This window comes from Equus caballus, chromosome 11 (genome assembly GCF_041296265.1).
Source record: "Equus caballus isolate H_3958 breed thoroughbred chromosome 11, TB-T2T, whole genome shotgun sequence".
Classification (NCBI taxonomy): Eukaryota; Metazoa; Chordata; class Mammalia; order Perissodactyla; family Equidae; genus Equus; species Equus caballus.
The window spans coordinates 48,449,193-48,588,005 of NC_091694.1; the positions used below are offsets into that span (position 1 = coordinate 48,449,193).

The following is a 138,813-nucleotide window of genomic DNA, read 5'->3' on the forward strand; positions in this document are numbered from 1 at the left end:
GCCCCTGATTGGCCCAACCTGGGTACCAAGCCAGCCCGACCTATTCGCTGTGCTCTCGTGGGTCAGATCAGAGTCACATGCCCACCCCTGGAAAAGGGATTTGCAGCATCTCAACCGCATGGACTGAACGTGGATAGGGGGCGGCTTCCCAGAGGAGAACGGAGGCCCTGTTACCTGAAGCAGAGGGAAAGGATGCCCGGCAGGCAAAACCTGCAGGCGCGCTCCACAAATGAGAGCATGTCTTCCTGAGACTAGGGAATGAGACAGATTTCAATTGGCGTTGGCATTCATTTAATGTTCACTCCATGCTACCGAAATGCAGAGATAGTTAAGGCACAGATCCTCGCAAGGCAGAATGAAGGGTAAGGTGAAATAGGAAATGAGCGGTTGTACCTGGAATGACTCATTTTTACTGAGTGAGGGTTGCAATTTTGGCGGTCTTCATGGAGGAGGTGGCATTTGAATTGGACCTGAGTGCGTTTGAGGCCTTGAAGAGTGGCCTCGGCTGCTCATGACTCCTCCCAACAAAGAATTTTTGTCCGGCTTCAAGAAGATGCCCTTGAACGGGAATAAGCAGTTCCCTCAGCACGTCCTCCCTCCCGTCCCTTGAAAGCGTGATTTGCCCCAGATTGCTCTTGCTCAAGCTTCCTAATCTTTATTCTGTTTCTAAATGGGGTAGTCTACTGGGAGCCCCAGACCCCTGCCAAGCGTTCCATCTGTATTTAATCAATCCCTTCTCTGAAATCCAATCTGTCATAAATTCCGGCCTCACGATAAATGCGCCCTGAGGTCTGCAGGGAGGGGCGTTCATAGTGAATGAGAACCAGAATCGCTGCCCAAACTGTTGAATTGAGCACAGTGGGAATCGGGGGGAGGCACCTGCAAGAGGGGCGGACAGCGGAGCCAAGGCAGCCGCTGTGCGGGGGGCGGCGGGGCCCCACACGCCCTGGGCCTGAGCCTGCACCCTCGGGGCAAGCCAGGCATTGTCCTCGGCCTGGCTTCCTCGCCTTCATTAGCTCTTGGTAATGGATTTTATATCTGCTCAGTGTGACGGAGGAGTCTTGGCAATCCTGGAAGACCTGCAGGATCTCCTCCCAGCCCTCCAGTGTGAAGCCAGCAGCTTGGTCAGCCACGTAGGTGGCTCTCCAGCCAACGTTTACTTTAGTGTCAAAAAGAAATCCCAGGCATGTCTGAAACAGATGTGGGCCCACTGTGCACTGGGGGTCTTCCCAGGGACAGCCTAGGCCGGCCTGGGGGTGTGGGCCTTTCTGTTGGGGTTGGTCCTGTCCTTGCCTCTGGAGGGAAGCCAGCCTGGCAGGCCTGCCCCTCGTTCCGTGCTGGGGCCTGAGACCCGCATGTAGAGCCTGCGCAGCCCTGTGACCTGGGGCGTGTGTGACAGAAGGCCGCATGGCTGTGGGAGGGGACAGGGATGCTGGCTTGGCTCTGCCAAAGCTTTTAATTAACTCAGATAATTGTTCACAGCTTTAGACGTGAACAAGCCCCAGATTCCCCACACTGACGTCGGGGCCTGCTTCCCGTCTGCACAGAGGGATGGACTGAAATAGGAGTTCCTGCTATTTTAAAGGGTCAAGATCCCTTTAAAAATCTGGAAAAAGCTGTGGACTCTTTCCCCAGAAAACACACACACACGTACACACATATATACACACATGTATACCCGTACACACGTACACATGTACACTTGCTGTTTCACGTCCAGTTTCAGGGGCTCACAACCCCTAGTTCCAGGGGGTCCTGGACGCCAAAATAAGGCACTCTGCCCTGAGTGACCCTGGGCCGGCCCCTCCCCTGCAGCACCCCTGAGGTTGTCTATGGACAGAGCAGTGTCCCCACCACCTGGCATTTCCAGTCTCTTACTCCAAGGTGGACAAAGGAGGAGTTCTCACCCTTTTCTGCAGATGAGAACCGAAGCCCAGGGCAGGGCCGATCTCACAGGAAGTCCGGAGTGAGTCTGGCTCTGGACCCAGGCTCTTCTCCTCCCCAGCCTGGAGCCCGTTCCCTCCATCCCTGCTTCCTCCTAGCTTTTTAGGTCATGCTCCCTTTTGACAAGTGAAAAAACCTCATTTCCCCCACCTCCGAAATATCGAATAACACACTGTGGGGAGGGGAGCGGGAGTCTGTCTCCCCACTTGGGGTCACTGTATCATAGGCCGACAAGGCTTTTGTTAAGTTTTACTTTCTCTGGCTTGAAATATAATTTGAACTCTGAAAATCATAGTTGTTCTTATGTCCCAAATATGAAATATCATAATGTTGAAACGTTTGAAACCATACAGCCTGCAGCAGCCCCACCTAAAAAGCACTGTGGGAGGGCTGACAGCCTCTTCATATATTGGCGTGGTCCACCTAGCCCCTTCCGGAAGTTTCCTGCAGAGGATGCACAAGGACCCTCAGGCACGGAGTGCCAAGCACAGATGACTCTAGGGAGTGCCTCGCTCACACACCCCTAAACAGCAGACTTTCCTGGAGGTTTCTGGAAACTTTACCTTTGGCAAGGCTTCAGGAGTGAGCCTGGGGGGTTCTGGGACGCGTGAGATGACACAGCCCGCAATGTCTAAGTAATTTGGAATTCACGATGCAGGCCTCCTGGCGATCCTCCAGCCCTCAGAAGTACAGGACACTCCCAGTGCCGTTGGAAGACAGTCGTGTGGATGCAGGAGCCCACCTCCTGCGGTACGATTCTCAGAGGCCCTTGCCCACCCCTGGGAGCCTGGGCGTGTCACATGTTCCATGCTTGGCCAGACAGGCCTGGCTTGAATGGATGGTGCGAAGATAAGCTTCCTTTAGAGCCCATTCCCGTGGTGGAGAGAGTGGCCATCAGGCCAGAGTCGTTCCGGGACAAGCTGGCGTCCGTGCTTTATGGTTCTTGGCCTTCTCGAGCTGCCTCAGTGCCTGTCTGCTCTCCAATCCTGTCCTTGCAGCCTCCTTTGAATCTCTGGGGTCCTGGTAGCCTGCCAATAAATTCCCTTTGTGTTTAAGACAACCCGAGTCTGTGCCGGTGACAGTAGTAAGCGTCTGTGTTGCATGCATGCTGTCCAGACCTGGTATGACTTCTGCCTGTGCGCCAACAACATTTTGCTGCTTCTCCTGGCAGCGAGGGAGGGCTAGGGGTCAAGGAGAGAGTAGAAGGGACTCCTTGCCACAAGCCAGTGACCATTGCTCCCGTCACCTCCAGGAAGGGTGTGAGGAGAGAGCCCTGGACTGGGAGCCTGGAGATCGTCTGCCCCCAGTGCCCTGTTTTTGACTCCGCAGCACCTGGGGCCCAGCTTCCCCATCTATACGGTGAGGTGTTGGATCTGCTGAGCTGTGGTTGGATCTGGTGAGTGGGGTCTGGACAGCCACTGAATTCAAGATCCCCTTCTAACTGTTAGACTTCCTCCCGGGCATAGAGGAAGCCCCCTGCCCTCGCCCACTAAGGCTTCACTCCCCAGGCACTCTGAACCTCAAAGCAAAGAGCAGTGTCTTGCCCCCTGCCCAGTGGGTCCCAGTCCATCACATTCTCTAGCGCTAAACGCCCCTCCCACCTCTCCCTCCCTCCCACATTTCACACCTGAAAGTCAAGGCTTCCCCTGAATACAGCACTTCCCTTTTACTCCTTGCCTTCCTGCCTTCAGAAACGGATTTACATAAAATGACCAGAGGGGATTTCTAGAACTGCCTCTTTATTCACTCCAGCCCTTCTGCGCGGGGATGTTTCCTTGATGGACTGCAATCCTTCAGCCAGTAATTTAATTGGCACCTGCCCGGTGAAACGTCTCCCACTGCGGTTCCCGGAGCTGCTAGGAAGGGGATGTTTCTGTCTTCATGAAAGACGGCGCCGCCTGGAGTCCCCAGAGTGTCCTTTCGCTCCGCGAGTAATCTAGTATATCTTTAATAAGTGGAGTCAATTCACTTTCAAAACCCTTGTAAAACTCAGCCTTTTAGTCATTCTGACCAGAAGCATTCAAATTCCAATATGAGTAGATAGCCTGAGCAGGAGATCTGCCCAGGGACGTGGGGTTGACAGCCTGGGAGGAGGGAGGGAGGCACTGAGCCCGGGAGGCCTCTGCCAGACTCTGCTGACTCAGCTCCTCCGCCTGCTGTGAGCGGAGCAGCACCTGCATGGGGGGCTTCGGGAAGCAGACCTGCAAAGGCTCCGGGAGACTCGCGTGTCTGGTGTAGACGAGGAAGCTGGAGACAGGGTGGGGCAGTGAACTGTTCAAGGCTGTGCCCGGAGTGGGTGGCAGAGCCTCAGCTGCTTGCTGTCCCATGTCTTGTTTTTGTCTATTTGTTTTTTTGTCTTCTTCCCTCTACTGGTTAAGGTGGGATCGTGGACATCAGAGGGCTTGAGTTGGAATACTTGCTCCACCACTTATTAGCTGTGTGAGCTAAAGAAAGCTGACCTCTCTGAGTCTCAGTTTCCTTATCTGTAAAACGGGACTAGTCATAATAACGCCTCCCTCTTTATGTTGCTATAAGACTTAAGGAGGTAACACAGGAAAAGCACTTCAAACACTCCCGGGCACCTAGTCATCACTCAGCAAATATTTATTCGTGTCATCGTCATTGTGGTGGTGGTTCTCACTATTGCACTGTTGTCACAGTAGGAGGGAACAGAGCAGACAGGACAAAGGGCTTCCTTCCCAGCTGGCCTAACAGGGCTGAAGGTTTCAGCCAATTCTGGAGGCGGGACTGTGGACAGAATGACGCTTTCTTAGGGGTTCCCTCCTCCCAGTGACTCTGGTTTGGCATTTATTCAGCAGCTGCGGGGCCCTGAGCAGTGTGGGGTCCTCTCTGCGACATCAGGAGTAATTCACCCTGAGATCTGTATCAACAAGTGCGGATTCTGTCTCCACAGCGTGGAGCAGTGGGGGCGGGCCTGTAGCCGGAGCTGTCGGCACTCACGGGCGACCAGGCTGCCAAGGTTTACTTCTGGTACAGGAGCCAGACCGACACCTCCTTGCCCATCACCTCCTGGGGAGGTGTGTGGTGGGCAACCCCATGCTCAGATGTGGAGGAAAGAGATGACCTTTGTATCACAGACCGAGGTTCTGGCTCAGCAAGGCTGCAGCGGCCCCGCTGGCTCCTGGGAAGACTGCTAGAGCCCCAGGAGGGGCGGCAGAGTGTTCGGAGCCTGCAGAGCCCCAGGCTGGACGCCACAACACTCGGGTTCTAAATCAGGGCAAGTCACTTCGCTGCTCTGGGCCTGGGTCTCACCCTCTCTGAAACGCAGGCATTGGCAGAACACCCTTCTCGAGAGCACCTTGGTGATGTGGTCTTCAGGAAAATGTGCATTCTCCCTGCGGCCCCACGATCCCAATGCTGGGTGTCCCAGAGAGTCTCTCAGGGGACGTCTGCCGCAGCATTTGTAGCAGTGACGAGCTACGAAGCCTAAGTGACCATTAAGAGGGGATTAAGGAAAAAAAGGTAAGGTGTTTTCACACTATAAAGTATTATGCAGCAGTCAAAAGGAACGAGCCACATCACAGATGTCAATGTGGATAGATCTCAAAAACAATATTAAGTGGAAAAATAAGAAGCAGAACATGCTAGCCACAAAATGCCATTACGTAATGTTTTAAATGCATCCATGTAGGTATGTCATGTCCGTGCATACATATAGAGGAGAAATCTTTTGACGGTAGATTGGAAAAACACACATTTGGAGGAGAGGAATGGAATGGGGGATGAGGACAGAGGAGACCAAAAACAAAGACTGTGCCAGGACTGATGGAAGACACCCAGAGCTGGGGGGTAGGATGGGAACACCGACCCTATTATATACTATTGTGTGCATCTCAGGTTAAACGAAATAAACAAAGATGCTTTGGGTCTGGATGGTTCCCTCAGGACCTTCCAACACTGCCATCCAGTGTTTCCGTGGTGCTTGGCCAGCATGGCCAGAGCTGGACACTCACTGGGGTCCGGAGCAAGGACCGTGCAGAGCCGGGGAGCCTCAGAGGAACGCGGTACCTGAGGCAAGCTGTACCAGAGCCCCAGCAGGTGTGGATGGCCTACGAGGTGCGATCAAGTCGCCATCTATCACATAATCTATTTGCATAATCTGACTGTCATTTCCTGCCCTTGCCGATACTGTCGCATGAGTCAAGAGGAACCACAGGTGATTTTTTTCCCCATTGATCCATGGCTTCTTTACCATCTTATCAGCTACAACTGTGTTTGGTTTATTGAGTTCTGGAATCTGTCATAAATAAATAAATAAACATTGTGTCCGGGGCCAGGATGGGGGCGCAAGTGGCCGAGGTCAGAGCATCTGCATTTGCTTGTTCCGGCTCCCGGTGCCCAAGGGTGTTGGCAGGAGTGCAGTCGCGAAGGGCCGTTCCTGTAGCCGTTTTCTAGATTTTCACCCAGTTCCTAATTTGTGTTGGGTCTAAGTATAACTTGAAGACTGGGCTTGCTTGGGGCCAATCTCAACAGTCCTGACCTCAAACAAACACAGCACACAGCTCCATCTGCAAAAGCTGAAGGAGGGAGTGAATCGTTGTGACATTTCCATGGGCAGTGGAGGGGGGGCCACTAGCGATTACCCAGCAGAGCTTACTGGGCAGCCTCTTAAACAGCTTGTTCCCCATGGTTCCCCTCCTTAGAGCAGCTGCTACTTCTCTCTTGTCTCCATCCAACCACTCCTCTTCTTGAAAAACCTACCCCTCAGCCTCTCCAGACCGTTTCTCCAAAATCCCATCTACCCGCACGCCCTACTCAGGGGGACAGAGTGAGCTACACAGCGATCGATGGAATGAAATCCAGACTGGAGCCTCAGTCTGTCTCAGCACTCAAGTAAAAGTCTGACCAGGTCCCGTCCAACAGGGTCTGCAAGATGTCCCCAAACATCTTTTGAAAATGCTGCGGACACACACTTGTGAACTTGTCTAGGTTTTGCAGCCCATCCTTGTGAGCAGAGAGTAGGAATACATTCTCAGTGGAGGGAGAACACTCGACTTGGTCTACTGGGTGGGTGTCTGTCCCGGCTGGGGGTCCTTACACTCATGGGGCTCACCTAAGGGTCATTTGCTGATCGTAAGGGAATCTTCCTGCCTCCGCAGGAGACCACAAATGAGACCCTTGGCGAGCCAGTGCCTCCTATATTTACAGCATTTGCTGTGAGGGTGAGGCTGTGGTTGTCAGCGCAACCGCTGAGAGTGGGCCCTCGCCAGAGGGCAGGGGGACAGGCAGCGCCCTCCCCTTCTTGGGGTCGAAGGTAGAAGCACAGACTAGCTAAGCCACAGCTGCCAGTAAGGAGAAGAGCAAGCAGTGCTGAATGGTGGGCAGAACTGGGGGCAGCCGGGGGCAGGAAGGCGATGGCGAGAACAAACCAGCCACTCTCAGAGCTATTCTGGAAGGCTCCAAAGGACAGCATCTGTTTCTGGGGCTGCTTTGTGATTGGAGGCGGTCCCCGTGGCAGTGGACAACAACCAAGGGATTTTAAGTGTGGGAATCAGTGAGGAGGGCGCCAAGAAGGGTGTAGAGCCAGGCCAGGAGACACTGTAGGGAGAGAAGGTGTTTCCAAGGGTTCTGGTGAGAGACAGCAGTGTGACACTGGGCACAATGGGCAGTTGGACTTCTCTGTCGTGGGCGCCTTTGCTGAAGGGCTTGAGCTGGCCCACGTCCTGCCCAGGCCTCCTTCCACTGGTGTCCATCAGCAGTGGACAGGGGTAAGTCGCTTGACCAGCTCGTTGTCCTGATCCTGACTCCCATGCTGTTCACAAAGCCGCCATCAGAGCTGGGCAGCAGCCATGCCAGGCCCAGCGGGCACAGCAATACAGAACTCCAGCAGTCGCAGCCTTGTCCAAAAAGGAAATGAGAGTAGCCTGGCATGATTGCCTTTGCATGGGGCCATGTTGGCTCCTAGTACTGTCACTTACCTTTCCAAGTGCTTGGACACCACCTGTCCAGGATCAATAGCAGGCCTCGGGTCCCTGGTGGTGAGGAGTCGTCCCAGCCAGCTCCCTCTGCCTCCCTGCCTGGAGCCCTCCCATCTGACCACATCTGTGCACACACCCTCCCGGGAACATGCAGCACTGGCCTCTGCACGTTTTTTCCAGTTCTCTGGGCTGTAGTCCTTGGCTGGGCTGGGAGCAGCTGGCCGCTCTGGAGGCAGAAGCAGAACAGACTGTGGTCAGAGAAAAGGGCCTGGGCAGCTGGGCCCAGAGGAAGGGTTTGGTCTGGAACCCTGACACCATTACTGTCGTCACGTAGCTGGGAGGCCGGCTCCTGCTCCTCTCTCCCGCAGGCAGCGAGGTCAGCGTCTCTAAATTACTAGTTATTCCTTTCTTCAATTAAGGACGGTTCTTCTGACGCAGGAAGTTAACTCCCACCAGTTAATCTAATGGCCTTGAGTCCTGATGTGTTTGCTCTTTCTGAAGGCAGGGCCGGAACTTCCTTGGCGGCTGGCAACAGCCAGCGCATTCAGGAGCTGCCCCCCGGGGGGCCCGGGCCCCACACCGGCTGTGGGACTCCAGAGCCACGCTCCAGGGCTGGACTTCAGATGGGGGCTGGGGCCGCGGGGAAGGCGGAAAGGGGGAAGCCATGCTCGAGCCCGGTGTCGGTTCTCCTGTGGCAGGTCCCGCCAACTCTGACCCATTGTCTTCCCGTCTGAGAAATGGGGGCAGGGCCGGTGCGGGGGGAGGGAGGTCTGTAGATGATTTCTGCAGCTCCCATCAACTCGGCACCTCCCTTAACTGCCCCCCCACCCCCTCCCAAGTGTTTGTGGTGACTGGACTGCGTGATGCGGAGGGGTCTCAGCGCCCACCTCAGGGAGCATCTCCCCTGAGCAGGATGTGTTTATCTGTGTGTGTATGTGAACGCACGTGGACACACACACACATATGCGTGTGTGCGTGGTGGTGCCAGGAAATAGCAGGGCCCGTGCTAGACTGTTGCCACTGTGAGCCAAGGGCCCGGGATGGTGCTCAGGCCCAGGTGTGTCCCCTCTGAGGCGGGTTTATTGCTCCTTTGTGGCCACGCACACCCACAGACCAGGTGGCCAAACCTGGACACTATCCAGGCGGTCAGGCCTCTGTGCCCCACCTGCAGGGCAGGGTGAGGACCGTCAGGCACGACCCCAGAGCACAGGCCTGAACTCTAATCCTGCGTGGTCACGAGCACGGAACTGTCTCAGCCGCTGTTCCCTCATGTGTAGACTGGGGATAACACAATCCACTTCTGAGGGTCCTTGAGGGTTAAATGACATGGTTTCTGTCCCATAACTAGTCATTGCTGTTCCTTCCCCAGCACCCCCTGGTAGTGGGCAAGGGCTGCAGGGGTCCTCATGGTCTCTCAGCTGGTGACACATGGGGAACAGTGTCGGCCTCACCACCTCCGAGCTTCTGAGATTCTGTCTTCTGGAGTCAGTGCTGCCATCTGGTTCCAAGATCCAGAGCTCTTATGACTGAGGCGTTCCCTGGGGTGCAGACTTTCAGTGCTAAAACCAGGACAGTCTCTGGCAAACTAGGATGGTTGTTCCCCCTAGGTGAAGCTACACGAGGGAATCTGGACAAAGGGCCCTGGGAAGCCTTGGTTTTGTTGGGTGAGGCATCAGAAGGACCCATAGGTGGGTCCTACGAGATGCAGATTTCAGTTCAAATGAGGGAAAACATTCTCATGGACAGCACCATCCAAAGATGGAAGAACTCATGCTTGAGGTAGTGAGCTCCCTGTCCTTGGGTGTAATCAACTGGGAGCTAAAGGGTCCCTTGGTGGAGATCCTGTGGATGGAGTCAAAGCCCCAGAGCCGGTGCTGGACTAAATGCCCCTGAGGCCCTTGTGTGCCCAGTTTTCATAGAGGGGCTAATGGGACCTGGAGTCAGGACCATGGCTAGTCCAAGGGTGGACCTTTTCCCTGGAAGGTGGGGGTGGCACAGGGTGGGTGGGGCCTGGCTGCAGACTGTAACTGTCTTTAGCCCTTACCAATCCTCAGAGGAGGCAGAGGGCATCTTCTCAGGGGAGGGCTTGGTGGGAGCTGAAAAGTCATCTGAGGAGCAGCGACCCCTCCCGCTTCCAGCAGCAGGGCTTCAGGCAGCTGGCCTTGGGGTGTTGGGGGCTGCCCAAGGCTGGTCGGACATCTGTTGGGCCCGCAGACCTGGCCCAGCCCTGAACTATGGAGGGGACGGCTCTCCCCTGGGGCCGCCTCCCACCTGGGCACCATCCAAACAACTGGCCAGCTCCCACCCTCTGTTGGGGCTGGACTGTGGGGATCCCTGGCTGCCACCAGGCAGAAGCCACAACCCAAATCTCCTGGCCTTCCCCAGGCCTGTGCACCAGAATGTCTCCCTCCCAGGTGTGGGCAGTGGAGGGGGTTACTGCTCACACCTGGGCTGCTGGCCTCCCCAAACTCTGCTCTGGTCTGGACTCTCCGGTGGGATTTGCATGTGTTTTACATTGTTCCTTTAGAGTTAAAGGCACAGAAACCCCTTCCCCTCTGAGGCTAGGGCAGACCCTAGAAATGATCCAGAACTCTTGGCGTGGGGGCTGATGGAGGGGTCTGCTCTTGTCTCTGATCCCTGGAGCCACCTCCCTCGTGGCTTCGTGGGAGCCTCCCCGATCCCTCCTTCCTTCCTCTCTCCTCGTCCCTGCTGGCTCCGTCACTCTGCCGGTGCCAGGCTCGGGGTCTCCAGTCCCCTCGGAATTTCTATCCCCAAATTTCTCTCTCTCCCCGTGGGCGTTTCGGCCCCAGGGGCGTCTCTCTCTAGCGCGGTGTCGCCGTGTCTCTGCGCCCCTGACTCCAGTCCGCGTGCCCATCTCCGTCTGGACCGCAGCGTCTCCGCGTCTCTCGCGCGCTCTCTGCTCCGCGCCCGTCCGGCTCTCGGTCGCCGTGGCCCCTCGGCCGCCGCCCCCCGCGCGCTGCGGTGGCCGCGCGGGCCGGAGCGGAGCGGGCTGGAGCGCGGCGGCCGCGGGCCGGCGGGGGCGGCGTCGGGCGCCTTCCTCCGCCAGGCCCTCCCCGGCGGCGCGGGGGGCGGCGCGGCCGCAGCTCGGCGCCTTTAAGGCAGCGGGAGGGAGCGGCGAGGCGCGGCGGCTGCGGTGGCGGCGGCCGAGGCGAGCGGGGCGGGGGCGCGGCGCGGCGCTCGGTGAGTCCGCTCGGGCCGGAGGCGGCGCGGCGGCCGCGGCCGGGCCGGGAGCCGCGAGGAGCGGGCAGCGCAGCCGAGCCCGCCGCCCGGGACATGGCCCAGGCGGGCCGTGCAGGTGAGGGCGGGCGCCGCGGGGCAGGGCCGCTGGTCGGGAGCGGGGACCGCGCGGCCCGGGGAGGGGCGGCCGGCCCAGGTGCGCCCCTCGCGCAGGTGGGCGGAGGTCCGGGAGGGCGGGAGCGCGCGGCGGCGAGGCCCGAGCCCCGCGCGGGGAGAGGGGGCTCCGCGCGCCCCGCGTCCTTCGTGCGCCCCCGGTCACCTCGTGGCACACCGCGTCCCCCTCGCCACGGCCCCGCCGGGAAGGGCCAGGTCTGCGGCGCCCCCGTCCAGTCCGGCTGCGGGAGCTATGAGCACCCTCCGGAGGCCCCAGGCACACCCGGGCACGGGGACCGAAGGGGCTGTCCCGCGGCCGCCGCTCCATCCCACGCCCCCCAACGCAAACCAGGACGCGCCCCCTTGTCCTGCCGCTCGCTCTATCCAGGACGCGACAATCCCCCGCCCCTAGCTCCGTCAGGAGACCCAGATTTCTTCTCGGGAAGGAGGGGCGCCCCGCGCCGCGCCCGCTAGCGAGCCGTCCCGCCCCCTCCCCCCACCCCCGACCCTGGGAGGCAGAGCCTCGGTGCAGAGGTCTGAAGGTGGGGCCTCTTCTGGGGTCCTGGGGGCTCTGCCCTCCCGCGATCAGGCAGTGTAGCCCGTGGTGTGAGGGAGTGGGCGTCAGTCGTTCGTTCATTCATTCAGCCAGACGTTCATTCACCAGCCTCTGCTCTGGGCCAGGCCCTGGGCTGGGACTGGGGATCCGGAGAGGGCCAGACTCTGCCCCTGATTGCACCCTCTGGGCCCGATAGTGCCTGGGGAGGCCCCGGTTGAGGAAAGCCCACAGGGCCGGCCATGCGGTGGTGGCAGCAAGCCTGGTCTCAGCAGGGCTGGCTTTGTGAGGCTGGCGGGTGTAAATCGACCACAAACTCACACCCAGCCTGTGACGTTGGCAGGTGCTATGCCATCCCCTGGGACTCGGCATTGGCCTGGCGTGAACCCTATGCCTCCACCTAGAAGTGATGACGGTGATGGAATGAGTGTGAATTCACCCATACACACACTTGGTGTGATTACCATTGGGCTGTGTGTAAACCCACTGTGACCCACAAAGGCTGCCCCGGATCCTGGGCTGGGTCCCAACCCCCTGTGTGTGCTCTGGGCGTAGGATTTGGGTACCCGAGAATGTACTCCCATTCTGTCCCAGAGGAGGAGTCCTGTTGGGGTGGGGCTGGTTGTGTGTGAGACACAGCGAGTGTGGAACATTCCTAAACACCCCCTTTCTCACCTCCCTCCCTCTTCGCCTCTGGAGAGGGCACCGGGAGAGAGATGACACCAGTGAGGCTGGGAAAGGCTGCCTTGTCCTCCCTGCCCCGGGCCTTACCCACCCCCACTCCTCCCAAAGGGCACATGGCAGGGTGTGTGTCCCGCCTACCGCCCAGCTCTGTGTGTGCATGTGTGTGCGTGTGCGGGCACACCCCGTGCTGGATCACCTGCCAGGGCACTGTCATCCTAATAGCAGCAAACAGTTGCGGCTTGTTCTGTGTACCAGGCAACATGCTAAGCACTTGACTGCACAGTGCTCCTGGGAGGGAGGAAGGTTACTCTCCCCGCTTTGAAAGCTCTGAAAACAGGCACTGGGAGACACAGCTCCCTCCAGGCAGCTCACAGGGTCTGGGCAGAGCCTGGACGCAGGGCTGGCTCTGTTGGACTCCAAGAACTCTAAGTGATGGATTTTCTCCCTCGCTACCCGGATAGGTCACCCCCCTCCCGAATGGGGGTGCGGTCCCAGCGCCTCTGCCTTGGCCTGTGGGTCCTTTGGTCCCTGGGCCAGTTATCCATGGGAATTTACTCCACCAGTGGAAAAACTGCCCTGCTCTGAGCACCAGTGCCTCGCGCTGGTCCAGCATTTTGTCTTTCCTGCTGTGACTTCCTGCTCAGCCCGGTCCCTCAGGGCAGCGCAGACTCCCCTCCTCTGAGGATCGAACAGTCCAACTCCCCTCTCCCGTACTCAGCTGCCACCCCGCAGAGCCTTTTGGGACTGACCAGCAAGATGGGGTTCCTTGTCCTTTCTCAGCTCTTCCAGGCTCCTTGGCATCTTGTAAGTGTCCCTTCTCTTCTTTCGGCTCCTGAGCCTGCTGAACTGAAAACAGCATGCAGTTATGTGGGCCTGGGGGTCACATCCCCCCATGGGCAAAGCCTGTGGAGAATAGATTGGGGGACTTTAGGACAGAGGGCGTCCTTCGAGATCAGGAGCCCAAGTCCCTCTCTTTACAGCTGGAGAAACTGAGGCCCAAGGAGGGGCTGTGACACAGAGAGGGGTGGCTATTCAGGATGGACTACCTCGGATGGGCAGACTGATGGTCAGAAGTGACCAGATCTTCACTCTGGGAACTGACCCTAGAACCAAGGGGGGCTGAAGGCTAGGGGTGGGGGCTGTGGGATCCTGGCCTGTGAGTGAGGGGTCTGCTCTGTGACCAGAGAGGTGTTCCCTCTAAAAACCGGCCAAGAGACCACCTACTGAAGGAAGAGATAGGGGTTTGGGCCCCAGGGCCACCATGGTGCATGACTCCAGGGTCATCACACTGTGGTCTTGTAAATGGCTTCCCTGGACTTGTGCAGTGCACAGCCTGAGCAGCCAGCCATGGCTGTGTCAACCGTGTCAGACAGGAGCTGAAGGGAGACAGTGAAAGGAATTTCACATTGCCAGGTACAGAAGTAAATGTGATCAGGTCCCAGAAAGGATTGGATAAATCGCAGAGGGTGGATCCCAAATGGGTTACTCCCAGTTCCCAATCTCTGGGGAGAGTTCAGTCACATAGACCAGGATCATTAGGGTGCCCCACATCCAGTCTTGAGAGGAAAGGCAGGGAAGGAAAGCCCTTGGTCTTGCCCTGAGGGAGCTCTTCGTCTGGTGGGCAGCGGAGGAGGGAGACGTACCTGTGGATGAACGCCAGCTGGGGGGGGCAGGGGGGGGGGCGGCTGGGTGGGACAGCATCCACAAGCTCCATTGAGGAAACGATAATTTACAATAGAGAGCTCCGGTGGGCCGGCCCCCAGTGCAGTACAGACAGAGAAGAGGCCAGTGGTGGCTTGAAATAGTGAAGGCTGGATTTCTCTGGGAGACGGGCCTTAAAGGCTAGCAGAATGTGGAAAGGAGGGTGGCAGGGGGCAGCCTTCCAGGTGAGGGTCACAGCTTGAACAGAGGCAGAGGTTGGAATGGGAGAGACGTAAGTGTGGAGGGACCGCAGTAGGGTGGGGCTAGGGCACGTGGGCAGGAGGTGCCCAAGGGTGGAGGAATCCACCTGGCTGGGGTGGAGGGTTCCTGGAGGAGCGGAAAGCTGAAAGGGAGTCTGGAGAGATGGAAGACAGAGCAACACTGCACGATCGATGGGGGTGTTTCGACAGGTCCCTCTGGCTGCTCCGGGAGGGCTCCTGGGAGGGTGGAGGGGGCCCGCCTGGCAGAGCTGTCTGTGTTGGGAGGGGTTTGTTCTGGCTCATGCCAGGGCACCGCCCCTCCTATTCTCCCTCGTAGCCCTCCCTCTGTACCCCAGAGGTGTCTGCAGCCTGGGGCCGAGCGAGTGGGAGGCCCCCGGCGGGGCAGGAACACTGGGAGCAGTCAAGAGTGTCTTGAGACCTCTCAGGCTGGGGCAGGACCATCTGGAGAGGCCGGGCTGGGGCCCCAGGGCTGGGCCTTCCAGGCTGGAGGAACCAGTTTATTTGCTTCCAGGTGTAGTCTCTGCTCTGAGGGGAGGAGCCGTGGGGCTGGTGTGGCTCAAATCCAGTGATTTGAGTCAGTAAAATACAGATCCACTCCACATACTCACGTTCAAAGCCCTGGTCCACAAGAGGATACTGAGGCCTGGGGAGGAACAGCTCTTTGCCCAAGGCCGCAGAGCAAGGTGGTGGCAGAGGTGGGCCTAGAACCTGCATTTCCTGAGTCTCAGTTCAGACCTTGCTCTGCTGAGTCAGCTGCCCTGTCACCATCCCAAAACCAGACCTTTGCCTGGGCCCCCTGCTCCCCGGCTCCCAGGGTCAGGGGGCAGTGGCTGGATCTCCCAGAGGAGGGGCTGTTGGGAGGTTGGGACGGGGACCAGTGCTGGGACCCTCAGGACTTTGGGGAGGCACCGGAGGATTCGAGGCACGACTCTGAGAAACTCCCAGGCCTAGGGTCCCTGTATTGCTTTGCTGTGTATCTTGGGAAGGGTGTCGTGTTCTGCAAGGAGACTGCAAATTCACCCTCTCGGGTCCCCACGTGGAAGGCTGGGGCCAAATCAGACGCCAGTGTCCTGACTCAAGGCCTTCCCAAAACTCTGCCTCCAGGAAGTCTTTGTGGACTTCCCTGCTGTCGGGGAAGTGCCTGAACTTGGGCAGGTCTCTTGTTCCTCTGCCGAGTTATCTGTCACAGCAGCAGACCCAGCAGGCCCCAGCTTGCGATCTTTGCTGCCTCTTAGCCCTGGCTGCCATGTGGTTGCATGAGTCAAAGACAGTGCAGCTCAAACAGAAGTCCCACATCAAGCATCTGACCCTGGGCCTGTAGCCCCTGTCCCAGCTGGAGGCCCCGTGACCTGGCTGGTGTTTGAGAGTCCAGTGTGGGACACAGAGGGTAGGACATGGCTAGATTCCCCCTGCTGGGGCCGTATCTGTGTCGGATTGGCCAGAAGTGCGATGTTTTCTCGTGTACATCTCAGAGTATTGTGATAGCTCATGGCTAGAAGAGGCTTGGCGATCTTCCATCCTACCTGTTAATTATGCAGGGTGGAGACTGAGGCTGCATAGGCAAGGAGCTCTTCTCTGACGTCTGGTGTCTTCAAGGACAGAGGCATGAACTCCCAGAGGCCAGTGAGGCTTTGAGGACTGGGGACGACCCGGCTGCCTCCTGGGAATTCTCCAGGATCCCAGGCTTGGGTGAGGGAGGCAGAGTCCGGGATGAGCATCTTGGGGACAATCTGGCCCATTTGTTTGTAGTGGTCTTCAACCTGCCTTCCTACCCAGTGGATCCACAGCATCCCTTTGGGGTAGGCCCAGTGGGATTCTTGTTTTAAGGATGAGAAAACCGAGGCCCAGAAAGGTTAAGTGTCTGGTTCGAGAATCACACGTGAAGTCAGAGGCAGTGCTGGAATCAGAAGCTCGGTCTCTTCTGCTCTTGGATTCAGCACTCCTAGGGGTTCAATTGTGCGACAAAGAAGAGACCTGGCTCACCTCCTGACCTTGAACTGTCCCTCTGGGGCTCAGTTTCGTCGTCTGTAAAAGGGGCAGGGGGAGGGAAGAGGTGAGAGTCAGGATGAGCTTTAAGTTGGTCCAGCTCTGACACTGCTCCTTCTTCTTTCCTGGCCTCCCTCCCTGCTGGCCTTGCCACATCTTGAGGGGCCTCACCTCTTCTCTTCTCCTACCCCACCAGGACCCTCCCAGAGGGGTGGCGGGGATGGGGGAACAAACGGGGAGCTGAGGACTGGGGATCCCGGGCCCCCACCCCATTCCCACATCTGCAGCCAAGAGTCATGTGGAAGGGGCTGCCAGAGCCCCCAGGGGAAGGGCTGGGGGTGGGAGGGGGAGGAGAGAATGCATAACAAATGAGTTTGGAAATCAAATGAGATCTGAGCTCCCCACCCACTCCCTTAAATCTCTCTACGCACTCTGTCTCTTTGAACATTCTTGTTTTCTAAAGAGAAAGAAAATGCTAAGTTGCACCCCCTTTCACAAAGGAATGGGTGCCTTAGTGAGTCAGGCCGGAGGTAAATGCCACCTCCAGGGCCCCACGTCTGCCTGCGGAGGCCTGCACAGCTGTGTGGCCATCAGCCCCCACAGGAGTCCGTGCGTGCGTGGGGAGGGTGGACGTGTGTGGGGAGGGCGGGTGGGGGTGGGGGGAAGCCTCTTGCCTGTGAGTGCTTCTGGGTTGGGAGCTGGGTCCCTGCAGTGGGGCCCCTGCCCTGCTTCCTCCAGGCTCTCCCAGGGCTGCATCTGTGAGGGTCACTTGTGGATGGAGCCACGGATCAGGCTGTGGCCAGGCTGAGAGCCTATGTTGCCCCATCAGGGCTGAGTGTGAGGCTGGGGGTGACATGCAGGGGCTTGGGCTGTGGCCTGTCTATGGGGTGAGTTCAGGACCCCAGGGGGAAGGCTTTGTGGCTGCGGGGAGCTGGGTCAGCGTGCGGAGCCAGGGCTGGGAGGGGGCAGGTGGCGTGGCATCTGCCTCTGGAAGCTGGAGTTCTCAGGTGTCAAGCTCCTCACTCCAGGCATCTTGGTGAGGTTCTCCAGGGCTGGTGAGCAGGAGACCTCGGAGCTGATGTCCTGTCAAGGAAGGGTGCCCAGGGGTGTCCAGAGCCTGGTCTTCCTTTGGGAGGGTCAGCCTGTTTGTTTGCAGACCTGGGAAAGGGCAGGCCAGAGAGGATGTAGGTGTTCCCCTTCCCAGATGACCCATTATTCTGGAGGGAGGGGAAGTAGCCGTCTGTTAGCTGGAGATGCCAAACAAGGGTTGAAAGCAAAAATAGAACCGCGTCGGGCTCTGTCTGGGAGGGGCGTTGAGTTCTGGATCTGAGAGGCCTCTCCGGAGCCGTCTGCTGCCGATGCTGTTTGCTCAGCTCTCAGTATTTGTGGAGCACGTCACATCCTGCGCTCCTGGCCTCCTCAGGGAGAGACCTGGGTGTACGGGATGCAGGGTTCTGAGCTCTGGGGGGCTGCCGTGGTTCTAGGTGTCTGTCTTTGGGAGGTTTGGGGCACTTGTGGCTACTCATCACTCATACAGCCCTGACCTTTTCTGGACTGCTCTAGAGTGGTCCAGATCACTGCCTTCGGGATCTAACTCCCTTTGGCCCCGCCGTAGTGCCCGTGGCTCCCTTCTCCCTTCGCCCCCACTTCCCAACCCCCCATGAGGCTGGTCCCAGCTGAGCAACTCTGGAATCATCCCTCGTGGTAGAAAGAGCTATTTTCAGCCTTCCCATTACTGCCCAGTGGGGGGGGTTTATCCCCGGCTGCCTCTTTGTTCCCTTCTGGTACAGTGTAATGAGAGCATTATGCAGCCCGCCTGCGGGGTCCTGGCTGGCAATTCCCTGCCTGTGATTTGGCACCAAATGGAGAGCCTGGGGGCAGAGGCAACCTTGGGCCTCATCCTTGCTCAATAGCCACCCGAGTTGTGGGTGGTACCTGTGGCCCACACAGGGTCACCTTGGCCCTTGCTGGCCGGGGTGGGGGGGGGGCTACTCCCTTGCTGCTGCTTGCTTCAGGCTAATGGTAGCCTTCGGTGCCCTTACGAAAAAGCTGGCCGGCTCATTGAGGCGGGGGTCTGAGAAAGAGTCCCCAGCATCCTCCACAGAGTCTGTGACCCCAACTTGGCCTTCCCATGCTCTGGTTGGGTGCCTGAGTCCCAGGCTTCTCTGCCTGCTTCCCCTAGGGGGTCCCGGGATGATTGGAAGAAGTGCCTTCCTGCGGCTGCTGAGGGGCCCCTTGGTCCCGGCTTTTGGACCCCCCCCCACCCGCCGCGGTCCTCCTGAGGAGCCTGGAGATGGCGGAGCCCACAGTGGCAGGTGCTCTGGGAGTCCCTGCAGAGGGAGGAGAGAGAGTCTTCCTTCTGGAGCAAGAGTCTGGCGGGACAGCGGGGGGACATCTGGGGTGCGGGAGAATTGTTCCAAATAACTCAGAAGCCGAGTTGGCAGAGCAAATGATAGTACAATAGATAGCCAAAGCTATTAATCACTAATTATCTCCTAAATAAGGTAATTAATGGGTATTTAAATGGCATATTTATGAGATACCAGCAGGTCTTCAAAAAGCACATCTTTTCCAAAGCAACTGGTTTGGCCAACTGTGTCCTGCTGGGAGACTGGGATTCTAATCCCACCCCAGCCCAACCCCCGGACAGGGAGCGTGACAGTGGGCAGGTCATCTTCCTCCTCTGAGCTGCACTTTCTCATCTGCAGATGGGCTCATGGCTCTTCTCGACTGACCTCACTGGGCTGTTGTGAAGACGGTGATGGAGGCCATGCGAATCCCAGATAGTGGTGTAAAAGGTGCACGGAGTTTAATGCTGGCGTGAAAATATCCTTGAAGTTATAGGATATAGCCTCTTGATGGTGCCTGGTGTGGTTCACGGCCAGGGTCAGGCCACAGTGAGTGGCTAGAGTCATTACTTGGTGGGTTGCCGAATTTGTGGCTGGATCTGTGGCCGGCTCAAGGCTTGGTCTGTGGCTTGGTCTGTGGTCAGCTTCACGGCTTGGTTTGAGATTGGGGTTGAGGCCTGGTCTGTGGCCGGGTTGCAGCTTCTTCTGTGACCAGGGTTGTGACCTGATCTGTGGCCAGGTCAAGGTTCAGGCTGTGGTTGAAGTCAAGGTTTGGCTGTGGCTCGTCTCAGGATAATTCTGCAGCCTGGAGTCTCGGCCTCAATCGTTGAGTGCCCCCATGGACTGATGGAGCTGCCTGCTGGCCCCGGACACTGGATTCTGTCTGGGTCCTCCAGGATCTGGGCTCCAGGTGCTGGGAACCCCAGAGGACAGGCACTTCTGGCATGTCCCCCGACACAGCCCAGCGCACAAGCTCATCAGTGGCGCATACAGCAGTTTGGGAGATGGTTAGGATATGTTTCTATAGCAACCAGCCCCCAGCCAGCACTGGTTTCCTTCAATAATGCCTTTTGCTGGAAGCAGCTTCTCCTGGCCTCTTGTTTCTCCCTGGGTAGCTCCACAGCCCCTTGAAGGCTGAGCATGGACTGGCTGGCCCTGGATTGGTGTGGTCCCAGACCCATCCTGACCTAGAGAGGGAGCCTGAGGACCTTCCCTCTGGGATACTTCCCTGAGCTGGAGCCCTCCTGAGATGTACCCTGTGCTGGGCCATACTGAGCAATACAAGAGCTGTCTCTGTGCCCAGCCCTGGGCCGGGAGAGACTATGGGCCTGGAGATGATTCCTACCAGGTGTCTGCCTGGGGGATCCCACAGCCTAGTGGCGAGGCAGGCCTGCCCCCAGCCTGCCAAGAGATGCTCTGATGGGCACTGGCAAAGGACATCCTGGGATCACAGCGGAGACGGGCACCCAGGCCAGCCGGAGGGTCGAGGACAGCTTTCAGCTGACTCCTCAGCTGATTCTTTTTTTTTTTTTTTTATTGAGGTAACATTGGTTTATAACGTTATATAAATTTTGCTCAGCTGGTTCTTAAACAGCATGACTGGGCGTTGGGGTTGGGGTGGGGATGGAGGGCGTTTCAGGCATCAGGACCTGCAGGAGCAAAGGCTTAGAGGGAAAGAACGTGGTGTGGGGGCTTCCCGGTGGCACCGTGTTCCTGGAGCCCAGACTGGTGGGTGGAGATGCTGGGAGAGAGCATGGGTCCTGGCCTTGGGTAACTTAGGTTTGGGGGGCGGGCTAGCCCCAGCCCAGGGAGCTGCACTGGGCAAGAGGAGAGAGGGGTCAGTGGGCGCCAGGAGCATCAGGAGTGTGGGGGGCGAGGCACTTCCAGCCTCGGGAGAGGAGGGTTGTTCCTTTTCTGCCCTCTGGGCTCCTACTCCAGGGGCCTGAGGAGCAGGAGAGGGCGCCCCCCTCAGAGTGTCCACGTGTGAAAGGACCAAAGAAAGACCCATGGGTGATCATGACATTTATTTTATTTAATAAACCTTTTCATAGCACCGAGTGCCAGATGCTGTGCTAAACCTTTTTCAAATATTCATTCATTTAATCCTCATAGCAACCTGATGTGAGTGCAATTATTACCCCCATTCACAGAAGAGGAAACTGAGGCACAGAGTGGTGTAGTGACATTTATTAAGATCACCATTTGATAAGTGGCAGCGCTGGTTGTGAACCAGCCCCCAGGGGAGTGGGATTGGACTAGCGGTGCCCATGAGACACGAGGAGGAAGGCTAGGCTCCCAGGGGGAGGGGCGGAGAGGGGGTGGGTGTGGGAGATGCGTGGAGTCCAGGGAGGTGGGCGCATGGGAGCCTCACCTGGACTCCACGCGTCTCCCACGCTACATCATCCCAGCTGCAGACCCCTGGGACCCCGGGCTGGTACTGAGGAGCAGGGAAGAGTGATTCTAAAGGTATGTGTGAGGCTGTGTATATGTGAGTGGCTGTGTGAGCCACATATGCGCTCCTGGCTCTGCGTGTCCACGGGGCTCCTGCTGCCCATGGGGAGTCTGGTGGCCTGATTCTCTCAGCAGCATTGATTGTGGGCAGTTAGGCTAGATGCTGTGCTCGTAGGAGCTGCCATTCTCCTGCCTCTGTGTGTGTGTGTGTGTGTGTGTGTGTGCATGTGTGTGAGAGACAGAGAGAGGACACGAGGGGCCCACTGGAGTGAGCCGATAGCCGGCAGCCGAGCTCTTTCCTCCTCTCGGCCCCTCTCCTCTTCGGAGGCACAGATTGCTCCGACTCAGCAGGTGGGTCCGGCCGTGGTTTCAGACACAGCCTCAGGCAGGGCTAGGCACAGAAGTGGCGGCCACAGCCCCAGGGGCAGCCCAGCGCCAGGCACCCCACCTTTGCTCACTCAGAGGTGCTCGTGGCTCCCTGGAGGTCTGGGGATTGGCGGGTGTTACCTGAACACCTGCAGAGCCGTGGCTGTCACAGACACCCAAGTCCCCTCCCTTGCTCCGATAAACCAGACGTCTTACCCTTGAGGAGAGAGGTCTAGATCCAGCTTCTCCTGGGAGATGCCCAATTGCTTTGACCCGTGTCTCTCTTCCCTCCCACTCTTCCCCAGCCTGGCCAACCCTGCCCATCCTTCCTTTAAGGCTCAGCTTGGGCGCTCCCCCAGGAAGGCCTCCGGGCCCCTCCAGCCTGCAGGGTCACTGCCTTGGGGAGGTGCCGTCCACATCTATGGGACACATGTGTGTGGCGTTTAGGCAGGGGCCAGGCTGCCCGCTCCTTGTTTGTCCTGTGCTCTGGGCAGGGGCAGTGCAGGACTGGGTCCCGAGGCTGGCACCCAGGGGCAGGGACAGATCCACTTCAGCTCTGTCCTCGACTCCTTCCTCCCGGGCACCATCTGGCCCAAGGTCTGGCCCAGAAGAGTCGCCCAGTCCCTGCAGCCCTCGCTGTACCGTGCCTGGGCTTTCCTCACTGTGAACTGTCTTTCCGCTCAGACAGGGCTCCTGAGAGCCGGGCGGTGTCTCCCTTCTGGTGGGGCTCTTGCCCTCTGGCTGGGGCGGCCCTGGGGTCCCTGGTATAGAGCAGACCCCACAGCAGGCTCCTCTCTGTGTCTCCGTCTACCTGTTCCTGGGTGCCTGGGAGCCAGGGCTGAGGTGGGGAAGGCATGTAAGTGCCGTCGATGACCTGACCTGGGACCTCTGGCTGCACCCATGCCGGGGAGACCCAGGCCTGTGACAAGGTCCAGGAGGCCGCACTGGACCTGAAGGCGGTGGAGAGATGGGCCAGGAGAGAGAGTGGGGCTGGCTCTCAGCAGCCCCTCCCACCGCAGGCCCAGCTTGGAGCTCTGCGGGAGGTGGGGGCAACGGGGCACCGGGGCACCATGGGGTGTGAAGGAGAATTTGTTTTTCTCCAGTTGCTGGGGGAGGGGTAGGGTGTTCCCCTTTCTCTTTCATCCTGATTTAGAGTTTTAAATAAGAGTGGTAGTGAAGGTGGGACAGAAGGAGAGTCTGCTAGAGGTGTAGGCTGGGCCTTGGAGGACACAGAAGGAGCTCTACAGCCTTGGGGAGGGCCCCTGCGAGCTGCCTGGAAGGCCCCTGGGTGCAGGTGGCTGCTGGAGCCCTGCCTTAGCCTTGATCCTGCAGCTAATGAGGGCCACCATCTCCCCCCCGAGGGTCGGGCAGTGCTGGACACATTATCGGATGATCTTAGTTAAAACTCCTAACAGTGAGTTGGGAATTATGATACCCATTTTACAGATGAGAAAAGGCCGGATCGGAGGGGTTAACTTGCTTCGGGTCATAGTAAGTGATAACGCTGAATCTCGGTTTGTGTCGGTCCAAAGCGCACGCTCTAACCTTTCTGCTAAATTTTCACCCACGGCTGAGAGCTGATTCGTGTGTGTGTGTGTGTGTGTGTGTGTGTGTGTGTGTGTGTATGACACAGAGAGAAAATATGGGAGCCTGTGTGCCTGTGTGTGGGTTAGGAAGGGCGAGTGGCTGGTTGGGAGGCTCACACTCTCTGAGGAATGTAGACACATTTAGATTTTCACCCAGACACTAATTTGCGGACCTGGTGGGCAGATGATTCTAGAACTGGGAGAGCTGCCCCCAGGGCTGGGGCCCCCAAGAGCAGCCAGGGGGAGGATTATGATTGGCCAAGAGAGCAGGTGATGGAGAGAGGGGGGGACCTGGGACCCCTGCCCTAAGCTCTGACACAGAGCACCCAGCATGGTGGTCCTGAGCACAAACCCTGGAGTCAGATGGCTCTGGGTTCGAATCCTGCCTCCATCACTTATTCGCTTTATGACCTCAAGCAAACAACTTCATATCTCTGAGCCATTATTTCCTTAGCTGTAAGATGGGGATTTATGGTACCCACTCCGCGGGGCTTGGTCAGGATTCCTTCAGATAAGACCTGTGAGGCAGCTAGCAGGGTCTGGCACACTCTATTTACTCAGCAGATCATTTTTATTCATTTGCTTGTTTGCTGAACACTTCTTGGCTCTCTTCAGCCCGGGGCCACGTACTGGACACAGACAACGCAGAGTACGTGTAGGGCAGGGACCCCTGTCAGGGGCACTGTGCTTCCCATCCTTTGCCATCACTGTTCTGGGATCGTGGTGCCCACCTTCTCTGACTCTGGAGACTGTGTGTGACCTTTAGCACCCCTGACCTGTGCCCCCCGCCCTGCCCCTCAGGAGACTCCCTGACCCTCTTGGGCATCTGTGTTTCCCTCTTCCTAAAGTGTGTGGGCCATAGACCCTAGGTCAGGGTTGGAACCTCAAAACCCACCTGTTCCGAGCTCCCATCCATGACAGGCCCACTTAGTCCTTTAGCTCTTTCATCCGGGAAGGTCTCATCCATACACTCTGCCTGTCTGTGCCACACGTGTGTGTGCAGGAGTGGCGTGCACACACACATTGCATGCTCATGCTTCGCATGTCTGGCTCTTCCTCATCATTCAAACCCCCACTCACCTGACACCTTCTCAGAAAGGTCTTCCCCTCACCTCCCAAGATATTCTGTCCTTTGCTGTTTTCCTTTTTGGAAAGATGACCTTTGCCATTTGCTAAAAAGTCTGCATGCTGGAGAAAGAGGTGGAGGCAGCGTCTCCCACCTAGAAGCCGGGTGAGGGCTGCTTCCCAGCACTATCTGTTTTTATGAGTTATTTTTTATACAAAGATAAATAACCTGGATCCCCGCAGGCACCCACCTTTCCAACGGTGGTTCTGGGCGGCCCCTGCCTGCGAGGAGGGAGGGGCTTGGAGCACATTTAATCAAACTGACAGTACATGTTTAAAAACCAATGCAGGTATGCATTTTGCAAACAAAGAGGATAACAGTAAACAAGATAAAATACACCTTTGGAAAGAAATTCAAATATAGATTTTGACCACAAAGGAGAGTCAAGAATCAGGTGAAAGTTTCATCTGAAAGGAGAGGCGTAGGGTTAGTTCAGTGTCTGTAACTTGAGTAAATGATGAGTTCTTTTGGTAATTGGGGCTGATCGCCCTTGTCACTGTCCCTCAGTGGATGTATAGACCCACGAGTTCGTCCCTGTGTATCCTTTAGGCTATAATTGTGCTGTAAGAGGAAGGGAGACATAGCGGAGGTAGGAAGGGAGCCGTTTTCTTTTCTTCATGGCGCTTTCTCCTGATGGCACTATCTGTGGGGTTTACTTGTTTCCAGTCTGCCTCCCCCTGCAGAATGTAAGCTTTGTGAGTCCTCCCCACCCCGTTTCTCTTAGTCACCTTGCTGTCCTCGGCACCCAACACAGTTCCTGTGGGATGGGCAGCTCCCTTTGACACCCTAAAGTCCCCTCCCTCTCTGCCCACCTCGAGAGGGGAGAACACCTCCCTCCGATGGAGCTGAGCTGGCCCCCGGCCCTTCCCCTCTGCCGGGCTCTCCCAGCTGGGACGCCCACGAGACCAGCCCATCACACGTGTTACCAGTGTGGCGGTGACCTAGGATGCTGGTGGCCCAAAGGAAGGATGTGGGTGGTGAGTGAGGGACATATTCTAGAGCTTTCCTCCTTCCCTCAGGCTCTGGCACACGCTATTTGTGAGGGGGAGGTTGGCAGAAATGTCATTGCCTCTGTTCTCGAGTGGAGTGTGTCCTGTGTAGATATAAAGGCCACCACGTCCAGGAACGTCTCACCGAGCCCTCTCTGTTCCAACTCGGGAACCAAATAGACTCAGAAATCTTCGGATAGTCCCTTCCCCACTGAAACTTGCTGCTTGCCATCCAAAACCCAGGCACCAAATAGAGAAGGGTGATATGACGGTGCTGACTATCCAAATTCTTGCTTCTTAGGAATGGAGTAGATTTGGACAGCAAGGGATATCTCTATGGTGATACAGTATATGTGATACGTTTTGTACCTTTAGTGTCTGTTGATTGAGAAAACATAAAATTAATGTAAATTCAGAAAGAATTTTAAGTGACTGTATTTTTTGAATCACAGAAATCTTCACATACATTTGATTTATACCTAAGCTCTTCTATTTTAAATTTTTATTTTTTGGGGGTGCTATTGTAAATGGTATTATTTTTTAAATTTCAGATTCCAGTTCTTCATTGCTGATATATAGGAGCAATGACTTTTGTATATTGACTTTTCTATATTGCTCTTTATCCTTTGATCTTGCTATACTCAATTATTAGTTCCAGTAGTTTTTTTTTTTTTGCAGTCGTTATGGAGGGTTTTTTTTTCCTATATAGACAATCATGCCATCTGAGAATAAAGGGAGTTTTGCTTTTTCCTTTCCGAATGTATGCCCTTTATTTCTTTTTCCTGTCTTACTCTGCCAGCTAGAACTTCCAGGGTGCTAGCAGTGAATCTGTGGGCCATGGGTAGGAAATTGCTGACCAGCCTGTCGTGCTGTCCACACTGGTGGGTAAGAATCAAAAGTGTAGAGGGTCCCCGTAGGGAGTGTGGGCAGATTCAGCTTTGCACTTAGAGGTGACTCCTGGTGAGTGGTCCCTGTGGCCTCTGCATTTTTTGTGTCTTGGAATGTGCTTCTCACCTGGCTCCAAGCCATGGAGCTCAAGCTGTGTGAGTGTTTGGGAGTTTGCGGTGGGTGGGGCGGGAGGACAGGCAGGAGGGCTGTGTCCCTGGGCTGACCTGTGCTGGCCTCTCCCTTGAGGAACAGCTTATGTTCTGGGATCTGGGCTCAGGGCAGGGCACAGGGCCAGCATCCTGCAGGGTGCCAGGGCGTGGTGAGCTGGGGCTGCAGCAGGTCCTCTAAGCGCTGTACCACAGTGTGCCCTCTAGCCGTGGCTGGGGGAGTGCCCGCCCTCACTTGTTCATTGGCACCTCCTGTGTGCCAGGCGGGCTCCTCAAATATCAGTCAGAGCTGAAAAGTTTCACTGGACAGTCTCTGTGAGGTTTCTCATTGTACAGGCAGGGGCATCACTGATACAGGAACCCAGGTCTCTCTGGAGACAGGACATGTGTGCCTGGTGGCCAGGGCCAAAGTCCTGGTGTAGATGTACCCTGTGTGTATGGTGGTTTTACTGTTTTCCATTGAATCTAAGATGCGATCAGTTGTAAGATGCACCATTATTTTAGATACCCCGAGAAAGAAATAACAATGCCAATTAAGTTGTGCCATGCCGTCATGTAAGATGCACCCCAATTTTAAAGTGTGAAAGAAAGTACATCTTTTTTAAAAAAATTTTAGGGGGAAGAGTGGCCCTGAGCTAACATCCGTGCCCATCTTCCTCTATTTTATATGTGGGACACCTGCCACAGCATGGCTTGATGAGCTGTGTGTAGGTCCACGCCTGGGATCTGAACTGTGAACCCTGGGCTGCTGAAATGGAATACATGAACTTAACCACTACACCACCAGGCCGGCTCCAGAAATGTACATCTAAAACTAAGAAGATGAATTTATAAAATGAATAATCATATGAAATTACATGTGCAGTGTAAAAACTGCTTCCTCTGCCTCTTGTATCAAATTCTACTCTGCAGAGATATGACTATTGATGTTTTGGCACGTCCTTCCAGACACTGTAATGCATCTGTAAGTGTATTTATACACTTGCCGTATGCTAGGCCCTGTGCTGAGCACGCTGAGGCATTTTGTTTAATCTTTACCATGAGCTCATGAGGCAGGTGTGAGTTATCCTCACTTTATTCCTGGGGAAACTGATGCACAGAGAGGGGAAAGGACTCATCTGCTGTCACCCAGCTTCTAAGAGGTGAGGCCTGAGCTTGAATCCAGATCTCCTCAACCCTGGAGTCTGAGCTCTTAACTAACAAGCTGCGCATATCCTCAGGATGCAGATATAAGTATGTTTTTCAAAGATGAGGTCACAAGAAACTGTTCTGGGACCCACCTGTATTTTTTTCTCCTAATCCTACTCCATAGGCATCTTTCCTTGTCAATACATAGGAGTGACCTCGTTTTTCCAACAGTTGCAAAGAATTCCCTTTACGGCTGTTTATGAACGTCCGTTCAGTGCCCTGTGGATGGACACTGGCATTTCTTCCAGTTTTTTGGCATTACCAGAACACTGGGAGGATCAAGTGCACACTTCCTTCTTTGTGTGCTTCTCTGATTATTTCCTCAGGAAAATCACCAGCTCAATTTTCTTCTAACACTTCTATAGTTTTAATTTTTACAATCAGATTTTAATCCGTCTGCAATCCTTAGTATTTCATGTGTCCAGGGAGCATGCAGAGGAGTTCTTGGGTGTGCTGGGCACCAGCGGGTTCCATGTGAGTCCCAAAGGCCCTAGTAGAGGGAGCTCAGAGAAGGGGGGCGGGGTGGGGGAGGCTCCTGGACCCTGCTCTATCTCTGGCCTTCCTCCCCCTGGTCCCGAGGCAGGAGATGGGTTGGGGCAGGATTCAGGGCACGAGGCCACATTCTCTGTGTGTCCTTGCTCCTGGAACCACTCAGCCCCACGTGGATATTAATAATAAGAGCAGTAGCTGTAACTGGGCCTCCTGAGGTACAGGTGCTGAGCATGTTATTTCTGATCCTTCGAGCTCAGGATTGATTGTTCTTGATGTCTTATAGAGGGGGAAAGTGAGGCTGTGGTATGGAAGAGGATGGGCGCACAGGCTGCCAGGAGCAGAGATGGCACAGAGCTCAACTTCGGGGCCCCTGTTTCGGGGCTTGTTTCTCTACTGGAGGCTGCAGTCCCGGCAGGCCCGCACGTGTTGTGTGAGGTGGACATCACTACACAGGATGTCTGCTTCCCCACTCCCTGCTCTTGAAGTGGGCACGGCCGTGCGACTCGCTTTGGCGGATGAATTGTGTGCAGAAATGTGTCACTTGTGGGAAGAAGCATTTACGACTGGGCGTGACTTTCTGTGCTCTCCTCTCCTGCTTGAGCAGACCTTAAAGTCTCACTTTGAGATGGTGGCCTCACAAGATGGTGGTGCCTTTGAGTGACCACCATGATTGAGCCCCCTTCTGACCTGTGTGGGAATGACAAATGAACCATTGTTTTACGCAGCTGAGACCATTTGTTGACACAGGAAAGCATCCCCTGTGCTGCCTGATGTAGCAATGTCTCTTCACTGCCTCCAGGCTCAGTTTTGGTGCGTGTGCAATGGGCGCTCTTGTTCCTGCCCTGCTGGGCTATCTCATAGAGGTCCTTGGGGCTTACATCAAAGCTTAGTAGCGGGTCGGCTCTGTGAGGTGCTGAGGCCTTGAAGGGAGAGGGCAGACATGCAGGACACTGACTGACCCTTGGTCCAGGGGCGGGCTGGGTTTACCTCCTGCATGCCGGGACCTGGTCTCAGGCTTGGCTAACGGGTGTGTTCCCTTTGGCAGGTGGCCCTCCCCCGGGCGGCGGTGCCCCCTGGCACCTTCGAAATGTCCTCAGCGATTCAGTGGAGAGCTCGGATGATGAATTCTTTGATGCTAGAGGTGAGTAAACGCCATCCTCCCATCACTGGCTGAGTGACCTTCCTAGAAGCCTCAAGAAGGGGATCTCTGTTGGGGGTTAGCATCCCTCCCCACTCAGACACCGCAGTTCCACACTCCACACTTACCCAGTCGGTGAGTCTCCCAAGGGCCGGGCTCAGCATTCCTTCATTCACTCCTTGAGATATTCATTGAGTCCCCGTGCGCGGTGCTGTGGATACTGCATGAACTGATGGGTGTGGTCACTGCCCTCATCAGGCTTGTAGGCTAGGAGGAGAGGCAAAGATTAAAGAATTACACAAAGGAAAATGCAATCACCAATGGGAATAATGCCACAGCCTGAAAAGTACCAGGTGTTAATAGAAAGGGTGATGACGGGGGGCTCCTAATTTAGTTAGTGGGGGAGGTCGTGACCTCCTCGCTGCAGCACTGAGGGTAGGAGGTGGCTAGGTGAAGAGTGGGAGAAAGGGCCTTCCAGACGGAGGAGACAGCAGGTGTGGTGGTGCTGAAGCAGGAAGGATGCGAGCATTCCAGGAACTGCAGGAGGCCCGTGGGGCGGGAGGTAGTCAGCCAGCGGGGAGGAGAGATGAGGCTGCCAGTGACCCAGTACGCGACTTAGAAGATCAGCCCATAGAAGGGAGGGCAGTCGGAGTGGAGGTGGGGACCAGTTAGAAAGACTATTGCAGACATTCAGGTAAGAGATGAGGGGGCAGGACATCAGCTCTGTGTCCCAGTGGTGGGTGCATGGCCAGCAAGCAGGACATAGCAAGGGACGCCATTTAAGTGGGGAATGGAAGAACAAGATGCATTGTGAGCACTGGAGGAGAGGGCACCAGGTGGGTGGGCATTTCAGACAGAGAGATCAGCTTGAGCAAAGGCTCAGAGGTGAGAACATGTGGGGCCGGTGTGGGGACCAGTGGGAGGCGGGGTCTGCCTGGAATTCAGGAGAGGGGACCCTCACAGCCGTGCTCGCCTGGGTTGTGTGGGAGTGGGCGAGAAGCACCAACGGCCTCCTCCCCAGCCTAGGAGGGTCCCCAGGTCTCACTTGGCTGGCTTGGCCCAACTCTGGGAAGTCCCCACGTTTGGAGGGTTGACTCATTCTTGAGACGGGGCCAGCTTTGAAATGCCTGGCAAAACAGAATCTTGAGAGAGAAACAGACTATGTGCTGGGTACCTGCGTGGAACGGGACACTTGGGATGTGGTCTCAGCCGGGCCAGTGACTTGTTCTGTGATCTTGGGCAAGTCTTCCACCTTCTCTGGGCCTCAGTTTCCCTATCAGATCTGTGCTTCCAGAAATGGAGAAGACCGAGTTCCGGTGATTTTCGGAGAAGCATAGCCGGGCAGTGGGTGCTGTCCCACCTGGAGCCTCCCCTGTTCCTGGCTCTGGGTGGAGACCCCCCTCCCTGACACCGACCCTAAACCAGCCCATTCGGGGCTCATTTCCTGTCTCCCACTGGCGTCTGATTGGAGTGACTGCCGGGGCTGAGTTTCTCCATAGCAACTAACCCACAGTGTGACAACAACAGCTTCAATATTTTGATGCTTAGAACACTTTAATTTAAAATATTTTTGCAGTTTGCCAGGGCTCTGCGTTCCCAGATGACGACGATGACGGCCTGCTGCGGGAGGTGTCTGCGGGCGGGGCGGGTCAGCTGCATCTCTGTCCCTCGGGGCCCCGCTCACCTGCTGTCCCTTTGAGCAGCCGTGCATGAGTCCGGCTCCCCTCCCTGCTGACCACCGCCTCGCTCAGCATTCTGTCCTCCCCTCCCGCTACCTCACCGCTCTGTCTGCGCTTCCCAGATTGGCCTCATCTCTCACTCCTCTCTTCCTGGCGGCCCCACCCTCTCTTCTCTCCCTTTGTCTCATCTCCTCCCCTCTCTCCTCACCTCCATCTTGCCTTCTCTCCACTGTCTCGGACTGCAGACCCTCCTGTCTCTCTCTGTCTTCCACCTCCCAGCTCTCCCTACCTGACCTTGAGTCTCTGCTCTCCCCTCATCTCACCAACCCCACAGCATCTCCCCCAGCACATCCCAGCCCTCAGCCACAGGACCCGCCCATAGGCTGCTGGAACCCTCTTTTGTACTTTGGGGAGTTGCCAATTCCCCACCTCCCGTCTATTCCACGTGGCCTCCCTGGACAAGGCCTTTGCATATTTCCTTGGCTTAAGGCAGTAAGAGGTGAAACCATCTGCTTCTCTGCTCCCAGGAGCTGATCCAGGCCTGACCCGGCCGGCTGTCTCAGCATCCAAGGCCAGGCCGTGGGTGTCCAGGGCTCTGGGTGTGCCTGAATGGCTACTTCCCTGCCCTCTGTTCTCTAGCCCAGCCTGAGCCGGGACCCCGGCCCGCCATGGGGCTCTGCCTCCTGCGGTTCCAACTCTAGCTGTGGGGGAGCCACATGGCTGGGTGTCAGTGCTGAACAGGCCCCTGGAACGTTGTGTCCTCCTCCTGAATGCACTGATGGGGAAACTGAGGCCAGAGCATTGAAAGGCCCTCCCAAGATCCCACAGTGAGGTGAGGGCAGAGGAACCCAGGAGCTCAGCATCTAGTCAGGCCTTTTTCTTTGACTTATTACTGAAATTGGGAGCTTCCTCCCTCCCTTTCTTCCTTAGGTTCCAGCCCATTGGCCCAGCACTAAGGGTTACCTGGTGGGACTGGAGACCTCATGGCTTGTGGTCTGGCAGCAGAGGGGAAACTCTGAGGCTCTGGGGGGGCTCTGGTTGTGTATGTAAGGCATGGGAGGGCTTGGGGGCAGTCAGACAGGAGTATGAAACTGTCTGGGTCCACAGCCCCTGGGCAGGATGCCAGCTCCTTGGGCCATGGCAGCAGCCCTGGGGCCTCAGGGTGGCTGCTGCCCCTGATTGGATGTGGCAGGGTGGGCGATGGGGTCCAGGTCTCCAGACCCAGAAGAGGCGCCACTCCCCTTCCTGTCAATACAGTCAACGGTTGTGTGGGGAGCCACAGGCCAGTCCACAAAGGTTGGAGTGCAGAGTGAGGGAAAACCCAGGGTGGCCAAGAGGGATGTGCCTCAAATCCAGACCATGTTAGAGCTGGGGGCCCTTCAAGGTCTTTGAGTTCAATGCCCCTGTCCCGTTTTACAGGCTGGGAAACTGAGGCCAGAGAACTGGGGAACTTGTTCAGGGTCACACAGAGTCAGGCCGAGCAGGGGCTAGAATTCAGACCCATTCATTCACTTTTTTCAAGTGTTTATTGAGCGTCTGCCCATCAGGTACCAGGCACTATTCTAGGTGTGGGGGACACAGGGGCAAACAGACCCTGTCCCAGCCCTCATGGATCTTATCATATATAAGAAAGTAGGTTACATTGATAATTACCACGAATAAAATAACTTAAAGGAACAGTCACCAAAGAAGACATATGGATGGCAAAAATGAAAATCTGCTCAGCATCGTTAGTCATTAGGGAAATGCAAACCCGAACCACGGGGAGATGCTGCCGCAGACCTCTTAGAATGGCTCCTTGAAACAGCGGACCAGGATGTGGAGGGACTGGAACTTGCAGACTCTGCTGTTGGGAGTGTAAGATGGTCCAACCGTTTTGGAAAATAGATTGCGGCATCTTAAAATGTTGATCACAGTTAACCGCCACATGTGCCAGCTCTTCCACTCCTAGGAGCTTCCCCAAGGGGAAGGAAGCATATGTTCAAGTGAAGATGCCTCCGTGGATGTTCATAGCGGCTTTATTTATTGTGGCCCCAAACTGAAAGTAGCCCAGGTGTCCATCAGCGGCTGAGTGAGTGACCAACTGTGCATTCGTGCCATGAAATGCTACTCGGCAAGAAGAAAGAGGGAGCGGCTGACACATGCAACAATATGGATGAATCTCAAAATAATCATGCTGAGTGAAAGGAGTCAGACTGAGAAAGAGTGCGTGCTGTAGGATTCCATTTGTGCAAAACTCTAGAAAATGCAAATGCATCTACAGCGACAGGAGCAGATCAGTGGTTGCCTGGGGGTGGGAAGGAGGGATAGAAAAGGACAGGAGAAAATTCTGGGGGTGATGGATACACGTTCACTATCTTGACTGGGGTCACGGTTTCATGGGTGTGTACATATGTCAAAACTTAAATTGTACATTTTAAATATGTGTAGGTTATTGAATGTCAATGCTACCTCAGTAATACTGTTAAAGAAATGGAGGCACTTCTCCCAATATAGCATAAGGCAATATGATAGAGTGACTGAGTGACTGTAGGAAGCCCCCAGAAAATGTGTCCTTGAGCTGAGAGCTGAATAACAAGAAATGAGCCATGTGAGGATCTGGGGGAACAGTGTTCTGGATAGCTGGAACAGCCAGTGCAAAGCTTTTACCGAAAGAACGAGTAGGAAGGCTGGTGTGGGAAGAGTGAGGAAGGGGGCTTCGTGAAGTTGGCCCACTGCCCCAGCAGACCCGACCCAGTAGCCTCTTTCCTGCCCAGGCTCGGGGTGGCCCTGGGTACCCCTGCCCTGCAGGAGGCCAGAGACTCAAAACTCAGAATCTCTGGTGCAGGATGGACCGGCAAAATGGAAGCGTGCAGGGACCTTGAGTGCCTGAGCTCTCCTTGTGGCGATGAAGATTGCTGGGTGACAGGTGGTCTGGCTGGAAACTGTGGGTAAGAAGAGCTCAGTAGGCCAAGAAGGGACAGCTGGATTTCACATGGTTCCTGGCCATGAAGTGCTGAGTTCTAGAGAGAAAATGAAGCTGTCTTTTGGACCCGCTCTTCCTCGAAGGGTTCAGGTCGAGGCGGGAGTGTCGATGTGGCGTCGGATGAGTTTACTGGGATGTGGTTGGACATGTCCAGCAAGGCCTGTTTCTATAGCAAAATGTGTGTCTTCATTTGGATAATATCAGTGCATCCTTGACTTTAAACTTCTACTTAGATGCAATAAACAGTGCAACTAGAGGAATCTTAAAAGCCACCGAGCATCTAGGTACAAACAAAGGCTCTTACCATGAACGTAACTGCTGGAAGGTAGGGTTAGTGGGAAATGGCTTGAGGGAGCAGGCAGGGGACCTGCCTCTTGGCCAGCCCTGCCCCTGCGGTGCTGTGTGACCGTGGACTGGTTGCAAAGCTCTGCATCTGTAAATTGAAGGCGCGGGGCTTCACAGGTGCAGGGAGGGAAGTGTTGGCAGGGCTGGGGGTGAGAATGGGGATGGGGTGTGGGGGATGGAGCCAGGGCTTGTTTTCAGGGCACGTCTGGCCCTGGGTAGCTTGACAGAGAGCAGCGCCTGGGGCTCCCTCCTGGGCAGCGGGAGGGAAGTTCTCCTGGGTGGGAAGCTGGAAGTTTCTGCCTTTCTGTCTCTGCCCATGTCTTCTGTGTCCTCTGTTCTCTTGCTCTCTCTGTGCCCAGCACCGGGGGTCCTCCCCTCCCCCACCTGGGAGGAGGCTGGGGGCTGAGGAGCTGGACTCTTTCTGGCAGAGATCCTGCTCGTTGCCCTAACTCCCTGGTTTCTCAGAGCAACCAGGAAAGGCAGGTGGCACAGGGATAACTCATCCCATTTTACAGAGAAAGGCTCTAAGGCAGGGGCGGGTCTCATGGAGAATAAGGGGCACATCCCAGGTCTTCTCCTCCTTGTCTGGGCTTTTGCTGTGATCACACAGCCTGGGTGGGGGGCGGGGGGCAGCACTTCTAACCCCAAAGGGTGATAGGGAGGGTAGAGGAGACCAGTGCATGTTGTCTGGGGTCAGAGGACCCAGGTTTTCATCAGGGTTGGGCCACTCACTGGCCGCTGTCTGACCTCAGGCAAGTCTTGAGTCTCTGAGCCTCAGGTCCGTCCTCTGGAACACGGCAGGGGTGAGGTGGTTTGTCTTGTGGGTGTAGTGGGAGGATGTCACTGTGGAAAGCTGGGCAAAGGAGCCCTCACAGAAGCAAACCACAATGTGTTACTGAGCCCCAGCCCTCCTTCTTGTTGGAGGAGGGGAAGTGGAGATGCGAATGCATGGAGCTGGCCCCAGAGGTTTCTGGGAGTGGGCTGAGTGGGGACCATCCCTCTGTGATGAAGAGAGAGCAGTGGTGATGACTGTAGGTGGGGGGATGGGGGTGAGTGTTACACAGCGACAGGGGAAGGTTAACAATTTTATATCCCAGTGGCCCCAGAGCAATGCACGTCTAGGCGGTTGGAGAGATTGGTGTCATGGGCCTGATGCAAAGGGTGATAGAGGTATTAGACCGGCAGACTACGGAAGGTGACCGAGCCCGCAGCTCTGTGAGCTGGAGGTGACGCCTTCCTGGCACCGGACAAGGAGAGTCCCTGCTCTGAAGTCCTGTGGGTCCAACAGAAACAAAGGCCCTGGGGTAGGAAAAAAGGCTTTCCTTATGGCACTGAAGGTTGTCCTTAAAGTGGTGTATCCAGGCATTGGTCGAGGTTAAAATCAGTCTGAGGTCAAGGCCAGGGTTGTGGTGCTGGTGGGTGAGGCTCAGCCGGGCACCTAGTCTGGGCAGAGGCTGGGGCTCGGGGGTGAAGTAGGTGCAAAACTGTGTCTGCACCAGATGTCGCTGGGGATGAGAACTAGCATGCAGGGGACAGTCAGTAGAAGTTGGAAAGCAAAATCGACAACCAGGACATTTATCCAAATGAGCCCTTTGCGGCCTCTGTGGGCCCTGTTGGGAGGCACGTTCCACAATGAGGAGAAGTAGAGCAGAGACTCAGAGCTGAGCCGTGGTCCGTGGTTTCCTGAATGACTCCAAAAGGAGCTGTCTGGGCTGCCGCTTCCCCGTGTGTGTGTGTGTGTGTGTGTGTGTGTGTGTGTGTATGTTTTGTTGCTGCCACTCAGGGGACAAGCCCATTGTTGCCAGAGTGAAGATCTGAAGGCTGAGTGTTGAGAGCGGGGAGAGAGGAGAGGCCCAGAGAGGGAGAGAAAGCATGTCTGAGAGGAGGGTGCGGGGAGCAGCTGGAGAGACAGGGATGGGGTGGAAGGGCAGAGTGTGCAAGAAAGCCAGGGAAAATATGAGAAAACAGGGAGAGAGCAAGGGAGACTCAGAGAGGATGGGGAGAGGGACGCTCACACACAACCCCCACCCCCGCCAAGAGAGAACCAGAGAGAGTTGAAAGAGAGACAGTGACCCAGAAGGAGAAAGAGAAGACCGGAGAGAGCAAGAAAGATCTGCAGGTATGGAGAGATCCTGAGGGGCAGGGGAGAGGAAGAAGAGAAGGAAGAAAGAGAAACCCGGAGAGTCAGAGAGATCCAGAAAGAGACATATCCGCCCAGAGAGAGGAGAGAGACAGAGACCAGGATAAGGAGAGAGCAAGAGCAGAGCAAGGGGGTGTGATGGAGGAGGCCCAGCCAGAGAGAGGGACGGAGGAGGCAGAGTGCCGAGAGCCTGAGAGAGAGACAAATACAGGACCAAGAGCGACGGCGCTCAGGCGGAAGGAATCTGGTGAGACCAGGGCCGGACATCAAGCATGAGAGGAACATGAGGAGAATCTGAGAGGAAGATACATTTACTAGAAACACTGACAAAAGCCCAAGAGGGAAAGATGGAGAAGGGTCCTATACACAACTAGGAAAGGAGGGAGAGGCAGAGGGCTGTGCAGAAGTAGGCGTGCTGAGACCTCAGAGCCCTGGGAGGCCCCTCGGGGTTCTGACAGCCTCACATACGCCCCCAGGATAGGGCTTACACACTGTAGAAAAACAAGAGCTGGGCTGTGTAAGCCAGCTCCTGCTGAGCGCCTGCTTCAACACCTGGCCCTGGACCAGGAGCCCCGGCTCGCTCATTTGACCGTGTCCGAGGTTTTTACTGTTGTGTTTTCCACAAAACTGGATTCCTACAGGTTGGAGGTCATGTCTCACACTGCACACAGCAGGTGCTCAGGAATCCACTCATTGTAGAATGAATATTAGAATGAACAAGTGGGCCCCTACATGCTTGGGTTACTGAGCCAAGAGACATAGGCACTCAAGGTAGGCTGCAGGTTGACCCTGACCACCCCATTCTGGAGCTAGGACACAATGTCCTAGGGGCAGACAACAGCATCACCGGAACCAAGAGTGAGTGTTGGGGCAGAAAGAATACCACATGCTCTGGTGGCGGTGGTGGTAATGGTGGTGGTGGTGGTGATGGTACCGTCATTGTCACATGCTCTTATGCACTACTGTGGTCTTACTGTGTGCTAGTCATGCTTGTAAACAGTTTACCTTACTTATCTCATAAATCCTCACAGCAATCCTATGACATAGGTATTACTATGATACTATTTTATAGATGAGGAAACTGAAACTCATAAAGCTGAAGTTACCATCCAAGGTCAGATAGCTCAGGTGGCGCGTCTGGGATTGAAAAGAATCAATCTAACACGAGAACTGAGCTCTTAGCCCCTTCACGATTCTGCTTCCCCAAGAGTAACACTACCTGATACTTGTTTGCAGCATTTTGGCTTGTGTAGCTTTTTCAGACTTACTGTATCATTTGTCCTCATGATAGCTTGCTAGAAAGAGATGCAGAACCAGAGTTGTTATTCCCATTTAAGAGATAAGAAAACAAGAACGGGTGAGGGACACGTGCAAAGGCGCAGGCTCCTATGTAGCAGAGTCTGGACTGGAACCCGGTCAGGGCTCTGCCCAGGACACAGTGCTGCTTCGAGGTCTAACCGGTGCCCAGATGGAGCACACCGGGCTCAGGAATTGTCAGGGTGTGTGTGGTGCCTGGCCGGAGTGTCGGGTAGCCAATGCAGCATGTCCAGGGCAGGCCCTCAGGATGGCAGGGTTTAAGGACTCTTGAAATAGTTTGTCTGGATTTAAATCCTGGCTCTAGCCAGTGACCTTGGGCAAGTTACCAAACTCCTCCATGCTTCAGTTTCCTTGTCTATAAAATGGAGATTATAACAGTTGTACCTTTTTAGTATTGTTACAAGAATTAAGTGAATTAATATTTGTAAAGTAGTTATAACAATCTTGGTGCTTAGAAAGGATTGGATATGTGTTGTCAAATAAATCAAATAAGGCAGGAATAATAATGATAATAATAATAATAAAATAACCCAGACCCCAAACAGAAATGGGGTCTGGATTACTGAGCGCTAGAGTTATTCAGAACTCTGGACAGCTCCCCAAGCGTCAGATCCACCGTATTGGTTCCATCTGCTCTGAAAAGTTCTTCGGAAGTGAAATGAGTCTCATCCCTTTATTCTTGGTTATCAGGAGCTTGAGGATTCTCCTCACCACCCTTTGATGTCTTTTCTGTAAGAGCCGGCGCAAAGCTCTTCACCAGGAAGGCCCATCTCTTTAAAGAGAGGCGGGAGCTTTCTTGTGGGTGTGTTCTTGAGGAAATCTCCTTTCTGGAATGAGGGACTGGACTAGATGTTTGTGGTTGATGGTGGGGACCCAGGGGCTTGTGTTCAGTGTGGTTAGGGACTGTAGTTGCACCGACTTCTCACAGAGAAATCACTAAGCTCGTACAGGGAAAGGGCAAGAATAGAGACAGGTTTTGGGGAGGAGTGGAGGGAGAATGGAGGCATTGATAGGTTCATAAGATTGAGATGCGGGCTGAGTCTCACCCAGCTCAAGGCTTCCTTAGGGCCAGAGGGCTTCTACTCTCCCAGTTACTCCAGAGCTGCTCCTGCCCCACTCAAATCCTGGTGGTTCAAATACTGATGGCAACTCACTTTTGATGGAAGAAATAGCTGTAATGTCTTTCACCTATGAGCACCCCTATGCACCAAGACCTTTATGCCATTATCTCATTTAATCCTCAAAACAACTCTGTGAGTTAGACATTGCCAGTCCCATTCTACTGATGGGAAAATGGAGGCTCAGAGAAGTCAAGTAACTTACCCAAAGACAAACTGCTAGCAAGTGACAGAATTTTTATTTTTCTTCCCAAACGCATTTCCTCTCAAGAAATATCACTCTTAGTGCTAGTAGGACTGGAGTCTTCTATGGGTTTTCACCTCTCTCACAAGTGTCCCTTGTTCCTTTCTTTCAGTGTAACATATGGGGGCCCAGTAGGGTACAACAACAGTGCCTTCTTGCAATAAAAATTCCTGAATGTCTCATACCTGTCTGCAACTACAGACACCTCCAACAGTTGAGGTCTACCTCAACCCAAAGGAAGAAATCAGGAGTCCCTCCGATATAAGCCCCTGTTAGGGCTAACCGCACACAGCCATGCCTGCTCATGCCCGTTGCTGCTTCTTCCCACAGAGGAGGTGGCGGAAGGGAAGAATGCCATCCTCATCGGGATGAGCCAGTGGAATTCAAATGACCTGGTGGAGCAGATCGAGACCATGGGGAAACTGGAGGAGCATCAAGGTGAGATTCTGCTTCTCTCATATCTGGAGTGTGGACATATGTGTGTCGCAGGGTGGGTTGAAGTGCTGGCAATGTGGGGCTAGAACTTGGGTCTTTTATGAAGAGCCATCTGTCTGTCTGGGTGCCTCCCGTCCCTGAGTCTGTGAGCCCTGAATTCCGTGACCTGCAGGAACCCTCCTGAGGACTTCTGCAGGGTCTTCTGTGGCAGAACAGCTCCAGGGTGCTTCAACAGAGCTTCCTTTGCCCACAGGATGACCACCCCAAGAGCATGGGGAATTAAGGGCAGGTGGCATGGTCCAAGCTCCTTGGATTGCCAGGCCTGTGGTGTTGGAACCTCTTGGTTCAGGCAGGGTGGTGACTGGAGGAACGTTTGAGAAGGGACAGGGGAGAGTGGCAGGAGTAAGGATTGTGACTTCCTTTGGCTGAGTTGTTGAAGAAGGAGAATGTGGCTGGGGATTAATTCAGGAGGTTCTTATGGAGGGGAGTTTTGACCAGGAGCTTAATCAGCAGACAAAGCAGCCATATCCTTTTAGGTATCCATTTGTCTGTCCTTTTGACCATCTTGCATCATTAACAAAATGTTCGTTGAACACCTACTATTTATAAGTGCTTAGTAGGAGAGACCAAAGGTGATTCAGCTGAGGTCTCTGCCCTGTGACATGTGACAGAGTATAAGTCAAGAAGTAAGGAGGTCAGGCTGAAGCTGAGGATTGTTGGGGCTGGAAGGGACAGATAAAACTCATAGAAGGAAGCAGGAGAGGGGATCAAGGAAGGTTCCTGACAGTGAAGCTATGCAGCCAGGCTTTGAAATGCAAGTGGAGGATGTAGCTGAGGAGGTCATAAAATCTGAGATGGTAAATGGGGAAACTGAGGCTCAGAGAGGGGCTATGTTTGATTAAAGTTACACTGGAGTGGGGCTAGAACCCTATCTGGGATCCAAGGTGCTAACCTGTTATCCTGAGGCCAGTGTTTTCTATGCCTCCTCCCTACCTCATGTATCACCCCTCCTACTTCCCTCTGCCTCATCTCCTCTTTCCAGTCTTCTCTTGGTCCCATCATTCCACAGTCATGGATGGGCCAGAGCTGCTGACTGGGCAAGGCGCTATCAGGAGATGTTCAGTGAGGTGGTCCTGGCCTAGCCCAAGAGAATGGCCATCTTGGTGCTGGCCATCTTGCCCCTAGCATCCGTTCCTTTCCTTACCCCCCCATGCCTGTCTCCTTGATTCAGAGCCCTCCCTCCCCATGCCAAAGTGCCCATCCTGAGAAGCGGACAGGCCTGGGATATTCCATTTTACAGATGAAGAACCCGAGGCTCAGAGAAGCTGCGTCTTGCCTGAGGCTCTCCAAGCGGGTGGCAGCATCATGCTCAGATCCCCAGTCTGCTGATCCCCAGTCCAGGGCTTCCCCTCCCAGACTGGACCAGGTTGGAGGCGAGGCACAGTTCTGGGCTCCTGCAAAGTCAGGTCCAAGAAACCCAGAGTCTTAAAGCAAAGCCCCACTGGGCCACTGTCACATTCACAGAAAGGGCAGGCTCTGAGGCTGGTCCCCAAAGCCAGTCCAGAGACAATTTCCAGAGACAAGAGGCAGTCTTCACAGCCACACAGTTGCAGGTGGCCCTTTGTCTGCTCTTTCCTTCACCCCGGGAACCTGCAGGGGGGCCCCAAAGGGGTCACGGATTCCACGTCCTGCCCAGGACAGGGCTTGGTAACCATGAAAAGACAAACCCAGATTGTCCTCACCCCCCATCTGGTCCTCCCCTTCCCGCCCCCACCCCTACTTGTCTGCCAAAGAACGTGTGACTCAGACGCAGGGTGAACTAAGGAGGAGTGAGCGGGAGGCAGGGTGAGCGGGGAGGGCAGGGGAGACGGAAGCAGAGGGAGGCTGACGGCGGAGGCTGACGGAACTGCAGCTGTGGAGTCCCAGAGGTCTGGGTTTGACCCTTGGCCCCGCCACACTGTGGCTTTGTGGCCAGGGGAAGTCACGTCAGCTCTCTGAGCCTCAGTTTCTTCACCTGCGGAGTGGGGCAAGTACAAAAGTTGTGAGGATTAAATGAACCAATACTCGCAAAGTGCATTCGATAGCAGGTGATGATACTTCTGGAAGAGGGCGAGAAGGGAGAAAGCCTTGCACAAGTCATTCCAACGAATGCTTCATGGCGCTCACGGAGGATGAATTAGGGGCAGTGTTTGCCTGATTCTGGGAATTGATGCTATTTCCTCCCAGTACGGAAGTGGGAACAGGAAGGAGAGAGAGAAGAGCGGGTGAGGAAGAGGAAACCAGCCGTGTTTCCAGTTCCTTTTGAGTCCCATTCTCCTGTGGATTCCTAATGTGAATTCCCACAACACGATAGAACACACGCATTCATTTCAATAATCATTTATGGGGCCACGAGAGGGCCTCACCCTTTTAGGAGCGGGCAGCAGAGCGGAAGATATGATCCTAGGCACGGTTACCATGAGCCTGAGGAGAGAGGCTCTGGGGACCATTTTGGGGAGAAGCAGCTCTGCAAACACTTCCTGGAAAAGGCTGCAGTCCAAATTGGTGCATAGACAGAGCTCTCCTCCTGCCTCCTTCAATTTCCTGCCCTTACACTCAGGGCTCCCCCCAGAGACCCCCTCCTGGCTCACACCCAGGCCGGTCACAGCTACCCTTGGTGATGAGCCCCAACTCCATCTGCAGCCGAGACCTCTCTCCTGGCCTCCAGACTCGTCTTCTGAGTAGCCTCCTACTTGCTCTGCCTGGATGTCTGGAAGACTCTGCGTGTTCTGCAAGTTCCAAACGGAGCCGACCTTCTTCCTGCGAAACCTTAATTACGTTTGAAATTCCATCTTTTATCTCCTTAGCCATTGAAGGCATATGTTGCATAGGCCCTTTCAGACTGCTCCGTTGTCTCTGCTTCCTGAGGGTGCTAATTCTGGGGTGTGTGTGTCTGTGTGCGTGTGCGTGTGTGTGAGAGAGAGAGAGATAACTGCACCTCATGGGTTTTGTTTCTTCATTTTTATTGAAGAATAAAACTCGTCTTGGTCGTTCCTCGCCCCTTTTTTCTTCTCTGGGAATCTTGTGTGCCATGGGTTGTGACAATGCCCTTTTAGAGACAGGTCTTGCCTTTCTGCTGGGCCCGAGCGTTTCACTAATCTTGGACATTTTATATGCTAAATTTACAGTTGAGTGTTTCCATTCTACGTGAGTGGTGTAAATTTAGACCCCACACCCATGTGTGGCACGGGCGTAGGGTTTGAATTACTCATGTGTGACTTTTTTCCTTCTCACTGTCTGTGAATGGTTTCTTTACTGCTTCCCCCAAGGAGTTTTCTTTTTTCTTTCTTTCTTTCTTTCTTTCTTTTTTTTTTTTTTGGTGAGGAAGATTGGCCCCCAACTAACATCTGTGCCAATCTTCCTCTATTTTATGTGGGATGCTGCCACAGTATGGCTTGATGAACGGTGCTAGGTCCACCCCCAGGATCCAAACCTGCGAACCCTTGGCTGCCGAAGCAGAGCCTGTGAACTTGACTGCTACGCCACTGGGCTGCCTCAAGTTTCCTTTTTTTTTAAGTTCCTTTGTGGGTGCAGCAGCCCTTCAAGGATCCCTGCTCTACAGGGGGCTCCCTTTCGCTCATCTGCCACAGGCTGAGGCCACGTCTGTGGGGTTAACAATACAGTTTCCAGCCTCTAGGCTTGGAGCCTCTCTCCTCCTGAATCTTTCTGAATTTCTTAAACATGCTTTTTTCTTGTCTTCTATTGGGTTATTTATCTTCTTCTCACTTGTTTTTAGGAGTTCTTTATATATATGTATATATTCTGGATATAAATTGTCTGCGACGTATTTGAAATATTTGTCTCTTGAATTGTGCCACTTGGCTGAATTTTCTTATTAATTCTAATGGTTTGTTAGTTGATTCTCTTGGGTTTTCTAAGTTAGAGCATCATGTCATTGACAAATCTTAACAGTTATGTCCTTGCCAATATTTACCCTGCTTACTTAGTTATCTTAGTAAATTGCATGGCACAGGATCTCCAGATGGATGCTGCGTAGCAGGAGTGATGGCGGGCTCTCTTGTTTGGTCCTGACTGTGATGCTGGGGTCTCCTCCCCCATCCCCCCTCTCCTCCTCCCTAACTTCTGCCCCTCCTCCCCGTCATTTTTCTTCAGTTGAGTATATGGAGGTATGATTTCCATTCCGTCAAATTCATCCATTTTAGTGTATGGTTCTCACTGCTGCTTCTTAAATTCCATGGGTTGCCTCCTCTTTCCTCTAGAATGTCTCCTCAAGGAATTCTTTCAGGGGGGAACTGTGGATAGCGACTTCCCAAGTCCTTGCATTTCTCCGCGTGTCCTTGTTTCGCCTTCTCGCGTGAATGCAAGTCTGCTTGCGCTCGTTACCATGTTCCCCGCCATCTTGGAAGACCTTCCTCATGGGCTCCTGAATTTAGTGTTGTTGGTGAGAAGTCTGAGGTAAATTGGATCTCATTCCTTTGTGGGTAGTCTGTTTTTCCCTCTTCTTGAGGTTGTAAGGTTTCAAATCTCTATTCTTTGTATTTTGAAGTCACAAACAATGTTTGTGGGTGGGGTTTTGTAGTCTGTCATGCCCACTTCTGGTGTTCTCTTTCTTCATTACGGTGACTTCTTGTTTTATTATTTCTTCAAGTATTTCTTTCTCTCTGTTTTCTCTTCCCAAAGCTTATAGTAGATAGATGATGGAACCATGTCTCATCTTGCCCTTCCTGTTCTTATTTCTTGGCCCTTGCTGGGTTCTGGAAGTATTCCTTGGTTCTGACCTAACCAAGAGCTCTCCAGTTGTTTCTTCTTCAGCTGTTTTCATTCTTCTGATCAGCCTTTCTGTGGAGTTTTTTTTTTTTTTTTTTAAACAATCATATTTTCATTTTCGTGCACTCTGACTGGTCCTTTTTCATAACGACCTGATATTGATTCATAGATGCCGTGGACTTATTCTGTGCTTTTCAAAATCTCCATCTTGTTAAGTTTCAGAGTTTTCTGGTAGGTCAGAGGTGGATGGGAAGACCATACACACTTCGGATTGGATTAATTAACCAAAGATCCATAAGTGAGATTATAACAGAGCAGGAGCAAGCTTAATTCTAATTATCTAAGGAAGCACACAGCTATCATTAACGGCGTCCGAGTAAAGTAGGTCAAGCCAAATTCTTTTTTTCATTGAGACATCATTCACGTGCCACAAAATTCACCCTTTTAAGTTGTTCAATTCAGTGGTTTTTAGTATGTTCCTGAGGTCGTACAACCATCGCCACCATCTAGTTCTAGAACATTCTCATCACCCCAAAAAGAATTCTCATACCTATTAGCAATCACTCTTCAAGTCCTCTCCCCGAAGCCCCTGGGATTTCATATAAAGGGAATCAAACAATGAGTGGCCTTTTGTATCTGATGTCCTTACCTTAGCATAATGTTTTTGAGACTCATCCCTGTAGTATGCGTCAGCACTTCATTCCCTTTTACGGCTGAATAATATTCCCTTGTATGGGTACACCACGCATTGTGATCCATTCATCAGTTGATGAAAATTTGGGTTGTTTCTACTTTTTGACTAGTTACGAATAATGAAGCTATAAGTATTCATGAATGTCTAAGTTTTTGTGTGGACATATTTTCAGTTCTCTTGGGTATATACCTAGGGTGGAATTGCTGTATCATATGATAATTCTGTTTAACTCTTTTTGAAGAACTGACAAACTCTTTTCCAAAGTTGCTGTCCCATTTTACATTCCTAGCAGTACGGTAGAAGAGTTCCAATTTCTCCACATTCTTGCTGACACTTGCTATCGTCTATCTTTTTTATTATAGCCATCCTAGTGGGTGTGAAGTGTTATATCATTGTGGTTTTGATTTGCATTTCTCTAATAACTAATGATATTGAGCATATTTTCATGTGCTTATTAGTTATTTGTTCATCTTATTTGGAGAAATGTCTATTCATATCCTTTGCCCATTTTTAAATTGAGTTATTTGTTTTTTTATTGTTGAGTTGTAAGAGTTCTTTGTATATTCTGGACACTAGACCCCTGTCATCTATATGATTTCCAAATATTTTCTCCCGTTCTGTGGGCTGTCTTTTCACCTTCTTGATAATGTCCTTTGGAGCACAAATTTTAAAAACTTGATGAAGTCCAATTTATCTATTTTTTCTTTTGTTTGTGCTTTTGGTGCCATATCTAAGGCACCAAATTACCTAATACAAGGTCATGAAGGTTTACTCCTCTATTTTTTCTTAAGAGTTTTATAGTTTTAGCACTTATATTTAGGTCTTTGATACACTTTGAGTTAATTTTCTATATGGTGTTCAACTCCATTCTTTTGTACAACTGTGGGCAACCAGTTGCACTAGCACCAATTGTTGAAAGACTATTCTTCCCTCCATTGAATTGACTTGGCACCCTTTATAAAAATCAATTGATCATGTATGCTTGAGACATCCGTGTAAAGATGTTCAGTGACATTTGGATGTAGCATTTAGTAGCTCAGGAGATCCATCTGGGCGGAGGCTACAGATCAGCATATAGATGGTATTGCAGCTACGGAGGTGAAGGAGATCCTCCAGTTGTAAAAACAAGGAGAGTCTGGGATAGAACTCTGTAGTTAAATAAATGTTTAAGGAGAGGGCCAGCAAAGGTGACTTGATTTTCTGTGTAGGAGGGAAGCTGAAGTTCCCAAGGTTTAAGAGGAGAGGGTGTTCAAGAAGGAAATGATCACGTCCAATAAGATGAGGACTAACATGGGCCGATTGGATTTATCATCTAGGTTCGTGGGAATGTTGGAAAGGCCACTTGTATTGGTGCGATAGGAACTGGATTCTGTCCCCAGTGGAGTGAGACATGTTTTCATCCTCCATCTTAATAAATGACTATTAAAAAGATCATAAAGTTCTTTCTCAAATGACGGGAAAAAAATCAATTGATCATGAGCATGTGGGTTTATTTCTGGACTCTTAATTCTGTTCCACTGATATATACATACATCCTTATGCTGCTGCCACATGGTCTTGATTACTGTACAGTTGTAGTAAGTTTGAAATCAGGAAGTGGGAGTCCACTAACTTTGTTCTTCCTTTGCAGGTTTGTTTTGGCTTTTCTGCATTCCTTGCATTTCCATATGAACTTTAAAATCAGCCTGTCAGTTTCTGCAAAAAATTTTGATAGAGATTGTGTCGAATCTCTAGATCAATTTGTGGAGTATTGACATCTTAACAATCTTAGTCTTCCAATCCATGCTCATGGGATGTCTTTCCATTTATTTAGGTCTTCTTTAATTTCTTTCAGTGATGTTTCATAGTTTTCAGTGTACAAGTCTTGTGTTTGTTTTGTTAAATTTATTCCTAAGTGTTTTATTCTTTTTGATGCTATTGTAACTGGAATTATTTTCTTAATTTCACTTATGGATTGTTTGTTGCAAGTGTCTAGGAATACAATTGATTTTTGTATATTGTTCTTGTATCCTGCAACCTTGCTGAACTCACTCATTAGTTTTTTTGGGGGGGGATAATCCTTAGGATTTTCTCTACACTAGATCATGTCATCTCCAAAGAGAGGTACTTTTACTTCTTCCTTTCCAATCTGGATGCCTTTTATTTCCTTTTCTTGCCTAATTTCCCTAGCTAGATCCTGTAGTATAATGCTGCATAGAAATGGGGAGAGCCAGCATCTGGTCTTGTTCCTGATCTTAGGGGGAAAGCTTTCAGTCGTTCTCCATTCAATATGACGTTAGCTGTGGGTTTTTTGTAGTTGTCATTTGTCTGGTTGAGGAAGTTCCCCTCTACTCTGAGTTTGTTGGTGCTTTTGTCGTGAAAGGGTGTTGCATTTTGCCAAATGCTTTTTCTGCACCTATTGGGATGATCATGTGGTTTTTGTCGTTTCTTTTATTCATGTGATGTATTTCATTGGTTGGTTTTCACATGTTGAACAACCTTGCATTCCTGGGATAAATTCCATTTGGTCCTTGCCACATCGCTAATCTTTCATGCTCAGGGTTTATGTATCTCTTCCAGAATAATTATACTAACAGTCTATGAGCTGACACTTAAAGGGACTATTTACCATCAGGGCTCTTCTTGTTTTTGAAACAGTGTCATCAAGGCTACGTTCTCCTCGAGAGGAAGGAAGCAGTCACTGCCTGGGTGTCCCTGATCAGTTTCTGTGCCTCTAGCTTTCCAGATGTAATCTTTCCTGCTCTTCATCCCCTGACTCTAGTTTATGTCCTTGTATCTAGATGTGCGCTCCTCAAAGAGAAGTCCCTGGACCAACAGCGTTAGCATCACTTGGAAACTCGTCAGGAATATGAATTTTGGAGCTCCATCCCGGGCTTCCTGAATCAGAAACTCTGGGAGCAGGGCTCAGAATCTGTGTTTTAACTGGTGACTTGGGTGCTTGCTAAAATGTGTGAATCATTAATTATTATGATATGTTGGTTCAAAGAATCCACAGACCCATTTGCCTGTGCTCTGCTTGCTTCAGTCATTGAGTTGGATGTCTTTCTTCCACGCTGTTGGTTTTCCTCTAATATTTAGAAATATTTGGACGTGTACTCCACTTTCTCCTTGCAGCTCCCTCTTGGCCTGTCTCTGAGTGATGTATCTGTTTACTGCAACCTGCTGTCATTGGATTCTTGGGGAGGGTAGAATATGCTGCTGGGTGGGGGTGTCCTGCCCCTCAAACATTCATTCCTTCTCACACCTGGGGACAGATGTGTCTGCTTAGCACAAGCAGAGGTTGGGGTGAGGACCAAAGCACTGCTCCTCTTTCACGGAAGCCCAGACAGTTGCAAAGCTTCCTTTGCTCCTGTATTCTCCACCCATGAGCCTGCTGTCTCCTCCGAACTGCCCCCACCTTTGGCCACAGACCTTCCTTTGCAAGATTGAAGTTATGGTTTCTTCTCTGCTGGGTCGGCTTTATGGGCATTTCACCTTTGCAGCCACACAGAGCTCCATACTCAGAAGGGCCTCGCGCTTGATTTTATGCTTTGCTGTTGCCATCTTGAAATTCTTAATTTTGAACAAGGGGCCCCACATTTTCCTTTTGCATGGGTTCTGCAAATTATGTAGCCAGTCCTGCTCCCTCCATCACATGTCTCTGCCTTCTGCCTTTCAGGGAGGCCTCACAATTTCTGGTCTGCTAAGGACATCCCTTCTTGTTTTACAGTGCTACCAAAGATTAATTCATAGAAAAATATTTAATGTCGTTTTCTGGAAATTTGGGGCAGGAGGAAAAGTCTGGATCGTGTTGCCAGTTTACCATCTTTGTCCAATCCTACTGTGATGCTTCTAAAATATAAATCCAGAAATATCATTCTGCTGTGGAATTGGCAACTAGGTCTCCGTTGCCTGCAGAATGAAGTATAAATCTCCCAGCCGGGCATGTGAGGCCATCACAATTTGGTTCTGCCCTTCCTTCCAACAGTTATAATTGTCCAGGGTTAGTAAGTTCCCCGTCACTACAGGAATCAGACAATCCTGGAATGGCCACCATGAGGGATATTACAAAGGGGCTGTCGGATAATTGCTAAATCTGACCATCTCAAGGTTATCTCACTCTGATATTCATGACTTCCAGGCTGTACCTCCCCTCCTCTTCCATTCACCCTGTGTTCTAGCCAAATGTCCAGGGCTGCTTGCTGACCCGTGAGCCCCCTTGAGCTCGTCAGCTTCCTGCCTTCGCCCCTGCATTTCCCCTGACTTCATCTCTAGCTCTTGCAATCCTGTACGCTTCCTTAGGGAGCCTTCCCGATACCCCAGCCTCCCCCAGAGTGCCCCCTCCCAGCCAGTCCAGCTTGGACTGTCCCCTGCAGCGCTGACCATCGGCTTACACTCGTGCCTGTCTGGGTGTGTGCTTTGCCTCCCTTTCTGAACCCGAGGCAGCGAGGGGCTCAGGGTGCATCCATGCACTCCCTCCCTCACTTATGCATTCAGCACACACTCCCTGATACTTACTCTTTGTCAGACCCTGTGCCGGTCAATGTTGGGGACACATTGATGACTCAGAAATAGACTCAGAATTGATCGGCTCCCAGACTCGGGGGTGGGACAGTTACAGCCCAGTGAGCTAATTGCGCTAAAGAGAGTGGGAACAAAGCACAGAGGGATGAGAGAGGACGTGGAGCTTGAGCTGAGACAGGAGGTGCTAAGGAACCCTTTCTGGGCTCTGCACAGACCCATGAGGGTGCAACAGGCAGGGGACAGCAGGTGCAGGGGTGTGCAGGGAGGTACGAGAAGGTAGGGGAATTTGGGGAACCATGCAGAGTTCACCTTGACTCAAATTGGGGTGCAAGGCGTTGGGCTGGGGGATGGTGAAAGGAGCAGAGAGGTCTGGGAGAAGAAGTAGAGTGGGAAAGCTGAAGACGAAGGCCTTGAATGTCAGGCTGAGGAGCTGGGGCCTTCTCAGGAGGGCCCCGGAGGATCCATGGAATAGTGTAAGCAGGGGAGTGACAAGCCACTTTTTAGAAAGATCATTCTGGAAGCCCGTGTAGAAGATAGTAGGAGAGGGGCCAGGGAATGAGTGTGGAGGGGTTGCGATGGGCTGGGTGAGAGAGCATGAGGGTGCATCTTGGCCCTGCAACTCAGGAGAGGCTGAGTGTCTGGGGAACCCCCTGCACAGGGAGGGGCAGTGGGTCTTCCCTTTTCAGCCCTACTTCCTGAGCTGGGTTTCCAGGCCAGGCCAGAGCCTGGTTAGGGCTCCCAAGGCCTGGAAAATCTCAGGACTTCAGCTGCTCCCGTTCCTGCTCCATGTGGTCTGCCCAGATACTTCCTGGCCTACCGGGGGGAGAATTCCCAATTCCGTCTTCCCCAAGGCCCGGTCCGCCTGACTTGCTCCCCCAGCAGCCACCTAACCTTCCCCTGGGAGGCAGGAAGATGCTCCTGTTTCAGCTGTTTGGTGAAAGCACTTCTCTTCTTGGCTACACATTTTGCTTCTCTTGCTCTTGGGGAGCTCCCCGTTTGTTGGAAGGGGACTGAACAGAGGAAATACAAAATCACAGGAAACCACTGGCGGGGCCTGGAAGCATCTTCTTGCAGGAGATGATGTGGCTCAGAGGCGCAGGGCGTGTGGGTGTGGGACAGGCAGGATGAGCAGGTGGCCCCATTTCCAGCCTCTGTGTGTGTAGCCCGTCCTGTTTGCAGGAGTTTCTGGCAGCTTGTGCATTTGAAGATGGCTCCAGCTGAGGCGAGGCTGCGGGGCCCACGGGCCCTGGAAAGTGCCAGGCCAAGTGGGGTCTCATTTAGGCAGTGGCTGAGCCAGCTGCACATCTGGTTAATCGCCGTCATCCTGGGAGCCTGCTAATCAGAGAGCCGAGTCCACAGCCGACTCATCTGCTCGCTTTCTGGTGGCTGCGACGGAAGACGGAGCAGAGCCGGCCAGCTGGGCAGGGAGGCTGGCTTCCTGCTGCCGGGCTCCATACTTTCCTTGAAAAACAGCAAGCTCCTTCTTGCCCAGGCCTGTGGCCTCGCCAGCCACCCACCCCTTGGATGCCTGGCTCAGGCGTCACTGCAGAAGACTCTAGGCCTGACCCCGGTCAGCCACAGCCCCTGGTCCCTTGTCCTCTCCTCCTGCTCCCACTCCTCAGCCTCTGACTGGTCGCAGCCTTCGTCTGCCTCGATGACTCCCCACTTCAGCAAGCACTGCCCACACTGCCCGAGCCATCTCTGGAAGCCCCTCTCTGGAAAGCCCCCTCCGTAGGAGGCAGGGGTGAGAGAGAGGCCCTCAGCAGAGTTGGGTGTTGAAAGGGACCACATCTAGACCTTGGGTAAGTGGCTTCATCCCGCTGAGCCCAGGTTCCTTGTCTGCGAAGGGGTCTTTTTTGCACAAGTGTGAAATCACAACCATCTCACAGGTGGGGAAGCACTGGGCGTACCACAAGCTCCTTTCCCGTCTACACAGCTGAGCCCACACTCGCGGGATTGGCTCTGAACTCCCATCCTAATGTCTTCCTTCTCCCCGTCTGATCCCCGTGTGAATCCCATGCACCAGCGTCTCAATGACCTCCGCCCCCTGCCTTCTTCCTATCTCTGCGCCCTGCTTCCCAGCCCTCCCTTGAGTGACCTGCTCCACCTACTCCCAGGCACCGGTGCCCGTGGCCGTCCTGCCTGGGCTACACGTCACAGGTCCTTTCCGGTGATGAAGTGTCGCATGGTATCAGCATCTCATTAACCATCCAGGTGCGCTGCTGCTGGCGCCTGGCCGGCCCCTCAACCAGACGCCTCCCCTTCTCCCAGGGTCTGGCATGGAGTAGGCGCCCAAGAAATGCCCTGGGTGCTTGTGTTGTCCAGGGCTTGTGACCAGTGCTCTAAAGGGTTTGGGACTTAAAGTTCTGAATTCTGAATAATTTTGTCTTTACCGTTTACCCTGAAGCTCAGATCTTGGCTCCACCTCACACTTCCCCAGGGCCCCTCGATCAGAAGGAACCTTTCTCTCCTTCTCTCTCATCACCCCTTGACTTACTCATCTCCGCATCCCCCGCGGCCCTTGGCCCCTAGCACCTGGCCCCTGGCGCCTGGAGCCTGGCGCCTGGCAGGTAGATAAAAGGTGTTTTGTAAATGAATGTCTTAATCTTCATGTTAGGCCTTGTCCTGCTGGGTGGCAGGAGCTGACCTCCCCAGTGGGCATCAGCTGGTGCTTAGACGTGGTGCTGGCCTTCTGTCTGACCTACGCATCTGACACAGGTGCTTCCCTGCTCCCATCCCCATCTGTGCTGCTCTTGCACCCTGGGAAGCGGTCTGTGGCCACCTCATCATGCTGTCTGGGGGACAGGACTAGAAGGGTGCCAGGCCTCTCTCTCTGTCTGGGTCCCTCTTGGGCACAGGCTCTGGCACGACCCCTGGGCCCAGGAAGCACTGTGAGCTGCACACCGCATTAAGCACTGATTCTCTCCATGCGGCTCCACCTGGAGGCATGATGCAGACAAAGAGACAAGGCCTTGAGCCACTTGTTCAAAGTGAATAAAATAGCAATAGAGCAATCCTCACTTACTGAATGCTCACTGTGCGCCTGGCTGTGTGCTAAGGGCTTTGCACATATTAATCATTTGATATTCACACTAACCCTTGAGGTAGGTACCTCTGCTATGCCCGTTTTATAGACTGGAAGACTGAGGCACACAGAGGTTACATAAGTTGCCCGAGGGTATACATTAGTAAATGAGGGACCTGGATTTGAATCCAGGTGTTTAACCACAATGCAGTACCACCCGAGGACTTTCAGTACCTGTAGGATCCTTAGAGTGTTGGACTCACATTGTATTGTGGGAATGAGGCCCAGAGAGAGAGAGCGACTTGCCTCAGGTCACAGAGTGAGTCAGTGGGGGCCTGGAATGGAATCTCAGCCTCCTAACTCCAACTGTCTGCTCTTTCCACTCTTTGCTCCTGCCTGTGAGGGTGCTCAGGGCTTCTGACCCTGCGGAAGAGGGGGATGGACGAGGATTCAGGGACGAGAGCCGTGAAGGCAGCGCCGGCAGGCAGGGGGCTAGGGAAACAGGTGATGGGTTCCAGTGGATGGCCTCTGGAAGGCTTCATTCACATGGAAGGGTGTCGCCCACAAGCCCTGGATTGTTGGTGGGGAGGTGGCGGAGTTCCCTAGACGGGAGCCGCCCTCGAGTTCTTCTGCAGGGGAGGGAACAAGGAGCTCTGCGCAGGGAAGGGCTTTCTGGGCCCCCAGGAGAGGCCTGGAAGTGGCTTCTCTTGAAGCTGTGGATACATTTTTTGGGAACTCAGACTTGCTCAGGAAGCTGGGGGCGCCAGGCCCCGTATCTAGGTTCTGCCAGCATGGTCAAGTTCAGAAGAGACAGTCCTACCTGGGCAGCAGGATCCTCCTCTAGCTAGAGTTTTCAGGCTGGAGGCTGACCTCTACATGGCTTCCCCCAGGACCCAGACCCCAGTCCAGCCATCTTGTTCTGTCCCCAAGGCCCAGACCCCTTGCCCTGGGAAGCAGGAAAGGCAGAGCTGGAGGACGCTTCAGCTTGGTGGAGTGCCACCTTCTGTCAGTCAGATGCGAATAATTGAGACCCGAAACATATGGTGCAGCGGAGTGAGGGCTAGGACTGCCGAAGCCACCGGCTCCGGGCTGCAAAGCCTTGGGGGCTCTGAGAGGACTGTTGACTGACTGCGCTCCCACTGGGCTGGGGTCTGGTGAGCTGAGGACTGCAGACTCCACTTCTCAGATTCCAGCTTCACTGTGGGTTCAGGGATGTCAACTTAAGTGCAAATTTGCTGGTTATTTTACCCTCAAGTTGAATTTATTTGAGAATAACCAAAGAATTGCAATTTGGGATGTGCATGCTATGGGGAACCATGGACAAATCCAGAAAACAAAGGAGGGGAGCTGCTTTTATGGAGAAAAATGGGGAGTAGGGAGAGGCTGTTCTAAAGGAAAGTCCATTGGGGGAAATAGTTCAGGGCAGCAACGGCTTCTTATTGGCTGAACTGTGGCATTTCTCATTGGCTGAGCTGGGACATTTCTTATTGGTTGGGCTGTGGCATTTCTCATTGGCTGGGCTGTGGCATTTCTCATTGGCTGAGCTGTGGCATTTCTCATTGGCTGGGCTATGGCATTTCTCATTAGCTGGGCTGTGGCATTTCTCATTGGCTGAGCTGTGGCATTTTTCATTGGCTGAGCTGTGGCATTTCTCATTGGCTGGGCTGTGGCATTTCTCATTGGCTGGGCTGTGGCATTTCTCATTGGCTGGCTGTTGCCAGGTGGGGAGAGAAATCTTCCTTCTGTAGTAAAGTAGTTGTATTTCCTGTGGAAAATGCAAGGGTACAGCTCTTCCTGCTTGGACTAATTGACAATGTATGATAGGGCGTGAGAGCGCTGGCTACAAGCCCTCCCAACCCCAATTTAGTTAAGGTTTCTTTTATTCATTTCCACAGGGAGCTTTCTAGCTCCTGGGGTTTGGCTTAGGTCCCTTTCTGAGCCTTCCAGTCAGGTGGGATGTGCTGGAGGAGGGCATTCAAGAGGAAAGGAACTGGCCTTTGCTGATGCTGGCCCTGTGCTGGCCCTTGGGACCCAGAGCCGACCTTTGAGAACAGAGGTTGTGAGAACTGAGGCTTCTGGGAAAGAATCGAAGCCTTCATGGAAGAGGTGGGCTGGGGTTGGTTCTCGACCTGGCCCACAAGACACACCAGGTTGGGCAGAGAAAGGTGGAAGCACAGGTAAATATGTGCAGTTGTGCAGGTTCAGACGCCGTGATTTGGCTGGTGGACGGTGAGTGGGAAGGGGTGGGAAAAGGCTGGAGAGGTGGGCAGGGGCTACTTTATGGAGAGGCTTGCTTGCCAGGCTCAGAGTTTGAGGACGGGGAGCCGCTGGAGAGGTTTAAGCAAGAGGGTGACCTGGACAGGCTGGTTTTAGAAAGATTCATCTGGTGGAACCAGAGGCAGAGAAACCTGACAGATGGATGGAAATACCGGGTAGGTACACATCTGCTGAGAACAGCACCGACTTCTGCTGCGGGTGGGTGTGTAAATCAGAACACACGCCTCACTGGAAAGCAATAGGGAAGTAAGCATCAGGAGCCTCAAAGAGGTTCCTGCCCTTTGACCCAGAATTCTCCTTCTGTGGATGTATTTGAAGGAAATCACAAACAACACAGAAAGAGCTTCAGCCATGAAGATGTTCATTGCAGCAGTAATTATAATGGTGAAATTCGAAACTTTCCACCAATAGAATAATTCTAAAGTCAACCATGACACATCCTCTGGATAGAATATTCTATAGCTATTGGAGTGATGTTTACAGAGGTTTTATAACTTTGCTGGTGAACCATTTATGCTTCAACTTGAAGTACAGAAGGTGTATTGTGTGCTTTATCGTTTGTAGCTTCCACGAGCCAGCCATTGCTCTATTTGTTAGGAACAGAGACAAACGACGTAGTCCCTGCCCATAAAGAGCTGATAGGACCTCAAGAGGCCCCAAGAATGCATTTAGAAAAAAAGACTGGAAGGAATGACATGGAGGCATCAGTAGTTTTCTCTCAGCAATGGGACGATCAGGTTTTTCTTTATGTTTGTTGGTGTTTTCCAAATTTCCGGTAAGGAGCTTGTTTCACTTTCATAATTATGGAAGAAAACCTTCTCCTCTAAAGGAAGAGCTGTTGCAATAGTCTGAGGAGATAGAATGGAGTTCTATCTTTGGGTAGTGTCTGTGTGTTGGGGGGGTTATTCTTTTATTCGTTCCACAAATATTGATCGCAAAGCACTGGTCTAGGTCTGGGGATTCATCGGTGAACAGCACAGAAATACCTCCTGTTGGGGAGTGTAAATCTGTGGAGAGAGAGAGCGTCACCGGGAGATAAGAGGGGGACCCCACAGCGCTCTGTGACTGCTTGTGGGAACGAGGGAGGGGAAGGGTCGTGGCTGACTCCCCAGGCTCTGGGACAAGGTGGTGCCTTCATCGAGGCGGGGACTTGGGAAGAGGGGCAGTGCCGGGACCCTCGCTGTGGTCATGGGGAGCGTGCACTGCCTGGGAAGCGTCCAGAGCTGGTGTCCAGGAGGCAGGGGGAGATGGGGTCAAGAACTCAGGAGAGAGGGTGGGACTAGGGACGGAGATTTGGTGGTTGTCTGCACGGATGTGGTGTTGACCGCTGACTGCCGGAGGGGAGAGTTAAGTGTACAGAGCAGGGCGACCCCAGGTCAGCAGCTGCTTTGTGAAGGTGGGAGGTATGAAGGTGGGAGGAGAAGAGGCGCCAGGGAGGAAGGCCGAGGTGAGAGGTGACCAGGCCACACTTCCCCAGGCAATGGCCTCATGGCTCCATGCTTGACTGCGTAAAGAGCTAAGAGCTAAGAGGGCAGGGACAGGGCAGGGCCTGAGGAGATGGGAGATACCTCTGTCCACCGCCAGCTCTGGGAGGGGGCCAGCTTGAGAGGAAGAGCAAAGGCAGCCACAAGTGGCCTTCCAGTGTCTGGCCAACAGTGATGGGGAGTCACCTCACGTTTCTTTTCTTTTTCTGCAGGAGAAGGGAGCGCACCGTGCACGTCCAGCATCCTGCAGGAGAAGCAGCGTGAGTTAAGCCTGGCCCCCAGGGAGTCTTTGCTTCCCCTTGGATGGGTCCAAGCTCCTTGGGCCTGCGGCCCCTCTCGTCCACTCAGAGCCCGGAAGGTGGTAGCATCTTCATCACCTTGCCCACAGGCAGGATCGGAGGGCCTGGGGCCGCTCTCTGCTCCATGAGCTGAGCAACTAGGGTGTTCAAGTTCCCAGATGCTGGGCAGGTCGGGTGTCAGAGCCAGAGTGAGGGGCCTGAGGCTGGGCGTGGAGGGTGAGCCCGGCAGAGCAGATGGGGCCGTGGAGAACACCTGTGTCATTTGCACGTGGAGGGAGAGAGGAGGACGGGAATGGGGAGCAAGCCCTCCTGAGCCTTTCAGACCATCTCCTTGGGGTGACACAACTAGCAGGAACCACAGACGGTGAGCTGGTGTCCAAGGTCAGAGGCCCCTCATTCAAGGCCGTGCCAGGGGTCACGAGCCTTTTATCCTATCACACAGAGACCATGTCTGCAGGCTTCCTTCTGTCTATGTTTGCCTAGGGGATTGAGCACAGCATTGGACCCGGGAAAGACTTGGTAAAGATGTCAATTTACTGACATGGCGACCTCAGGACGCCTTCCCCAGACGTTCTGGGTGGACTTGGTGGGTGCTGTCTGAGCCAAATGCCTTTGCTTTGGGCAGCATTGAGTTTCCCATGAGGCTGGGGTCGGGGAGAGGAGTGTGTATGTGTGTTTCGGGGAGGGGTGTATGCTCAGAACTTCCCTTACTTCTCTCTCCTGCCTTTTTGATCTATGCTTGCCGCTTTGGGGGGTTCAGCCCACTCTGCCCGCCCCCTCCCTAGGCTGAGACCTTCCTCCGAGCTCTTCCATCCTCATCTGTGGGGCAGTGCCCACAATGCCGGCCTTCCCACGGCCCAGGTCCAGCCCTGAGAAGATGCACAGGCCTCCTGGGCAGCTTTCTATGTTGCTGACATCCGGTGGCAAGTCGTAGACAAAGCTCCCAGCGCTGGGAGGCATGAGTGTCTCTGTGCGGGGCACCCGCCAGGCTCAGCCACCAGTGTCCCGGGCGAGGGGAAAGGCAGTGCAGAGAGGGGGCCATTCCTTGTCCTGTGTCCTCATAGAACATAAGGAACTGAGTTCAGCATGAGGGGGGCTGTGTTAAAATGTACCCAGGGGATTACAATTTATAGAGGTGACTGGGTGAGGACACGGAGAGATCAATGCCATTGGCAGAAGAATTACGAAGGACGTTTTCCAAGAGGAGGGGCATGCCATACCACGCAGGGCCACAGGAGAGGCACCAGGTCTGGCCAGGAGACAGCAGGAGCACGGGGAATGCATGGGCGAGTGCCTTTGTTGTGTTCTCATGGGAAAGCAAGGCAGGGCACAGGACACAGCTCGGGACTGGTGGGTTTGAATAACGTCTGGGCTCTGGGCTACAGGGATGGTCTCTAGTTGTCTGTTACCCGGCTGTGGGGTGACTTAGGGCAGGTGGAATATTAGCTGGGTGTGTTAGCTAAGAGAGGATCTTGGAGGCGTGGACCCGGGATTGGTTGGTTTGCATATGAAAGGCGTGTTCAAGGTTGGTTGTTTATTATCTCTAGGAATTGGCTAGTCCTGGGAAGAGCAGGCCCCCCCAGGATGTCAAAACATCATAAAATAAAAAATATGGTTAATACAGGAATGTCACCACATTCTTCAGGATTGTGAGAGAGGAGAGGAGCCCAGATCAGTCCTTCTGGGCCTCTAGGAAGAGGAAGCCACAGCAGCCTCAAAGTGAAAGCACGGCCGCCTGCCGTGGGGCTGTCTCCGAGATGCCAAACCGCAGCTCCATTTCCACAGTCACGACGGCACCGACCAGATGTCTGGTGTCTTCTGGACCTGGCTGGGAAAATGCATGTTTAAGTAAAGGCAAAGTTTTTTACACCAAGGTTATAGATTTTAGTCAGCATTTTATTGCTAAAGGCTGTCGTCCTTAAGGATCTTCTTATTTAGTAAATAATAACAGTAGATGCACAGAACAATTTTGGAGCCGAAATGGTCATTGAGGGCAGTGACTTCCAAGTATAAACCCAACATTTTTGCGAGTGTGAAAAGCAACAACACTGTAATGTATTTTTCCATAACAGGATGCAGTTAATTGAGACGACTGCTTTTTATTATGCAATTATGTCCTGTCTACAAATTTTGGCGTTCAGATATTGTTTCTTTAAGACACGATGATGGTAGTTGATGGTGATTTGTTTATTTTTAATCCAAAATTGGCAAAATAAAAATCTGTGACCCTGAATAAAAACAGAATAATAGCAATGCCTGACATTTATAATGTGCTTTACCATTTGCGGTCCACTTCCACGTATCTTACCTTATTTAATGTTCCCACTTGGTTTGGAAGACCTCACTAAAAATAAGGTGGGAGGCAGTACAAATTGCCCTGGACCAGGAGTCAGGAAATCCTGGGACTGCTGCTACAGCATCTGAGCTTTTAAGGCATCAGGCCTCGGTCTGAAGCCTAGTTCCTTCCTTTACTCGCTGTGCTGCTTTGGGCAAGTTACCTAGTGTCTCTGAGCCTCAGGTCACTCAGTGCTGGAAAGATGACCGTAATGTCTACTTCCTAGGGCTGCTGAGGGCATAGAGATAGTATATGTGGGGGCTGAGATCTGCGCCTTGCACACAGGAAGCATTTAATGGGTCTCACATATTATTGGTTTTCGGATGGGCCTTGGCAATGGGGATCCCTGGTGCAGGTGTCGGGGTGGATCTCATCATCTCATGGAGCTCAGTCTTTTCGATGCTCTGCTGGTTCTGTGGCTGCTCTCTTGTCACTGTCGCAGAGATGCTACCTCTGGAGTCTGAGTGCCCAGGGAGCCCTCCTGAGCTGGCCAGAGAGCACCGGGCCTCTCAGGAAGGAGGCCTGCACGGGTCTCTCAGCTCAGTGCAGACGAGAGGTTGCATGGCCTTGGCTGCGGTGGCCGTGGGGGTGGGGTGGGGTGGCTGTCCTGGAATTCTCCCTCCTTCGCGGGTGCCAGGCGGCCCAACCTTCATCCTGCAGTCGCACAGACGGCCCGGCGGCCTGCTGTCTCTGCCTTGTGCTTATTTGGAACCAGAGTTGAGGAACCCTGGGGAGCCATTGTGTATGTCGGGGCCAGGTAGGAGACAGAGGAAAGAGAGGGCCTCTGCCAGTGGTGTCAGGAGACCAGGGCCCCTCCCACCACTTTGCTGTGCCGCGTCAGCTCCTGCCTGTGGCCAGTCTCCCCTCCTGTCCCATCTGTGCTTGGAGTCCCTTCCAGCTCCTACGTAGCGATCTCTGATTTCCTGGTGCTGCCTCTTTGTCTGTGGCTTCCCTTGTCTGCACGGCTTTCTGTCCTGCCGTGTTCGTGCTGCTCCGTGCACAGCAGACATTCGCAGAACGCTTCCAGGACACCTGACGTGGTGCTGGGGCGGGGACTCTGGGAAGTTGAACCTGCTCATGGAATCTCACTCCTGTTCTTCCGTCCAAAGTGAATGGCACCATTTTCCACAAACTCAAGCCAAAAGCTTGGAGGTCATTTTAGATTCCTCCCCCTCCATCACGTCCCAAAGCCAAATCAGACCACCGATGGCATCCATTCTACACTCAGGAGAGCTCTCAGTGTCTCCCCCCTACCCCTGCCCCCTTTTTCTAGTTGAGACTGCCGTCTTCTCTCTCCCAGAACTGTCCATACTCCTGCGCACGTGTCTCCTTGCCTCCAGTCTCTCCCACTCCAGTCCTACCTCTAGAGTGGCAGAGAGACCCTTGCGGGAGGCAAGCTTGTCTTTGTGGCCCCTGATGCCCTGCCGTCATTCCTCTCCAGCAAAGGCTGAGCCTTGTCCTCACACAACTCACCTGCCCGCTTTTCCCACCGGCTCTCCCCCTTCCTTTCCACACTGGCTTCTAGAGGGAGCGTGCAGACTCTAAGCACAGCCTTCTCATAGGCTAATTGGAAAGCTTGGGCATTCCGTCCATCCTCGTGGAGGGGATGCAAGCAGCCCCCTCCAGAGCAGATGGCAGGAAGGACGTGGGGGGTCCCAGAGCGATTCTCTTGGGACCCAGCACTGTGGCCTCTGACCTCTCTGTCCATTCACACTGCCTGGATCTGGGAGCCCACCCCTCCCTGCTGGGACCTGCATCGTCACAGAGGGGGCTGAGGAAGAGCTGTGGGCTCACTGGGCACAGGGGGTCCCCTTCCTCTGCCCACCGGGCCTGTCTCCAACGAGGAGCATGGCACTCTCCCAGGAGCCCCGTGGCACCTCACCCTCCCCGTCCCCCCTCAGCAGCTCCGCAGTGTGCAGGGCACTGTCCAGGCCGTTCTCTCTGATCTTCATGATGACCTGGGAGCTGGGAAGAGCCACAGTCGTTTCAACCGTGTCACATTGAGAAAACGAAGACTGGAGTAAATAACCTTCCGAGGAAGGCCCTCAAACCCAGGTCTCCTCACTCCGTTCTGTCCCGCGTCTGGCTTGAGCTCCCATTTTCCTGCAGTGTCTCCTTCCTATGGTCACCCCAGGTACTTGGGGAAGTACCCCGTTGTCCTCTGTGTCACACAGGTGCCCCCTCAATAGCAGCTCCACTGAACCCCTGAAACCCTGGGGTCCGGGATGTGCACAGGACAGGGAAGTATGAGCTGGAAAGGCTTCCTCCATCTCCTCTGCTTCTGGGCTGTGGGGGACGGGTTCCCCGGGATAGGAGGACTGACTCCTGGGCCCTGCTAGTGGAACCCAGACCGTCTGGAGTACAACGTGACTTGACTCACGTGCCCCCACACTCATGGTTGTCAAATGGCTTTCCCAGGGCCAATTCTGGCATCAGACGTGGGGTGGGCCAGCAGGTGGCAGCCCCAGGTGTGGGGAGGGTCTGTCCGTGGCCATTCCTGCTCATGGAGCAGGGTGCTTGGTGAAACTCTGAGCTTACCCTTGTCTCCAGACCAAGACCTGACAATGGTCCAGACTGATCCCAATCCTGGCCCCAGACTGACCCTTGATCTTTATCCCTGACTGAGCCTCTAGCCACCAAGGGAGCCCCAATTTGTACCAGGCTGTCTCCTGGCTCTGGTCCCTGGTCTTGGACTGAGCTTGGGTTCTTGACCCCTTTAACTGTCAGACAAACCTGTGTGGTTGTCCCAAAGGGGTGGAGAGAAGATGTGGTTACTCAGCATCATCCATCCCCATTGTGAGGATGTCGTTCTGCTGCCTAGCACCAGTGACCAGAGGAGTGGTTCCGAATGTCCAGACGGCCACCAAGGGGCTTCCTCTCCTGTGCACCATCAGTGCCGTGGCCTCTCACCAGCCCCACACGGGTGTGTGGTGTGGAGCCCCCTGGCCGTGGCTGGCCTCCCCGCTCCTCTGCCTGGAAACAGTGTCTTTCCTGGCCTGTGTGGGCAGCTTGCTGAGCGCAGCTGCAGATGGCCTATATTTAGCCGGGCTTAGTGAGCTCAGGGTGGCAGACACCCGCCTTGGGAGCCCTTTTCCTGCGTGCGTGTGTATGTCTGTGCTTGGCATGGTCCGTTCTAGTGTGTGCATGTGTGCCTGCATATGTGTGTGTGCATGTGTGCCCATGCATTTGTGTGTGTGCGTTAGCGTGTATGTCAGTGTGTTGGTGCATTCATTTACATGAGGGGAAGTGTGTGTCAATGTGGGTCTGTATAAAGTCTGTGCTTTGCTGGGGGCATGGACAGCTTCTGACACTTATAGGGGTGCAAATTATTAGTTCATTCCTCCATTTGAAAAATATTTAATGCGCATCTTTTATGTGCCAGCACCTTGATAGTCTCTGGGGACAAAATGGAGCGAAAAAAACCCCAGTTCCAGCCTTTAAAGATCTTAGTCTGGGGGCTGGAGGAGGGGAAGTCAGAGATCACAGAAGCACAGAACTGAGAGGGTGAGGGTGAGTCCCAGGAAAGAGAGGGCCCTGTGCCTTTGGGGGAGGAGAGTAAGAACGGAAAGCCCCCAGTGTGGGGAGACCAAAGTTTCAGTAGGAACTTTCTGGCACAGGCAGTGTGAAGAGTCCAGACACAGGGAGCAAAATGTGCAAAGGCCCTGTGGTGACAGGGAAAATGCAATGTTTGAAAACTGTCAAAGGGACTTTGGTTGAGCTCAGAGAGTGAGAGCAATTGGTGGGAGAGGTGGGCGGAGGGTGGGGGCCTGTGGGCAGACCACATGGGGCCTTGGTCAGGATGTTGGAAGCCGGAGGAAAGGGCAGTGCGAGATGTTTTGCTAAGGGTTTTGTAGAGCAGTTACAATCTCGTGCGTGATTCAGTCAGGGCTCCAGCCGGAAGAGGAAGGCTTCTGAGACCCCGTGAGAGGAGGAGAGGCTAGCAGAGGGACTTTCTTCACAGGCTTAAGGAAACCCACAGGGCACAGGGCTGTTCCCACCACTGCAGACAGCTGCATCCCCATGAACCCTGCAGGAGCCGTGACCTTCAGGAGAGGGACTGACCTGTGAGGCCCCAGCAGGGAGCGAGCGTCACTCTCCCGTTCTGCTCGGGCCTTCCGCTGGCCAAGCCCCGCTGGCATCAGGGGAGCCTCAGCCTGGACTGAGAGTGGGCCGGATGGATGAGGGCAGATCTGGAGGGGCAGATGGCCACCATACCGCCAGTGCCCTGACTGGTACGTGACAGAACAAACTTTCCTTTATTTTTCTATAAGCCAACTTACAATTTTGACTGCATACCTGTCCAGCAGAGATTTCCCTCTGTGGTTCCAGGGGCTTCTCTTTTCTTCATTCTCCAGCTGTGGTCCCGAAGCCTCAGGTGTCCTCCCCAACACCCTGGTGGGTGGATCGCGTGTGCGTGAGCGTGTGTGCATGCCTATGTGTGCATGCACATGTGCAGGGAGCACTCCATCCACACTCGTGAGTGCTGGGGGCGAGCCCCAGCCTGTGGTCCCTTTTATCCTGGTCTGCAGCTCCTGGCCTAGGTCCAGGCTCTGTGGGGTACAGGGTGGCCAGGCCCTCTGGAGCTGTCCTCCATCCTTCTGGAGTTGTGAGGGCACCCCAGATGGGTCTCTGTCCACCGGCAGACTGGGCAGCAGGTGGGGATCTGTTTTCAGCCTGAGGAGATCTCTGACTCCTCAAATCCTTTCCTCCCAGGAACAAAAAGGCTTTTGGAAACAAAAGCCAGGAAGCTCTGCCACAAACCTCCCCAGAGGCAAAGATGCCAGAGCAGGGAGAAAATATAAATTAGCGTCTCAGAATAAAATCTCCCTGCAATGTACGCTTGGAAAAAATTCTTATTTTAGTCTGCCTTTGAGTAGGTAGCATGTACCTGGTGTAAAATTCCAAAGGAAGAAAAGCTGATGGGTGTGCCTCCTGGTCACTCGGTCCCTCTCCCCAGAAGCAACCGTGGTGACCGGTTTCTTATAGACCATTCCAGAGACACTGTCTGCATACAAGAACATACCCATGAATATTCATTTATATATGTTTTTATATCTAGCCCCCACAGATGAAGCCTCCACTGCCTTCCACTTTGCATCTTGCTTTTCTCAGATAAGAATAGATCGGGGTTATTTTTCTATCTCAACACATTTAGCGACGCCTCGCTCTTTGCAGTGCTGTCATATTTCACTGTGACGTAGTTTATTTAACCAATCCCCTATTGGTGGACACATAGGTTGCTTCCTGTCTTTTGTCTACACTGTAAATAGTGCAGTGATGGTCAGCCTTGTACGTAGGTCATTTTGCACATGGCCTTGGAATTGCTGGGTCAAGGGTATTTCATATTTTGAGGCTGTACTCGTTTTTACTTTATCCAGCAATGAATGAGGAGGGGCTGTTTGTCCACACCCTGGGCTGCAGAGCGTTGGTAATTGCTAATCGGAGAGGTGAAAAAAAGGCATTTTAGAGTAATTTCAGTGAGCCTTCCTCTAGTCTAGGGTTCTGAGGTTGAGTACCTCTTCATATGTTAACGAGCCATGCCCTGCCCCGTTTTCTGGAGCCCACATTCATTTTGAAGGTATTACCTTGTGGGAGTGTATGGGTCGGAGCGTGCTGTTGTATTTCTGTCTTCTAGGCAGGGCCACGGCGGGCTTGACAGGGATTCCATAGCAGGTGGAGCCCGAAGGTCCAAACAGCCTCCTGCTCCTGAGAACAGCCTCTCTCCTGCCTTTCCCCTGCTGTGCCAGGGATCACTCTGCAGGGCAGGCTGTGGTGTGGAGGCATTGGAAAGAGGGACGAGAGCTCCCCTTTCTTCCTCTGCCTTTGTGGGGCACTGCTTCAGGAGGAGGAAAGAGCCCTGGCCTGGTGACCTGGGTTCAGATCCCCACCCCTTCCCTTACATCCTGAGATAAATCTCTTCACCTCTCTAAGCCCCTGTTTTCTAATCTGTAAAATGGGAGAGTGCCCTGACCTCTCAGGATGAATGTGAAGATTGCCTGAGACACTGGATGTGGACTAGAAACTCAAGACAGATCTTAGGAGGGCTGCATTTGTTACAAGAGAGTCACCAGGATAGGGAATGCCAAGCCCTTCTGGCATCACTGTGTGACAGCAGGAGGGTTTTCTTGTGGTTGTAAGTCTGGGACCTTCACTGGGCTGGATTCAAGATGGCGGCACTCCCCATATGAGCTGGTTCCCCCTAGAGGAGCTGCTTCTTGGAGCTCTCCGCATGCTCACTTGGGTGGGCAACAGCATGTTTGCAAGAGGCAGGATCTGGAGCCTAGACCCCAGGGAGGGTCAGGCCTTACCCTGGGCTAATGTGTCCGTGGGAAGCTGATTGGCCCACCAGGGGTTTGGCCTCATTAGTTAATCCAGGCTGATAGGATTGGATTCTGACACTGAAAGGGTTAAGGAGTCACAGGAGGGGCCTCAGCCTCTCAACCCCCCAACCCTGGTGGAAATTCCTGCCCAGCATCCCTGCTAAGTGGCCACTTATATAACTTGCTCGTGTAACCCTGGGAAGGAGAGCTCGCTGCCTCCAGGCTGGCATGGGCCATTTGTGAACAGTTGTAAACATTTCCTAAGTTGTGCTAAAACTTGGAACTCTCCAGAAACTACCCTACCCTCATTCATCCCGGCTCTGCCCTCTGCTCCTATGACTCAAACACAGCTCACCAGGGATTTGCAGGCAGCCACTGTGTCCCTCAGAGTCTGCTCTTCTCCAGCCTGGGCCCTCCTCCACAGCTTTCCTCCCCAGTCGTTGGGCTCCAGGTGTGCTCTCAACGTGGCCCGGGCTGCAGGGCAGGGCAAGGCCAGCCCTCCTGGCTCTGCACTGAAGCCTCCAGTGCATGTGGCCTCAGAGGCTGAGGGGTCGGCAGGCAGTCCCTTCACCCTGGCTCGGGTGATTTGCCACCTTTGGTCATGTGACCAGGCTTGGTCTTTGTCATGTTACCTGGCCTCAATCATGTGATGCTCAGGGCTGGCGTGATCCCTGCAGGCACGTGCTGTATGTGATTCATCCTGATGTTTTCAGCCCTGACCCAAGTTTGGGCAACAACCAATAGAGTAGGAATTGACAAGTGACGTCGAATTGGTTTTTTAACCCAGCTGCAGGATCTCAATTCACTCATCGTGTTTCACATTTGTTCTCTCCTTCTGCAAGTGTCTCTTTTCCTTTTCACGTTCCTTCACGAGCCTGTCAGCTCCCAGAGAGCAGGACAATGCATCTCTGCTTTATTTCATCTGTAGTGTTTGCATTTAGTAAAGTAGGGGGTTGTGGCTTGTTTAAAACGTTCGTATCATAAACATGACACGTGCTTATATTGTCTACTCAATAGATACATTCTGAGTTTTAAACAATTTATGGGTTCACTAGAGGAAAACTGGAAAATTGAGAAAAGTAGAAAAAAAAAATCACCCATTGGCCCACCATCCAGAGGAAACTGCTTGTGAACATTCTGCTGTGTTTCCTTCCCATACGTGGCCCCCAACCCGCCCAGCACCCCTCCACCTAGACTGTTTTTCAGGAAGCCAGGGCTGGGGCACCGGGAGGGGGTGGCCTGGAGTCTGGCTGGGGAACAAGGTGATGGCGTTTTAGCTGTGCTCTGTGGAGCCCTCAGGGGTGCCAAGGGGCAGGGGTGGGGTGGTGTAAGGAGGTGGGACTCTGGGCCCCCCAACTTGCTTCAGCCAGAGTGGGTTCACTTTCATCTGTTTTGCAGGTTAGGATCCTAAGGAAAATTTCACTGGATAAAAGCTTTCACTGTTTTTGAAAAGTTTTAGAACCATCAGACAAGGGCCAGTTCTTCCCCCTGTTTCTCGCCATCCAGTCTGCATCCTGCTGTGGGCAGGGCCCCGCGGGATGCGATGGGGTGCTGTGGGGGCCTCTCGAGCTGGCCCCTCTTCATTACCCCACACTTCCTGAGCTGCTGCCATGAGAGCTGCACGTTCCCTACCTGGCTTCTCATCCTGCTGGTGACGCCCTCCTTCCCAGATGCCCAATGTCCTTGGGGTTCCCTCGAGTTCCCAGGCCAGTGACCATACTCAACAAACAGTGAGGTGGGGTGGCAAGATAGGTTCCACGCGAACCTATCGGAGCTCTGGGGGCCATTGCTTCCTTCCCTGAGCGCTCCCCAAACACTTGTTTCTTAACTGCACCAGGCCTTACCTGGGAGTTGATAGCAGCCTCCCTAGTTGGAATCAACCGCTTTGAAAATCCAGGTGACATTTGCCACCTGCAGCTTCCAGGTTCCCCTTGCTTCCTCCATAGTCCCTCAGATACATCGCCAACCAGCCTGCAGCTCCTGGCAGGGTCCTGGGGGCGAATTCTGCTGCATGGAGGCTGGAACTCACACCAGGCACCCACTCCTCGTGCCCGGCTGCAGAGAATCCCCAACAGCCTGATGCCTCAGAGGGAATGTGGCCACCCTCTCATTTCGGAGTGGTGTGGAGGGGGCGTCCACAGTCACCCTCTGACTAGGGCTTTCATTTCCCATCCCGGGACTCTTTCCATGGCCTGTCTCCTCCAGGTGTGTCTCCTTCTCCATGTGGGTTTGCAGGGGATTGGGGCCAGGGTCTGAGCCCCCTGCTTGCTGCTGAGTGAGGCTCTAGACCTTCCCAGATCTTCCTAGATCTCTCTTCTGCATCACACATCAGTGCAAGATAGCAGTGCCATTGGGTTCATCTGAAAAATGTGTATGTCTGTGCCCAAGGATGCGCTTCTGCGTGCCCACGGTGGATTAGATTGGAGACTGCTCGGGACGTGCCCCACGGTCTCAAGTTGTGCTCGAGTCTGCTCGGTTGGCCCCGGGGGTGACTAACGGAGGTGAGGGTGACTGCAGGGGCTGGCAGGATGGAGGGTGAAATTGTGTGGTCTGCTTTAGCCAGGTGACACCCCCAGCAGGCCCCCCTTGTGGGTCCCGGCGGCTGGTGGCAGGAGAGGTGGAGACAGTGACGCTTTGCTTAGGGTGACGAGTATGTGGGCGGTGACCTTGGCTTTTGTCTCAAGAGCAGTGTGGCACGTTGGTAATTAGAAGGGATGATCACGATCTGTGCCTTTCCAAGGTTGTGATTAAGCAAAAATAGCCTCCCTTCTTCAGCCAGCAGGAGGAGCCGTGGGGAGCCAGTGGCCCCCGGTCCCCGGGCTGGCAGGGGCGCTGGGAGCGGGCGCTGGGAGCAGGCGCTGCCATAGATGGCCTGCCTCAAACCTTGTCACAAAAGCAGCTAGGGGCTCCCCCCACCCAAATCTGGGCACGGCAGGGACCCAGCCTGAATAGGGCCATGCAGATAGAAACAACAGGAAGTGGGGAGAAGTAGGCAGCCCGATAATCATGAGGTCCTGGGGCCCCCGGCATGTGGTCCTCACCACTCAGGACCCCGGGCCAGCAGCTCTTGTCATCAGAGGCTCTGGGGAAGCCTCCAGAGGCGGAGCTGTAAAGCCCAGGCCAGGCTGTTCCGGAACTCCCAGAGGCTCCTCGTGCCAGTTCCCCGGGGGGACTTTTAGGAAATGTGCCTGCCGGCGGATGATGCTTCCCTGAACCCAATTTCTCCCAGGGGGTTAATAGCATAGAGACGTCTCGCAGACCATGTGCACCCTGGGATCTTCATGTGCAATAAATTTTCACAAAAATGCCATGCTAGGCCCTGACAGCTGATTAAACCCTGCTCTCGAGGGGCCCACAGGCTGATGGGGAAATAGACAAGTAACTTCACAGCAATGAGCCAGGACTAGCTCAGCATCATCTCTGCCTAAGTAGATCTGAGAAGGCTTTCCAGAGGTGGTGACAATTGAGCAGGGTTTTGAAGGACAGGTAGGAGTTTGTGGGTCTGCAAAGTGGGGAGGAGCTTACCAGGCAGAAGGCTCAGCATGAGCAAAGGCATGGAAGAGTGAGAGTTGTCTTATGGGTGAGTCAGAGCCATTGGCCTCAATTATGGTGGTGGGAACGTCTGGTTCTTGGAAGAGCAGACCCCTCATGGGCAAGGTCCAGGCAGGGGGGCCTCTAGGCTGCCTTTCTGCTTGTCCACTGAGGCCTCTGCTGCAGTAGAGACTGGAGACATACCTTCTAGTGGGGTAACTCTGTCCTCTCTCAAGGGGCCAGAATCTAGATCTGGCAGGCAGAGGCCCGTCTTCCCTCTCCCAGAGCAAAGTATTTCTGGGTTTTGTGCATTGAAAGAAAGCAAGGCTCCATCTGTGAAGAACACAGGAGGCCAGACTCTTTCCCTTGGCTGAGGAGAGAGTGAGGGATGCTGAGGACAACCCTCCCAGTCTCCCATCCCCACCGAGCCAGGAGCTGCCTCAGCATCATTTGCGGCCAGGATGTGGCTCTTGTCCACCAATTCAGTGCTGAGAACATCGTGTGGGCCCCGAGGGAGGTGACCGCAGGCAGATCAAGGATGTAGGTGCTCCTCGTCTGTGTAATCAGTGAGGGCGAAGGATGCAGCCCCTCCTGACGGAGGGCATGGTGCCTGGGAGACGGCAGGACCCTCCTGTCTTCCCAGTGACTTATTTATAGTCTCGCTGTAGTGATCTGTGGCAATCACAGCATTTAATCCTGTAATCGCACTGCATGCAGGCACTGGGCCCAGCGAGGCCAGGAGCCGGCCGGCGCTCGGGGAGGGGCTGGGGGCAGGGCAGGAACCTGGAGGTGGCTGCGTCCCCATCAGCCTCCGGCCCTCGTCTCGTCAGCTGTGGCCCTGGCTCTATGCCACCCCCATTCGCCCGAGATAACAACAGCAGCAACAACAACTAACGCTTACATTCTAAGCACTTTGTATATATAAACTCATTTATCCTCAAGGCCACTCTACGAGGTAGCTACTTTTATTATCCCTATTCCAGATGAGGAAACTGAGGCACAGATCACACAGCTGGTAAGAGCCAACATTTGAACTCAGGCATTCTAACTTCAAAGTCCATGTTTTCAGCCAGTCCCTCCCACCCAGCCCCAGAGGTCAGGGGTCTCCCAGGCTCTGTGCCTGCGACCTTATCCCTGCTCAGCTCTGGTTCCTCCTGGTCTGCCTGTCCCAGAGCTGCCCACAAGGCCGCTCGCACCACGAGGTGCGGCTGCTTTGTGCTGGGGAAGCCATGCTCAGCTTCCCTCTCGGGTACTCTCTTTCCTGCTGGCAGACTTTCCCCTGCGGTGGGCAGAGGTCTCACGGTGGCACATCTGGACTTCAGTTCGAGGTGCCATTTATCACTGTGTGCCCCTCTTTCTCCTCCTGCAGAATGGGGATTGTCACGTCCGCTTCCCCAGGAAGCTGTGGAGGTCAGGAGGGTGGGGAGCCCTTTGTCAAACATCGTCTTCTGTTGGGCTCATGGGCCCAACACACTCAGGCTTATTAGTTGTGTGGCCTAGGGCAAGCGACCTAGGTGGTTTGAGCCTCAATTTGCTCATCTGTAAAATGGGGCTAATAACAAGAGGCCCAAAGCTCGGCAACTGTGGGAACTAGATGGCGTGAGACACGCACAGCACGTGGTCCTGGGACATAAGTGCTCAAAAAAGCTGGGCTGCCTTCTGTTGTCCTTTATACAATCCTGTCCCCAGGGCAGGGCCCAGGCCTCTCCTGCAGAAGGTTAGAAATGAGGCAGCCGAGTGTGAACCACTGGGAGGAGCGTTAGTAAGAGCTGGGCAGAGCCAGGCCTCAGGACAAGTTTTTCCTCCCTCTCCTCCAAGCCGAATGCGTCCATCATTTAGGAAACGATTTCCTGTCTATGTGGGCAGCAGCTCCAAGCTCATAAAACAGTTACCCTTAGCCCAGGGTTGTGTCTGTGAGGACAGGATAGTTCAGAAATGCACCTCCTCGTGAAGGAAAGCTGCTCATTTGAAATTCTTTGCGGACGCACCTTCTTCTGGGGCTAAGTAGTGGCTGACAAGATGTTGACTCAGCCGCCCCTTGGCCAGGGATCCCACCCACACCTACCGCAGGGTCACCCACAGAGCCCTGGGGAAGGACCCTCCCCAGATGTGATTCCTAGTGGGGCACAGCAGGCTCGTGCCAGGGGCTGGAGTGTGGACAAGGCAATTGCCATCCGTGTCTAGAACTGGCTGTTTTAAGAGATAAGCAAGTGCCCCATCACTGAAGGCAAACAAGTGGTTCGCTGTCTAGCTGTGAGGTTCAGCCACACAGAGAAAATAGCATCCTTCTCGTTGGGGAGAAAGGTGAGGAGGCCTGGCCAGCTGGATGGGAGGAAGGAGTCCTCAGGGGGGCAGGCATCACTGGGTGAGCAGTGAGGGGCCTTGGATGTCTCTCTTCACCTGCGAGTCCAATGCAGTGACATCTGGGAATTAGGTGTCAGATTGAGGGTTGACAGACTTCTCTGTAAACGGCCAGATAGTGAATGTTTTAGGCTTTGGGGGCTGTCAGGACCCTGTGGCAACCATTCGGCTCTGCCACTGGGGCACCATAGCAGCCACAGACGATGCGCAAATGAAAGAGCCTGGCTGTGTTCCAGTAAAACTGTTTACAAAAACAGGCGGCAGGCCAGATTTGGTCCATGGCGGTGGTTTACTGATCCTGTGTTAGAGGAACGAGAGCTCGGGCGGGGCTGGATGCCAAGAAGCGCCTCCTGGAGAAGGAGGAGGAGGCAAGGAGGACCTTCCCGGCAGTGGCTGGCGTCACCCCAAAGCTCGTGGGTGATGACAAGTGTGGTCCCAAATGCTGGCCTTCCCTCTCTGAGGGTCCCTGTCCCCTGGACCGGGTCCCATAATTCAAAGCCTGGCTATTGCTCTGATAGCTTCAAACAGGTGCTAAAAAAAAATATTTTATCCAGCAGTCCTAGTTGTCTTCAGAGGATGCTTGCTCCAAATTTCCATCCATAACTGGAAGTGGAAGTCACCGGACGACACTCACACTGTCGCTGTTGTTGGTGGTGAAAAAAAGCAGGGTAGTTCCTTTCTGTGACACCCTGCCTGGCCTTAGGGACAGCATCCGCAAGGCCTCGTCCCGCTGGCCCTCCTTTTCTTAGGAGGAGAAGGGTTTGGAGTGTGTTGATTTTGGAGCCGCGGCTGGATGGGGTGGCTCCCCAGCTCCAGATGCTACGGTTCCAGCTCTCCCATAAGCCCAGGCCTCGTGCCAGCTGGGCCCCAGGCAACGTCCAGTCCCCATGAGGGAGGCCTGGAGACACTGAGTCCTCTGTTCTCCCCGCAGGAGAACTGTACCGAGTTTCCTTGAGAAGGCAGAAGTTCCCAGCACAGGGAAGCATCGAGATCCACGAAGACAATGAGGTGGGCTGGGTTTCTGAGGGTGTCTGGGTCCACCTCTCGGGTCAGGATTTTAGCAAGAGCCCTAGGCTGGTAGACAGCTGCCTAGTTTTCACCTGGCTCTTCGTTTGACTTGCTGTGTGACCCTGGGCAGGTCCCTGTTCTTCTCTGGGCTTCCCACTCCTATATGAACAAAAAGGGCCTCTTGGCACCCTTCCTGTCCTGACTTTGAGGGGCTCGCCCTCCTGGCAGCTTGTGCCCTCACTCTGAATGCACAGGAGGCCCCGTCATATGAGGGGCTGGAAAGCTCCCTGACTTGGAGCTGAGACAGGCCGGGCACTGTGCCTGCCTCTCCGGCCACAGTCCCTGTGTGTGACCCTCTGTGTCTCCCATCCCATATTCCTGCCACCTGTCTCCCTCGATCCCACGGCCGTCCCTCTCAGGAAGGCTGCCCACAGCGCTCCTGCAAGACGCACGTCCTCCTGCTGGTGCTGCACGGGGGGAACATCCTGGACACGGGTGCGGGGGACCCAGCCTGCAAGGCGGCCGACATCCACACCTTCAGCTCTGTGCTGGAGAAGGTCATGCGCGCCCACTTCCCAGCTGCCCTGGGCCACATCCTCATCAAGTTCGTCCCCTGTCCAGCCATCTGCTCAGAGGCTTTCTCCCTCGTCTCCAAGTGAGTCCCTTTCTGCTTGTCTGGACTGGCTGGGGCGTGAGGGGACTGAGGGAGGGGCGGCCCCTGCCGTGTGGGTACCTGGTGGGCAGAGGATACCTGCGAAGGCCTCTCTGGGACGTCAGATCCTGACTGACCACGAGCATCACTGGTGCCCAAGTTCTCCTCTTCTGGGCCCCCATGGCAGCTCACCTCCTGTGCTCCACAAGCCCTGGGCTCATTGGCCCAGATAAGGAAGCTGAGGCATTGAGAGGTTAGGCAATTTTTCCCAGGGTTACCCAGCAAGTAGAGCCAGGAGTCAAACCCAGGCCTCCTCACTCATGAGCCACACGATTAGAACCCAGTAGGGATGTGTGCTGTGATGGAGGTGGCACAAGGCACAGTGGACACCCAGAGAGAGGGCCAGGGAGACTTTCTGGAGGAGGTGACTTTTCAGTGTGCTTGGAGAGTAGCATAATGTGGTTCAGGGTGTGGGCTCTCTGGTCAGCCTGGGTTTGAATCCTGGCTGTGTGACCCAGGGGACATTGTTTAACCTCTCCCTGTCTCAGTTTCCTCATCTGTAAAATGGGGATAATCATAGTAAAACTACCTCCGAGGGTTTTGGAAAGATTCTGTGTGCTGGTGGACGGGAAGCACCTAGCACATCGGGGAGTAGCTGGGACTCACATCATCACCCCGCAGGGGAGAAGATGGTCTCTCCATTGGTGGATGCTGGGCTGGGGACAGAGATGTCCCGACTCCCAGCAGAGAGCCTGGCTGGCAAGGATAAGGCAGCATGCTCACCAGGCCTGGATTCTTCATCCAATCCCACCTTCGTCCCTGTGGGTGATGAACCAGGACCCCAGGGGCCCCTGCAGGACCTGGGGGCCTGTGGGAGGTCCAGCCCACTGCTCTAGGACCTGAGGGCACCAGTGCCCCCCAGGTGCCCGCCCTGCTGAACTGGCCAAAGGTGGGAGCCTGGAGATGGGTGGGGGCCCCGGCTGGTCACAGATCACATGGGTGTGTGGCAAGTTGCTGGGGCTGGAAGCCAGGAAGCCAGAACTTTCTGCAGGTAGGGGTGAAAGGGAGGCTGGCGGCTTCTCCATCGGGCTCCTTACCCCCTTTCATGTTGACTCTGCCAGAACTGTGAAGCTTCTGGGAAGAGGAGCTCCACCCACTTGAGGAGGGTGGACAGGGTGTCCCCAGCCTGGTGTGGGTGGGGAGGGTGCTGTCAGGCAGGCGTGGCTCTGAGGAGGGGCTCTGCTGTGCGCCCCCAGCTTCTGGCTGGTTGGGAGAGAACTTGGGGAGGGCGTGCAGGGCGTCCCCTCCTGGAGAGAAAGGAAAGTTCCCTCTGCCCTCTGGATGGGGAGCAGACTCAACTCTGGTTTATCTGTTCCCAAGACAGGCCCAGGGCAGAGCTCGATCAGAGTTGGAAGGAAGGATCAGTCAGTTGTTCCCCAAGCTCGCGAATGGCCCGAGTCCCTGGTGTGATTTTCGTTAAACCGGAGGCTTTGGGCCCCGCCCCCGGGCGTGCAGGCGGGCACTGGGGAGCCCTGGGATGTGCATCTTTCTGGGCTGCTCCGGCTTCTGCTCTGCAGCGGCTGTGGGCGGCTGAGCTGACAGCGCCCCATTCCCTTCATGTTCCAGCAGGCGGGAGTTAATTGTGCTCCTTCATAATCGGTCTCAGGACCCCTCAACCCCAGGATCTGACCTCCAGAGCTGGGTCACCCAGCCCAGGCCCCATGGATCTCCAGGAAGACAGATGGCGGGCCACTGGAGGGGCCAGCCAGGGGGAGTGTGCCTCTTCCCCGCAGGCAGCTCCTGGCTGGGGCCATCCATCACCCCTAGTCACTGCTGGGAGGGAGCTCTTTCCCAGCTCATTAAAATCTCTCCGCTGCAATCCGGGCCTGTTTCCTCTAATTTGTGTTCTCTGGAGATGAAGAACGGCTGTTAGGCTGGCCTTGCATGCCATGAGGTCTCTGCCACCGGCCCAGGGTGCCCTGAGCCCTGTCACCTGTCCCGGTTTCTGTCAGGTCCCCAGCGGGATCAACGTTGGGCCCTCGGTCAGCCTGAGCTGGACCCTGGGGGAAGGGTGGGTTCTCGGGAGGGGGTGGGCAGTCCTTCCCTCTGTGCTCCCTCCTGGCCAGCTGGGTCCCAGGGGACAGAGGCAGGAGGACTGGGGGTGGGGGATGGGTCTGAGCCACCCAGAAAGGGAGGGACTTCCTAGTAAGGAAGTGAGGGGTCCCATGCAGGGGCTGGACAATCTCCTGGCAGTGGCGATGCTGTAGGGCAGGCTCTCTTGTCCTTTCTGGGGTCACAGCCCTTTCCACAAAGCTGATGAAGGCTCTAGATCCTTTCCCCAGAAAGATGGGCACAATATTGTGCTTGCAGCTCTGTGCCCGCCTCCAAGCCATGGGCAACATGTGATCCCCATGTCTTGCAGACCCTCTGTCCTCCTCCTTTCTAGCTTCCCCAAAGCCTTCCTTGAGGCCCAGTTCAAACCCCACCTCCTCCAGGAAGTCTGCCTTGATGATATATCCCCACCCTGATCCACACCAGTAGCTTCCTCCAAAACTGATGTGTCTTTTGGGGCCATGCAGAGGAACACTGCTGTTCAGGAGAGTCCAGGGCCCACATCACGGGCTGGCACGGGGATGGACACTCAGGGCAGTCAGCACAGGCTTGGCTCCCCTTGCTCCCCCCATTGCCTGTGCCTTGTCTCACCTGACTCCTGCCTGGGTGCTCCTGAAGAGCCCCGGAACAGAGGCCCAATTCCTGGCCAGGACGTGTTCTCTTCTGCCCGGCCCGCAGCCCCAAACCCACCCCCGGGCCTGATCCCAGCTGGGCTTACCTTGGCCCCCTGTCTGCAGCCTGAACCCCTACAGCCACGATGAGGGCTGTCTCAGCAACAGCCAGGACCACGTCCCTCTGGCCGCCCTGCCCCTGTTGGCCATCTCCTCCCCGCAGTACCAGGATGCGGTTGCCACTGTCATCGAGCGAGCCAACCAGGTCTACGCAGAGTTCCTCAAGTCCCCTGATGGGATTGGCTTCAGTGGGCAGGTAGGACAGCCTGCCCTCGCCTCCCCGTCCTGGTCCCTGCCCGGAGAGAGGCTGGGGTCTGCCAGAAGGATCCAGACCAGGCTGTTCTGGAGCCATAGCTCCTGAGATCCAAGGAGGCTTTTGAGATCTTTGGGTTTGTCCTCATTTTACAGATAGGAAAACTGAGGCCAACATCTGAGTTTTGATTTTGAGCCCATGCCAATCCCTGGCTGAATTTGACCCCTGCCCTGGCCTGATTCCTGTCCTCAGGCTGACCCCGGCCCAGTCTGACCCCTTCCCTAGCCTGATTCCTGTCCTCAGGCTGACCCCGACCCAGTCTGACCCCTGCCCTAGCCTGATTCCTGTCCTCAGGCTGACCCCGGCCCAGTCTGACCCCTGCCCTAGCCTGATTCCTGTCCTCAGGCTGACCCCGACCCAGTCTGACCCCTGCCCTAGCCTGATTCCTGTCCTCAGGCTGACCCCAGCCCCATCTGACCCCTGACCAAGCCTGATTCCTGTCCTCAGACTGACCTTGGCCCCAGAACAAGTACCCCTCGCCCTATTGGGGCTCTCTCAGTGCCTCCCTGGGACAGGTTCCTTCTTCCCCCGTGAACAGGTGACCTGCGCTCTGGCTGGGTATGGGGGTGAGGGGCCAGTAGTGAGCAGGCCTATAGTTCCAGCTGTGCCTTCTGCAGGTGTGTCTCATCGGGGACTGTGTGGGCGGCCTCCTAGCCTTCGATGCCATCTGCTACAGCGCTGGGCCCTCGGGTGACAGCCCTGGCAGCAGCAGCCGGAAGGGGAGCATCAGCAGCACCCAGGTGCGGGCCAGGTGGTGGGGATGGTGGGGGGGTCTGTCCTTAGGAGCCACCCCCCAGCCCCAGTGGAGCAGGGGCCTCTCTGGGGGAGGCAGTGTTAGTTGCATTTGTAATGTAATATCCAAGTTACAAAGTATTGTATCACAATCCTACAGACTAGCAAGAGATTATTATCCTCCAGGAGGAAGCTGAGGCCCAGAGAGGGCTAATTTAGGGTTGGGTCCCTGGACAGCTGTCCAGAGTCCCCCTGCATCAGCTTTTGGATGCAGGAGACAGCCTGTCCCTAAAACCTCTCCATTCCTGTCGCGGCTCCTTCCTCGCTCCTTCTGGGAGAGGTATTGCCTCTCACCTCTAGGAGAAAGGGGTTCATTTGTGCCGCCGAGTCTCTGGTGACCGCAGTGCCCTCCTGTCCTCTCCTTGGTCCCAAAGGACAGCCCGGTTGTGGCAGAGGAGGAGTGCGGTCTGGCCGGCAGTAAGCGTCTGAGCAAAAGCAGCATTGACGTCTCCAGTGTGTTGGAGGATGAGGAGCCCACGAGGCTGTTGCCACGGAAACAGAGCGACTCCTCTACCTATGACTGCGAGGCCATCACCCAGCATCACGCCTTCCTATCAAGGTAACCGCACCCTGTGCCCCGCCTTCCTTCCAGCACAGTGTCCAGGGAAGAGAGGACCTTGGCTCGGAGTCATCTGGGAGGCCTGGGACCACTCACATGTCCCCGGCCCTTTCATGGGGGCCCAGAGAAAGGCACTGAAATGCTGGGTCCAAGACCACTCCTGGTGGGCCCTGCACCGAGACCCGGGACCCTGTGCTCTGTCCCTGCTCCACCCCGACGTGCAGAGACGGGACAATTGGTCTCACTTCTCCGAGCCTCAGCTTCTTCTTCTGCGAATGGGTAAATGCTGCCCAGCCTCCTGCGCTGATGGGCTTACGAATCTAGTGAAAGAACAGATGTGCGTGTGTTCTGTGAGCTGCTCCAGGCGTGTGTGCTTATTATTTCTCAGACGGGGCAACAGAGGCCAAGGAGGTCAGGAACTTTTCTGGGATCACACAGCCAGTTACTGGAGAGCTGGGTTCTGGTCTCCCAGTGCCCAGTAGACAACACACTCATTTGTAGGCCGGGTAGGTCCCTCCACGGAACGGTCCACACTTTAACTTTCCAGAGGAGCTGTGTTAATCGACAGTGGCTAAATGAATTAGTTGCACATTTATTCAGGATACAAATGGGTATTGGACATAGACCCAGATTGGAAGGAATGCCTTTTTGTTTCTTCCCTTTCTCCTTGATTCGTTCCTCTCTTCCTTCCTACCCACGTGATAAGTTTCCTAAGGTCATTCCAACATTTACAAAACAGAGCATCTCAGCGCCCAGAGGGGACCACTGCTCTCCCTTCAGAGTATTCCCTTTCAGTATCTTTTTTACATGCTTTGCATATAGTTTTACTTAAAAAAATCTCTTATAGTGTGACATTTTCCCCATATAATTAAAAATACTTGGTAAGTATTCTTAGTAATATTTTATTGAGGGAATGGACAGCATCTTAATCCCAGTAATTGGACGCTTTGTCTTCTCCCAGTTCTTTGCATTATAAATAGCACTCTGGTGAACATTTCCGTGCATAAACATTTATGGAGATATTGGGGTTATTCCGCTTGGATGAACTCCTGGAGGAGGAATTCTTAGGTCAAAGCCTCTGCATATTTAAACCTCCACCTATTTAAAGCCCCTCTGACAGATTCTTCTTTAGAAAAGCAGCTACATTTCAAGTCCGGGTTGCAAGGTGAATTCTCCACATTTCTGGTTCGTCCTTGAAAACTCCTTTAAGAGAGCCCCACATTTGGAGAGTGATGAGGGGTCAGAGGCTTTTGGTAGCTGGTCCGACACAGCTAGCTTTCCCCTCTGGGGGAGGGACACGTGGCTGTTTCCTTGGCAATTGAGTAGTTGGCTTGTGGTGAGGGACCACACTGCACGTGAGTATGTATCGTTAAACACCAGGGTCGATGTCCTAACGGCAAGGTGCTCACACTGCGAGAGGCAGAAGGAAGTGTGTGGATGCAGATTCAGCTTTCTGGACCCCCGCTCGCAGAGAGTAGGGGCCTTGCCCACACGAGTTCAATCGTTGTGTCTAAAATTCCATTTCTCCTCCAACTTGAGTATTTTTGGTGAATTTGCCTTCAGTTAATTGATTCATGGGTCCTGCGATCGCACTGGATTCTCTTAGACTCTGAGCTACACCTAAATGCCAGCTAGAAGGTCAGAAGGGGCCCCGTTTTCCTGCCCTCTCTGGGTGTGTGGCTAAACGTCATCCACTTGGACTCTTTGGGACGATGACGCCTGCGATGGGAATAGTTGGAATTGTGTGTGTCTCGTGTTTTCCTTTTTAAGCTCTGCTTCATCTGCAGGCTGGAGGGGAGGGAAGGCCAAGCTGCGCCTCTGTGTCTGCGGGTTGCCTGGAACATGAGTTACAATGAGAGCCGTAATCCTTGCAGGACCGACATCATCCAGCTGGTCGTATATTGGCCAGGCTGGGCTGCTCTGCTAGACAGTACGGGAGTTCAGCATGACTATCCCCAAACCAGCACAATGGGGCAGGCCTGCCAGCCCGTAGGATGCTTGGGTGTCCTCATGTTCTCAGCATATTTCAGTAAATAAAGTTTTACTGGATCATGGCCACGCGTGTTAGTTCAAGTATCGTCTGTGGCTGCCTGCGTGCTACACTGGCAGCATTAAGTCGATTCGATGGAGACCATGTGGCCCCCAAAGTCTAAAGTATTTACCATCTGGCCCTTTAAAGAAAAAGTTGGCTGACCCCTGCCTGAGCCAAGCCTCGGTGGCCAGTGCTGAGCTGACCGCTAGCTCGTGTTGATGGTGTCCAGCTCGTGGATGCCGGTTCTGAGCGCTCCCCAGAGGTGAGGGGCTGTCCTGCCAAGTGATGCTCCCACGTCCTCAGGCTCCCCTAACCTGCACTCCTGTGTCTTCCTCCCTGCGACAGCATCCACTCGAGCGTGCTGAAGGATGAGGCTGAGGCCCCGGCAGCGGGGGGGCCCCAGCTCCCCGAGGGCAGCCTGGGCCGCTTGGACTTCGATGTGTCGGACTTCTTCCTCTTTGGCTCGCCCCTGGGCCTGGTCCTGGCCATGCGGAGGACAGTGCTGCCTGGGCTGGACGGTGGGTGTGTGGCAGGCTGGGCCTGGGATGCCTTTGTGTCACTCGGCCACTATGCCAGGGCCTCAAATCGGGGAGAGTGGGGCTGGGGGGCAGCGGTGAGAAGGGTCATGGAGTCGGGATAGATAGAGAGAGGAGAGAACTAAGAAGGAGGGGAAGGTGGGGGAGAGCGGGGCAGTTCCTCAGATGGGGCAGAGGTGAGGCAGCCCCTGGTGGCTTTCACGGTCCCTGTCACATGCCCTGGGCTGATTTGTGGTCCCATTGTCTGGTTGTCATGCCCTATGGGAAGAGAAATCATAACTGTTTACCCTATTTCACTGCACCCCCTCCTCCCCCAGTGCCAGGCAGACCCCCTGCAGTCAGGTCCTCTTACTGACTCCTGCATAGACCTGAGCCCACCTCAGTGCCTTTGCTCACACAGTACCTGCAGCCTTGAATGCCTCTCCCACTCCTCTAAAATACACACTGGGATGGTTTGCACCTCAGCTGGGTAAGCAAGGATGCTGAGGACATGAGAGGCTAGGGGCACCCTGGAGACCAACAGAGTAGGGCTGCTGAAGCTTCTTCTGCACCAAAGCTTACCAACACACTGCAGTATGGAACAGTTAAAGGGAGGGGCTCTACTTGAAGTGGGGAGAGGAGGCAGAACCCCACGGCCGCCTTTAATGTTGCTCAGGGACCCCAGGGCTCCCCGGACGCTGGACCATCCAGTTCCCTGACGTGAAGGGACAGGGAGGTGCACTGATGCATTGGAGGCCTCAGTGGAGACACTTGCTGGTCAAAGAGAGAAGTGCACCACCAGCTCTGGTGACCACGAGCTCCATTTATCGCCGGCCCGGGAATGGAGCTGGGGCCGGGTGAAGGGGCAGCTGATCCTGCCTGCAGGACCTGGGTTGGCTTCATAGATCAAGGAGCAGCTAAGCGAAAGCCGGAAGAATTTCAAGGAGTTTCACCACTAGAAATAGTGGAGGGAGGGCCTGCTAGCAGGAGGAAACGGCTTGAGCAAAGGCACAGAGAAAGGAAGGCAGCAGCCTGGGGGGAGGTGCTGCAGTGCTGGGCACCTGAAGTGCCCCTCCCAGGCGGGGCAGAGTGGCAAGGCCTTGCGTGCCCGACTGAACAGAATGGCTTTGATCCTGTTGGTAGCAGGGAGCCATGGCAGGTTCTTGAGCAGAGGAGGAGGCTATGGAAAACAGCACTCAGGGGAGCCTCCGAGGCCAATGGGAGCAGGTTCTAGTAAGGGGCTTCCTCCCTGTCTCCTCCCACTGCAGGTTTCCAGGTGCGTCCTGCCTGCAGCCAGGTCTACAGCTTCTTCCACTGTGCAGACCCCTCTGCCTCGAGGCTTGAGCCCTTGTTGGAGCCCAAGTTCCACCTGGTGCCACCGGTCAGCGTGCCCCGCTACCAGAGGTTCCCCCTGGGCGATGGACAGTCCCTCCTCCTCGGTAGGCCCTTGGGGGTGTGAGAGAGTATGCTGAGCTGGAGGCTGGGCCCCAGCCACGTGGTACTCCAGGACCACCCTCTCTGGTCCAGCCCTCCAAGCTGTCAGCAGCTGGAGTGACTAGTCTCGGCTGAGCAGGCTCTGTGTGCCCTTGGGGGAAGAGAACAGGAAAACAGCCAACTCACCTGCCTTCCTCGTAGCCCGCCTGTGCGAGCCCCTGCTCTGTAGGAGGCATCTTGGGGCTCGGAGACTCAGGCTCTGCCCCCAGCAAGCTCCTGGCCAAGCTCCTGGGACTGAGGCCAGCATAGTACTTGTGCTGTTGGCCCTGGCTAAGAGTCCAGGGCTCCATGCTGAGTGCTCTTCCCCAGTGCCCAGCCTGGACTCTGGAGGTGCAGAGCATGGAGGGTCTCATCCTGGTGGGCTTCATGGAAGAGGGGGCCTTTGGCCAAGGTGTTTGGGCAGGTGAAAAACAGCTGGAGGATGGACTTTGGGGACATCTTCTAGGTGGAGGGAATGGCAGCAGCAAAGGCAGGTGGGTTTGGGGAAACTCAGTGGCCTCCGGGGCTCAGGGGGGTGAGCAGGGTGTGGACTTGGGGGAGGTCAAGGGGAGGCCTGGAGTGGACAGTCAGGGGCGGGGAGATAGGCTCCGTTCCCCGTTGAGGCGGTTTAGCCAGAGCCTGTTCCGGGGTTTGGGCCGGACTGTGAGGGGAGTGCTGTGCATGTGGCGCACTCAGGCTTAAGAACCAGCCCCGTTTCAGAGGGAGCTCAGTTTCCAAAGTCCTGCTTCGTCAGGAGCTCCCGTGGATGGAAGAGGTGCTGTAAGCTCCCTGCGCCGCCCTAGCATGTGTCCCTCTCTGGTCACGGAGGGCTCTCTGGCTCCAGGCTGGAGCCCCATCCACTACCAGGCTCAACCAGTCCTGTGTGGCTCAGGAGAGGAGTCTGATACGAGAGCACGTGGTTATGGGTCACCCCGGGACCTCGGCTGGTGCTTTTGGGGGCAGCAGGGGGTGGGGGGATGGTTGGGACCCCGGCTCGTTCTGGCATAGCCCACAAGTTAGAAGAGGTGAAGCCCAACGAGTTGCGATGACGGAGTCTCGCTAGGCCCCGGAGGGTGACAGGTGCAGGCTGCCCGTTGGGAGCAGGGCCAGGGCTGGGTCCTCGGAGCACGCCTTCCTGCCTGGCGCAGGGCTAGCACGGCGGGGGTGGCTTCTCGGAGACACCCTTCTGTGCCCTGACCGTGAAACTCCCCCTCCAGCCGATGTCCTGCACACCCACAGTCCCCTCTTCCTGGAGGGCAGCGCCCGAGGCAGCCCCCCGCTTCTGGATGCCCCTGCCTCGCCCCCTCAGGCCCCTGGGTCCCGGCGCCTGGGACGGAGGATGAGCCAGGGCAGCTCCCGCAGCGACAGCTCAGAGTCCTCGGACAGCCTGGCCCCCGTGGGCGCCTCCCGCAGTGAGTGAGGGTCTCTGGGGGCCCTGCCTGGCTTAGAGGGAGAGGGACCGTCCTCTGGGTGGCCACTGGTCCACCGCCAGGGCTTCGGAGGGCAGGGGAGAGGGGGTAATGACAATCTGGACTGAACTCTGACCTCAGAGAGAACTTTGACCTCTGACCCTGGACAAGGCCCTGACCTCTGACTGTGGCCTGAGCCACGACCTCTCAAGGCATAGACTGAGCTCTGACCTCAGCCAGAGCTCTAATCCCAACGTTTAGTTTTCCCACTGGGAATCCCTGCTGACCAGTGGCGTGGGGGGAGACGGTAGACATCTCCACGGGTCCCCACTCCTGGGACCAGTTTGTAGCACATGTCCCAGAGGAGGGGCGGGTGGGCGACGGGGGTGGGGCGTCATGAGGAGGTGGGAGAAGGAGCAGTGTATTCCCCAGAGCTCACTTTGAGTGTAGCTCTCTGGCCCCAAACTTGTGCCCCAAGTGACCCATCTACCCTGGGTCTGTGCAGTGGGTCCCACACTGCCCCTTGGGTCGAGGCCCCAGGCAGTCCACTTTGTCCCCTCCTCTCTCTCGGACCTGCAGTCACGGCCAAGTGGTGGGGTGCCAAGCGCATCGACTACGCCCTGTACTGCCCGGATGTCCTCACGGCCTTCCCCACGGTGGCCCTGCCCCACCTCTTCCACGCCAGCTACTGGGAGTCCACGGATGTGGTGGCCTTCATCCTGAGACAGGTACTGCCGTCCCTTCCTGGGCCTCCCCAAAGGGCACCTCTGGAGGGCCCCATCCCTCTATGTCTGGAGAAGAGGCCTACCTTGCAGGCCACATTGGGCATTGGAGCATTTAGCCAATTGGGGGGTGACACGCTCAGACAGTGGGTTTTATAAAGAACACTGGCTTCTGGCTAATGACATAGTACTTTCTAGAAAATTAAATGGAAACTACATGGGAGAATGTACCCAGGTTTCAACTTGGAGGCTGGAGTGATAAATGCCTGTCCCCCTATGGGTCTCAGTGTCCTCAGCTGTGACACAGCAGGGGCAGCAGAGAGGCAGTGGCTGAGGGGGCTCTGGGGGAAGGCGGCTGGGAGGTGGGTGGGTTCGTATCACCTGCGGCCTCGATGGCCAAGGTCAGGAGTTTGATTTTTCTGCTGGGTCCAATGAGAAGCCGCTGCAGGGTTTTGAGCAAAGGAGAGATATCAACTGACTTGCATTTTTAGAAGCACGAGGCCCGTTATGAGGCAAGTATAGGAACCAGCTTCTAGATGGTGGCGTGGCCTGGGCTGCTGGTGGTGGGGGGTGCTGAGGAGCAGCTGGATTTGTGCTGTGGTGACCAGACTTGCTGATGTCTGGGCTGTGAGGGAAAGAGGAGAATCCAACGGGCCCGCTTTCCACTTGCGTAACTGCGGTGGTGCCACACCCTAGGGTTGGGGACGAGCAGCGCTGGGGTGGGCTGGGGGATGCCGAGTCTTGGGTCCGGACCTGGGAGGTGTGAGGTGCCTGTTGGATGTTGGGAAGGAAGGTGAGTCGAGTCCAGAGCTTAGGGAGGGCGTCAGGCTTAGAGGGAGAAATGTGGGGTCATCAGAGCTCGGATGGCATGTAAAGCCAGTGTCGGGTACAATACTCTGATTGTGACACAAGTTCCAGGGTGTGGGTTTCACCCCACCAAGCAGTTCTCCGGCATCAGCGGGGTGTCCTGCAGTTCAGCTCAGTTCTGACACTGTCCACCTGGAGAGAGCGTCAGGTTCCACAGGGTGAGGGCTCAGACCCACAACTCTGCCCCCTACCCGCTCCCGTCAGATGCTAATTGCATGTCTAGGTTGTCACCTGGGCTTCTGACCGACTGGCTATAGATTGTAGGTTCCCGTGACCCCCTCCTTGGGCTCGATTACTTTGCTAGAGTGGCTCATGGAACTCAGAGAAACAGTTTGCTCACTAGATTACCGGCTTACTACAAAGAATGTGACTCAGGCACAGCCAGATGGAAGATGCCTCGGGCGAGGTCTGGGGACAGGAGTCGAGCTCCCACCCCCTGCCCCCCACCCCCCGAGGGTACCCCTCTCCCCACATCTCCACGTGGTCACCAGCCCGGAAGCTCTCCCAACCATGTCCTTTTGGGGTTTTGTGGAGGCTTCATCACGTAAATGTGATTGATTAAACCCTTGACCATTGGTGTTGGTCCAGCCTGCAGCCCCTCCCCGTCTGTGGTGGTCAGCGGGGGCCTGGAGGGCAGAGGCTGCAGCCGGGCCAGAGTGTCTCAGGACAGGCAGGCAGGGAGATGGGTCCTGGGGCCTCCAGCCTCCTGAGGGTTCCAGGCTGGGAGGTGGGGAGGCCCGGGGGAGGGCCTGGCTGGCCACAGGCTGGTGGGCCCTGACACCCTGGGCAGGAGGGAGGGGGTCGAGCTGGCCTGGCCCTGCTCCGCTGTCAGGTGATGCGCTACGAGAGCGCGAACATCAAGGAGAGCGCTGGCTTGGATCCCGCGGCACTGAGCCCCGCTAACCCCCGTGAGAAGTGGCTTCGCAAGAGGACCCAGGTCAAGCTGCGGGTATGTGCAGGCTGGGGTCACATACGGGTTGGGACTGTGGCCTCAGGGGGTGGGGCTGCCCCTGGGGGCTTGGGTGTCCACCCAGCAGGTCAGGCCTTCATTTACCCCTCAGAGCTCACTGCTCACATAGGCCGGGATTCAGGCTTCGATGAGGGCCATGGCGCTGCCGTGGGGCGGGGCTGGGGGCTGTGAGATGGGGGAGCTGGTTCCCGGTGGCCTGGCTTCCCGGGAGCACCACGGCTGGGGGTCCAGGGCACTGGGCATGCTGAGGATCAATTGCTATATGCCAGGCCTCTGTGGACGTGGATGTGCATCAGAGAGTCCTGCCCACAGCCATGGGGCTCATAGTCTGATTCACCTGGTGTGGTATTTGCCATGACAGAGGGAGGCACAGATTAGGAAGAAAACAGAGAGAAGAATTGTCAGGGCAGGCCATGCAGCGCTTCCCTAACTCCCTGAAAAGAGTCAATTTTGTAAGGTATTGAAGTATGAATAGCAGTTCGGTATGCACACATTCATTTATTTACTCAGCAAACAATCCTCAGTGCCCGCTGTGTCCCAGGCCCTCTGCCTAGGGGGTGGAGCATAGGGATTTACAGACACAGCCACTGCTCTGGTGGGCACTTCTAGTCTGATGGGAGCATCAGACATGGACCCCAAGAACAGTCCTGAAAGGTAGAAGGTGATCATTGCTCCATGAATTAATTCTTTTTTTGTAAACATATTTATTGAGATATAACTACATTTTATACAATTCACTCACTTAAAGTATATAATTCAGAGGATTTTAGTGTATACACAGATGCGTGCAACCATCACCACAGTCAATTTTAACACATTTTCATCATCTCAAAAAGACTCCTTATTCTTTAATTACCATCCCTCTCCCCCATCCCTCCAGCCCTAAGCAATCAGTGGTCTACCTCCTGTCTCGATCAAGTTGCGCATTCTGGACATTTCATATAACGAACAATGCTGTCTTCTGTGTCTGGCTTCATTCACTTAGTGTGATGTCTTCAAGGTTCATCCATGTTGCAGCATGTGTCAGTACTTTGTTCCTTTTTACGGCTGAATAATATTCCGTTGTGTGGACATGCCACATTTGTTTATCCAGTCATCAGCTGTTGGACATTTGGGTTGTTTCCAACTTTTGTCTGTTAGGAATATGCTGCTGTAAATACTGGTGCAGAAATTTTGTGTGGACTATGTTTTCATTTCTCTTGGGTATGTCCCTAGGAGTGGGATTGCTGGATCCAATGGTAGCTCTGGTGTAATTACTTGGGGAGCTGCCAGATTTTTCTAAAGCAGCTGCACCATTTTGCATTCCCACCAGCAGTGTATGAGGGTTCCAGTCGCTCCACATCCTCACCAGCTCTGTCTCTTTGATCCAGTCCCCCAAGTGGTGTGCGGTGTATCTCACGGTGGTTTTGATTTGCATTTTCCTGATGACTAGTGATGTGGAGCATCTTCCCATGCGCTGATTTCCACGAATCAACTCTGCCCTCTGCAGTGTTCTTGTAAGGGGCCTGTGTCCCACGCTTGACTGTCTCCAGGTCTCGGTCCATGACTGGTTCCTCTCTGCATCCCCAGGACCGGTGCAGATGAGCTGGCTGCAGATGTTTGTTGAATGGAACTAAAATACCGTGGGAACTGAGAGGAGGCAGACACCATCTTTGGGGAGTTGGAGGGGACAAAGTTGTCGGGTCATAGTGGATGAACTGGAGTGTGGAGGCAGAAGGTCAGGGATGGCATGTAGGGTAGGGGGACCAGTGTGAGCAAAGGCCTGGAGGCCCCGCACAGCCTGGCCTGTAAGAACCAGAGGGGCTGAGAAGGGGGCAGCAGGAGAGACTAAAGGCAAGGCTTTGACCCTGAGCCCAGCATCTGGCCTTCATCCGGAGGGTGCTGGGTATTAACAGGTCTGTGCTTTGTAAAGACGATGGATCTGCCACAGGGTCTGTTTTTGAATAAGGAGCTCCATTGAGAAGCTGTTAGCAGAGCCCATGACCCAAGCGAGAGGTCATGCAGGTGTGGGCAGATGCCCCACGTGTGCCGTTCTGTACAGGAAGGGCCTCCTTGTTGTGGGGTTCGGGTCTTGAAGCCAGGCTGGGAGTGGGGGGCGGCTGGGCCAATGCAGGCCTTTGAGCTGTGGGCTAAATTGGAACCAGAGTGAAGAAGGATGGGGATGTTGGGATGGTTACAGGCAAAATGATGCAATGTCCAGGATTGCTCCAGAGTGATCTGGCATCAGGGTTGGGAGAGGGGGGTGTTCTGCCATTCTGGAGCTGGGGTCAGGCACACGGGACTGCCTTACACCATTCTCTCTACTCTCGTACATGGGAAATCTCCCACTCAGGAAAGACGGATGGTAAACGGCTGTTGGATGTGAGCTGTGATGTGACCGGGTGGTTTCCAGCCTAGGAAACTGGAGGGAGGGCAGGCTGTGAGGACTGGCTGGTACCCCAGGGCCGCGGGGGAGGATCAGGGGCAGAGAATGCTCACCTTCAGGAGCCCCAGTGCTGCTTGGACACAGCGTGAGGGTCGGAGCGTCTGTTTTCCTCGTGGGTTCCCTGGGAACACATCTCAGAAACTCTAAGAGAAATGAAAAGGAAGGCGTGATTCAGCAGGTCCACATCCCTCCAGCCAATCCTAAGGACGATGTAATGAAAAAGGGAGGTCAAGCCCCTCTTCCAAGGTTGAGCTGGTTTCTGTCCTTCCAGAATGTCACTGCTAACCACCGGGCCAATGACGTGATTGCTGCTGAGGATGGCCCCCAGGTCCTGGTGGGGCGCTTCATGTACGGGCCCCTCGACATGGTGGCTCTGACTGGAGAGAAGGTATGCAGGCTGGGTCTCCTCGGCTGGCCCCTTACACACCAGGTGCCTCAGGGTACCACGTGGTATGTGGGGCAAGGGCTGAGGGAGGGCAGGCTGGGCCGGTGGGAGCACGGGGCAGAGAGATACTCCCCCTGCCGGGGCAGGTCAGGGAGGGCGAGCAAGGAGTGAGGGATGATCTTGGTGCATCTGAGGAGTAATGAGAAGCCAGTGTGGCTGCAGTGGAGAGAGGGAGAGAGAGGGTGGTGGGAGCCGGGAAACAGCAGCAGGCAGGGCCCCAGCCCTTGTTCCCCAGCCCAGCCCCTAAGCCAAGCCTGCAGCCCCCCAGCCTTCAGTGAGTCCCCTGGCCCCCTGGCTGCCTGCAGGTGGACATCCTGGTGATGGCAGAGCCGGCCTCGGGCCGCTGGGTGCACCTGGACACTGAGATCACCAACAATAGTGGCCGGATCACATACAGCGTGCCGCGGCCCCGGCGCCTGGGGGTCGGGGTCTACCCCGTGAAGATGGTCGTCAGGTAAGACCCAGGGGACGTTCTCATGGCAGGTTCACATTTCTATGGCCCTTCCAGCCAGGCCTGTCCAGAAGACGGAGTCCTCGGGTGCTCTCTTTTGGGCCCCATCCCTGTCTGTCTGGAGAGAGGAAAAAAGGACGAGGTCACCAGGTGTGACGTCATGGGATGCCGCCTGGATTTTCTCTGACCCTGCCCCAGACTGAGCTCTGCCCCTGGCCACTGGTGGACCTCGGGCCTCCGGCCGACGGCTGACCCTGAGTGCAGGGCTGACACAGGTGGGTCCCTTTCAGGGGCGACCAGAGCTTTGCCATGAGCTACCTCACGGTGCTGCCCCGGGGCATGGAGTGCGTGGTGTTCAGCATCGACGGGTCCTTCGCCGCCAGTGTGTCTATCATGGGAAGTGACCCCAAGGTCCGGCCGGGGGCAGTGGACGTTGTCCGGTGAGTGCTACCTCCCTGCAAGGGACATGTCTCACCGGGCAGAGCCCTGGGGCAGATGGGCGTGTTTTTTCTGATTTCCTCCAGGAAGTCCACTGGTCTCCAGGTCGGGAGCCGGGAAGTCCTGGCTTCCCCTCCAGCAATAATTTACTGAGGGTCCTTGAGAAAGCCCTGCTGCTTTCTAGACCTCAGACCCTCCCTCCCTGCTTTCCTTCCTCCATTTATTCTAACTGTCTGAGCGTTGTGATCCCAGTGAGGATAGAATCTGTGTTCCGACTCCCCATTGCTGTGTAACAAGTGGCTCCAATCTTAGCAGCTTAAGACAATACTTTATTACTCTGTCTCGTGGATCTGTGCATGGACTGGGCTCTGCTGGGAGGTTCTCACGTGGGCTCCCTCCAGCGATTGCAGCCAGTTGGTGGTCTGGGCTTGGGGTCATCTGAAGGCTCTCCTCGGCTGGGCTCTCTCTTTCTCTCTCTCCACGTGGTGCTCCTTGTGAGCAGCCTGCGCTTCCTCACCACATGGCATCTCAGACTAGTCAGACTTTGTACGTGGCACCTGCTTCCCCCCAGGACAGCTGGCTTCCTCTGGGTCCTGGAGACCTCGATGGAAGCCATAGGCTTCTTATGACCCAGCCTTGGAGTCGCAGTGTCCATTCCTCTGTGTTCTGTTGGTTCTGAGCTAGTCACAGGATCAGCCCAGACTCAGGAGGAAGGGACCACAGAAGGGTGTGGACACTGGGACACGTGGCTCACTGGGGGCTGTCTTTCAAGACTTGCTAACACATAGTGCTCACTGAGAGATGGGAGCTATTACGGCTGATTGGAGAAAGCAGAGCAGGCTTCCTGGGAGAGGTGGCATTTGAGAGAGCCCTTGAAGGATGAATGTGTATATATTTTTATTTTACAAAAGCCATCCATGCCATTGTACAAACATTAGCAAATGCAGAAATGCAAAAAGAAGAAACTACAAAACTGATTTTGATAGGCCCAGGAGGACGCAGGGTGGCAAGGACAAGGACAAGCAGAGCATGGGTGGGGACCAGGTGGAACAAGTTCAGGGCACTTGGATTTTGGAGGCCAGATTAGGAGGTGTGGTTGGACACGCAGCCCCCCAGGGCTGTTGTATCACTACCAGGGGTGTGGATGGATTTTGCCAATAGAAAAGCAAAAGAGGTGCCACTTTAGTGCCTTCCTCCCTGCCTGGCTCCCTGCCTCCACCTGCCCTTTCCTGAGCCAGGCTCTATGCTGGGTCCTGATGCAGAGGGAGCTCCTGGTCGGAGGAAATCCACAGTCCAGTGGGGAAACAAGTCAGGGCTGTGAGAAACTGTGATCCAGGATTCCAAGTGATCAGAACCGATCCCGGGCCCTGGGAGTTCTGGGGGTTGGGGAGAGGGCTGCCCTGCCTCACCCCAGTAGCAGTGGTGGCTTTGGGGAGAGAACACCAGCTGGCTCAGGGGCTCCTCGGAGACTCCTGATCTCATGATGCCCCTGGCCCCAGGGGAACAGGCTCAAGCCCATCTCAGGAGTCAACCTCCCCCTTGTAAGGTTGGGTCATTTATTCCCATTGGACACCTTCTCCAAACCCCTCCCGCCTTAGCATCCCCTCCCACAGCTGGGAAGGGGAGGCTGTGGTCCTTCCTCTCTGGGGGTCCACGCGGTGCTCTCACCTCCTTCACGTGGGCTCCTGGGGCCCCCGCAAAGCTCACCAAACTGTGCTAGTCACAGAAGCTGCTTTTTATAATCACGGATCCCTGGGCCCCCCTGCAGAACTAACCAGAACCCCCAGGGTGACAGCGGAGACTGTACATTCTTACAAAACCTCCCCAAATCTCTCAGATCATCTTCCAGGTTTAGAAACCCCCAACCTATGGTAGCCAGTTGGTGGCTAGGGCCACAAAAGCCCCCAAATGGGTCTGGGCGCACCTGACATCTTGCAGCCAGGATTCCACGTGAAGTCAACCAAGAGCACTTTTCTGTTGTGCTGTAAGAAGGGAGAGGCTGATTCTGCTGGGGAAGCAGGGAGGGCTTCCTGGTGGAGAGGGCCTGGAAGGATGGAGGACAGGAACATAGGGAGATGGAGGCGTGAAGGCTGTCCAGGAGAAGCGTCTGCAGCAGAGGACCACAGGGCTCGTCCAGGGCCGCAAAGCAGCTCCGTGTGGCTGGGGAGATGCCAGGCTAAGGGCAGAGCAGGGAGGGTCACTAGTGAAGAGAGGACTTGTGACCTCAGAGCACGGGGGAGCCAGGAATGGCCAAAGGAGTAGCGGGGTTAGATTTGTGATTTCCAGAAATCGCCATGGAAACAGTAGCAAGGATATAATAAAGTCACCATAGCACGCACACCGTGCCAGGCACGTTGGGGGTTAATTCGCTTCATCCTTAGGACAACGCCATATGGTCGTTGTTACTATTGTCCCCATTTTGCAGGTGGGGAAACTGAAGTCCTGGGGGGTTAAGTAGCCTGCCACGTTTGCACAGGTTGGACTGGAGCAGGGGGACCGGAGGGAAAGAGGCTTCCCAGGCGAGAGGCGGGGCCCGAGCTAAGGAGAGGAGTGGGCGACAGTGAGAGGCTGGAGCAAAGATCCTGCTGGAAGAATGAAAGGCTCGCTCACTGATGGAGGAGCGAGGAGGAGACACAGGGAGAAGGGAGGAATTGAAGGCGGCTTGTCTCTGGCTCCAGAGTGACGATGGTGGCATCCTGGAGGAGGGGATGTGAGCAGAGGGGGCAACAGCGGGCATCAGTTTTGTTGTGGGCATGCGGTGCCTGTGCGTCATCCAGGAGAGATGTCCAGGCTCGTGGGCTCAACCGGGAGACGGCGTTTCCAGGTCCCCCTTGTTTCCGTAGTGCTCCTTGCAACAGCCGCTCTGGCTTCTCGGGGGGCAGCAGGCGGGGCAGGCCGCCGGGCAGCGGGTGGCCTGCACGGGGCTGGGGCCGGGCTGGAGCCTGCAATGCCATCTCGTCAGGCACTGGCAGGACCTGGGCTACATGATCCTGTACATCACGGGGCGGCCGGACATGCAGAAGCAGCGGGTGGTGTCGTGGCTGTCCCAGCACAACTTCCCACAGGGCATGATCTTCTTCTCGGACGGGCTGGTGCACGACCCGCTGCGGCAGAAGGCAATCTTCCTCCGCAACCTCATGCAGGAGGTGAGTGCCCGGCCCGGGCTGGGGCTTCGGCCAGGGGCGGGCTGAGAGATGAGACCTCCTCGCTCCTCCTCCTCCTGCTCCTCCTCCACCTCCTCTATCAGCCTCAAGGGGCCTCATCCATTTACTCCGCATCCTCCCATTGTGCAAGCCGATGCCCACTTTGCAAAGCATGTTCCCTGGATCTCACTGGGTCCTTTGACAGCCCTGCAGGTGGGTATTGTTATCCTCTCTGCCAGATGGGGAAGGTCAGGCTCAGGGAAGCTCGGGGCTTGCCCAAGATCTCAGCATCAGACTTTCATCCTTCATCTCCTCACCCTGAAGCCTGAACTCTTGTCTCTGTGTCTGGTTGTTGATTCAGCAGTCCGCTAAGTGCCTCCTGCCCTTGCCCTGTCCTCGGTGTTGGGGCCACATAAACAGAACGTGGGACGTGCTCTCCGCAGCAGCTTTGACCTAGAGCTGTGTGTGGGTCTCACCCCATGTCCCCGGGACCCGCAGCACCGTGCCCCTGGGAGCTCATTAGAAATGCAGATTCTCTGCCCCACCCCCAGCCTACAGAATCAGAAACTCTGGGGACAGGGCCCAGCAATCTGTGTTTTAACAAACCCTCCAGAGGATGCTCATGCTTACACAATTTAGAGAACCGCTGAGCTAGAACAGAGGTTGACAAACTACAGCCCACAGGCTAACCCCACAGCCTGTTTTTATGACCTGCGAGCTAAGGATGGTTTTTATACTTTTCAATCATTGGGGGGAAAATCAAAACAAGAATAATGTTTTAGGACATGAAAATTATATGAAACTCAAATTTCTGTGTCCATAAATAAAGTTTTATTGGAACACAGCTCTGCCGACTTGCTCACGTGTAGTCTGTGGCTGCTTTGGGGCTACACGGGAGCAGTCGAGTAGTTGTGGCAGAGTGCAAAGCCTAAAATATTTACTACCTGTTCTCTCACAACAAACGTCTGCCAATCCCTGATCTAGAGGAAGACAGACATGCAGATTGACAATGTACTGGTGGGTAGTAAGAAAAGTCCCTATTGGCAAGTAGTGGGGAAAGGAGTGGGGAGGCCGGGGAAGGCTTCTAGGAGGTGGTAACTTCTGAGCTGAGTCTTGAAGCATGAGTATAAGTTTGTCAGGTGGATGCAGAAACAACATATGCAAAAGCACTGAGGCAGGAAAGAGCCTGGGATGGTCTTAGAGCTGCAGGTGTCAGGATGGGGGTGTCAAGTGTCAGACCTGGTCAAGTGGGAGAGCTGAGGCCCCAGGGGTCATCAAGGACCTGGGCTTGGCAGGCCTTGAAAACCTTGGAAACCAGCCCAAGACCATGAACTCTCTGCTGAGGGCAATGGGGAGCCATGGAGGAGCTTAAAGCAGGGAAGTGGCAGTGTCTAATTTGCGTTGTAGAAAGGTCCCTCTGGCGGTTGTGTGGAGAACATAGTGGCGGGAGAAATGAGAGGCAGGGGGCTAGTTAGGAGGCTGTTGCCCAAGCAAGAGACAGAAGACCAGAATCCAGGTGGTGGCTGAGGGATGGAGAGAAAGGCTCGCACAGGCAGGGGAATCAGGAGGTGGAATCGTCAGGACTCAGTGATGGTTGGATGGAGCAGTGAGGAGCTCTCAGATGTCTGTCTTGGATGACCAGAAGGGACTGAGGTGCTACTCACCTGACCGTGGCCTCCATGGAGGCCGAGTCTGTGTCTGCTTTGTCACTGATGTATCTCCAGCATCTGGGACAATGATGGCACACAGTAGGCACTCAGTAAATGTTAGTAGAATGAACGAGTGAATGAAATGAGGGGGACACAGAGGAGGACCCGCTGGAGGAAGATGAGATCAGTTGTGGACACATCGAGGCTGGGGTGGCCATGGGACACGAGCCACGTCGGCCCCAGTGCACCTGGGCTGCAGGTGGAGACTGGGGGTGTCAGCGTGAAGCAGGTGTGTGAAGCCAGAAGATGGGAGTGAGAAGAGTCAGCGCTGGGCCCTCCAGAGCAGGAAGAGGAGGCAGCGGAGGGACCAGAGAGGACCAGAGCAGGAGGGGGCCAGGAGAGAGAAGCTTCCGGGTGTCAGGGAGGAGAGTCCCCTTCTTGTGAGGAGGTACAGTGAGGACCGTCCACTCGATGAAGACTGGACACTGATGGCCTCGCTGGGGAAGGGACTCCCCCACCCAAGGGGCAGAAGCAGGCGGGTGGGGAGCAGAGAGGGTGGTCTCGGCTCGGAGGATCGTGGACTGAAGTTGCAGGAGTGAGCTGCTCCTTCCTCTCAGCCAAAGGCTGGCGAGGAGAGGGCAGTGGGCTGAGGAAGGCCTCTAATGGTTCAATATCCAAGGCAAAGTCACCTGCAGGATGGGGTGGCGGTTCAGGGAGGGAGGTAAAATCGGGAAAACTTTTTTGGTGGGAGCAGAAAGGTGATGTAGGGCCAGAGCTGTGTGGTTCTGTGTTTCTCCAGCAGCTCTCAGCAGCTGGCGTATAGAAAGGGAGAAGGTGGAGGGTGGAGAAATTCCAGGGCTGAGGCATGGCCAGGTGGGTGTGGGAGGAGCACGAGGAGGCCGGAGAATCCCAAGTGGTGGCTGGAGAGCACAGGCATGCCACAGGGAGCCCGGGTGAGATGATGAGGAGGTGAGGCAGGAGGGCATGTGCACAGAACACAGGTGTCGATGAGGCCAGAGGCAGCTGGTGTGGGAGCTGTAAGAGGCATGGAAGGGAAGGAGCGGGGTCAGCTTGGGGATGTGGACGTTCGGAGTTCAGAGGGGGCAGTTCCGGGTTCAGTCTGGGAGGCGATAGCCACTGACCTTAAAGAGGCCCAGAGGCTGAGGGGGTAGGTGTGTTATCCACGTGGGCAGGAAGTCATCCCAGTGATGGTGGGACTTAGGAGGAAGGAACACTGAGACCAGGGACCACAGAAGTCTCCAGTGAACTTGGGGGGAGGGTGAGTGGGAGAAGAGAAGATGGCACAGATGGGGGGCTCAGAGTGAGGAGCAGCTGGACGGTGAACCCCTTGGAGGGGTGGGTGAGGGTCTGGAAGTGACCTGGCGCGAGGAGGAGCTTGGGCAACTCTCTGACCTGGGATGAGGCCTCTGGGGAGGACGTTGGACCAGTCAGCAACAGGCAGCAGCCACATGGCATGCCTCAGTCTGGCCTGGTATGGCTGGCCCAGGGTCAGGGGCCAGACAGAAGTGGCCTCCGGTCTTGGCCCTGTGATGTGTAAATTGGGAAGTCAAATTTCTGTGTCCATGAAGAAGCACATTGCCCCATTGTTCCATAACCTATGAATAGTGCCACTGGAGTGGGGTCAGCAGACGGTGTGGCCATGACGTTCCCAGGAGAGCCCTGTATCAGGCCTGGGGTCTGGGTGTGGGGTCGGGGTCAGGGCTGGGAGAGGAGGCCACTGCTGCAGCTGGTTCCTGACACAGGGCGGACCCATGACTTGGAGTCTAAGTGTGCAGATGAAGGGTTCCCAAGCAGGGGCTCCCGGGGTGGGGGGTGGTCCTAGGAAGACTTCCCAAGGGGGCCGACTGGACCTCCCCTCTCCCTCCATGAGCTGCCCTGTGTTTCAGTGCTTCATCAAAATCAGCGCGGCCTATGGCTCCACCAAGGACATCTCTGTCTACAGCGTGCTGGGCCTGCCACCCTCCCAGATCTTCATTGTGGGCCGGCCCACCAAGAAGTACCAAACCCAGTGCCAGGTGGGTAGAGGCCCGGCTGGGGGCTGAGGGGTGAGGGCCAGGGAAAGGGTTGGGGGAAGTAGATGGTTCATTCCTTCCTTCCTTCAGTCATTTATTTGTTCATTCCATCATTTGCTCATTCATTCATTCAACAAACACTCCCAGGCACCTGCCTTGGACTAGGCCCTGTGTTGGGTGCAGGGGAGATCCCTGGTGGAATTGGATGTCATGTCATCCAGTGTAGTGAGGGAGATGGAAATATTGGCAGACAATGACAGTGCAGTATGGCAAGAGCTATAGTGCGTGATGGGGAGCACAGAGAATTGTGGGGCCCCAGAGAGATGCGGCTGAGCTGGACTCAGGGGCAAGGTTGGTTTTCAGGAGTTTGAAGGAATTGGCCAGAAAGGGCCTGAGGTTGGAGGAGCATTTGTGACAGAAGCAGAAGCAAAAGCAAAGGTCATATGACAGAGCACATGCCTATTATGTCTATTCTGGGAACTGCAGGTGACCCAGGCTGGCTGAGTGTGATGTGGGAGGAAGGGATGGGGTGGCTGGAGTGGCCCGTGTGCCTTGCCAGGTTGGGACTCCGTCCCCTAAGTCTTGGGGGTGAGTTTGTAATTCAGAGCCATCCCCCAGGCTGCAGGTGGAAGGCGGATCAGAGGAAGGGGCGGGGGATGGAGAGAAGGCAAAGGGTCTTAGAGGCATTTCCCAGGCAGGATGGGTGGGATTTGAGAATGAACAGATCAGAGGTGCGGGATGAAGGCAAGCCAAGCCTGGCACCCCAGTTCCTAGCTTGGGTGACCGGGTGGGGGTGCCATTATTGGGACTGAGAAGCAGGCTGGAGAAGGAGCAGACTGAAAGGAAGGTGATGATCTCCTTTTGGGGCATGTTGAGTATAAGGTGTCTGAGAGTGACCAGCAGGGGTGGTCAGTGACCAGAGTGACCAGAGGGTCAGAAGATGGTGGGAGCTCAGAGTTAGTTTGAGAAGTGAAGGCTTCTCAAATTAACATGCACACGGGTCACCTGGAGATCTTGTTGAAATGCAGATTCTGATTCCACTGGCCTGGGGTGGGGCCTGAGATTCTGCCCATCAAGGGTCCAGATGCTGCTGACGCTGCTGGTCCACGGACCACAATTTGAGTAGCAAGGTTCTGAGGACACCATCGGGGAGGGACTGGCAAGAAGGGAAGCTGTGGGGGCCAGACAATCACCGAGTGACATTGCGAGAAGCTGGATGGTGGAAGAGACTTACATTTTGGGATTTCAGTGAGAGTGACCAGGATGGGAACTTCACCCCATCAAGAATCTGGAGAACTTGGCCTATCCCACGGGTACAGATAGAAGCGCTCTGTTGTCCAAAGTGGGGAGGGAGGCTTTCACGGTAATGAGCTCCCCACTTCTGGGAGGTTCCACACAAAACTGAAGACCCCGTGGCAGCGTGTTCCAGGAAAAGGGCCATGTTCGGGTGGCAGGACCAGGGGCCTACCCAGCCCGGCTGGCCTGACGCCTGTCTCCTCCGCAGTTCCTGAGCGAGGGCTACGCCGCGCACCTGGCCGCGCTGGAGGCCAGCCACCGCTCGCGCCCGAAGAAGAACAACTCGCGCATGATCTTGCGCAAGGGCAGCTTCGGCCTGCACGCGCAGCCCGAGTTCCTGCGCAAGCGCAACCACCTGCGCAGGACCATGTCGGTGCAGCAGCCCGACCCGCCCGCCAACCCCAAGCCCGAGCGGGCGCAGAGCCAGCCCGAGTCCGACAAGGACCACGAGCGGCCCCTGCCCGCGCTCAGCTGGGCGCGTGGGCCCCCCAAGTTCGAGTCGGTGCCCTGAGGGCCGGGCTGTGCGCAGAGCAGGGGGGCCCTGCCAGGCCGCCTGCGGGGACCGGAGGGGCTGCCTTCTCCCCGACACAGGCCTTTTCCTGCTTTTTCCCTCCCGTGTCTGTCCAGCAGTGTCCGACCAGAGTGGGGAGGGACCCTGCCCAGCCCTGAGGGGTTCCCTGGGCTGCGAGGGGGTGAGGTCCGGGGGTCTCCGCGCAGCTGCTGCTGCCTCCCCCAAGCTTGAGATGGCAAGCCCGAGTCAGGGCTGATGTTTGTGTGGTCCCGGGGGCAGGCCTGCCCGGAGCTGGAGGGTTTGACGAAGTCTCCCGTCTTTCTGAGTTCCTGAGGCTTCGGTAGCGATGCTAGGCGGGCCCTAAAGGGAGAAGCCCCCAGACTAGGGATCAACAGCCCTGGCAGGTACAGCTTCATGGCTGTATGGTGGAGGGGTGAGTGGCATTTGTGCCCGCTCTTCCTGTGACATCCGGGGTCACCGTCTTGGGCCTGGCTCTACTATGGCAAGGTGGCCACTTTCTGGGAGTGAGATGTCCCCAGGGCTCATCCTATGTTCGCTGTGTCAGTCCGTGGCCCTTGGGGGGTGGGATCTGGTGCTGATGGTCTGTCCTCCTGCCGCTGTCCATTATCCCCCCTCCTTGTCCTCAGTGTCCTCACCATTCTCCTACGGCCCTTGAGGACAGACAGGTGTTCCTCTTCCCAGAGTCCTGCTGGGTGCCCTCCCCTGTGAGGCTGCAGCCTTGAGCTCTGGCCTAGCTGGGCTGGCTCTGAGCTCTTGAGCTGGTTGCTTGCCCTCTCTGGGCCCTGCCTTCCTTATGTGATTGGAGGGGGTCTACCCAGCTAAGATCCGTGTGAGTTTTTGACTCTTAGGCTGTCCTGCGCTTCTGCGCCTGGAGGCTTTTCAGGCCTAAGAGCCCCTCGGAGTGTCCAGTGATCTGTCCCTTCCGCACTGTCTGGGAGGGGCTCTGAGTGGGCCGGATGGAGCAGCTCCTGCTCCACTCCTTCAAAGGAAGCCCCTCTGTGTGTGGGGGAGGTGGGCTATGAAGGGACCCCTGCTCCATGGAGAGGGGCGCTTTGCACTGATGTGTAACCCTGGCGTCCTAGGGACAGAGACATCCCCAGAGAGGGACAGGTCTGGCTCCCCCTCCCCAGCTCTGCGCAGACCGATTTCTCCCTTATGGCTCCTGGAAGGCATAGAGCTGAGATCCCAGGGTTCTGGGATTCACGTAATTTTGGCTCAAACTGTTGCATTCTCTTCCCTTCCTCCTGCCACTCAGCTTCGTTTGTGCCCATGACCTCCCCCGGGTCGTCCCGAGGTTGGCAGGGCTTGGCTCCCCTGGGGCCCCTCAAAGCCTGCTCAGGCCCTCCTGCTGCTGAGCCCGTGGCCTGGGCATTGGTCTCCAGAACTCCCCCCTGCTCCCTGGCCACGTGGGCCCGCCTCTGAGTCCGCGCGGGCTGTCACCAAGGCTGGTTGTAGCTCTTTCAGCCAGCGCTCTGTGTCAGGGGCCGGGCTGCCCCAGGGCCCAGACGTCTGTAAACAGCAGGCAACTGTGTCAGCTCAGTGTCGCTTCTGCTCAATGTCTACCTCTTGCAGCTCCCACGTGGCCAACGTCCCCCCGGACGGTGGCTGCTGATGGGGGCGCTGGCATCGCTGCTGCGAATCGCCTGGCAAACTGGGCACCCTGCTGAGGCCCAAGGGGTCCGACTCCCAGCCCCCACCCCGGCTCTCTCTCAGAAAAGTGTCTTCTCCAGTCTGCCAGCTCCTGCCACGTCTGCCCGACCTGTCTGCCAGCCCTCTGCCCCCTTTTGGCACTGCGTCGGCACCCAATCCCGGAGCTGCTGGCAAGGCTGTTGGGGTGGGGCCATCACCCTCAGCTTCCCCTCTAGTCCTGCCTCCTGGAGGCTCACACGGGCCCATCCTCCTTTAACACTTCATCCTTCCTGGCTCTCCATAAGGCACCAGCTCGTATGGCACAGCCACCTCATCGTCCCCATCCTTTCCAAAATAGACCCTGAGTTAAACTCGGGCAGGCTTAGTCTGAGTCCTGGAAACTCCACTATCTCCTTTTTCTGGAGGCCACTGATGTGTCACTTGCAGCTGATGAAGTAATCAGTGCGGGGCTCTTCCCCCCCCAGTTAGACTCGCTGGGCCCTTTCTGAGAACTCCAGGCTGGGAGCAGGAGAGAGAGAGTGGGGCCCTGGGGAATCTGGAGTCCGAGCAAGCAGGGTTCTGTGGTTCTCGGGGTCGGAGCGGGGACGCAGGACCCAGCAGGAGGCCACCACTCCTTCCTTCCAGAGCCCAGGATTGGGGCTCTGGTGACTCACACCTGAGATGCTGATGGTGTACAGTGAGAGGCTGTGAACACGACTCCCTAGGGGCTTTAGCTGGTGTGTGTGACCGTGTGTGTGCGTGTGCGGTTCTGTATAGTGACCCACTCAGACAACGTCCGTTCAGTGCAGCTTTCACGGCACCTGTGACCAACGTGCACTTTCCCAGTGGTGTGTTCTGTGCTGTCCGTCCAGTTCAGTTGGAGAAAAACAAAGAACCCAGTCATGTTGTTCTCCGGACGGGGAGCCGCTGCCTCTCTCCGAGTAGTTCTGTGACCCCCCAGTCCGGCTGTTTTCTAGAGAATCCTAGCTCCCGGTGTGCCTGCTCCCCAGGAGCTGGGAAACGGGTCTTCCCGCCTGACCAAAGCTCCTTGTTCTCGCCTGGCATGTTCGTCCTGCCGACCAGGCGGCTGTCCTGCTCGGCTCCCTGCCAGCCGCCTTCCTCTGCGTTCACCCTGCTGGGGGTCGGGTGCATCCTGAGCCTGCTCTGCTGGCATCCTGGGTTTCCCTGAAGCTCTCCACTCCTCCCTGGGGCTCCGCAGAGTTTGAAGAAGAGTAGCCTCTTCGTGCGTTTGGGCGAGCGGCCCTCCTGTCTGTGTGCTGGGCCACAGAAAACACATGTGTTTGCCCCCCAGTATCCCAGAGATTCCTGGGGGGTGGGCCCTCTCAAAGAAGGGAGGCTGGATCTCTTGGTTTTTAAACCCTACTGTTACCCGTTTGGAGTCCATACCCGCACCCTGGAAGTGTCCAGCAGACAAACGTGGTGCCATTTTTAGATGAAAGCCGGACCCTGAGGCCGGTGGAAATGGGGCCAGAGGTGGCACTGGTTTTGCCTGGACACTCTCTCACCCAGCCTGGGTGTGACCCCGCCTGGGAGGGGCACCCTGACTTCCAGGAGCCTTGCAGCTGACCCCGCCTTAAACAGTCAACTTTCCCGCCAAACCCCGGGGGTTTGGGTGCCAAGTGCTCTGGAAACCTAGTCTCTTTGGCTCAGCCAAAAGAAACATCCGCTCCCTCCTTACTCTCCTTCTGGGCCTGGGGGGACTTACTTAAAAATCATAGTTAGGTTAAGTCCAAACTGCAAGGCCTGGCCCGGGTCAGGCTCTCCTTGTTGAGAGGCCACCAGGGCGGTTGGGAGGAAAATCAGAGTTTGACCCCACCCTTATTGGGACAAGGAAAGGCAGGTGATGCCAAGGAGGGGCAGGACAGGAGGGCGGCTCGCTCACGGGGACCCCGACCCTTGGACACCGCTGTCCTTTTCTATTCGTTTACTCCGTGGTGGCAGCCTGTCTGATCTTGTCCGTGGTCTGACTGTTCCTAAGTGTGTAACTCTCAGTATTGTCTGTGGTGGGTGGTTCTGTGGTGAAAAAGGTTTATTATATTCCTCATGGCTGCCTTGTACAAAATCCGTTAGAAAAGAAAATGTAAAATATCAGATTTCTAATAAGACAAAAACAGCATTACGGAGTTAAAAGATTTTTACAACTGGTCTTGATTTTGACGTGAGCTGGTTTTTAACTCTCAAACGTTGTCACTTAAATAAAAACCTTATTTGCCTTTAAAATGGGCTTCGCGCTGAGCTGAGCCGAGCTGGCTTTCCCGTTGTTCGTGTTCTCCCTGCGTGGGGGGCAGGCTGGCTCGGAGCAGGAGTCGGGGGCAGGGGGCAGGGTGAGGTGAGGGAGCAAAGCTGGGCCCCAAACCACAGACCTATTGCCCAGAGTGGTGTGGGGACACAGAAGAGACGTCAAATATGGAAAGAGAGTCTTTATTTATGAAAAAGCAACATTATCTAGGAAAGTCTCATACTGGTTTCTTTCTAATAAAATGATAAAGCAGATTTCTTAAATAATTTACAAAGGGCAGAAATTGCTAGTGAATGTGCTAGCCCCATCCCTACACACCCACCGTGCCCCGTGCTGAGAGCATGAACAGGTCCCAGGCGGCCAGGGTCTCAGGGCCTGGGAGGCTCTCCTATCCCTTCTCCCGGGGCTCCGATGGGGGAGCAGGGCGGAGCTGGGTTCCTGAGGGCCTTGGCACAGGTGACACAGGATGACCGATAATTCTCTGCAGACCCCGCTCCTGGAGACACAGCTTGGAGATTTCAAATATCTTCTGCTGCCTGCGCCTCACGTTGCAAACGAGGCAACCGTGAGGCTCAAGTGTGGGATGAGTTCCTAAGCCCAAAAGGGGGGTAGCCTGAACAATCCCCGCCCCTCTCTGAGGTCTCCCCAAGTCACTCTTGGACGGTGGCAGGATGTCATGGTGGACCTAGATGTGACCGGAACAGGAGAGCAGAGGCCCCAGAGCAGCCTCCATCTGGGCCCTTGTCAGTCAAGTCCTTGTTAGTGTGACCCAGGGGCGCTGCCGTCTCCAGGGGGTTTCCTCCAGGAAGTCATGGGGAGGCACAGATCCTGGGACTGAGGGTATGGTGGCCAGATATGGCTTGTGTCCTGCAAGACAGAGCTCCCTTCATGCCCCCCAAGGCAGGGGAGGTGGGAACACCTAGCCTGCCTTCTCCGCAAATGAGGAGTCCAAAGGTGGTCTAGCGGCTTGGGGCCCCGGAATGCTCAGTTAGTGATGGGGTCAGTGGGTCAGCAGTCTGACTCCAAGCAGGTAGGAAGACTTGCACACTTCCTACTCTGCTGGGCCCATCAGCTCTGTGGGTTTTTCCAGAAAAGACTTGGTTCTTTAACGTGCCTCCCAATATGCGTACGTGCTCATGCATGAGGAGGAGGAGAAATAGGAGGAGGAAGATGACATTGAGAAAGATGCTTGGGAGAGGGTGTTACCTGAAGGGCACTGTCCTCAGTCACGAATGAGAGAAATGGTCATGTCGCCACTAGAGATGGGAAAGTGGGAGGGGCAGATGCCATTGTGTTCTGCAGGCTCTGAGGGGCCCCCCCCAGCCTGGACTAGATGAGACCTGACCTGGCAACATGGTGGGAAGGAACGTGGCCCCCCTGACATACAGTCAGAGCTGGCAGGGCCCCACCTGAAAGCTCATCACGGCCATGTACAAATAGGGAAACAGCCCCAAGTTAGCGCAGCTCCTGACCCGGGCCCTGCCCGCAGGATGGCGTCCTGAGCAGGCAGACCAGGAACTCCCAGTGGCCATGGAACTTTTCCCAATTCCATGGGTGGTCAGGGCACAGAGGAGCCATGGGGGGCCTTGGGGGCCGGGCAGGTCTTTCAGGAACCAGGTCCCTGGCCACATGGGAGGTTCCAGGTGATGGAGAAATGTGGGATCCCAAGGCCCAGGGGGCCACGCACGCCCAGGGTACATCCTTAATCACCACCCTATCTAGGTTTTTCATCTCTTCTCATGTTGCAGACCAGGATACCGAGGCTCAGAGAGGGGGAGGGGCTGGCCAAGGTCACATAGAGCCAAGGTCATAGAGCCAGAACCAGAGGTCTGCCTATAAACATGGCATGGCTCGGGGGGACCTCCTGGCCATTTCACCTTGAAGCATGGGATGCCAACTCACCTCTCTTCAGCGACAATGGCCTCATCCAGCTCTTGGGACAATTTCTGGAGGTGCTGAATTCCTGTCCCCACAGGCTCTAGATCACTGTCAGACTCACTGAACCAGAGGAAAAGCCACATGTACCAGTGACTGGTTGGAAACCTGTGGTGGGAGCCCCTCTCAACCCAGCACTGGGTCCTGGAGATGACCAGTGGGGGCTGGGAACGCCTCACCCCAGACCCTCACTCCAGGAAGTGACGTCAGAGCGCCTTGGAGCAGCTGGCAGAGAACAGACGGATCAAGGCCTGTGAGGCCAAGGTCAAGGGCAGGTGATCTTGTAGACAGGTGTGCTCTGCCGTTCCCTGCTTGGAAACTGAGCCTCAGCCTCCAGATGCCTTCAAAACTGGCTTTTGGGCTCACCAGGTGGTTTGGGTGAGTGTGATACTGTGACAGATTAGCTCCCTGAAGGACTTCCCCAGGACCCTTCCAGGGAGGGGCAGAGCTGGGCCAGAACACACATGTGACTCAGCTCAGGGTGCCCCTGGCTCCAGGTGGCCCCAGGAGGGGCTCAGATGCCCCTGGGGCCCAGTTGGTATTTTTGGGCAAACTCTGTTCCTCTTACCTGGGGGAGCAGAGGGGCTCTGTCGAGGAGTAGGGGCTTCGGAAGGCAGCCTCCCTACAGGACCGCCGCAGTGGGTGGCCCCATGGGCCTCTCTGGGCTGAGAGGCTGAGCTGCTCCCTCTCGCAGGGGTCCAGGGTTGCATGGGCAGGGGCGGCTGCAGACAGCCGGGTGCTCCTCTGGCTCAGGCTGCGAGCTGGGGGGCTGCTGCCCTTCTGGGCCCCTCTCTTCCTCCTCCTGGCTTTCACCTGGGTTTCCACCAGCCACTTGGTGCCACTCTGGCAGGACTCCTGGATTCTCTGTACAGGGACACGGAAAGGTGAGCACAGACAAGCCACAGGGGAGCTCCCCCAAGTCTCCAGGCCATCTCTCCACCCACCATCCTACAGATACAGGCAGCTTTCCGTCTCAAGGCTGAGGGATGTGGATGAGTCCGTGTGATAGGGCCATGGGCCTATGCATGGACCTGGGCGTGGGTGCCGTGGTCACAGCAGAGCCACTCTGGCTCACAGCGCCTGCGTTTGTCTAAGTCCAAACCCTCTTTTGGAACATAGATTGACCCACAGACTCAAAAGCAAGGCCCAGAAGACCAGGCCAACCCCCCAGGACACCATGAGATAGTTGGTCTCCACTCTGGTCTCACTCGCTTTAGTCCATCCTCCACATTCGTATGCAGAGACCCTTCTCGAAGGTAGTTCTGATCATGACACTCAACTGCTCAAAACCCTTCTATGGCTCCTCATTGCCCACAGGATCAAGCCCTAACTCTTGGGCCTTTCGCACCAGCTGGGGGACGGCTGTGAAGGCTCTTCCTCAGCTAGACTGTCTTTGCCTCAGCAAACCGGAGTGCAGAGCTTAGCGCAGCCCCGAGTCACCTCTGGTGAGTGGGCAGGCTGCTCGGAGCCCCGGGGGGTTAAAACGATCACTGGGCCCTTCCAGACAAGGACTAACATTTGGCTCAGAGAACTTTCTGCAAAGGGTCTAGCAACAGCTTCCCTCTCCCACATCTTCAGCTTCTCCATCAGACACCAAGGAGACTCCCCCGGCCCCCCAGTTCTCTCCATGGAGGTCCATTCTCTCTCCTGGCCTCGGTCATTTCTAGGGGACCCCTCTCCACATCTCCAGCTCCAGGTTCGAAGATGCATCCACAAGCACCTCACACCCAACATGTGTGACATCTTCCTGCCCACACATCTCATCTGATACCAAATCCTCTCACATCTACCTTCTGAGTAGCTCTTAAAGTTGCTCAGTCCTCTGCAAGGCCAGGCCGCCGGCCCCCTTAGGGGGAATCTGCTTCTGACCCCTTTTCCATCGAGTAGCTAAAGAACAAGTTCTAATATGCTAATCGGACTCAATTCCCACCCTGTTGAAAATTCTCCCCACTGGCCCCCAGGGCTCCCAGGCACTCTTGGGAGACTAACACCTTGAGCACACCAGCCTCTCTTCTGCCCCATCTCACTGTCTGTTCTCTGGCCACGCCCAGACTAAGCTCCTGCCAGTCCTCCCTCCGTTCTGGGTCTGGGCTCACACTGTTGCGCCTGCCTTAGACTCCTCATGCTCCCCCTTTCCTGGGTGAATTCCATGGAGTCACCTCCTCTGGGAAGCCTTCACCCTCTGAGCTTGTTTTGGGGGCCCCCCACCATCAGCTGCTTCCTTGCAATTTCCTATCACAATACAGCTCTTATCACCTTGCACCGTGAGGATCTTTTCTTCCATGACACTGTTTTCATTCACTCCTTCAACTATTTGTTGAGTGCCAGAACTATTTGGGGTGCTGGGTTACATCAATAGGAAGCGTCAAAGTCCCCGTCCTCATGGAGTCTATATTCTTGGGGGCTCCTTGAGGGCAGCAGCCGTTGGCACCTCCATAAATGGATGGTTAGCACTGTCAGCATTACCTGGGACATGGCACCCAAGGCGTTCTTAGCTGAGCGAGCCGCACCCTGGAGACCCTGCTGCCCTGGCTCTGGGGTTTCCAGGCGTTTCCAGGAGGGGCCGGGCCCCAGGTTGAGGCTGACTGCTCTCAGGGGCAGCCTCCTTTGGAACTGTCTGCACAGGGAGCCCAGAGCCCGGCTGGAGGTCTCCGGATGGCCGACTGCAGGCTGCAGCACCGCAGTCTCCTCCAGCTGCTCCTGGTCCTGGAGAGATCTTCGGCGCACGGAGACCCCCACGCCCGGCCACCGAGAGGCCATCTGCTTGGCCAAGAGTCTGTTCTGTCCGCTAGACCTTGAGAAGGGGGAGGAAAGGCAGGTCAGCAAGGCATCCCCCACTCCCAGGCTCCACAGAGTGCCTGGGTACAGTGGAAGAGATGGGATGGAGGCCCATGGGGTGGGGTGGATGGCTCAGGCTGGGGGTGTGGACAGTTGGCAGCTCTGGCAGTCAGAAGCAGGATGCTTCCTGGAAGGGGGCCCGCGAGGTCCAGAAGAGGGCAGAGGCCCTACAAGGCCGGTCAGCATTTCCTGCCGTCCCTTGCCGCAAGCGTCTAACACAGCCGGCTTTTCATCCCAACCTCTTTTCCGCTTTTTGCCTCAGGGAGGGAGGCAGAGTCAGGGCCGGCCCTCCCGAGCCTCAGCACTTGGCCAGGGCACCATCAGCGGCTCTTTCACAAACACCCTGACCCAACGCGCTCCCGCCCGGACCCCGCGGCTGACCAGACACCCCAATTTCCACCTTGCGATACCCACACGCCCACACGCCGTGCCCATCCTAACTAGAGTGCCATTCTCCCATCGCCCCTCATTCCCCCCCACCCCGTGGTCCCTTCAGAACAGAAGCCCCACTACGACCCGCACTCACCTAACAGCCCCCAACGTCGACCAGACGCCGAGCACAGCTGCTCCTCGCCCACCCTGGCCGATTTGAAACTCCGCGCGGATCCGCCCCTGGCCCTGTCCTCACAGCTGATTGGCTCCGTCCCCGCCTCGCTGCCGCGCCCGGGATCCGATTGGCCCCCTGGTCTCGCGGCTGTGAATCCTGTCCGCGGATTGGCCCAGCCGTCCCCATTCATCCCTCAGGACCCCGCCGAGCCCGGCGCGGAGAGATGCTTCTCCGTTGTAACTGAGGGTCCCGCCCGCGCCCCTCGCCGGCCCAGCCCCCGCGCCCCCTCCTGGACGCTCGGCCCCAGGCCATCGGGGCGCCTTGTAGGACTGCAAAGGGTTCACACAGGTCGGACAGGGCCCAGCGGAGACGCGGTCCTGGGCTCCTGGGGACCCTCGCATCCTGTCTGGAGGTCTCAGTGGATCTGTTAGAAAGAGCCGGGGGGCTGGGAGCTCGGAGCCCTGGGTTCCCGTGGAGGTTTTGTTTCAAACTTCCAGCCTGACCCTCTGCCTTCCTGAGACAAGGCACTGCCCTCCTGTGTTCCCCAAACACCACCCACACTCTGCAACGAGAAAACCCACCCTAGAAGAAGGAACAGACCCTTCCCCCCCGCCCCCCCCCCCATGAGCGCGGCCACACCTGGGAGTAGAATGCCTCCCTCTAGAAAGCACCTCCCCCCCACCTCCTTCTTTTTTGTGACCTCAAAGTAGCTGGTTCTCCCCGTCCTCACCTGGTTCTCTGCTCCCTGCCCCCTGCCCCCCAGCCACTCTCTTGCCAAGGTCTCGCTGATGCTCCTTGACGCTCTGTCCTCAGCCTCTTCTTCACCTCTGGGTGATCTCACCCACTCGTCTGGCCTCGGTGACCGCCCACAGGACAGTGAGAGCGATGAGCATGCATGGGGCCCTCACTGTGCAGCAGGAACTTGTGTCCCAAGTGCTGTATATTATGAACTTTTCTGACCCTCAGTGCAGCCCGGACCAGACGAGGAGACTGAGGCACAGAGAGCTTAGGCTGGGCCCCGATCTCCCTCAGTTAGTATAAAGCAGGGCCAAGGATTCCAACTGTGGTCTGGGACCAGGGTCCACATGCCATAGCCTCTCAGCCGCACCTGTCCCCTCGTGCCTATCTCCTCCTGGGCACTGCAGGCACCTTAACCCCACATGCCAACCCACGTCACCCTGGGCTCTCCAACCCTCCTCCTCCCTCCCCGCGTCCCCCTCTCATGTCTTTCCAAATACCTACTGGCGTCTGATAGAGGAAGCACTGTGCTAAAAATGGGCCCCCAGGTCAGCAAACGGACGCATTCCTTACCCTCACGGAGCTCAAGTCCAACGTGTGGGGAGAGACAGATGTTAGTGAGTCAAATAACCAATAATCAATCAATCAAAGAAAGTTATGACACAAAAATTATGTCACTTAAAGCTGAGACCTAGAAAATGAGCTCACCAAGCAAAGAATGTGTGTGTGTGTGTAGGATCTTCTTGCCCAGGGAACATCACATTCGAGGGGAGCACACCCAGGTAAGACGCCCAGCACACACACATATGTGTCATGAAACAGTTTCCTGAAACTATGTGTGATGGGCGTTGATATTTCCCAAGCATCAGAGGTGTTTGTTCCCAAACCTGTTTGTGCCAGTTGTATTTTTTCTTGGAATTAGGGAATTTAATTCAGGTCCTTCACCAACGTGATATGAGGGGAAAGCAAGAGTTGTGATTTTTATGAAAACGAAGTTGAAAGTATGGGACTCTGTGAAGCTGAGACACTTGGAAACAAAGTCTCTCAAACTGGGTTGTCTTGTCCCAATTGTCTGTCTGTGCCAGGCACCTCACGGGCATCAGTGCAATGGCTTATATTTGCTGAGCCCTTGACATGGGTGTGCTCAGTGCTTTTCCTTTATTCTCCCTTAATCCTCACCATAACTCTATGACAAATTACAGATGATGAATTGAGATTCAGGCGGGTCAAGTGTCTTGCTCAAGATGAGATGGAGAGCCAGAGCTGGATCTTAAATCCTGGATGTCTGACTTAAAAACCCGAATTCTTAGCCTTAGATTACAGGACCTCATCAAGTGTCAGGAAAGGATGAGTGAATGAATGAGTGATGAGGCCCTCCCTGTTTGGGGCTTCACACCCCCTTCCCTCAGAACCGAACTGGCAGACCAGGTGAACAAGATCCGTCTCCATGGCAACGAGAGGAGTAGGCAGGAACCTGAATGGGCAGGCGGTCCCTCTGCCTGCCTGGAGTGGAGCGCGGGGGTCGATGGAGGATGCTGAGGTTAGCAGGCTCCTAGCCGAGGGTGGTGGGTGCAGGGGCTCCTGTTCCTCCTTGAGAGGAGGAAGAACCAGTCAGTTGTTGCAGGCTGAGGCTTTTTGGGGTCCAGCTCCACCCTCGCCTCTGTTGGAGAGGAGGCTGGAGGAGGAGAAGGAGGAGCTCCAGCCTCGCCCTGCCCAGGGGCTCCCTGCCCAACAGCAAAGCGTCCACCAGTTTCCTGGAACTCACGGAACTGTCCATGTGATGGAGGAAGCCGACATCAAACTGTGCAAAATGCCACGAATGCGAAGTGCTAGGGAGCGACAGGGGTGTCCAGGGGATAAGGAACCCCATTTGAGCTGGGGTCAGCACGGGCTGCCCTCGGCATCTAGTGTTTTTGCTGAGGAGTCAGGGGGACAAAGAGAGGAGAAGACGTCTTCCGACAGAGGGATCTTCGGAGGCCCATGCTGGGATCCGGAGCCCTGCCAAGGCTGAGCGAGGGCAAGGGCGGGGCTGGGAGCAAGAGGCAGGGGCTGCAGGGCTCCCTGGACCAGGCAAGGAGCTTAGAGTTTATCCCGAGGGCAGTGGGAAGCCTTTGCTGAGTTCTCAGAGGGGTGTGGGGTTGTTAGAGCTGCCTTTTAATGAATCCATTAAGAGGTTAGTTTGGGGTCTAAGGAGTGGTTGGGGGTTCTGTCTGGAGGCTGTGGCCTGAGCACCTCATTCTTCTCGGCAGTGAAACCGCTGGCATCATCTTCAACACCCCCTCCAGTCATGATCCCCCTATCTCGCCCCCGCCCACCGTTGGCCAAACCTCTCAGTTCTGCCTCTGCCCCTTTTCCACAGGGAAGCAGTTGGCACAGTGGGAAAGTTTTAAACAGTGTGAGACGTGATTAGACCTTTCTCTTCCACTGTGAATTACATCACTGGCAGAAAAATGCCGAAAACGTAAAGTCTGGTATAATGCACACATGTAAAGTAAACAGCCACGTGCCCATCACCTGGGTGAAGAGACAATGTTGCTGGGACCCCAGAAGCAGCCCCCGCCCCCTGTTGTTTTTTGAGGTAATTGCTTTTATTTTCTTTGTAGTTTTATCATTTGCTCTCTTACCTCCTATGCACGCAGACCGCTGTAGATTGCCGTGTGGTTGGAGAAAGGATGGAATGGAAGACAAAGGCCTCTGTGCCCCCTACCCTGACCCCCTTCCTCCAGGGAGGGATGGAGCTGGGCCCTGGGGGGGTCTGTGTGCTCAGGGAGGGTCCTGGAGGGCGTGACTTGGCTGCCCCCATCTGGGTTCTCCAGCCAGACAGCTGGCCCAGGCTTGGCCTCCTCTGTGCCGATGGCTCCTCATGGGAATCAAGACTTTTGGGTGTGACTTTTCAGGGTCCTACTCACTGCTCCAGGGAGGCCCCTCAACTTCCCGGAGCAGGAGGCAGGAGAGGTCGAAATTCGGATTCCTCTGGGAAAATGGAGTTAGGATGGGAGACACCAAGGCCACAGGTCAGGAAATAAGTGGGATCAGCTCTTTGAACACAGATCTGTCGGCTCTCAGTCTGGTTCTCGTCTCTGCCTGTGGCAGGGTCCCGTGTCCCCCCTCCGTGTAACAAGTCGGTCTGGGGTCAAGAAGAGAGATGTTCTGTGGTCCTCAGAAGCCCCCAGCACCCTCAGACCCCTGGGGAGCCGAGGCAGAAGAACTTGAACAGGCCACAAGGTGGTGCCAAATACCAGGCTTTCACATTATTTTTCACTTTTAGACCAGAAAGGGCATCCCTGATGTCCTGAGTAAGCTCTGCCTGGGTCCCAGACATGGGACTGAGACCCGCCAAACGGGACAGAAGAGCCGCTCGCACCAGCCAGACCTTGGTTGGGGAGCAGGAGTGGGGCTGGGGGAGGGTTCCTCAACTTTCCCCAAACCTGCCAAAGAAGGAAGGCAGGGATGGCTAAGGCTGCAGGGCCCCAGACTGGGGTCCAAAGGGGCCAAGGGTCTGAGACCAGGGTTGGCACTGAGACCAGGCAGGGCAGGGGGTCTCCAGGGCTCCCCTCCTCATCCCTTCGCTGGCCTAAAGCCTCTGTCCTGCTCACTCCCTCTCCCCCTTCTTTGAGAAAGCTCCAGCCAACTTCGTTCCTTCTTGGGCTGGGACAAACCAAAGGTGATGCAGTAATGGTGGCCATCAGGTAGGGGCCGCACAAGCCGCAGAGCAGTAGAGGGAGCAGAGGGCTAGACTACCCCAGGGCCCTGATGAGCAGCCTGGGGCTGGGCCCGCCTTCCTCCTCCCATTCACACCCCTCCCAGTAGAGATTATCTGGGCCTGGTCTGCGCAGCCTGAGGGCCCTCCTCTCAGCGAGGTCATCTCAGCCGGGCTGGACGTCTCCCTCCACCTGCACCATGGACGACACTCTGCTCCTGAACGTGGAGGGGGTCAAGAAAACCATTCTGCACGGGGGCACGGGGGAGCTCCCAAACTTCATCACCGGATCCCGGGTGAGTGAGACCCACCCCCAAGACTAGACGGGGGTGCCCTTGGTGACCTTCTGCATTCTGGCTGTGCCCAGTGGCCCCGCAAACAGCTTTCAGCTTTGCCAAAAAACGGCCAGCCAGGTCCTTCCTGGATCATCAACCCCGGGGCATCTGGGAAGCTCTGAGTTGTGCCCATCCACCAGGCATTTTTGATACTTTGCAAATTAAGCTTCAGCATGGGGTGAAGGGAGGGCTTTGGGAATTTTCTGGAGCCCCAAGCATTGAGTGAGAAGGAAGGGCCCTCAGGCGTTGTGGTGTTTGTCCACAAATTCTCTCTGGATGATGGAGGGGCTGGGTCTGTGGCCTCGGATCTAGGGCTTATTTAAGGAAGGACTTGCTGACCTGCCGAGTTGTGAGATGGGGTCCTTTAGGAGGGAGTGGGGTCCTTGTCCCTGGGGGAGTCCAGGCGGGGGTGGGGATGCTCTGGGAGTGGGATTGGGTGAGCTGACCCCTGAGGGCAGCCCTGGGAGTCAGTGACAGGGGGTGGCTTCTGCTGGGCCTTGCCAGGTGTTGTCTAGACTGCAGTCCACTCTCTTGGTGACCAGGTGACCTTTCATTTCCGCACCATGAAATGTGATGAGGAGCGGACGGTGATAGATGACAGCAAGCAGGTGGGCCAGCCTATGCACATTATCATTGGGAACATGTTCAAGCTGGAGGTCTGGGAAATCCTGCTGACGTCCATGCGGGTCAGCGAGGTGGCCGAGTTCTGGTGCGACACCATCGTAAGTAGGCCATGCTGGCCCATTCCTTGGGTTTACCTTCTACAGCAGCCTCCAGCCCACTTCCAGGGCTGCTGTGTTTCAGCAAAGTGGGGGTGAAACAAGACTCTGCAAGGTGCATCCTGCACCCTCCCCCCGCCCTCCGCCCCTGTCAGAGGGAGCCGGATCCCCCAAGAGAACAAGCCCCTAAAGTGACAGTCAGGGTCGCAGCTGGCTGGTGGGATCCGGGGGCCTGGTGGGAGTGAGCTGCCCACCCACCGTCCTCACTTTTTGTGCAGGGTTATTAGACCCTGAAGACTTTTGGCCACTGGTCACTTTTCTTCCCTCCTCCCCACTCCTACCAACATTGCAAAGCTGTTTTCGCATTTATTCGCTCTTACAAATCACCAGCACAAGTCAGCCTCCTTGTTCTGTGGCCCAGATGGAGATGGCAACACTCCCCTTTAAACAGACATTTCTTTTGGAAACTTTCAAGCACATGCAAACGTCGACACAAGTGTACAGAACTTTCAGGTACCCCTCACCCAACGCCGGCCCCAATCTGCCCCCCCCAAGTCTTGTTTCATCCACCGCCATCACTCCCTTCCTCACCCCGCGTGGTTAAAGCACATTTCAGACACTGTAGCGTTTCAACTGTAAATACTTTATCTCTAAAAAGAAAGATATTAAAAAACACCATAACCTCAGTATCATTATTACATCCTTGAAAAACAGCAATAATTTCTCAATGCCAACTAATATCCAGCCACTGTTCCAATTTCTCCAGTGGTCTCCTCATTTATTCTTTGTGGTTGGGTTTGTTCAGATCAGGATCCGAAGTCCAGAGAGAGCGCTTTGTGGATCTGTCTCTCGAGTCTCTTGTCATCTCTGGCTTCTCCCTCCCTTTTTCCTTGATGTGAATTTGTTGAAGGACCTGGGTCACTTGTCCTGTGGAAGTCGCCACATTCTGATTTCGTTGGTTGCTTCGCCATGGAATTGTCCGACATGCTCCTCTACCCCCCATTTCCTATAAGTCGGGCTGTGTGCTGCTCCCTGGGAGCCACCCCCGTTTCCTCACCTCTCTCATTGATGGATGGGGCTCAAGGGTTGTCAATCCAGCCCTTACAATTTTTTTTAGAGACTAACTCTCTTGTTTTACTGATGAGGAAATGTGAGACCCAGAGGAGGAAAGTAACTTTCTCTGGGTCAAACAAGTTAAGGGACAGGATCAGGTGGGGCCCCTGGTCCCCTCACTCCTTATCCAGTGTCTGTTTCTCTTCACAATGTCTGATAGACTCAGGCTGCAACGCCGTCTTCTCCCGCCAGGGGACCCCATCCAGGGCATCACTCATTTCTTTACTTCGCAGATATTAGTCGAGCATCTTTCCTTTGTCTCAGTCTCTGTTATTCTTCATCCTGATGCTTTAAATTTTTAAAAAGATGTTTTATTTTTAACAATCCAAGTCTTCGGAATATCGACTTCTCTGCGGTTTCAGTTTGTTTAAAATGATATCTATTGACCTTGCTTACGATGAGGAGCTTCTGTACATTTTAGACCCGCATGCACCGGTAATTTGGGCCACAAGTTAAACAAGGCTTCCTCACCAACAAGAACCCCTTCTCCACAGGCTGCACGTCGGCTCACATGGGAGAGCTGTGTGCACAGAGGGCTGTCAATAAATTCTTGATTGGTTGATTGATTTGTTGTTTGCAAAACCACAAGCTGCTGCTATTCCCGCGATGTGGCCATGACTGTTTTCTTCCCTCGGTGTCTGTGTTTTTTTTGACCACATCCATAGTGACATGGGTGCACTGCCCATCTCCTGGGCTGGTTAACTTATGGCACAATGACTGTTGGTTTTTTCAATAGCCCCCACCTCTCCTCCCAGCCCACAGCTGCTGTGATGGTGCGCGTGCATGTGCACACACACACACACACACACACACACTTTCCAGAGTCTTTTGTCTCCCTACACATCCACCTTTTACGCAACCTCTATCCATCCATGCGTTCAGGCATCAATTCATCCATCTTTCCCTTCAACCAATATTATTTGTAATCCGGTCTTCCATCACTAAGCATCCACCCATCTCTATCTATCTATCTATCTGAAAACTTTCACTGGGCACCAGATTTGGCCTGTGCTGGGTGTTAGGAAAGAACAAAGTCCCCATCTCTCAAGGAGCTTAAATTCTGGAGGAGGAGCAGACAGCTAAGCAGTTACAATGCAGGGCAGCCACTGCCTTGACAGAAATAAGGGAGGGCAGAGTGCTTTAGGGCCACAGGAGAGGGGCAACTAACTGCATTAGGAACTTAGGGGAACTTCTTCATGAAGACGACACTGGGCTGGGTCTTGACGGATGAATAGGAGTTCATCAGACCTCGAAGTGGGAGGGAGGAGGTAGCGTCCAGGCCAGGAAGTGTGGGAAGGCTTGGCATGTTTCCTTTAGTTTGCCCCTTCTCCTCTGAGGGGCCCTGTCCACTTCACAGTCTGAGGTTTGGAAAGACTGAGGCATCAGTTGGACAGTTAGGTCTATATGACAAAGGACACAGCAAGGCCTGGCTTCCCCAAGCGATGGCTGCTGGTCACTCCCTGCAGAGCCCTCTGCCTGGACGGTCCTCACCGGGTTACCTTGAAGTTTAGGTCTCTGCAGGGCAGGGGGCTGCCTCCCTCCCTCCCTCCCTCCCCTTCCCCTAAACCAGAGAGGCAGCTCTGGGAGCTCCCGCCCTGGAATGCTCTCCTCCTTGTCCCCCACCCCTCCCCAGGGGGGCCTCTGGTCTCTATGTGGGACTTTTTGCTCGTGCCCAGTCCTGTGAGGCCAGGGGGTACAAACTCAGATCCCACAAAGGGTCAGGACCCTGGCCACTGGAGATCATCTGGTCCATCCAAGGGGGACAGCAGCTCTCAGCTCCCTGACAGCTGCCATGTGACAGCCGAGGCCCCGCGTGGCTGGATGGGCTGAGCTTTTGAGACAAGCCAGAAATCTTCATTAGCATGTGAACTCATTCACTGTTTAAACATTGGCAACTAATTAACAAAAAACCCCACAATGTGAAGGATGAAACAAAATCAGGCTGCGAGCTGATTAGGGCCCACTGCTCACCAGTTTGCCACCTCCAGTCTAGATCCAGCCCCTTGAACAGAACCAGGCTCTGGCCCTGACATCCCAGAGAGGGGCAGTGGTCCTGGGCTCCCGCTGCCCCAGCCATAGCCCCAGTGCACTGAGCGAGTCCCAAGGGCGGGAGTCTAGCTCCGCAGAGACCGCATGTGACTCTGGCTGCCCCATCAGCCTGCAGCCGGGGAAGCAGGCCTCCAGGGCAGGCCCAGAGCTGAGACCTCCACACTCCGCACACCCCTTCCTCCCTCTGACAGGCTGCCTGGAGGATGCGGGCCTCTGGACCAGTCCTGCTCCTCCCTCTGGCCTTTATCTTCCTTCCTGGATTTCTTCCCACTCCTGCTGGCATCCTGCAGCCCACCATGCTGACCAGCGACCCTGGTGGTACGAGGGTGGCAGGGGTCTAGCGGGAGAAGGCCTTTGTCTGAGGTCATGCCCAAGCAGCTGCCTGGCCCTGGGGTCTGCAGCTCACGACATGCTGCAGGGACAAGGGCCCGCCGAGCTGGGCGCTGCCATGTCAGGGCCGGGAGTGCCCCTCCTTGCAGCAAGCTATCCCGGGGGCATCTTCCCCCCTTCCTCCAGCCTTAATCCCAACAGGCTTAACTGCCATCTGGTCATCTCTCTCATAAAGAGGCTAAGGCGTTCAGGCTAATCCTGGCTGCTGGGGGTCACCTTCAGCCCCAAGCTGGTGACGTGGAGGCCAAGCTGGACCACGTCTGCCCTTTACTTTCCTAACAGTGTGTCTTTACTGGAGTTGCCGTGTGGGAGCCTGAGATGGGCCATCCCAGCCCAAGGACGGAGGTTCTCCGGGACTGTCTCTGGGCCTTCCTTCCCGGCTTGCAGATGGGGAAGCTGAGGCCCCGTGTGGCACAGGCCTTGCCTGAGGCCACCCGGCCGATTTCCCCAGGCCTCCTGCCCCCCAAGGGCGCCAAGCCCAGCTCCCAATGCTGGGTGAGGCTTTGAAGAGCCAGACTCATATCCCCACCATCTCACTGAATCCCCACAATGGCCTGACTACTGGACAGGTGCAGCAGAGGGGACCGCAGCTCAGGGAGGGGCGGGGAGTGGGACTCATTGCTAATCAGCAGCACAGTCAGGACGCAAACCCGGCCCGCTTGGACCCCAGAGCCCTGCTCCTTCCACTGCTCTCCACACTCCCCTCCCTGCAAGTCACAGGCTTCTTGGACCTAGGGTCTCCTTGTCCACGGAGACATGTGGAAAAATACACTAGAGCCCACCAAAAGGGCCAAGAAGAGGCAGCATGGCACTGTGGCTAGAGTGTGGACTCCAGAGCTGGGTTTGAATCCCAGGTTCGTTACTTCCCAGCTGTGTGACCTTAAGCAAGTTACTTAACCTCTCTGGGCTCTGGTTTCCTCATCTGTAAAATGGGGATACTAGCGGTGCCTCTCTCGTTGGGTCATCTTGAGGACTGAAGGAGCTAACAGAAGTGGAGCCCTTTGCCTGCACACAGTCAACCTCAGCCATTAGTGGGAGTGTGTTGGGGGCAATAAGTAGTAACAGCCGTGGGGCAGGCATGGGGGGGGGGGTAGCAGGATTCGTGCTGTGGGGGCTCAGAGCGGGGGCTCTCTGTGGCCCAGCGAGCTCGGAGCAGACAGCCCAGACGCCGTCCATCCTTCCTCCCCCACAGCACACAGGGGTCTACCCCATCCTGTCCCGGAGCCTGCGGCAGCTGGCGGAGGGCAAGGACCCCACCGGGTGGCACGTGCACACGTGCGGGCTGGCCAACATGTTCGCCTACCACACGCTGGGCTACGAGGACCTGGACGAGCTGCAGAAGGAGCCGCAGCCGCTCATCTTCGTGATCGAGCTGCTGCAGGTGTGGCCCGGGGGTCGGGGGTCGGGGCCAGCCTCGGGGAGCGCCCGGGGTCAGCGGGCGTCACCTGTGCCTGGACGTCACCCAGTTTCTCAGAGAACAACAGAGGGCGCACAAACCACAGGAGAGCTGGAATCCAACCCCACTTCGGTGCCCCCAAAAAAGTCCTCTACTTTTTCAGGGGAAAAGCCCACTGGGGACCAACTTTTTAAATGTCATTTCTTTCCATTCTGGAGGCATTTTGCTTCTATCGGTTATCTACTTCCATTTTTGTTTTGAAAATTTTAGCATTATATCTTCATCCCCCATCCCTGTGGTTTGTGGGTTCAGACCTGGTTCTCCAAGAGAGAGAGAGGCTGCAAGGAACTCTCCACCCCTCTCACTCGTAACCTCAGAGTGACTGGTGTCTGGGGGGTGGGGGTGGGAGAGGGTCAAGCCCAGGTCAGGACTCCGCTTACAGCCAAGGAGGTTCAGCCTGAGGGCTCCGTGGGTGATTACAAGTAAATAAGAGAAGTGCATCAGCAAAGGGCCAGCTCGAACAGTTGTGCGGTATGTACACTGCACAAGAGCATCACCTTTCAGGTGCTCATTACAGACGATGTGTATTTGTACTTTTATAAGGACAGTTCTCCAGCAGATGGCAACACAGTGTCTTGTTCTAATGGAATGAGTATCGTGATGAGTTTGTGAATACTGGAAGTGAAGTGTGTTGACAAAGGGGGTGCCTTTCCTAACTTGCACAGAGGCGCTAATTTAGGGTAGGGCCCTGGGGGCCCCCCAAACAGTCACACGTATTGGACCAGCAAGCATGATTCTGCCGGCTGGACCCCACGGTGGAAAGTGCAGGCTGACTTCAGCGAGCTGTCCCCGGGGGGCCACTTTCTCTGGTCCCTCCCTGGTGGGGTGCAGGCGCCCGGGGTCCCTGCCTCCCTGACCTGCAGCTCTCGCGCCAGGTTGAGGCCCCGAGCGAGTACCAGAGGGAGACCTGGAACCTGAGTAACGCAGAGAAGATGCAGGCGGTTCCCCTCCTGCACGGGGAGGGGAACCGGCTCTTCAAGCTGGGCCGCTACGAGGCCGCCTCTGCCAAGTACCAGGAAGCCATCGTCTGCCTCCGGAACCTGCAGACCAAGGTGGGGGCCGCCCGCCGGCAGGGGGCACCGTGTGGGGCGCAGTCCGCGGCCTGAGCTCACGGCCGGCCTTTCTCCATCGGGCAGGAGAAGCCCTGGGAGGTGCAGTGGCTGAAGCTGGAGAAGATGATCAACACGCTCATCCTCAACTACTGCCAGTGCCTGCTGAAAAAGGAGGAGTACTACGAGGTGCTGGAGCACACGAGCGACATCCTCCGGCACCACCCAGGTGGGCTCGCCCGGGGAGGGATGCAGGGCCGGACCGGGGCGCAGAGTCACCTGCACAGACCTCCGTGCTCTTCTCCTCTGACCTGACAAAGCACCAAACCTTGCCTCCGCCCAGCAGGATATCCCCAAACCCGTACCCGGATCCCGGGGGATGGATGAGCCGTGCTCGCGGTGGGAGGCATGCTAGTTTAATGTCTCTTAGGACGACTCTATCAGCAGCTCCCCAACCTGTCATTGCGTGGAGAGTAAATAGATTTTTGTTAAAAAAGGCAGGCAATCGATACAGAGAGTAGTATCAACGCATACTAGTATCTGTGATGCGTGGATGTGGCAATGTTTGTGGAGACGGTGTTTGAACAGGATTCACAACATCAAACACGATGCAGCGGGCGCTAAATTCTCCCCATCTGTCGTCTCATTTAATCCTCACAATCACCGTATGCGACAGGTGCTGGGAGAGTCCCCAAAGCTTCCACAACTTGGGGAGCCTCTATAAGAAAAAGAATAAAAGTTACGAATCTAAAGTTAGCTACAGGGTCTTGGAAGGGTCCCTGTGCAAGGGCGACCCCTGCCGTTGCTACTATCATCCCCATCTTGCAGTGGAGGACACGGCTCAGGAGGCAAGGCCAGGTTAAGGATCGTGGTCAAGGTTAAGGGTTTGCTGCTGGTGAGGCCCGGCAGGGAGGGGCTGCCTCTGGGGCTGGGCGCCGGGTCCAGCCCATCCTCCCCGCAGGCATCGTGAAAGCCTACTACCTGCGGGCCCGGGCTCACGCGGAGGTGTGGAACGAGGCAGAGGCCAAGGCGGACCTGGAGAAAGTGCTGGAGCTGGAGCCGTCCATGCGGAAGGCCGTGCACAGGGAGCTGAGGCTGCTGGAGGGCCGCCTGGAGGAGAAGCGCGAGGAGGAGCGGCTGCGCTGCAGGAACATGCTGGGCTAGGGGCCCGCCTCCTCGCCCCGCCCCCAAGACTCCACTCTCCACCCCCCGCCCCGCCCCGCCCCGCCCCCAAGTCTCCACTCTCCCCCCGCCCCCCTCCCCCCGCCCCCGAGTCTCCACTCCCCCCCACCACCCCCCGCCACCGCCCTTCATGGTCTCCCCGCCCTCTCCACCGCCCTCCACCGCCCTCCACCGCCCTCCGCCAACCTCCCCTGTCCCCGCCTCCCACCCCGGCACCCACCACCACACAGACCCCTCCGCATCCACCGGACAGCAGGCACTGGGCCCCAGCAGATGGATGGCCTGGCCATTTCCGGTTCAGTTGGCCAGGATTTGGGTGTCACTTTTTAAAATTTAAAATAGTTTTAAATCAAAAAAATACGGGCCCGTGGTGAAAAAAACCCCAAAGGGCACAGAAGAGCTTGTGAATAACAGCAAAATTTCCTGCCCTTCTTTGTCCATTCCTCACCCCAGAGCTAGCAGTTTTAACTGACTCTGTTTTTCACTCTTTTGGTAGTTTTCTTTCTCTCTCTCCAAATGATACGTTTAAATCACGATTTCTGCACGCGTCGTTTTTGCCCCGTGTCAAGGGAAACGGAGGTTTATTTAACGCTTTGATGCTTCCTCTTCCCTTCCGTCTCCTGCTCCCAATTTTGGCTACTTATATTTTTGGTTCTTGGCTTGGTTATTTTTGTAACTTTGCACACTTTGTCTAGAAGTCTCTATTCCATTGACGTTCGTCGGTTCAGCGACTCCTCCGCGGAGGACGATGGTGACAGCGCTGGGACCCCTCCCTCCACCTCCCACTTCCTCCCACCTCGCGGTCTGATGTATCTTTGCTTTTCCATCACCCCACCTTGTTCTGCTTGTAGCCAAAATTAAGTCTTCGGTGCTTTGTCTGTAGGTTGACCCTAAAATTTGAAATCAATAAACAGCATTTACACGCATATGGCGGCATGGGCGTGTTTCCCTGCAGGCCCTGCGCAGCGCTGGAATTGCATTTCTTTATCTGCGCTTCCAAATTCATGACCCCTGGGCCACCAGGAGGAGGCTATTCCTGGCACCAGGAGTGGTGGTGGGTATTTTAACGTGGGAGTGTTTTAGTTTTTCTCATCTCCCGTCTTTTGCAGCACTGGGAGATTTGAGGTTTAAGCCCTCCCGCCGTGGAGGAAAGAGTTAATTCTGGGCTGATTTGGGCCGGGGTCTAACGGGCCATCCAGGCATATGGTGAGAACCAGGAAGAGATCTTAGAGGAGGTCACAGGAAGGGGACATTCTGATCTTCAGAAGCAGAAAGGGAGGAGGGTCCTGAGGCTGGAAAGGGTGCCCTGAGCTGAGGGTGAAGGGGGGGGGGGGCTGAGGGAGGAGGACAGGGGGACCGTCGCCTCTCCTGACCGCCCTGGGAGGGAGGCCTGCACGGGGTCGAGCAGCTGAGGTGCAAGGTGGCTCAGAAGCAGATAAAAAGCTGGGACAGGGGCATTATTTGAGGACCAGGAACTATGGCCTGCAGATGTCCTAGGCTCCATTGTCCCCCCCATGTCCTTATGCAGTGGTCCGCCCGCTGCCCCTTTTCCTGGGGACAGTGAGGATCTTACTTCATTGGTGGTCCCCCCAGCAGGACTCATGCCCAAATGTGTCCCAGGACTCTGCACGGTCCCGTCCAACTCATCCTGTGCGGAAGTCTCCCCTCCTGATGCCCCAGGGAATTTGCAAGCCCAAGACAAAAGAGGGGTAGGGGCCAGGACCCCCCATGGAGTGTGGTGGGAGACACCCTGGCAGGAGTGCTTGCTTGAGGGGGTGTTGGACTGAACAGCTGGAGATGCCTTTGCCTCTCCTAAGCCGGAGTGGTCTGAGGACACTTCTGTTACAAAGACCCCAGAGTTCCTTCTTACCTGCCACCCAATGGATTAAAGTCAAGCCACATTCAGTTCCTGGCTTTCTTGGTCAGCTTTCCCCCAGTCTCACCTGGCCCAGCGTTTCTAACTGCCTGCCTTCTTTATTGGGGACGCAAGGAATAATGTGCCTTTGACATACCCTCAGGTTTAAGCAGCCTCATCATCACAGTGCTGCAGTCTCTCTTCTCTTTCTGGAGGCAGCCCTCCTGGGGCTGTCTCGGTGGACTTCTCCCTGGTAATTTTTGCCTTGTCAGCATGCTTCTTATGTGTGTGCTTCTCTTGTGTGAATTTGAGAGAGAGAGAGCAGGGACACCTCATCCTGTTGTTACTATCACCCAAAGGCAGAGAATGGGACAACAGACCACTTTTCAGAAACCACAGCATCTCATACCCCATCTCACCAGTTCGGAAGAGGTGGGATGCAGGGATGGGGAGAGCTGCCCCAGGGCCCACAGCAGGCAGCCTCCCCTTCCAGGCCTCTGGTCTCTGCGCTGGCTTCCTCTGAGCCCTGACAGCAGCTCCAGGGAGGTCCCGGTTGGCCAGGTCTGGGCAGGGGAATGCAGGAGTTTGCAGGGGGCATCTTCTGCTGGTCCCTTTCAACCATTTCCAAGGGATCCTGCTGGAAGCCTTTGTTTTTGATTGGCCAGCAGGGGGCAGCAGAGAACAAGCAGATTGTGGTCCAGGAGGGGGGTTTGGCTGGACCTCCCAGAGAAAGCTCTGTGTTCCGGATGTGGCGGTGCTCCAGGAGCCCTGACCACCCTGCTCCTACAGGCTCCGGCTGGCTGGCGACAGGGAAGGAGGTGTTGAGAATTGTGGAATCGGAATACCAGTAGACTAGGACTTCAGTCCTGTCCCCTTGTACAGATGGGGAAACTGAAGCTCAGAGAAGGGCAGTGACTTTCTAGACCCCACTTCAAAGCTGGAGTAGACCCAGTACTCGCATCCAGGTTTCCAGACTTCGGGGCTGGGGCTTTTTGTGCTGCATGGTGCTGTATCCTTCACCAGACAGTCCGTATGTGGGTATGATGTATTAAAACGAAAGGAAAGGAGAAAGTATGAAAGTTCTGTTAGGGAGCAGCCCAGAGCATGTCTGTAGCCCATGTTTGGGAGCAGCCAGAGGGGTTCATGTGAGAGGGGCTTATGTGGCTTCCCAGCCCCCTCGGGCCTGCTCCCTCTGTCTGAGCATCACGACTGGCTTACCAGGGCATTCGCTTCCACGTATGAACCACCTTTCTGACCTCCGTCCAGCTGGACTTGACATGGATCCAGAGCCAGAGAGTGATGTCGGAGGGGAGCAGAAGCTGGGTGGGCAGAGGGACCCCACAGGTATTATGCAGGTGCGTTAGTTTCCTGTTGCTGTGGTAGCAAGTTACCACGACCTGGATAGGCTAAAACAGCACCAATTTATCCTGTTACAGTTCTGAAGGCCGGAAGTCCTGAAATGGGACTGCAGGGCTGTGTTCTTTCTGGAGGCTGTAGGCGAGAATCAGCTTCCTCACCTTTTCCAGCTTCTAGCGGCCGCTTGCTTCCCTTGGCTTGTGGCCCCATCCTCCATCTTCAAAGCCAGCAGTGTGACGTCTTCCAGCCTCTCTGCGTGCCCCTCTAGTTCCATCGTCACATCCCCTCTGCATGTTTGTGACCCTCCGGCCTCCTTTTTCTAAGCACCATTGTGAATATGTTGGGCTCACGTGGAGATCCAGGATTGTCTCCCCATCTCAAGATCCTTAACTTAATCACGTGTGCCAAGTCCCATTTGCCACGAAGGTCACCTGTTCACAGGATCTGGAGATGAGGGTGTGGGCATCGCTGGGGGCCATACTACAGCCCGTTAGTCTCCGTTTGTCCCCAGATCTGCTCTCTGGCCTGCTCTGCCCCCGAGAGGCTCAACACGCCGATGTATCCTGGCTCCCTGGCCCTCCAGCCTCTGGCTGGGTTTGGCCACAGGTGGCTCCAGCAGGAGGTCTGCGTGGGAGGACAGAAGCTTGGGCCGTGCTCCCCGCCCCGTCTCCTGGCTGGGCTGTGGTGTTGCAGGGGCTGTGCTCTTTGAGCTGGAGTCAGGCAGCCCTTCCAGGCCACAGCCATCCCTGCCCCCAGAGCAGCAGTGCCCCCCTGGGCCCTTCAGGCCTGAGCATGGCAAGGGTGACACCCCAGCTGGTCCCAGAGTGCCCTCCCCGCCTTTGTTCCCTCCGCCCCGCCGGCACCTTTGTTCCGCTCTCCGCACCCACAACTTTGAGCGGTCCGCGTTTTCTGCCAAGACCTGCTGATCAGGTATCAAGTCTCCTCCAGACGGGAGGGAGGCCAGGAAAGCTGAGAGAGGCTGAGAGACACGTGCAGGTCACCCAGCTAGTCAGGGCAAGGTCAGAGTTTGCACTCAGGCCCAGACGCCACAAATGGGGACTAGCGTCAACATTTTCCTGCCCCATTGGGGCGTGGCCTTCTCTCGGGAGGCAAGGACGCCCTCAGTCACAGAACCGCCTGCCGTGAGAAGGCCTTGGCCAGAAGTGACATCTAAGGGTTTGGTGTGCATCTCGAGGGGGGCAACATGGCAGAGGGGACAACATCTGCTCAGTTACTGCTTGTCACAGGCCAGGTCACCTCCTCGCCCACGAGGCCAGGTCACCTTGGCCAGGTCACCTCGGTCAGATGCATTTAGCCGACAGTTCAACCTTCAGCAGCGCGGCTCTGCTGGTGGCCCAGCGGGAGCCCTGGGGACTGATGTGGCGCCCCTTTCTGAGCGCCTTCTCTCTGCCTCATGGTCTGCTTCATAGTGTCAGGGCCACTCGGCAGAGGATCCTCAGTGCAGGGGCACAGCTTGCCCGGGTCGCACACTGCGAGTGGCCGAGCTGGAATTGACACACGTGGCTTGGATCCAAAGCTTGGACTCTTTACCAGCACAGCTAGTGCTAAGGGGTAGCCGTGGGGATGACCCGAAACAAGAAGAGCAGAGCCGGCGTTTCTTTTCACTTCCTGCAAGGCCATTGCTCCTCTGGGGTCCTGGCAGCAGGTATGGGTGGAGAGAGCTGGGAGTGAGGACCCACCTGGGCCTGGCTCCTGGTTTCCCCCAGATAATAGATCCTCTGTGGAAAGTACGGAAGCTCCGGCCTCCCCACGTCGCCCATCTGCATGAGGACAATGTGGCAGCCCAGGTTTGGGAGCTCTGACAGCTGACCACTGGACGCCTGGTTTTCATCTTCCTGCCTCGTATGGGAGACTCACCTGAATCTCACCTGATTGAATGGCCCATGAGAGGGGCCGCCTTGACCCCCTCTGAGCACCTACTGGGGGGGCTGCTCCTGCGTGCCCCCCATCCCTCCCCTCGGGTTTGACCGAAAGCTTAGGTAAAGCGCATTCTTGTGCCTGGAGCTCCGAGTGTGCACAGTTCCTGGCCTAATTACAATTGCTCCGTTACCCTAGGTATCCTCATTTCTGCAAGAATTGGATGAACAAAGGGTCTTGTCTCACCTCCTGCCGCCAATAAAAGCACCACTGAAAGATGTGGCGGAGCGTTTGTCTCTCCTCAGCATCTTGAGGCTGGCAGCTCTTACTGAGATTGACAATCTCTGGAGGGCAGAGAATTTCGTCTGTTTAATTCACTGCTGAATCCCCTGTAGCTAGAATATGCCTGGCCTGTACCAGGGGCTCAGAAATATTGGCTGCGTGAGTCAGTTTCTTTATGAAAAACACATCTCAATTCTTGCACGACGCTCAGAAATTGTCTAGTCCAACACCGTATTTTGCAGATGGAGAAACTGAGGCTCAGAGATGAGAAGGGACATATCCAAGGTCACAACAATGAGTCACCGACAGAACCAGGGCTGGGATGAAATTCCTTGACTTCTAGCTGGTGGTTAACCAGCCTGCTCGCAGTTTGCAGCTCTGTTTTCCTCACAACGTTTCCTTCTGCCTCACCAATTTTTTCTTCATCCTTGGGTGGCATTCTAGGATTCCCCCCTTTTCAAACGTCCACCCACATTCTGTGCTTCTCTTGCATTTCTTAAGAGGTTTGCATGCCTCCTCGCTGACAGGCTGGCCACCCCGGCTCCCAGCTGGGGCTGCCGTTGTTGTCACCTCCCCAGCCGCCTTAGGAAGCAAGGAAGGAGATCCACGCTCTGGCATAGCTAGTCAGCATGGGGCAGAACATGGCCACAGTCAGGCCTGCCGGCTCCTTCTTGAGGAGTTAGGAGAGCGACACCCGGAGACAGAGACAGAGCGATCTCTCTCCAGGTGGTGACACGTAAGCAGCGACATGGGGGAGCAGTGAGCCACCAAATGTCCCCCCTCGTGGCCTGAGAAATAGGGGAGTCAGCTGGTAAGTGAGGGGGAAATGAAGTAGATGTGCAGAGAGGAGAGCAAGAGAGGGAGAGAGAGGAGGAAGGAAGAGGGAAAGGAAGGGGGAGAAGAAGGAGAAAGAAGAGGAGATTTTAAAGCTCTGATTCCCCGTGGGTGACACCCACATATCCTAATCTTAAATCAAACCCGCTCCAACTATCGGACGTCCTAACTAGATCCTCCCCCCAGGAAGAGCTGGGTGGATCAGTCGGCAGAAGGGCGTCCCATCACCACGGTCTCGTGCAGAATGACCGTGAGCTTATCCCGGCTTCCCAGAAGCGCCGGGCAGGAAGGGTGGAGAGCCACGTCCAAAAAGGGAAAAAGAAATAGGTGGCATTAATTTTTAACCAAGTATGTCAAAAATATTATCATTTTCTCATTAATGAGACACTTTCTGTTTCTCAGGCAGGGTCTTTGACCTTACGGCCCGTCTCAGTTCAGACCGGCCGTGCCCCATGCATGCTATTTTGACAGCGCTGGCCTAGAATGACTACACACCCCCGGCCCGTTCTGGCCCTGGACACTGCGAATTAGTTTCACTCATTCTTGAGCTTCATAGAAACGTGATCCAGCCACATGTTCCCTTCTGTCTTCTCTTGCTGCAGGTCACATGCCCAGTGTGTTCAACTAGAGGTGTGCTCCTGGTGGCCTTTGCTGGGAGGCATTGATGACAGTTTTGGTGAGGGCTGGAGAGACAGACAACAAACCAAAAAAAGGCCACCTGCTGTCACCACCATTGCACGTGTGATGACAGCTTTATGAAAGGCTGCCAGGCTGCCACTTGCAGTGGTGCCTGTTGTGCATTGCACAATTCCCCGGGGGTGCCTGTTTACCTCGTGGTCATTAGATATGTGTAGTTGCTACAAGTTTCCAGTAGGTGGCAGGAAAGTGCCTGGAGAAAGGGGTACTTTCTCTCTAATTCGCACAGTTGCCGTATTGACTAGCGCCAGGCGTCTCAGCTAGTTTGGCCTGTGAGCGTTAGTTTCTGAGGGCGGGGCCTGAGGAGGCCCACATCTGACACCGGGCAGTATCAATGGGTCAGAGCCGAGCTAGGAGGGACAGCCAACCCTGCCGATGCCTGGGACCCTTTTCTCTGGTCCAGGAGCATCTCATCCTTGAAGGGTGTGGCATGAGGGAGGGGAGGGCGGGGTTGGGATTGGTGCTTGAGACAGGACGAAGGGTGGTGGCCTCTGGGTTGATCACCTCTGCAGACTGGCCCCGAGGGTGGGTTTGAGACCCTTGAAGGACCCCCCCCTCCCAGGAAGCTCTGGAAGGATTTCCACCCTCTGTGCCCCAGATCCGGGTCTGTCTTCCCGGGATTCTGTTCTGAGGGTGGGCGTGAGGCTCCGTTCCCAGCTGCAGGGCAGACGTCCTGCTCCTCGTCAGGGCTCACACGTGGCCCTGGCTGAAGAAAGAGTGAGCCAACACAGAGTCTCTCCCAGTCGCCCCGCTGCGCTGGGTTCTCCCGCTCGTCTCCTCAGATCTACCCTCCACCCTCCCTCCCTGCGCCCCGCCCCAGATGCTGATCTGTATGGACTCATCAGTGGCCCCTTCTGCTTCCGGTTGGTTCCTCCAGTGGCAGCCCCCACAGGAGATCGGGGGCTGGAGGAGAGCGAGGCTGGGGTTTTGACCCCTCAGCTTTCTTTCTGGGGCGTCTTCTGCCTGACTGAGTGAAGGTCACGCCTCCCGTCACGGCAGCCCTCAGACCCAGCTCTCACTGTGCTAGTTTCCTGTGGCTGCTGCAAGAAATCAACACAAATTTGTGCCTTAAAACAACACAAATTTACTGTCTTACAGTTCTGGAGGTCAGAAGCCCGAAATGAGTCTTATGAGACTAAAATCGAGGGTCGGCAGGACTGCGCTCCTTCTGGGGGCTCCGGAGGAGAGTCCACTCCTCGCCTCTCCCAGATCCCACAGGCCGCCCGCGTTCCTCGACCCCCGGCTGCGCAGCACCCAAGCCCTGCTTCCCAGCTCACCTCGCCTTCTCAATCCTCCTGCCCCCCTCTTGTAACGACCTTGTGATTGCACTGGGCCCCCCAGATCATCCAGGATAATCTCCCCACCTCAGCATTGCATTTGCAAAGCCCCCTTTTTTTTACACACTCACAGGTTCTGGAGACTAGGATGTGGGGGGCCATTATTCTGCTGTCCACACTTTATTTCGGGGTTCTGGGAGCCACACCCTCCCTCAGTCCAGGGGTGGTAAGGGCCCCGGGCTGGTACTAATCGGGGACACTGCGCTGTTATGGCTTCACTCCATCCTTCCTCACCTGTGCAGGGTCCCCATTCCTCAAATTTCCCAAGTCGAGGGTGCTGTTGGAGTCCTGCTCCTCCTCGGCTCATGCACCCGCCCGGTTAATGTCATCTTTCCAGCAATCTTTGCAGTGGATTTTTCAACGCCCCCCGCCCTCCGCCCCCCGCATTTTATCTTGAAGAATTTGAAGACTGGAAAGTTAAGGACCTTGTCCAAGGCCCCCCGGGCAGGTCACAGCAGAGCCGGGCTTTGAATGAGAACCAACTCTCTGACCCCAGGGAAGAGCTCCTGCCCCTCCTGTGGCTCCTCTTACGGCCTGGCCTGGGGCGGCTCCATCTGTTAGGCAGTCCCCCTCTGAATGGTGACACTGTAGTGATTTTCAAAAAATACAGGCGACTGCTCCTCAGTGATCCTCTTGGCTGTCCTCTTGCATATGACATTGGGGCCACTGCTGCCATCAGTTTGTTTGTCAAAGCTGACCATGGATGTTATCCGTGTGTCATAATGCTCACCCTGGGTCCCCCCGGATCATCTCTGTGACACCTGTCCTGCTATCTCAAGGGCCACATGGGAGGTCAGCATAGAGTGAAGGTTAAGAGCAAGTGCTCTGAGGTCAGACAGGCTTGGATTCTTCACCTCGTTTGACCACTTTCCAGCTCTGCGATGTTGTACAAGTTACTTAACTTCTCTGAGCCATAGTTTCCTCATTTGTATGATGGAAATTATGACTGTTGTTACCTCACTGGGTGGTGGGGATTAAGTTTGTTAATGCACATGAAGTACTTAGAGAGGCTGACCATGACAATGAGTGCCCCATACATGCTTCCTGCTTTTAATATGATGACCACTAGGCGTGCTGTCACCCCAGGGTCACTTCCACGCACACCTTGGCTGCACCCCAGCGGTCCTGACCTTACAGTTGCTTTCTGGGAGCCCCTGTTCAGCTGCCCTCTGTCTTCCGGCAGAACCCCGACTCCTGGCTCGAGGGGAGAGGGACTTTTCACAACGTCTTCCAGCCCTGGCAGCTCCTGCCACTGCGGGAGTGAGGGCTTCACGGCCTCGAGGAGCCTGCTGGATATTTTGTGCCAACGTGAATGGTGCATCCTTTTTTGTAATAAATATTGCAAACGGCCAACACAGAGTCTTCAGTTCTTTCACAGCTGCTTTTCAGGACCCCTTGGGGAGTTCTAAGCAAGAAAATGACACCGATCTCAAAACTTAGGTTTCGTCCTGCTGATGACTTTGCATTTGTCTCTTAGACACACCTTTCCTTTTCCTGGGACTTTGCGTCTCCGGCTGGCCCCTGGGTACTGCCCTGTCAGATCAGAAGGCCCTGTCCTGGAGGCTTGCAACTGGCTCTGAGCTCAGATTTGGGGAAGGAAAGTGAAAGCCGTCCCTGGGCGCACCGGGAGGGGAGGCCGGCAGCAGGGCCGCAGCCGCAGGGGCTCGCTCGGGTTCAACGAAGCCGTCAGCCGCCTCTGCAAGTGCCCCTCCCTCTGTGCCCTGTTTTGGTTAATTAAAGCACAGCTGCCCTCGATGGGCGCCAGCTTCTGGCAGAGCCGGCTCCCCGAAGGCTGGGGAATGGCAAAGGCGGGTTGGCTGAGGGTGTAGAGGTGAGGGTCCCTCGGGGGGCGGGGGTTGCTTAAATGCTTTCTTCCCTTTGTGCCGAATCCCTGTCTGCAGGATGAGTAACTGAACTTGGCTCTTCCTGGGGAGAGCTGAAAGCAGCTTGAGAACCTAGAACTCTCGTGGAAGGAACCTTGAGACAGACTGTGGTCCCCAAAGCCGTTTCCTTCTGTCCCTGGGCAAACAGCTGGCCCACTTCCCAGTTCCCCTTGCAGTCAGATGGGCCCGTAAGCCTGAGCTCTGCCCAGTGGGATGGGGGCAGAGGGGATGGTACCACTCTGGGCTTGGTCCCTAAAACCCCTGCACAATCACCTTCCTATTTGCCAACTGATGATGCCAAAGTGTCACTGAAGTCACATGTGTGACGATGGTGGAATCCTAGCACGGGGGAGCCTGGACCTTCAAAGGACTACTCATCAGACTGTAACACGAGTTAGGAACAAGCCTGTACTGTTTTCAACACTGCGGTCTATTGAGATCCTTGGAGCAGTTAATTACAGTGGTTGGCACACCCTGAGGATCACAGATGCTGAAGGTCAGCAAACCCAAGCCTTTTATTTGGAGATGTCTGGGGGACAAACTGAGAGACGATCCTGCTATGAGGGACTGGAGTCCAGTAGCAGAAAGAATTTACTTGGGCTGGTGACACATCCGCATGGATGGAGCACACACACGGAATGCAGGAGACTCCACGGGGTCAGGCGCTTTGGAGCATTCAAATAACAGGGTCACATTTATAGGGTCAAAGTCATGTTTCTGGAGGGGTATGCTTCCCTTACACAAAGTTAGGCCATGGTGACCCTGGGAACGTGAACCCCCTCTGTGGTCAGACGTACTGGCCGCTGGGTGACTCAGGATGAAACCAGAGGCAGTCCTTGCTGGAGCAGAGGAGGAATCAGAGTCTGGAACCTCGCCGGCTTACTCCAGTTTGTAAGACTCCACTTCTGTTAGAAGATATTTGCTCCCTCTTTGACCTGAAGCCACGGGGCTTTTCCTTCTTGGTTGTTAGATATGAACTCCGGTGCTGTGTGGTGTGGGGCCCAGGACAGTCACCTTGATGCCTCTGTCTAAACCTGCTTTCCCAGCACTGTCCGGTGGCAGTGGCCCAGCTGAGGAGGCCCAGGTCTTCCCCTGGTGAGCTCACGCCCCCACCCTCCTGGGAAGCAGAACCCCCACAGAACCAAGTGGGCAGGCTGCTACCCTTGAGTGCCTTGAGGGTGGCGGTGGGGGAAGCCTGGGGGCCAAGGTCACACAGCAGGACACAGAGCAGGTCCATGGCAGAGGTGGAGCAGGTCCTATCATCCCTGGCCCCTTCTTTACCAGTCAGCCCCTCCCCACGTGAGTGAGTCATTCATGGGACTTAGGGCCAGCAGGGCCCTGAGGTCTCGCATCTCACGGAACTGCTGCTCAGTGATGGATGGGCTTTCCTCCCCAGAACCCCAGGGCCACTCATCAGCACCTCATTCACCCAAGGGGACCAGAGCGGAACTTGCACAGGCGAGCCATGGGGAGTGATGAATGGGCTAATGGGTTTATTTATTTCTCTGTTATGAGGCATCATTAAAAGCCACCCAGGTTCCAGGTTCTCAGGCCCCGAGTACGTGGAGGTGCGTGAGAGGCAGACTGTTTCCCCATCTCGGTGGAGTTTATGATCCTGTGGGGGGCTGGCTCCGGCTCATGACCTGGCATGGTCTTACCTGGAGGAGAAGGTGGCCTCATGCCTAATGAGCCATGTGGAGAGGTTAGGGACAAGGAGAACTCCAAGGCAACTGGCGACATGAGGGAGGGAGGCCGTGGGTTTAAAGCAGCTCACCCACCAAGACGGGGAGAGCTGGCCTGCGGGGTCCCATGCTCACTTGTGGGCAGAGGGTGAGGAGCCAGGAGAGTGGGGAGGGATGAACACGTGTGTGTGTGTGTGTGTGCGTGTGTGTAAGAGAGAGAGGAGGGAGAAGTGGTAACTAGGCAAAGACTGGCCATCAGAGGGATGACTCATTTGAAAGAGGGGACCTGCCAGCTGTTCTCCCCTCACAGCAACCCTCGGAGGTGGCGATCCTCATTATCCCAGTTTTCAGACGAGATGAGGAAACCGAGGCTCCATGGGTTGGGATAACTAAGTCAATGACTATAATAAGCAGAGCGCACGGTGGGAGTACACTGAACCCTTCCACCAGCTGATTTGCCTTGTTAGTAGGGGACCAGCAGCTACCCTGGTAATACCTGTAGCAAGTATTCTGCTCCCATTGCATGGATGTGAAAACTGAGGCTCAGAGAGGAGAAGTAAGAGTATAAATATATGTGTGACGTCTTACCCTGATGATGGAGAGACATGGTGTTGAAAGGAAGGAAGAAGGGCCCGGGGGTGGATTACAAATCCCCCTCATGGTTCACCCTCTTTATGTGGTTACCGTTCCGGGTGCTGCTCCTCACCTTGCTGTTCTTTCTCGTGGAGAATCCCTTTGCCAGGCTCCTGGAGGAGGAGCCGTTGGACAGTGTCCTCTGTGCCGGGAGCAGCCCTAGGACCGGCCGCCAGAAATGTTCTTCTCCAGCTCAACATCTGGGTCAGCCACTTCCTTGGGGGCCCACACCCTATCATTGAGGAACAGGGAAATTGCCATGGTCGGCACGGCCCCCCACCCACCAAGATGTCCATGTCCTAATGCCCGCAACCTGTGAATACGTGACGTCACATGGAGAAGGGGAGTTAAATTTGCGCCTGGAATTAAGTTTGCAAATCAGCTGCCCTTAAAACAGGGAGATTATCCTGGATTATCTGTGTGGGCCCAACATAATCACGAGAGTCCTTAAAAGTGGAAGAGGGAGGGGAGACCCAGAGAGATGGCAGTGTGAGAAGGATGCAGCCTCATGTCGCTGGCTTTGAAGACAGAGGAAGGGGCCAAAAGCCAAAGAACGTGGATGGTTCCTAGAAGCCGGAAAAGGCCAGGAAATGGATTCACCCCAAAACTTCCTGGAAGGAACCCAGCCCTGCCAACATCTTGATTTTAGCCCAGTGAGACCCATTGTGGACTTTTGAACTCCAGAACTGTAAGATAATAAGTTTTGTGTTGTTTTAAGCTGCTAGGTTTGTGGACATTTGTTACAGTAACCATGGAAACTGAATACGGTGCAGTAGTGTATATAAAGGCTACGTCTTAGGGGAGAAGGTTTCAGGCATACAAGAATAGATTTCAGATGGACAGAAACATCACTGAACTCCAGACAGCTCAGCTCCCATGTTAGGGACAGCTCTTGGAGGTCAGCATCATCCAGGACCAACTCAGCGCAAAGGGTTTGGCCTGGGCTTCATCCCCTGGTGAATTTCTTGGCTGATTCCACTCCCTTCACGGACCATATAACTAGGATGCTTCAGTTCACGTGACATCTCTGTCTTCTTCTCTCATCCTTCTTATATCTCTATCTTCATTCTTGTCCTTCCATTTCTCGATTATCTCCCATAAAATATTTTACCTCTTCTGTGTGAGATTCCTGACTTTTAAACTATTTAAGACTGGCACTTTCTGGGGAGTCCACATATTCCTACCCACACTGGCAAGAACTGGACCAGCAAAGCCAGTTAAATTCCAAAGGGAGGACCCCTTCTCCTAGGATGAAGATGCCCAGGCACCATTGGGATCAGTAAGTTATGGGTGATACGCTGATAACACTGCCTTCCAGATGCAATTCCAGGTTGTTCCTCAATGGTGTGAAAAATGCATTCCTGGTTATCTTTGGCACCACCCAGGACATTTGAAATAAAGAAACAGAAGCACGGCTATTTAGTAATTCTCAGCAAATTCCACTACATTCTGAGCATAAGAGTTCAAGTTGCTTGCAAGGAAGAATGACTTTATGCCTGTGTCCCCAACTTCACATTTTGTGGGTCTTCCTTTTGCAGCCCACCACAAGGAAAATAAAATTCCATAGTGGTAATCAAATTCATCAATAAGGATTTCTTTCCACGAAAACTGAGATTGTTCTGTAAGTAAATCTCAAACAGGAGAATGTATCTAATTGGAATTAGAATAATTCTGCCCAACTTGGTTTGCCCCATTGGACTGTATTATTCCAACCAATGTTATTCTTTTTTAAATTGCCAATTTAAAAATACATCCATTTGAAAGGTACACAGAGATTAGCTCTCAATTTTTCAATTTCAGCCTCAATCTTACCTTAACGGAATATCTTTCACCCGTGGGGTTTTTTTCCTGCAAACTTCAGCAGCTGCGTTAAAAATCTACATGGAGAAGCAACACCCATCTGAGTTTTGAAGAAAGAAAAAGTAAAATTACTAAATAAAACACAAACTGTTTAAAGAGTCACAAGAAGCTGGAAAATAGAAATGAAGGAATCAAGTTATCGCCTGTCTTCTTTATCACGGTGGGCTCACTGGGTTTCCTGTGGGGAAAAAAATGCATCCAACAAATGGTTTAAAATAATAAAATCTGAAACCGTGTACCATCCTTTCGTCTTAATGAGGGTCCAATTCACGATAGCGTTTTGTATCAGACAGTTGTGAAGTGTGTTTGTTTTGTGTAGAACTGTTGGTTAGCTGGAACATTGTATCCTTGAAAAAGTGCAGAATTACAGGAAGAAAAATTGTACTTCTTTCAGGAATGAACTTTCTGGCAATCAGCATGTAATGGAAGAAAGAGCGTGCTTAAAATGAAAGTATCTGTTTCAACACATGTTCAAATATTAATTCCAATTTAACGACTTAAACTATGTGTCGAAAAGTGATATGAAGCTACTGAACAAACACAGCGTCTTGACACGGATTTACGTAAATGGCGATGCTGAGAGACGCGCTTGTGGAGTGGTTACTGGGCATACACAGTCACATTTCCAGAAATGTGCCATTTACCAAGTGAGAGCTCTCCTACCTTCCTTCCCCAGGCTCTGGGCAAACAACGTCCAAACAGGTCCACTGCGGAAAGGGAAATGCTGGCGCTTTCTTTTAGGGCAATTTCCAGCCTACTCTGAACCAGAAATATCTTTCACCACTAAGTCTGTTTTACACATTTCAAATGTTATCTATTTCCTGTTATGAGTCCTAGACTTTAGAACTCTTAAATCCCACTTCTCAACTCTTTCTTCACTTTTTCAATCTTCCTGACACAATGAAATCACAATTTTGGCTAAATTAATATTTTGTGTTTGTGTTATTATGACTATATAAATATTGTTCACTGCCAAGCCACAGCTATGATATGGCGATGCTTCCTTTCATGTCCTCGTTTGGATTTTTGCTGTCATTGTATTTCATTCAATCTCATCTTGTCTGCACGGCTTCGACTCTCAGGAATATGCTGCTGACTGTCACATTCTATCTCTGCCCAGACCTCTGCATCCGATCACATTCTCAACATCTTCTCTTGGATGTCCAGTAAGCTCTCAACCTCAATATGTGTAAAACACAGCTCCTTATCACCCGCTCCCCGCCGCTCAGCATTCACCTGCATTCTTCCCCACCCCAGTGCTCAGGCTAAGAACTTTGGGGGCCTTCTGACGTTCCTCTTTCTCTCATACTCCACAACCAATCTCAGCAAATTCTGTTACTTCTGCCTGCAAAACACACTCGGAACCTGTTTCTCATCACTTCCTCCAGCCACCGGCACAGTCCATGACACCACTAGTTCCCACCCAGATTTTTACAGTATGTCCCATAATTGGTCTCTCTCCTTCTGCCATTTTTGCCCGACAGTCTGTTTTAACCCAGCCGTTGGAGTGAGTCTTTTAAAAGATTAAGTCAGATCATGTTGCTCCCCAACTCACAACCTTGCAGTGTGAATCTCCTCCCTGGTTCAGTCCCTTCCAGCCACACGGACTTCACTGGTGTTCCTCGGACGAGCTGCGGATGCTCCCTCTGTAGAAGCTTTGCAGGAAATGCTTTGCTTCGGTTTCCCCCAGATGTGCATGTGGCTTCCTCCCTATCTCTTTCTGGTCTTTTTCAGTAAGGCCTTCCCTGACTACTCCATCCCCACGCAGGCATGCCCATTGCCACCTTCTTTCTTTCCACAGCGCTATTGCCATCTAATGTGCTGTGGGTTGTACTTGTTTCCATTGTTGTCTGATGTCCTCCACTGCAATGTAAACTTCATAAAGCCATTTTTATCTGCTTTATTCACTGCTGGGTTCCCAGTGCTTAGAATCTTAGAATGGTGCCTAGCCCGTAGAAATTAATAAATAATTGTCCAAGAATGGATTTATTTATGCGTTATCTTCCTTGTCTCCTGGAATCTATGTCTTCCTCTTCTTTGATTTACTCCTTTGTTTTCCTGTAGGACATCCTCCAGTAACTTTCTGAGAAAAGGTGTGTGAGAGATAGACTTTTTTTTGAGATCACGCATGACTGAAATGTATTTACTTCACCTCCACACTTGACTGATATTTGGCTGGTTATAGAATTCTAGGTTAGAAATCACTTTGAGAATTTTGAAAGCACTCTCTTGTTGTCTTCTAGCTTCTATTATATTAGTTTCCTAATATAGCTGCTGTAACAAAGTACCACAAAATAGGTGGCCCAAACAACAAAAATGTATTGTCTCAGTTCTGGAGGCTAGAACTCCAAGGTCAAGGTGTCTGCATGGTTGGTTCCTTCTGAAGTCTTGAGGGAGAAATTTACCCCATGCCTCTCTCCCAGCTTCTGGTGGGCTTCTGCGATCTTCGATATTCTTTACCTTCTGCTGCATCACCCTGATTTCTGCCTTCATCTTCACACGGCGTTCTTCCTGTGTGTGCCTGTGTCCAAATTCTCACTTTTTATAAGGACGCCAGTCATATAGGATTAGGGGCCCACTCTACTCAAGCATGCCCTCATCTTAACCAATTATACCCATAATGATGCAATTTCCAAATAATGTCACATTCTAAGGTATTAGGGGTTAGGACTTCAACATACGAATTTGGGGGTTGGAGGAATGACACAATTCGACCCAAAACATATAAAGGAGTCATTTTTATTCTTGATCCTTTTCATGTGACTGTTATTTTCCTCTCCCAAAAGGTTTTAGAGCCTTTTCTTTATTCTTGACATTCTGCAATTTCACAGCAATATGCCCTGGTGGGTCTTTGAGTTTCATTGTTACGGGCCCTCAGCCGTTCAATCTGAAAACACTTGTCATTTGGTTTAGATAGAATCTCTTCTATGTTTCTTTTACCATTTTTCCCATCCATTGTTTCCTGCTCTATCTGGAACTCCTGTCACTCGAGTATTGGACCTCACGGGTTGATATTCTAGATTTTATACCCTTTATTTCCTATGGACCATCTCTCTTCTCGTTGCTTTATTTTGGGAGCTATTTCTTCAACTTTATTTCCAAAACTTTCCACTGAATTTTGTATTGCTGCTATCATATCTTTAATTTCCGAGAGCTCTATCATACTTTTTGGTTGTCTCTGTGTTACGGGATCCTGTTCTCTTGTTTCATGGGAGCAATATCTTCTTTGATCTCCTTGAGGATATTAATCACAGGGTTTTGGGAGTTTTCCCTTTGCTCCCTTTGTTCGCTCTATTTCATCAGAGTTCTTTTTCCTACTGATGTCTGTTTTGGTCTTTCTTATGGTGGGGATTTCCCTCAAACATCTAGAGATCCTTGTCGGCACTCTCATATTTAATGAGACCTGGACAGGTTGATTGCGATCTCTGCACACGGCTAGGCTTGTTGACTGGCGGGGGGGCTTTACCGTAGACTGAAAGAGAAGGAGCCAAGCCGTTCTGGGGACCCCCAATTTCAACACCATGGAGAGCTTTTCTCTGGGACCTTTTGGTTTATCCAAGGAGGAATACCCCAGAGGCCAGCTTGGAGATCTGCGTTTGCTGTCAGACACGCAGGGAATGGGGCGGGGCCTTGCATTTGGGTTGTGGACTTTCACACTGCGGCCCTCTGCTGTGCCTGGTCTCCCTGAGTCAGGAGGCTGTCTGGGTCCACTTCCCTAACAAGTCCGCTCTCCTGCTGGATGGGAAAGCAGGGCTCCGGGCTCATGGGGCTGAAGGAGGAGGCTTGGGTAGGCTGACTATCCTTACACAGGCCGGCTGCCAAGGCCTCTTGTCGGCTTTTGTTTGAATCACTGCCCTCAAAGTCACCTAGGGTCTTGAATTCCTGAGACTTCCTGGGGACACTGTGGGGCCAGCTGGTTCGCTTGTCATTGGGATTCTCTCTGCAGTTACCGAGGCCTCCACTCTCTCTCATTTCCTGAGCCGGTTATAACTGCCCTACCTGTTAAAAATGTGTTGTCCTCTCTCAGCTGCCCCTTTCTCCTTGCTCATTCTCTGTCCAATTATTTCACTGGGGTTTGGGGGAGTATCGGAGGTGGGTACACATGACCAAGTTGCCCTGAGTTATATCCAGCCCTCTTGGGCTGGCTGTTTCCATTCGCAACCTCCAGATCCACTCCCTGCTCCTGTCAATGTCTCTCCACCCCGGAGAGGTTGACGGGGTGGGCCAAACCCCAAGGACCCCTTGTTTCTGCCTTCTGGTTGGATTTGGCTAGAGGGAGGCGTTGGCAGGAGATCAACTGGTGGGAAGAGAGTGAGGTCGGGGTTTTTGTGTCCCCAGCTTCCTCCCTGCTGGTCACCTTGGTTTGGTGGTGTCCCTCGCCTGAGGGTCACAGTCCTCTCTCCAGATGCTGGTGACCGCTCCTCCCCTTCAGGTCCGGCAGCCCGGGGCTCTGCGCGCTGCCTGTTGACTTGCCTCCACCCTGCCCGCCTCTTGTAAGCAGTGCCCTCGTCAAGGCTCCTCCACTGCTCTAGTGAGGGGACGCGTGTTTCCAGCCGAGACCCACTGATGGGGCTCCCCTGCCCATCCATTCATCAGTGTCGCTCTCTTTAGGAAGCTTCACCTGAACACCCGAGACAAGATCAGTTCACAGTCTTACTTGTTCCCAGAGCCCTCTTTTTGTCCCTCTGGGCACTTTTTGGTGAGTTTCACTGTTTGCTGTCCTCGTGAGTCTCCACCGTGAGTTCCGGATTGCGGGGACGGGTCCCGTGCTCATCCTCAGATCCTGGCCCCCAGCAGAGTGCGGACTCAGGAAACAGGGCTGTGGGCAGTGAGTGAGTGAATGATTGGAAAGGCCCCCTCCTCTAGGAAGCCCTCCAGGGTCCCCAATGGGAAAGCAGCTTCCTCCTTTCAGCATCAGCAGGGATGGTCCCTGCCACTCTTATAATGTTTGTTACTCTTCTCCTGGCTCCACGGGGGTTTGTGGCCCTGCCTGCCGCCTCTCCCTGTGCGGACCTCCCTCGGGATGACCCTTTGAATCTCCAGTGCCTCGCTCAGCTCCTGCACAGAGTAGGCACACAATACACAATTGAGCAGTAAATCAATGACCCACACA

At 55.0% G+C, this 138,813-nt stretch overlaps 3 protein-coding genes across 4 annotated transcripts; 2 read left to right on the plus strand and 1 right to left on the minus strand.

Moving 5' to 3' along the window:
• Positions 1–10,761: 10,761 nt before the first annotated feature.
• On the plus strand, positions 10,762–101,334 carry PITPNM3 (PITPNM family member 3). Of its 2 annotated transcripts, none has more exons than XM_023653307.2 (20): positions 10,762–11,199; positions 29,026–29,121; positions 39,257–39,364; positions 56,324–56,371; positions 71,889–71,965; positions 72,385–72,620; positions 75,467–75,656; positions 76,331–76,453; positions 76,880–77,064; positions 79,442–79,614; positions 80,880–81,050; positions 82,302–82,496; positions 83,073–83,221; positions 84,915–85,031; positions 87,749–87,865; positions 88,228–88,376; positions 88,664–88,813; positions 91,774–91,957; positions 95,511–95,639; positions 97,141–101,334. In XM_023653307.2, the coding sequence occupies exons 1-20, from the start codon at positions 11,178–11,180 to the stop codon at positions 97,441–97,443; spliced, it is 2,922 nt and encodes a 973-aa protein (XP_023509075.2). In that variant the 5' UTR covers positions 10,762–11,177; the 3' UTR covers positions 97,444–101,334. The 2 variants fall into 2 exon arrangements, with proteins under 2 accessions (XP_023509075.2, XP_070084028.1); XM_070227927.1 differs by lacking the exon at positions 10,762–11,199 and adding an exon at positions 19,093–19,177.
• A 185-nt stretch (positions 101,335–101,519) lies between these two features.
• On the minus strand, positions 101,520–106,738 carry PIMREG (PICALM interacting mitotic regulator). Its single transcript, XM_001504737.5, has 6 exons — positions 106,653–106,738; positions 105,755–106,082; positions 103,857–104,152; positions 103,256–103,351; positions 102,560–102,609; positions 101,520–102,220 (listed from the first exon to the last, which is right to left on the minus strand). The coding sequence occupies exons 2-5, from the start codon at positions 106,046–106,048 to the stop codon at positions 102,576–102,578; spliced, it is 720 nt and encodes a 239-aa protein (XP_001504787.1). The 5' UTR covers positions 106,049–106,082; positions 106,653–106,738; the 3' UTR covers positions 101,520–102,220; positions 102,560–102,575.
• A 4,500-nt stretch (positions 106,739–111,238) lies between these two features.
• Positions 111,239–120,330, plus strand: AIPL1 (aryl hydrocarbon receptor interacting protein like 1). Its single transcript, XM_023653309.2, has 6 exons — positions 111,239–111,407; positions 111,989–112,168; positions 116,910–117,098; positions 118,049–118,225; positions 118,310–118,451; positions 119,184–120,330. The coding sequence occupies exons 1-6, from the start codon at positions 111,312–111,314 to the stop codon at positions 119,384–119,386; spliced, it is 987 nt and encodes a 328-aa protein (XP_023509077.1). The 5' UTR covers positions 111,239–111,311; the 3' UTR covers positions 119,387–120,330.
• Positions 120,331–138,813: the final 18,483 nt, after the last annotated feature.

Coding starts and splice junctions, on each gene's coding strand:
- PITPNM3 (XM_070227927.1), top strand. CDS start 19,141: ATGGAGGCCATGCGAATCCCAGATAGTGGTGTAAAAG. Junction 76,454..76,879: donor GGAGCATCAGCAGCACCCAG/GTGCGGGCCAGG, acceptor TTGGTCCCAAAG/GACAGCCCGGTTGTGGCAGA. Junction 83,222..84,914: donor TGGCCTTCATCCTGAGACAG/GTACTGCCGTCC, acceptor CTCCGCTGTCAG/GTGATGCGCTACGAGAGCGC.
- PIMREG (XM_001504737.5), bottom strand. CDS start 106,048: ATGGCCTCTCGGTGGCCGGGCGTGGGGGTCTCCGTGCGCCGAAGATCT. Junction 104,153..105,754: donor CCTTGGGTGCCATGTCCCAG/GTAATGCTGACA, acceptor GTCCCTGTACAG/AGAATCCAGGAGTCCTGCCA. Junction 103,352..103,856: donor GAGCCCCTCTGCTCCCCCAG/GTAAGAGGAACA, acceptor CCTCTGGTTCAG/TGAGTCTGACAGTGATCTAG.
- AIPL1 (XM_023653309.2), top strand. CDS start 111,312: ATGGACGACACTCTGCTCCTGAACGTGGAGGGGGTCAAGAAAACCATT. Junction 111,408..111,988: donor ACTTCATCACCGGATCCCGG/GTGAGTGAGACC, acceptor CTTGGTGACCAG/GTGACCTTTCATTTCCGCAC. Junction 118,226..118,309: donor TCCGGAACCTGCAGACCAAG/GTGGGGGCCGCC, acceptor TCCATCGGGCAG/GAGAAGCCCTGGGAGGTGCA.